The following is a 121044-nucleotide window of genomic DNA, read 5'->3' on the forward strand; positions in this document are numbered from 1 at the left end:
AATCTGCTTCAGAAGAAAAAGAAACAAGAGGATGAATCTGCTTCACTCCTGACGTCTCCATCTCAAACCAGGGCTTACAGCCATGGTCTTATCAGGCTTTTGAGAAATTACTCAGTGTATTCTCCCCACCCGTGTTGACGGTATGCCAGTAAACTCATTGACTGTCATCATCAGTCCTTAACTGACCGGCTGGTTTATTCAGAAAATTCTAATATGTATTCTCTGATATGTATTCTAAGGACTGATGTCATGCTTTTTAAATTTCCAGCTAAGGACCAAAACTTGCATGTGTGCCTGATCAGAGCTACAAGATGACACCCATCTCTTGGTAACAGTGCTGAAATAGACCAATTGTAATTTTGTGGAATTTCCACAGCAAACATGCCAAAACATCTGCATACCATAAACACAAGACGTCCTCATTTTTATGTGAATTTCAACGTTTGGCTCATGAAACGTTTGCCACCGTTCAGCAGCTGGATTCTGTACTGTTTTTGGCAAGATGTGCATTTCAGGAAAGGGTTCAGTCCAGTTTAACAGGATCTGGGCCAAATATCATTATATGCCAGGGCTGTAGCAACTAGAAGCCATTCAATTACCTGCTATTACAATGTCCTCACAGTAAAGCCTACCCATACAAATAGCACTGGAGCAATGCTATAGAAGAACTACTGTTGGATTGTTTGAAAAAGAGGTATGGGGTGTGAATAAAATTTTAATGGGTGTGAAGAACCTCATTAAAAGTTTAAAGAAGCTTCACAGAATGTCAAAGATCCCTTAAATTGACTAGAACCTTTACAACATGTCCAGTCCTGGTCCTAGAGAGACACTGCCCAGCTTAGTTTAGCACCAACCCTGATCTAACAGATGAAGGCTTTCAGGAGCATCTGAATGTCAAAACCAAGTGTGATGGCTCTTACTTCTGCAAGGTGGTAGATCTCCAGGACCAGGATTTCTGTACAATATGTGGAGCTTCTGTAAGCTTTAAAAAAAGGTTATTCACTCTAACACATCTCATTTACAAAAGATTTAAAGGTTTGAAGAACCATCCATTGACAGCTCTTCCATGGCATTGCTCACAGAACCTTTATGGCACCTCTTTTACATTAATTTTACTCAATGTGAATTGAACCGATCTTCACCACAACTTTTTTCATCTGGCCCATGAATTAAAAAGAACTAATAAAGTGGGGGGTGTCCATTGTGGAAAAAGCACCCATTGTGGCTTCATAATGGAATGGAACCTTAAGTAATGAACAATGCAGTGCTGCCTTGAAACATGAGGTAATTTCAGAGCAACAGTGAGCCTCCTGGCATGCCCCTTCTCTTTACAGTCAATGGCTCCTAAAATAGTGCGTGGGCTTTGGTTGATTGCATCTCTGCTGGCACACATTGATGACGTTAGTGGCCGCACCATAGGTGAAGTTCCTCTCCATCTACCAAAGCAGAATCTGCCAGCGAACCAGACACCTGTGGACCAGTCAACAACACCACCGCCTCATCTTTGGATGAAGCCAGCTAACTTTGCATCTACTCAAGTTCAATCACCACCTGTGAACATTACAAAAATAGGTATGGTGCTAAACATGTTGCACCAATATGAGAACAAATTGTTTTCAAAACTTTGTGTAACTTATGGTATACTATGCAATCAAATCAGAAAATCTTAATATTACATACCCAAATTTGTCATAGATGCTTAACACGGATGTAATACATGACTGAATCAAGCTGCTACCACAGTGACAGCTCATGTGGGCCTGAAAATCACATGTTCTTTTTTAGGATGACTGCTCTGCGCTAATATGCATCTTCTCCCTCCTCCAGGTTCTGTAAAGAGAGAGAGGAGAGGATTGAAGGAGTTTGTGAGCGAGATGGTGCAACACTTCCACCTCCATGCTCCTCGCGCCATCATCTATGCTTTCCCCATCACCTTCATTGCCATGACTGTGCTTTGCTCTCTAACGTGAGATATTCTATTGTAACTCTCTGAACAAAACGGCAAAGCTGAACCTTTGGCCAGAATGAGCCAGAACAAGAGGATTGGAAAAAAAATTGGCTGTAATGTTATGTGTCCAACACTACATGTAACTGGTTGAGCTCTTTAGGTAGATGATGGTATGTGTCAAAAAACCTAAACACTTAAGCTTAAAACAATGTTGGTTTCATGTTGGGCAAAACCATTGAATCAGTATAGACCTCTGATGGTGAATAAATTGATTCTTTGAAAGCACAGTGCATTTGATTCAGTGGCTGTGAAATATAACACTTCTTAATCACAGTTTTTGGCATTTAGCAGACACAATTTAGCAGATATGGTAATCCAAAGCAGTTTACAGTGGTAAGTGAGCTCTACATGATACAAGGGGCTAAAATGGAGTCTTTTAGTGTGGGTTGACCAGGTAAGACCCTGAGATTATATTGGGGTGGCATGTTGTTTTTTTTTCTCTGTGTGTAATTACATTTGTCCATCATTTCCAAATATTTAAAAAAATTATTATTGCCAAAAGTAAACTGAAAGACAAAACTGTGCTGATGTAATGTATGAAACATTAATGCATTTTAGTCATTCATGAGGAAGTGATGTGTCTGAATCAAGTAAATTAAATCACTTTTTTCATTGCACAGTGTTAACTTAAAAAAATAATGTAGACATGCCACAGATGCTATTACTTCAGGCTGCTCTTGTTACAGGTTAGACACGAGTCTAATGATTAGCTAGACAGCACTGTATAAGATAACCTACATCTCACACATGTATTCAACTGTAAAAAGAAATTAATTAGCATGATAAATAATTATAGCTGACTAATGTTTGATGGTTAACTTTTCGTACTATTGAAAAGCTTACTTCATAATGTAGCTCTGCTTAAAATCAGCAAATTATTAAATACAGCATTATCAGAGATTTATAACCGGTTAGTAACTGATTTTTACCATAAGCATAATTAAGGCTTTATTGATGATGGCTCACTTTTCATAATTGTGGTGGCCATACTTCATTCTAGGACAGCACTGGACGGGGATCAAACCTTCAAACTTTTGAAAGCAGTGCAATTGAATTACCTACTTCACCATCCTTTACACCTGTATCTTGTGGCTATTAGACCTTGTGATGACAAAAGCTGGGACAATTTGTACTTGACAACATCAGGCATTAAGGCCATGTGAAAGAGGTGTAAAGGATGGGAAACCCAATTCCCTGGTTTTGCCCAACATCAAATTAACACTGTTTCTATAAAAATTTGATATCTAGCGTGTTACATTTTGATATGCATGTGTCTATATTGCAGCAACCCAAACTGACTATGAACCACTTTTTGTTGTAAACAGTCTCTGTTATCATGCCATTATAATATCTTTTACAGATGTGCTATTGACAGACCTGTGGAGTCACACAGACGTTTCTAGCCCCTGAAGAATCTTCACAAAGAGCAAATGTGAAAAAGATCATTTACTTAATGAGTTCAGTAGCAGCTCTCCCTTAAAAGAAAAATTAAAAGAATGCAAAAATTGTGTAATTTGTAAAAATATAAAAAAAGAATGTAAAAGGTGCTGCATTTATCTGTAAACTGATAAGTAGTGGTAGTAGAAACTGTAAGTAACTGATAAGAAACTGATAAGTAGTGGAAACTGATAAACAGTGTCTTCTGCATCAAACACCACAGAAATCTGTATGCTGTCCTGTCCAAAAGCTGTCCAAAGGTATATATATATACAAAAAAACTTATAAAGATATATAACTTTTAAACGTCTAAAGAGCAGTGGTGCCCAGTTTTATTTTAGGGGTGCCCGGGATCTACCGGTTCAAACTGGTATTAGTGTTACGTCTGAGTCTTAGCCACGCCCATTTGGGGGTGTGACAGGACTAAGTCCACCACAAGAGGTCGCGTTCACTTCATTTAGCTATTTGTACCACAAGGGAACACACCTTTTTTTTAACACAATGGAAAATTTTGTACATTTTAAAATAAATAAATAAACAAATGCTTGACTACACAGAATCTCCCCTCATGTTGCAGGGTGTTTCTGTACAATGGAGTCTGGAAATACTAGGCAGAAAAAAAAATTACATTTGCTCTATTTTTGCCGATTATTTTCAGAGCCTCCGTCGTGTGGAGTGGCGCTGTGAACGAAGGAGTGGGCATGTTATAATTTTACATCAAAAAATAAAATCGCTTTCATTTCCGCAAAAAAGTGCATCAAAAGTGTGACGGAAAGAAAAGAGTTAACCCACCAAGGAACGCTTGTACAGAAAGTGGGCGGAGTCTATGGAGCCCGACCAATCCAGGAAGCCGCTGTATGTAGCGATATGTAAATGAGCGCTGCGTTTATGGAAGCGGAGAGGGGGCGAGAGAGAGAGAGCTAGAGAGAGAGAGAGAGAGCGAGAGAGAGAGCGCTAGAGAGAGAGAGAGAGCGAGAGAGAGAGCGAGAGAGAGAGCGAGAGAGAGAGAGAGAGAGAGAGAGAGAGAGCGAGAGCAGGGGCCTGAGGAGGAGAGCTGGACAACGGGAGAGAAGCCACACGGAGCACATGGGCTCGTGTTTTCTCACGGAATTTCCCCCAGCTCCTGACGATAGCTGCCAGTTTCAGCAGGGACGCGGCGCATCTCTGTAGCTAGCAGGTCACACTCGGCCGTAAATTTGTTGTTTATGTTTTGGCCTTTGTGGTTTTTGGGGGGTGGGGGTGGGTGTGGGGTGTGTTTTCCCACGTAACGTTATCTATGCGTTACTCCAGTCAGGTTAGTGTTTGAGATAAACAGCGAGGGGTCATTAATGTCTCTGAGGATGGCGGCTAGCTAACCTGTGTCTAGCAGACCGGGTTGGGTTGAAGCGCTGAATTTCCATTAAGGTGCCGAACCTGTAAAACTGCCGTTAACGCTAGGCTGCTAGCTAGCCTTAGTGATTTAGAGCGCCACAGAGTTGTGAGCTCCTACTTTTGATTACCTAACCATTGCCTAGTGAATACAGCCACTAAAATGAGAGGGGTAGAGCACATATAGCTGTTGTTATTAAAGATGACGACGGTTTGGACTGTTGTAAAGAAGGCGGTGCTCGCGTCAATGAAGTAACTGCTCCAGTTCAGTGGCTAATTCAGTGAGCCTCATTCAGCGGCTCGACACCATCGCCTGGGCTTTGTGTGAAACGTTACTTAGCTAGCTAGTTAGCTGTAGTCTGGCTGTGGTATAGGCTATCCGTGCTCTGAGGACCGTGTTAGAGCGAAACGCTGCAGTTCATGTTTCGACAAGAAGTCAGTGTGCTGTCCTTCATTCCGTCTTGTTCGTACCTTTTCCAATACGAGAAGAGGAACATGTCTCGATATAACATATACAGCCTGCTGGACTGGGTGTACGGCGGAGTGGACCCCAAGTTCGAGGGCAACGGAGGCCCCGAGTGCGCCGCCTTCATCACTCCGCAGCAGCGGTTGTGCGAAAGCCTCATCATCGTGGTCCTGTCCGTCGTGGAGGTGGTCGCGGCGCTCAGGAAAATCAACATCGCCAAGCAGCACAGAGAAGCGGTGAAGGACGGGCGGAACAATAAAGAGGACAGTTTGGGGAAGAACCTGTTGCTCGTGGCTTTGTGCATGACTTTTGGTGTGGAGGTCGGATTCAAGTTTGCTACCAAGACGGTTATATATCTTCTGAACCCTTGCCATGTCGTCACCATGGTGCAGGTGGGTGGCCTATCTTTACCACAGTGTGTGCCAGGGGTGGGCAGTGTGATGATTTGCTGTAGTTATCGTGTAAATTACGCCACAGCATGTTTACATTTTTGTATATAATGCAGATCATAAGCGTGCAGCTGCATGTTTCATCACAACAGAGCACAGGTAGACTTGATGTTAAGTACACTCATTAAAAGCATGGTTCTTCAATGCTTATCGTTCTTTAGGAAAGGCCGTTCTTCATATTGATGGAGAACGTGATGTATATGGTTCTGTATAGCACCAGAAAGGGTTCTTCTATTCTTACAGCGTCAAGCTTATAACAGTAGAAGAGCCTTTTTGGTGCTATACAGTACCATTCTGTATAGACCTATATACATGGAGAAATTAAATCAGGTAAAAATATGTCCTGAATGACCTCAGACTGGCATAGCTGCTCATCTTAATGAAGTGATTCAGTTAGAAAAATCAAATTTTAAGATATACTTTTTAAACAAGAAATATGAGGTTTGTTATTGATGCCAGCCTATGCTTGAGGTTTCCATAGAATGTAGATTGGTTGAATATGACATTACTGGTGTATTTTGTCTGTCAAACCAAAGGAAAACAATATATAATGATTCATTTTGTGAAAGTGTCTTCATAAATATAACTATTGTTTTTTCCATGTCACCCACCCCTCATGTGTATTAGTTCATTACTGTTATAAATCATAATGTTTTTATTTGTGAGCTGTAAAAAAACAGCCCTCCCAGAAATTCACAGTTGTTAAAGCTGTTGAGTGTTCGTGCTCTTAAGGAAAAGCTGAAGCTTGGCTCATAATGAAACTTCTAGAGTTCTTTTCCTGAAAATGGATTAAGCTTGGTCTTGGACTAAATTGCAGAGTTGAATCACCATTGAAAAATCTTCTTAGTTTAGGCTCAGGTTTGATCTGGGTGTGGAAAAACCTTGCTTAAAACTGAGAGAATAGGTTATTGTTGCACTGAGGCTGCTCTTGTAAATGATGCCCTCTGGCAGTTTTTTGGTCTGGTACAGGTAATCAAAACGAATTTTGATGTAAAAGAAACATCCTTTACCACTGTCCCACTGTAAATCTAAAGGGATGAATCTCTTATTCATTCAGTACATATTTTCTTCGGTCAAAGCACTGATGTGTGAATTGACAATGCGTTTGTACTTTGTCAAACGTACAGAAATGACATAAACCAGCTTCAGAAAAGGTGTGTGGTGTCCTCCCAGAAGAACATGTCAAAGCTAGAAACATTCCTAAGCTCGCCTGTAGGAAACAGACTATGGTCTGATCTTACCAAACCTGATGTTTATACTGTTGATATAATTTAGAGGTGATGCCTTTTTCTGTATGGCAAAAAGTGTGCACAGTTAGGCACAGTACAGCCTGCACTTTCAAAAATAAGAATGCTTCTTCTCATAATTTGAGACAAAATATGGGAAGTTACATCAGTTAGATGGGGATTGTGTGCCGTGGAGCAAAAATTGTACTATATTGCATCATAACAGCTTAGAGAAATGGTATTAATTGTAACTGGTGCAATTGAACGTGTAGTCTCTCGTAGGGTACGTGTTAAAGAAGATCTATTTGTTAATGTTGTTCCACTTCCCTTTTTTTCCTTCTCATATGAAAGTTTTTCTTTGTTACAAACAGGATTGCATTTCTTCTCAAGTCATACCATTTCCTGAACTTTGGGACCCAAAACCTGAAATGGTTATGATTCAGTAATGAATCCTGTCTGGTAGAGAACAGTTACAGATGAATTTTGCATCCAAAAACATTTTTCTGTCAGTGATTTGCTGTTTTGCCAAAGTAAACAAGGGCCGTGCTGAAAATACGGCAGTAATAAGATGCTGAAGCAAAGTTTTAATTTCATATAATCATTAATACTATTTAATTATTTCAGGAGGCTTTTGAGTACCCTGGCTTATCTTTAGCTGGTGAGGAGTGCTCTCTCTATTATACCTTTCTGCTCATATGACAGACAATTCTTAATGTTACACACTTCCAGCTTTTCAGCTTAGTTTTCAGCTTTTAGGGCACATTTAATAACAGTGGGATCTAACTGCTCACCATGTGACCATGAGGGACAGGGATGCAGCCTCACTAAATGTTTTAAAATGTGGCTTACGCCGGTTTCGCACCAGATGCGATGCTGTATGCATGTTAATCCGGAACCATTCCACAACGCTTGATAATTCACGCCGGATTCACACTGTGTTTTACCGTGGACTGCAGTTTGAACTAATTTGGTACAGTGGTCCATATAAATTATATGAATTTTATATTTCTCTGTAGTGTACTTGTATGATATGTACATGGAAAAATACCAGATGGTTTCATCAGCCCACATTTCCAGCATTGGTGCATCCTTAAAAAAAGAGGATGACCAGAAAAAGCAAGTGAAACCTTCTCCTTTCCTGCTAACTTTGTGACCTTAACTACCCTGACTTTGGTAGATAATGATTTCCAGCTGTATGAAAAAAAGCATTTTTTTTCCTGTTAGTTAGAAAGAATACCTAGTTATCATTACGCACTGTTCATGTATACAATCATTATTTATTGGATTTGTTTACTTTTTTAAAGAACCTTTCAAGTAGTTTGCTGAGTTAATGTCTTAATACAGAAATAATAAATGGTAATCCCAACACTTATGTCAATATTACTTTGATTTGGGAAATTTGAATTGCAGCCAGCGGTGAGAGGAAATACATGTGAATATTGTAAATTTCAGGAGTCAGTGAGGCAGCTGACAGTCAAAAGAGATTCTTTTATGCATTTATACATTTGTTTAGTGATCTGGAAGAACTGACATACACAAAAACATGTGCTGTAGTTTATCATAGTGACAGTAACATGAAATACGATGTTTGTTAAAGCTCTTGGGATGTCACTGATGATATGAGAAGGGATAAATTGCTATTAAAATAGTATAACATTATTATTAACGTAATAATACATTTTTTACTCTGTAAACTGAAATCTAACCTCTCCTTAAAGCAAGTAGAAAAGAAATGACAAAAACACTATTCATTTTTTACACTGTAAGGCTGAAGAAGTGATATGAAGCACTGCTCCTATCAAGCATCAAAAGCTATTTTACTGCTAATGATGCCGCTTGTGGAAAATTTGTAGATAACATTGCATTTTTTTGTGGAAATTCATGTCACTGTAATGTGATATAAAAGTATAAAAATAGGATTTATTGTGCAGTCATTCCTTTATAAGCATGACTGCAGCTTTGCCTAAGGTCAATTCCTAAGGTCTGTTGTTCTTCTGGTATTTTCTATAAAGATGCCAAGCCTAGGCTTCGCGTATTGCACCTCTTGCTGAACAACTCTCACCCTCACAGAGCTACAACTCCTGAATTATACACAGATGAAATGTTTAATAATCCCAACTGGGTTACATCTAAGATAGCGAAAAGAATTGCATCTACACAGTTCTGCAGACAGTGTGGTGTGCTACAAAGACTTGGTTGTAGTCTGGTTGGCATGATGGTATGGAGTGGGCTGAGTGCGTGTGCTGGACGCTGGCCAACATCATAAACAGCCCCTAGATGGTATAAAACATAGAAAGATGTGAAGACGCAGTAGTGTGAAGCAGTTCAGCTCTTTATAGGTCTTTATGACCTCTGCCTTTGAGTTTGCACTGGTAGAATCATGACAGAATTACTTATAGAGAGTCCAGCTTGAAGGACGTTTATAATTCTTTGCTGTATAATGCTAATATTTACCAGGGGAACGATAAGGAAGAGATAGGCTGAAGTTGTTCACACATAGCCTGCAGACAAGAGTTTATTTACTTAGTTCTCAGTAGTGACTCTAGCCAGCCATTGATTTATTGCCTTCATATAGAGGTGCAAGCAAGAGATGAGTCAGTAGGCTAACTTTGTATCACACTACTGCGACCAGTCTCCGTAGATGGATTGATTTAGTTATATTTTCACACTACATTTTACATTTACGTAGCGTTGCACTGACACAATATTTGTGTGGCTATGGGAGCCTGTGCTTGCACTTAAATGCTGTATTGGTGTCAGCTATGGGATACCTGTGACCAATGGCAGCTAGAAGTAGTCGGCAGTGTGGGTTGAAAAAGAGCAGTAAAAATTCTCATGGCAAAATTTCTAACAGCAGTATTTTGTGGAAAGGCAATGGCAGTGGGTGATATACTGGTTGGAATTCTTCCTAAGGTGTTAGTCTCACATATAGATTGCAAATACACCAGATAAAGCAACATACAAAGAACTTAAAACACGCTAACTGGAGCCTCTATACCTGAATGGCATCTTTCAGTAATCCTTCTCCACTGTTTGTGTGTGTGTGTGTGTGTATGTGTGTGTATAATTATTACCTAATATATCAAGTAAATGCCATGAATTCAGGCTTGGTATGTTTTATTAGTGGCACAGAACAAAAAACACCAGATATCTAAAGCATAGAACTGTATAATTATTAGAGTTTGAGCCAGTTAGGTTAGATGGAGTTAGTACTGGTGTCAGTACTCATTATAGGCAGATAATCCAGGATCAGGTATCTGTATCAGAAGGGGAAAAGTGGAATTGGTGCATCTGCACATTTAGGCATACATGGAAAACGAATGTAAAAATTGTAATGATAGTTTAATAATACTTTATGTATATTAGTTTCCTCATCATGTAATCAACAAACAATTGTACTTACACCAAGCTCTATATTACAGCACAAAACTGTTAATAAATGAAATAGCCTAAAGCTGCCTACCTTGCAACACCATAAGGACCACCTAACAGCCATTAAGCAGTGCCCTAACGACAAGCTGGAATGCAGAACATAGCAACACCATAACGATTACCTGAACTTGCTCTAGAAACCCACTTGTGTAATCACAAAAAAATAACAGTTGTCATGACCGCTTTAACTTTTGAAGCTTTTATTAGCAGCTTTGTCAAGACAAGTCTCATCACAGACTTTCTCTTACTAGTTTATAGAGCACTTTTATCCAGCTCAACACTACTTTACAAGTTCACGAACAAAGCATGTAGCAGCTCTACGCACGCATAACCAAAATGTGAACAGTTAAGCCCTACAAACTAAGAGCTCACTACAACACAAATGACGTCTGTAAAAGTGAAACTAATTTAAGTACATGGCTGATGATCATGCATGCCTTAACGCAAAGGTGTCCAGTCTTATCTGCAACGAGCTGATGTGGTTGCAAGTTTTCATTCCAGTCTCCATGAAAGGAGCTACTAAAGTGAGTGGCAGTGTCACGTATTGAAATAGCTACACTTACCCTAAGGACTATTTGTACTTGAGAGGGATATTACTGTTTTTTTCTGATTTGAACACACACAGAGTTAAGGATACATGTAAAGAAAGCAAACAATTCTTTGCAACATTTTATTTAGCTTTTGTTTCTTTTTTTCAGCCGAGTCTGTATCTGTCACCAGCTGCTTAGGCTATAGTTTAAAGCTGGTCACACTCTACAGGGTTTTCATATTTGATTTTCAGCGTTCCTGTAGTGTGAGATGGTATCGATGTAACTTGACGGGTGTTCAGGCACCATCCAATGGGGGATCGAGCAGAGAGGAAAACAGGCATGTATGCATGCCACGTGTGCAGCGGATTGCGGAGATGGAGGAACTGCTCGCTTAAAACGGCCAAATAAGATCCTTTAATGTTTCTAATGTATGAAACTAGACATCAAGGCACTCTCTTCAGCCAGCTGCCTGGTTTTAGTAAAATGTTTCTCCAGCTCTCATTTTGATATCTGCAGTGTCTGTACCACAAATATAGCCATTTTATTTGGTATCCAAAATGTCAACTGAACCTATGTGTTTATATGTAATGTAGATGTGTAGATAGTGTCAATGTACATTTAAAAAAAATTAATTAATTAATTCGGGCCTACATCTTGTCTAAGAACTATTGCAAAACATTATCTCAGCCACCAGGCAGTGTTTTTCTAATAAGTTCATGTAATAACTTGTGAGGGAGCTTATAAGAGGCATTAAACCGTTTAAACATCTAGTTCATCACTGTGAACAATTCTGACTCAGTACGTTTCTCTAGAATGGAGGATTTCACAACAAACCATTTTAATTATGCACATGTTTTAAAAAAATGGTGCAATTCCTCTTTAAGACTTGTGAATGGAGCAGACAAGAATGTCTTGTGCTGAGCACCAGATGAGGTACAGTCAGGCAGCAAACAGTAACAATTAAGCAGTGCTAAAACAGAGCTGTCACAGCTAACACACACACACCAGCACTGTGTGTTTCTCACAAAGAAAGCCAACGTGTTGGTATAGTAATTAACAAATAATAAGCCGTTGGTAATTATATGTACTATATTATGTACCTGCAAGTTGTTGAACACCTGTGATTTGTCAGAATACTCATGCAGTGGTATTTGGTGTGCACAGAAGTACACTCAGCAAAATGATGAAGGATTTATTGGAGCGCTCACTGAAGCTGATGTTAAATTGAGAGTGAATGTTTTTGTTTCACTGCATCTCATGCATAAATTGAGTTTAAGGTCTTTTGCCAGTCTCAGAAAAAGCCCATTTCCTCATAGTGTGCTGAGGGCCCACCCTGATGACTGACTTACTGACAAATGAAAGTGGGAAAATGGTGGGAATCCTGTGTTTCTGTGGTTAGTACTTTGCGTTGTTGTGTAATCAAGATATATCAGGAGTGACTGTTTACAAATGGTTTTTTTTCTTTTTTTTATCATGACAGTAGTTATATTTAGGGGATTTACGGCAATATGACAGTATTTCATGTTGTAAAGTTCCATTACAAAGACTTATTATAAAGCATTATTAGCCCCGTTTACTTGGATTTATCACATTGCAGCATGTAAAATGTTTGAAATGTGACATTACTGTTTGCCTGTTCCAACATTTTGCATGTCTTGGGGGTCTGCTCTGTGATAGACTGGCGGAGCATCATTTTAGGTCATTCTTATCATGTAAGGAATAGATAGATACCTTTGTTGTGCTTGGTAGATGTTTGATTTTATTCAGTTTAAATTCTGATTGCATTATTTCTCTGCAAAAAATAATGTATTTAGAACCATTAGAACCATTCAGCTCTACACAGTATTCAGTACACCACTGGAACATCTGTGTGTCACAGCTGACTGTCTAGGGGCAGTCATGGGCTGGAGGTTAGGGAACCAGCCCTGTGACCGGACGGACACAGATTCGATCCCTCAGTACGTGACTGAGGTGCCCTTGTGCAAGGCACCTGACCTCCAACTACTTCGGGCAAATGTGCTCAATGCACCCTAGTGTGTGTGTGTGTGTGTGTGTGTGTATGTGTGTGGGGTTGGGGGGGGGTTCTCTAGTGTGTAAGTGGTGTTTCACTTCACGGATGTGTTAAATGGGGAGGTGAAATTTCCCTGTTGTGGTACCAATAAGGGTCTCTTAATCTTAATGCAAGTAAAGCAGGAGTGGGGTTTGAAGCTCACTGGTACAGAGTGAACGACCTATATTGACCCTCATGTAAAATTTCACTAAATCCTAACTAGATTCCTAGATTTTCATGCATTATTTGTAATATAGAATAATCAGTATCATTTACTACTGTAAATTGTGTGATGGCTATTATGAAACTAATTACCTGACCTAATTTCAGTCAAAAAGGCGGCACGGTGGCGTGGTGGGTAGCGCTGTCGCCTCACAGCAAGGAGGGCCTGGGTTCGATTCCCCGCCCGGGCGACCAGGGGTTGTGTGTGTCTCTGTGTGGAGTTTGCATGTTCTCCCCGTGTCTGCGTGGGTTTCCTCCGGGTTCTCCGGTTTCCTCCCACAGTCCAAAGACATGCAGTCAGGCCAATTGGACATGCTAAATTGCCCCTAGGTGTGAGTGTGTGAGTGACTGACTGACTGTCTGTGTCTGCCCTGCGATGGACTGGCGACCTGTCCAGGGTGTATCCTGCCTTCCGCCCGAAGACTGCTGGGATAGGCTCCAGCACCCCCAACCCCGCGCGACCCTGACGGAGAAGCGGCTTAGAAAGTGGATGGATGGAATTTCAGTCAAAAATTCTGTATTTCTGTAATTTCTTAACCACCAGTAAACATAATACACATTAGTAAACACATGAGCAAAAAGGTTTAATGAGCACGATGTGGTAGATGATATTAAAATTGACATTGGCCTCATGGCTAAATTTAATTTCTGACCAAAAAATGTGTGTAGGCTAAACAGATGGTTACCATATTACCTGTCATATTAAAAGGGGTTATTGGAGTAAAGTGCCATCATTAACTATTGAAGCTGCTTTTACGCTGAACACACTGAGCATCTACTTAAGCTGCTCAGGAGCTCCAGACTCTGAAGGTTAAGGCCAGTTTATAGGCCAGGTGACGAGTGTCGCTCAACAAAAAATGACATAAAAAGAAAAACTGATAGATAGAAACTCAAAGTTCTTTGTTCTCTGGTGTTGTTGGTTCTCACTGTGCAGCTGTGTTTTCTTTCTTTCTGTTCTGCTGCTGTATGAGCAGACGGGCAGCCAAGCATGCACTTACAAACTAATGGAAATTTTAGGAAAACTGTGCATCTGGCAGCCTTGCCTGAGGCTTAAATAACTCGTGAATGAAACGCGTATGTGTGGACGTGACACGTCGGTACTGTTGCTATCACAACTGTAAATACAGTGTTAAGAATGTTTTCTGTCTGATGTAACAACCAGGTCATGATGTGTTCACAATGAGGAAGTCAGTGACTTAAGAAAATTTGTAAGTAGTTCCCCTTTAACTTTGTTGTTATTTATTCCATGACAAGCAAGACTATTTAGCAAGGCTTTGTTTCAGAGAGAGAGAGAGAGAGAGATATTGGGGGGGGGGGGTGGAGAGAGAGAAAATGGGTGATGGTGAGCAAAGTTTCTGTGAGAATATTTCTTCTAAAAGAAACAAATTTGCTGCATAAAGTCACTAGAAAAGCCTGTATGAAGGCTTCAGAAAGCCTGACGTGCATTCCAAGTAATTTTGATATTAGAGTATTCATAACTATGGAGATGGCTTGAAAGCCAACGCTGAAAATGGATTTTGACTGACATTAACACAGCTGTGGGCCTTTTTAGGTTTTCAATACCGTGCAGAGTGCATTTCAAAATATTTTATTATTTAAAAATAGCAGAGGGTGAGCGTGATTCAGCAATCAGTTATTCCAGAAGTTAACTGACTGCTTAAGTACACATCCCTAAATTGAGCCTGATGCTGTATGTGGTAATTGGGCTGTGTAGCAGACCTCTAGCTCAATGAAAACAAAGATATCTCCTTGGGTAAACACCTTTTATTTGCCTGATAAGCGATACTCCTTCCACAATACTACTAGGGGTCGGGATCTAGATTTATCTGCTGTACAGGGGGCTGTATCGCACATTATTTCACAACTCCGCTTGTTTGTTTTTTAGATTAAAGTTTCTCTCTGCGTGTCACGTATTCTTACTCTGTATTGTCTCTCTGAAGCCTGATTTCTGTAAGGTAGTATTGTCTTAAATTGAACACTGATGTTTTGCAGTAAATTGTAAAATGATGAATTGTGATGTCACCTCATGTCATTGAATCATGCCTAGGTTAGCGGTTAGCTGAGTAACGTTTGCTTATAACATGCCCAGGTACTTTTTTTTTTTTACACTATGATGTCCTTCACTGCATAATACAAAAAGTCTAATGAACATAATTTCAAGTCATTGAAAACATGTAGATCTAGTTTTTAATCTCAGTGCGATCTGAAAACTGGGAGATGAGCACTACGTTTGGCTGTAGCTCAGAGGCGCTCTGCCAGGGACGGGTGCGCAGACGTCATGCCAGTGAGGAACTCTTGGCCTGCTTCCTGTTTACAGGGGGAGCACCGTTGTGCTTTGCCTGAAGGAAGGCAACATTCTTTCCTGCAAGCGTATTGCACTTTGTCTCTGAAAGGGATAATCCACCAAAAAAGCTAGTGTTGTTAACAAGGAACGAAAGCGAATGGCAACTTGTTATAATTATCCAAATACTTTGCTTATTGGCGTCTAATACAGAACCTTCCATTCATTGTTAACAAGTTTAGCATGTTTGGTCAATCAGTTCCTGTAAAATTACACCAGCATTTCAAAGATGTGGTCCTTACCAACAGCTTAATGAGAAAACCTGTATTATTTACACTTCCTAGTAGTAGCTGCACAGGTGCTTTAACCTCATGTTTTGAGACTCGGTGCTGTTATGTGTTGAGAGAAGTATTCCAGACAGGTTTTGGAGCTGTTCATGTGGAAGAGTAAAAGAGCACCTGCAGTGCTTGCTTATCTGCATTAGATCTGAAGAAGGTGTTATTATCTGCCTGATCTCTCCAAATAACGTTTGAAATGAGCCTTCACTGATATGTTTCATGGTTCATAGCTTATGATACAGACAGTTTGCTACCTGATCTTAATAGTCCTCAGTTGGCTTTTACCTAATCCAAACATTTAAGTGGACAAGTATCTAGTACTGCATTCCACCATCTCAGATGAAAGTGAACATGACATACCAATGTGAAAGCCCGTACAAGTGGGTAGCGCATCATTAACCTGACACCTAATGTGAAAGTGCATTTTTAAAAATGGTTTAAAGCTGTTCACAGCAATGATTCATGTTCCTTATAACAGTTGAATTGTCTTCTCTTGGAAGGCATTTAAATTACGTTAGTGTACACCGTTAATCTTTTTAAAGTAGTGCTAAACAAGGAGTAAAGAGCTGTGGCTTCACGTCTCTCGTGCACTATGAGTTAACTGTACTTGTGTAACCTGCAGTCAGAAACACATGCATACCTGCCCTACCTAGAATCACCTGATTACTTTGGCTTGTGTTGTTTGCATCAGCCTAGGTAGGAGGCCTTTGACATGCAGTTTTTTGCAAATGCTGGATCATTTCCCTCAAATTATGTTTTGTAGTGTAAAAAATAAGTTAATATAATCTGTTAATAATCTGAAAACATATAAACAGTAATTGGGCATGTGTTCAGAAGTCTTCTCTGTAGAGGATGTGTTAACTTATTTGAATCACTTTTCACTAACAAGAGTTTTAACTAGCTTACCCTGACTGTGGCCTGTTGTCATGCAGCCCTTGTCTAAACTTTTAATTTCATAACATACCCCACCCTACCGTGATCACACAAGCTAGGCAGAAAGTTTCTACTTCAAAGTTCACTGCTCATTTCAGTCTGAGTGCTGTGGCTTTTAGAGGTCTAGTATTCTTTAAGCACTGATGTTCTGTTTGTCCCAGACTTGACATTTTAATCTTGTTTTCCTTGTGGCAAATGGTGTTTGCTGTAGCCTAAGTGATATTTTGTCTCTACATAGCTGCATTTTCAAATATAATTGAACCCTTCAGGCTCCACAATTCTGTGTTTCTTTAGTTTGTCAGTCATGCTTGCATTAAAATCTGAAAAGTGCAGCAAAGAGCAAATAGAAGAGTTTACTGATGTGTAAAGAATGTATGGTTACTATATGAATGAGCACTCTAGTCTAGTTTCTTATGTATATTTGACCTTGTCACCATCATAAATTGTGCTTGTCACCTGTCGCATGGCAAAAAGAAACGTAGCTTTTGGCCATTTTGTCATTTCGTATGCATCCTACAGTTTAATTTGTTCTATGGCCTAGCTGATATATTGGTCGGCAGATGAAATCTGTTAATATTAATGGTCTGCGTATTTATTTGTATCATCAAAAATTCCAATGTCAACGTAACCTTTTATTAATATTGATGGCCAGGGCTCACCAGCAGGCCGAAGGTGTGATTACACACTTGTATAACCTGAGAATAGTTCAGCCGTTTTGATGTCCCTATAGTTACACCTCAGAATGTAACGAAACTTGGATTTAAGGGGCAAAGCTGTTTTACAATGAAGACATGTCTGTAAAATCAAGAAAACTGCTTATTTCTCACAGTTCCTATAGCCAGCTGCTCACTTTTATTACAGAAATACAAGCTAAATGGATACATTGTACCAAAAAACATATGGGTAATATAACAAAAATATAAAAGGTATCAAAAGCTAAACATCCCAAAAATTGAAAGTCGCTCTAGTGCTACACTGTTCATGTTATTTAATGTTTTATCTGTTATTATATACATACATACATACACAAATGAGCATCAGATTTGAAAATTCACAGCAGCTAAGAATCATAGAAGTCAGTAAAGCGGGTTCAGTTCAACTGTAAGTAATTTTTGATCATATAAAATGATGTGATTGGATAAATTGAAATTGGTTTTGGTATTGGTGACAGAATTCTCATATTAGCCAGGTTCTGTTTACACATAGCACATATTTGTTTGCCATTTTTCTTGGAATGGGGCACCAGATGTGAACTCATAACGAGATGCCTGGGGATAACTTGACCAAGACTTAAACTTTTGGTGCTGGATTGCTGTGAAATCCCCCACTAGCAGTGATACCATCCTGTCTAAAACCTAGTAATTCCTCTTTTTAAATCTGGAGTACAATTGATAACACATGCAAAACAAGCTAGCTAGTAAAACCTTATTGTTAGCTAACGTTTATAGCAGTCTCCTCTGATGTTCTCTGCACATTCATCACACATCTGCATGAATAAGTGAGTGATGAGTTTTCCAGCCATTCATACTCATTTTGTGTTCTTGAGCTAATGACAGGCTTGTTGTCCATCGAGCAAAATGGATGAGCTCAGCCCACATTAAGTTCTGCCTTCATAAAGTGTCATTGGTTTCAAAATTTCACACTCAGTTTGATCCCATCCTAGCAAGTCTATCCTCCCACAGCATTTAGCTTAACATTTCCAGTGTTTGTCCCAAAACGATTTCATTAGATCACCTCTGGTCTTGCATGACAACCTGGCTTTACAGTAAGGGGTGCTATACCAACAGCCAGGCCTGGCCATCCTGTCCTGTATGACCAGCCTGCTTTCGTCTGGTCAGCTGTCAGGGCAAATAGAACTTGTTTGTGTACGTACACACATTCATTTATTTCAGTGCAACAATGTTGATCCTATTTTGACAAGATAGCAAGTTTTTTTTTGCAAGATTTATTCATAATGTTTCTGTTGGAAGGCCGGCTGTAGTTTCTTCCTTCCTGGCACTTTCAGGCCTTTGGGACCTGGAAGCGTGGCCTTGTTCCTGGTCTTCTGTTGATTGCTTTCTTTTTTCATAATGAAGGAAGGAGTGTGCCTCTGTTTTACAGTAAGGGTAGCTGCACCAGCATTAACTGCAGGTTACCTTTCTTTGCTTGTTTACCTAAGGAACAGTGTGTCTGTGGTTATAAGCCAGTTTATTTACCTGTTACCTGTAGCAGCAAGAAAATACAGACTACAGTATATATTTGCAAGTGGAATATATTAAATATATTCACTTGTAATAAGACACGCCTCTGGCTTTGATAGCTCTTTAGAGGGCAGTTGTATTTCACTTAGTGTCCTCTTGAAAAATGCTAATGTGTAATGAGATCATGTTTTGCTCTCTAGTCCCACCCAAATGAAAGCATATTATTCTGTTCATTATTGTTTATACCAGTCATTATGTGTCGCGCCCCTCTCCCCTAATCACTCCTTCATGTATTTCATGTAGTACAGTCTAGGTAAACAAAACTGGCGTTATACCTTACCAAAACAGTTTTTCGTTTTGTTTTTACATTGTTTGAGCCACCATCTACCAGGGAAAAGGCTTCAAGAGACTATGGAAGTACTTAGGAATTGGAGGCAGAAGAGTAAGGTACTGTAGTGGACCTCACAACTGCAAACAGACATTAGTTATGTCATATCGAGTTCTTATTCAAAAATAGAAACCCGTAACAACTACCTGTGTATTGTGACAACTCTGATTATGCAATAAATTGCTTTTCCATGTCACGTACTGTGTTGTTCCCTTTCTGTGAGGTATGATTGCAAATAATATCAAATTACGGCATGCTTTTCATGCTTGGCTGCAATTTCTGTGGGTCAGTTGATGGATGTATGATTGTGCAAGCCTGTCTCTTAGTTGTGATAGTTTAAAATGTGTTATTTAATACTCACTCTGTCATATCGGTCCATCTTGTGTCTGTCGTTTTGCTCATTTGCCCACAATTTGAATGCTTTTGGAAGACCCATATCAAACTGTATCAATATATAATCTTACCAGAATATTTTAACATTTTAAAGGTTGATATGGCCATTTCATTGCAAATTTTGCATTTAAATTGCAGTTCATCTTTTCTTTGTTCAGTACTAAATAGTTCTCAGTGAAAAAGTATAAGACAGCCTTGATAATGGTGCAGTTCACTCTTTTAAAGTGGACATCTTTGGCCTCAGATTATTTTTGAGTTTTAATATGGGATCCAGTACAGTTGGGAAATGCAATGTTTATGCACTTCTATGTAATTTTCCTGAAAAATTGTTCTGTCTGCAATAAGGCTGTGAATTTTGACAAATTCTCTTGGACCGGTAACCAATCGCTAGTAGTCAGTGATTAGCTGACAAACCTAAAACCATGGACAGGAACCATGGAAACATCAGACACAGCACTTTATTTATACAAACAAGGCTTCAGGCTTTATTGAATGAAAAAACATCTCACATAACAGATGGCCTGACCTAGCTTGAAGTTCAGACGCATAGTTTAAACAACAATCAGCATAGGGGGTTACAACTTTTAAGCATTTTGTCATTGGCCTTACTACATAGAATAACCATTGTCTAACAAATAGTTGTAGGCTAAAGCTTAAAGCTACACTCAGCAGAGGCAACATGACATTTAAAAAGTGACTGTTGCCTACTTTAGCACTGTATGATGTGGCTAAATATCCTGGTTGTGATGGTGCTGTAAACTACATTTAGGATGGTTTAATCTCTGCTCTATCCTTTTATGAATGGCTCTGGCACAATCGATTTAAGATAACCTGGAGAAAGCTGTATATTTGTAAAGCTGCATTTTGTAAATTTTGACTTAAAAAGACTTAATTAAAACAAGTCAGTAAATTAGTGTCCACCAGGTTTCTTCCTGTAAAAGAGGCCAGTAGGAGAATTCTGTATTAGCACCATGCAACTTACAAAAGAATCATTACAGATTTATTTTTAATTAAGTAATTGAGTTTAAGATTCAGTTACTGTTGATCAGTTAACTGATTAATAATGAATCAATTCATAGTAATTTATTAAGTTGTCTGTGAAGCACTTTCTGGACCTCTTTAATTTAGTATTTTGCAGCAATCATGTTTTTTTAGCCATTAGACTCGTTACTCTGGCACCATTATCACCAGCGGCTGCCATTTGCAAGTCCGAACGTCTCAAGCTCCTTCTCACTGTGGATTATTCTCCTCCAACTCTCTTGGGCCTGTGAATGACTGACTGACTGACTGACTGACTGACTGACTGACTGTCATCCTGTTACATAACTGACCAGATCCCTCTCTCATTTGCATCACCTGGGTTTATGGTAGCTGCTGACACGCCCCCCCCGCCCCCCACGACCCCCCACCCCCAAAGCCCCCCCGGCAAGGAGGTGAGTGCTGTCCACTCGGCTCACAGGCCGTAATTAGCCATGTCGGTCTGTGGCCTGATTAATCCTACAGTAGTACTGGCTCAGAGCCAGGCCTTCTTCTGCAACCACTGGCACTCACAGAGACTGTGATAAGCCCACACTCTGCTTTCTCTTTATCAGAAGCGAAAGGAAGACATATATACAAATATTTCATTTGATTTGTATCTGAAAAGCAGGAACAAAGACACTGATGAACACTTATGTTGTTCTTTGTGTTTGTAGTGATCACTGACTCTGAAAAAAATACACTTTTTTTCATCCTCCTCAGAAATGGACCATATAGAATTGATGTTTGAGATTAAATTTTTAATGCAATAAAATGCAAATATTTCAATACCCCTGGTCAAATTACATGTTTTGATGATTTTCTAAGTGAAAAAACGTACCTTTCCGGCAAATCAACAAAACATGTTTTTATCAGGGAGCGCTCAAACTTGCATACAACTGCATATAAAATAATAGGTGTTAATAACATGACAGTACTTTTCTGAGTATATTATTGCTTTCACCTGTGTGTGTGTGTGTGTGTGTGTGTGTATATATATATATATATATATATATATATATATATATATATATATATATATATATATATATACACTATTGTAATACTAAACAATCTCATGTATAGCAAAACAACAGACTAAATCTGTTAAACACAGCCTGTAAACAGTGTAAACAATGAGTGTATTTATCTGCATAAACCACATAATAAGTACCTGATTGAATGTCACCTTTGTGTCTTTGTTTTATTAATCTACTGTTATTAATGGTTTAATTTTTTTTCTCTCGCTGTTTCTAGATTGTATTGTTACAAATGTTAAAAGGGTTATATTATTTTTTGAATACTCTCACACTAATCTAGTCATGTTTCACCTTAAAATTGTTAATCTTTTTTTTTTTTTTTTTTGGGCCGTTTCTAGTCAGTGAATGGGTGAGTGATGAGTGATTTAAGCTGCTGAAACCTACTTCATAACAGGGCATGTACAAAAGACAGCCATGTCCACGTGAATGCCCTGGCAAACTGAATGTTTCCTACAGCTCTGGACAGCTAGCTAGCATATTTTCATTTATTATCGGTAATAAGTACACACGATAACATGCGTGGAGCCAGAGCTGGAGATTGCCTACTGCCAGTGACAAAGCTAGGTTCTAGCTTGATAAACAAACATTTCCCCATGACAGTGCATGAAAAAGGAGTAAATGTGTCACTTATTCAAATTGCTTTTCTGTTTTCAGTCATATTCATCAAATTCATTGAATGTTGTTGGATATTTGTTGGAGTTAACAATCATAGTGTTAAATTAAAAAGCAATAAAAAGCATCGGCCCTATCATCAGAAGATTGCAACTACTTGCTCTCCCTGGGTGTGTAGGATGACTCTGCCTTTCCCTCATCACTCAGCGTGATGCCAGCCTGCACAGGTGGTTAGCGTTTTCATCCAAGTGCGTTCAGCTGTCCAATGATGTTGCATTAGCGGCACTTTGAAAAGATGCACGGGCACTTTACAGGACTTAGAGGAAGCTTGCTTTTGCCTTCGCCCTCCTACAGCTGGTGGTATTGTGTGACTCGGGGAGTCCTAACTAGTGGCTGGACTAATATGACTTTATTGGGGAGAGAGAAAAAAGTGACATGATAGATGCAGATTATGTCTGGTTGAAAACTGCATAGTCAGAAAAACGTAGCCTACAGGAAAAGGCTTTGGTTCTTTGTTACCAATATGTAAGAGTGGTCAGTCCAGTTCTGCCAGTTGCACATTCAGCATTTCTTTTGTAGATAAATGTAGCTCAGTCAGCTTTATGTGGCAGGTATTCATTATATTTCTGTTTTCACTGAGCCTTGGCTCCTTATTCCTCTTATTTGACTAACATCCAAAACGTGTGCAGATCTAAATTGTACTGATAAGATGCATGCAACTCCCAGGTTCTACCATGGTTTGCTGTTAACCAGTGCCATTTGAAGGTCAGTACAGTTCTCTGACCAACAGTTGGTGGCTGACTGGCCAGGGTGTTGAGACAGCGGCCACTGAATTCACTAGTACACCGTTTGCTGGGGGCCTTGGAGACCTGTCAACAGTATCTCAACTGTGTATAAGAAATATCATTGAATCAGACCTGCAGTGAATAATCTTCACATATAAGGATGGGTTTTACTCTCTTACATGGTCCAACTTTTCACCATCCATTTGAATTACTTGTGAACATGTGCTTGAATGACCTGGCTAATTGTGAGATCAGTGCCATGATAATGACCACTTGCCCATGCAGGTTCACAGATGGCTGGCATATGCTACTACAATCCACTCAGTGTGTCCGTGCCATACGTACAGCGCTAGCCATATTTATCAAACCATTTCACTGGACACAGAGTAAAGTAAATCAGCAACTCGTTTTGTTCTGAGGTCTAATTTTTAGTATGTATTGTCTTTTAAATTTAAAAATATATATAATTTTGTTACCTTCTATTAATGCCCAATACTGAAGTTACAGTAAACACAGTAGACTCAGCATTTAACTATAAATCTGTTCACTAAACACTGTCCATCATCTCTTTTGTTCACCTCCTCAGATCTTTCTGCTGGCCTGTCCGCCTGGTAAAACAGCCATGGTCATCTTTAGGTAAGTATTAATTATTGTAACCTTTCTGTTTACCTAATTTAAATGGATAAATTTGCAAGAATGAAGAACAACTATGTAGAGGTGATATCTGGGTCCACACTCAAGGTATAGAAATGAAATTAATTCAGCCAGTCCTGCTGCTACATATTGTACAAAACTCTAGCAATAAACTATATATCTTCACTCTTCTAACAAAACCATAACTATTGAATTAGGAGTTAATTAGCGTAATAATACTGATGATGCTTCAAAAGTGATTACCACCATGTTAGGGAAGAGAACTGATGGAGAACTAGAGGACTATTTTAGTTTTAAACTATTTGCTAAATAATATTAAATGTGAAAAGTTGTAAAATGGAATTATATTTCATGGTTTCCAAAATGCTATAGTGACAGCCTCTTATTTATTTATTTATTTTTTAAACATCATGTTTAGCAAGTTGATGTGGCTTTGGACTCCCATCTAGCGAAGTTTCTTCCGCAGAGGGTGCTTGTAGCACACAAGTTCGTTTAATGTTTATCACACAGAGAAGAAATAGCCACTATCGAAACAAAAAGCAGAGCAATCCCACCAGAGTTCATTTTGATCGAACCAAATCAGCCAAATCTGAACACACCCTAAATGTACTCCTACTCAATCTCTATTACACTTCCTGAAGAAAAATGTAAACAGAATGAAGCTTAATATATTTATGTTTATGTAGTATTCAGTGTATTTTTAGAAATAATTGTGAGGTTGTACTGCTCCAGCCTCACATCTGGAAGCTTTATGAAGGTATAAAAACCTAGTCAAAAAATAATCAGGGCATCATGGTGTTAAGCAACAATTTAAACCTTACAAGAAGGTGGTTAAAATTAGAGGAAAGAGTATTATGAAATATGAACATCACCATAGCACTTAATTAATACTTTGACATTACCTTTAATATTAGATTTGGACAATTTGTTTATCCTCTGTTTTATTTATTTTTGGTGCGGAGAGGTCCCTTACCACATTCAACTTTTTTCTATAAGTAGTACCCCACTTATGTAAATTCTGTGATATTTTTAGATCACTGCATTGTTCACAGCAGTGGATCCAATTGGGTTAACTCTGGGGAGTTGCAGATGGTTGCTGAAAAAAAAAAAAAATATATACCTAACTTGATGTTTTTGAGAATGACTTTTCCACAAAATCTCATAGCCCAGTGATATTCTGTGATGGGCATAGTACATAAAATAAATTTGCAGTGAACCAAACATCATTATTAATTAGTGGGTGAAGCCTGGATTCATGGTAAAGGTGAAAAGTGAAGTTACAGCACCCCAAGGTAGAGAACTGGTGGGTGGGGCCAGAAGTCAGACCTCCAATAAGACTGGCTGGATAGTGCCCTGTGGCACCACATTAACAGATTAGGGGTTAAATTTCCTTAAACTGAAGCCCACTCACATGTAGGTCAAGAAAGGAGCGAGTGGTAATGCTATTTAAACAAATGCACTTTCAGTGTTCTTGTCAGGTCTAGTTTATAAGCAGTAATGCAGTGGAGCTGGCTTACCATGAGCCTGGAGCAGGGATGAGCCTGGTTTGATGGTAATGGAGAGTTGGGAGTATGACGGAACTGGCACAAGTATGAATATAAACTCGCAGGAGGTGAAGAAAGCATAACACACACAACACTCTTCCCTTAGGAACATCACTGGTGTCATCTGAGTACAAATAGGAGAATGATGGTCGTTTATGATGACACCCTCTCCCCCTCTCTCTCGTTTGTTCGGAGCTGGATATTATAAAAGAGAAAGAATGAAATATCAGATGCGTCCTCAGGATAAATGTTTTTGAGTTTTGAGAGCATTTTAATGTAGAGCAGCTCAAGCAAGGGAGTAATGTCACAAGTGCAAGAAGGTCAGTGTCATGTTCAAAAAATACCATAATCTATAGCCATGTATCAAAAACTAGGATGCGGCCGAGGAGGGTTGCATTTCTCAGCTGTTACTTCACTTAAGGCTGACCATTTGGTTGGATTCGTTGAATGCGGCTGAGAAAAGTATCCTTTATTTCTGTGAAATCTCAGAAATCAAGACTTAACTGGTGTATCCGTTGAAAACCTTGTCAAACGTGTATGAAAACGCAGAGAACAGCGTGGAGTGGCGATATGCTGTGGCACCAGAGTTTGTAATTAAATGTAAATTTGAATTTCATGTTTTTAAACATAATATGGGTTGTCCAGCCATTCTTGTTAGAGGTCTGACTTCTCTACCTCAGGGTGCTCTGACCAGACTTTTCACTTTTATCATTAATCCAGCTTTCACTGACTGGATAACAGTGATGATTGGTTTGCTGCCATTTAATTTCAGATACTTAGTAAAGCAGTTAAAGTTGAACCTGTGTCAGTGGGAGAGCCTTCTTCATCTTTACATATTTGCAAACGTGTTGCATTGCTTACATCAGTGAGCTATGACTTGGTGGAGCAGCCTGCTCAGATCAGCCTGAATGTGCGCAAGTGAACACTTAACAGGAGCCTCCATACCAGAGTTAGCAAAGTCTCCCCTGCTTCGACTGCAGCCTTTGCTGTGAGACACGACTTACAGTTGCAGTGATTTGTTCAAAGTTTCAGTCCATCTAAACCTAATTATTTGACATTTGAAGCTAACACCAAGCTATATAATTATAATAAGCTGTCCAATAGGACTTAACCTTTTAAAATCCTCATTTTGAGTGGGTCATTAAGAATGTGCGTGTTCTCTCTCTGATCGAGAGAGAGAAATAATGAATTATAAAAAAAAAAGAATAAACCAAGAGCATAATTATACTCAGGAAATTGTTTTTTGCTGCTGTAAAATCTAGAATTGTATTTGGAATGGATGGTGTAGAAGTGTCAGTTAAAATGGTGCTACAGAAATATTTCTTACACTTTGGTCTTTGTGTGGACATTGCTGAGGATAAAAACACAAAAAAGGGGAAATGTCATGCGGCTCAATCAGAGTTTATGATAGTTGTTCTTGGGTGTGGACCATGTGGCGCAATTTATTGTGCTTGAGATTATTTATGTCACAATATGTTCAGGGTTTTTTTGTTTGGTTTTTTTGAGTATGTCATTGTAGTTTTTATGTATGGAATACTGACCAGCTTCATGGTTCACTACAAAGAGACATATTTAAGCCTGTTTAACTTGATTTAATGTAGTGCAGTATGTGAAACAAAAATATCATTGCATGTTTTAATTAGTTGTTTTTTCAAATGTGGCAGTGGTTCTTTATTTATTTATTTTTGTTCCAACTTATCTTTGGAAAAAACTACATATTGTATCAACTAAAACTAAAGAAGAGTAAATGTCTTAAAGACCTTTTTTTTCCTAAAGTAATTTTAGTTGTTGCTTTGGTTGAACAAAAACCTTTGATAAAAATGAAAAATATCTCTGTCCTATCACTTTTTTTCTCTTCTCTGTCACTCTGCTGAATACTGGGTGGCTTCATATAATTACTTTTATCACTGCTCCAAGTGTAATCACACCCAACCCAATCTTATTAAGGTGCACAATAAATAATGACAGCTGTGACATGCATGCAGAATGTCAGACATTATAAAGTCATGATGTTGTGCACAGCCTCTGGCATTTTCTAATAAACATTGTGTCGTCTATGTGACATGTATAGCTAAGGTCCCAATGGAGAAATCAGGGTTGGTAGCTCCTTGTTAATTTTCCTTTGCTGCGTTTGGCCTCCCTGAGGCAAGGAGCACAGCAGCGAGAAATTCCTCGTGGGAGGTCAATCTGTATTGAGAAAGAGGACATGCTGCGCAGAATCATGCTCTCTGGAGCTTCTGCAACTCCCATGGCGACGTCGGTCCAAAAACTGAGAGCAAGACTGGGATCAGCTGTGTAGCGCGGCTTCATGGTTATTAAAAACACAACCCAACAAGACGCCGATCTGAGGTCAGGACCAAAGCAAAGTCTCCCTGGAAACAGCGCTGTCACTAGAGGACATAAATTAGACATGAAAGGCCAAATGACAGCAGTTTTGAAATGCTAAAATAGGTTGTAATAATACTCATTTCAGAGAATATGCGCTCATTTTATTTACATTTACATTCATGGCATTTGGCTGATGCCCTTATCCAGAGCGACTTACAGTTTGATCATTTTACACAGCTCAGACCTGCTGACAGCTAACAGTCACTGCAGTAACACCTCCCTGTGATGGTAAAAGTTAATTTACTGTCAGTTTCATGTAAGACAGCAAGAAGTATTCAGTATTATTTAATAATTGTCAATTGAAATTTTGTAAAGCGGTAAAGCTAGAAACATTTACTACTTTTATGAACCCCTTGTTTGTTTATTTAGTCAAATAATAGCTTGCCTTAAGTTACCAAGCTCTGCATACCACACTCATCAGAGATTGTGATTGTGCAGAGCTTGTAAGACTTTCGCAGTTCGAGGTGACAGGATTGTTATAAACTCCAGGTACAGTAAAAAAAATCCTACTGCTCCAGACTTCATTGTATATATGACCGAGAGTAAATGAGAGCATACTACACACCATAGCAAGACACAACTATTCCAACATATAAACATACAAAACTACAAGTCTTGGTAAGAACACTGTATCGTCTCAGCTGTCATACAATTTGATATCGGGCACACAGCCTCAAATAAACAGCCTTAGATACTAAAACTTGTGTTAATTCGTAATTGTTCTTTCTTTGTTAGTTACAGTTTCACAGCCAAATTAAAGTTGTCAGTATACAGTATTGACTTGCACTGAGCTGTTCTACAAGGTTACCTGAATAAGGCTTCTTTTACCTGCGCTCAGCTTTATGCTCTCATATTTTGTCCTCAATTTTCTGATTTACATACACATTGAACATTTTTTAAAGAAACCGTTGTGAAGTCAAAGATTTACTCCCTGGTGGTAAAATGGCAGAGCTGTTCAGAAGAGATCTTGTTACAGTTCTGTGTGTTCTGCTGCTTGTTCGTGTGGAAAAAAACACTGCAGCAGAGTAATCTGAGCTGTTCCCTTCTCTGGTGACTAGTCTGACAGAACTGAGAGCATTTTAACCGTATCTCCAAATTTGCTCTGCATTTCACATGAAAGCACATTTAAATTTAAGGGTCCAAACACTAATTGAAAGTACTTGTAAGCCCTTGTTTTTGTTAAATTTTTTTCCCTCTTGTTTCTGGTTGTTTGACATTTGTGAAATGTGATCTGGCTCTGAGGATCGACCTGACAGCAATGGAATGTTCTTTGCCAGTCAAATTGGAATGAAAAATTAACTTTTGTGTTCAGCCGTTGTGTAATGTTTGAACTTCTGTCAGATTACCAAAAAGCTTGTTCCTCTGCATGTGAATCAGCGGCTTATTTTTTAGTGGGTGCCCCCAGCAGACAGCACTTTCAGTTAGGCTCAGTGAGGAGGCCGTGAGCACCATAATGGCGCAGTTGCCAAAGGATACAGAGGTACTCGCCCCTCTGCCTGTTTTTAACTTCCATTCAGCGAGGTGGGACTGGACCCGGACCAGAGCATCGCTAGAATGCCTGAACTGAATGCCAATTATGTTCCCCTGTGCCCCTGCTGTAGGCTCTCAGAAAGCTGCTGAATCTAAATCTACAAGGACAAACTGGTGATTCCACTTCGAGTCAATCCAGTCCCATAAAGGAATGCTTTGTGTTATGAGCCATGCGATTTCTAAACCTTGGCCCATATGAACAGGCCCAGCCATGACGAAATGAAATGTTTCAGGTTTAAGCAAAACATTACAGATTATTTCTGTAACAAAAAAGCTACCATAAGCCTGATTTACAGTGCAGTGCATTATGGAACTGTACAGTTTTATGTAATTGGTGAAAAGATTATGTAATTTAAAGCAGTATTGAAAGTTCTAAGAATATAAATCAGTATCAGACAGAGAAAACAAATCAACCCTGCTCATGTAATAGTTTCTGAAAAGTTTTCTAAAGTGGCTCTTCTTTGACATTTAACAGAATATTTCATAGGGTTGTCAGTCAAAATTTGTTATGTATTGTTTGAAAAATATTTAAGAAATGCCGGGCCTGGGTGTTTTGTTTGTGTACCTTATCTATTGTTTGGAAGACCTCTCCCAAAACACTGAATGATGCTACCACACACACAATGATGATGCACAGTGTCAAAGAAAACATTGTGGCATGAAATTTTAAGGCAGTCAGTCTGAATTTGGACAATGCTGATAATCTGTTACCTTAGTTATCATCCAAGTCACATTAATCTTATTTCACCTGGTACCTTTTATCTCAAAAACATAGTTTGTGAAGAGTTAATTGGTACCAAAAGTGAGAAATTCACTAAATTTAAGCTGTTACATTAAATCTGTGGGGGTATAGTTCAAAAGGAGGTTCAGGTAAATATTTATCAATACAGAAATACTGTGTCTTGTAAAATAAAGTATTCAGCTCAAAAAGCAACAGCAAAATCTGACATCAAGAATGAGTACAAATCTCTCCTAAACAGTGTGCACAGCTAGTATTTAAAACTGTTGAAAAAGGTGGTTCAGAAGAGATTGAATACTTAGCAGCATAAGTGTAGTTGACACTCTTTTTTTCATACGACGAAAAGAAATTCTTATTCATCTCTAATGCATAGCTTGGTTATATGAGTATTTACATGATGTTGGTACATGAATCAAAGAAGTTTTCAGAACATTTACTATCAAGATGTAAAGCATGTGTTACAACAATAGTGGAAAACATTTTAAACAAGATGTTGCTGCCTTGTCACACTGCTCCTTCATATTTGCAGTAAAATTAGGATGGATTCTGCTGATGTTGTGTACCCTTGTTACCCGTATAGACTGCTGTCAAAGAATGAATGTGTGAAATATTAACTCTGGCTAATTATGGACCACAGCAGCAAAGAGCTGTAATTAAGGCTGTCTACTGTCAGTCATAATTATGTACCCTTTGTTCTTTCTTGCAGGCTTCAGGTCCATATGCTGAATGGTGCACTATTAGCCCTTCTTTTCCCAGTTGTCAACACAAGACTAGTAAGTGCTGTATATTTACTATCATGTGTTTGTGTGTGTGAAACAGAAACCCAGCCTCCAGTTTTTAAAGGAACAGTTTGAAGAAAAATGTAATTTACACATTTTACACTTTCCTTGATGTAGTCATACAGCCAAGACATGTTCGGAGTCCAAATTTTGCTTTGGTATGTGTGTACGTGTTGGCATATAGGAAAAAAAAAAAAAAAGACATTCTTCTGTGCCTCAGACAGACAGCGGCATGTAGCCCGCTACTATCACCTGATGATTATCAGAGAAGAGATTTGATTAATGCACTTTGTTTAAAGTGTGAAAAGGCACAGTTGAATTTTTTTTGTTTCGAGATACTGAGTCTTCCAGAACTTCAGCAGTGAGATATTCTGCATCCTTGGCTCCCAAAAAATCTAAGTTATATTCCACTGCCATGGTCGATTACAAAAGCAGGGAAAATTGAGCTGTTTTGGAATGTTCTGGGCTTAGCCACTGGTGGTGGCTGACTTCTCCATCGCAGCCAATGTAGGACCAATGTAGTCTTGTAGCATCTGGTCATATATACATACACATACACACACACACACACACACACACACACACACACACACACACACACACACACACAGCTGTTGTTGGATCAAAACCTCGTATCTCCACAATTGTAACTTTAAAGGAGAGGAGAGGGAAAAAACATACTTTGCTTTTAATGGACGTCAGTGGAAGCACATTTTTTTGCAAGCCATTTTGGGTTGGTCATCATGAAATTTGCACACAATATAAAGGACCATGTGTACTTTCAGATTAATTTAAAAACTGAAAAACGCATTTTAATATACATATAAGGCATTTAGTTGTACATGAACATTTTGTATATAAATTGACTATAAATGAACTCCTGCAAGCAATCACACCTACATGTCTTGAAAACAGAGATGTAGATGATGTATAATGTAGTTCACATACATAGTGTATGTTGACCACTGGTGCCTGTAGGACAAATGTTATACATTTTAAATGTATTGTGCAAAATTAATAATGTCTTGGAGACGTAAGCAATGTAAGTAATGTCAGTAACTGATTTCAAGATTACAAGAATTTATACTGTAATTTGTTACAATCTTTTGTGATTGAAGAACTTTAACATGTTACTCTCAACACTCATGATTTTATGTGTGTTAGCTTAACTATATCGGAGCTCTCCTTGAGGAAACCCAGTACTTACAGATACTGTCCAGTATATGATTTAAATAATTAGATGTTCATCAGATTGAATTGTTGAAAAGTGAATTAAAATGTTGTTGATAGAATTTAACAAATCCATGCGCTGTCTTCAATTAGGAGTCAGGAACCAAAAGTATGTTCTAACTGTTCTTCTAACCAACAAATTCCCTTTTTAAAAACAATAATTTCTTGTCATGTGTTTTTATTCTGGCAAAAACAGACACAGAGCTTTGTCAAGCCTTGTAGTAACACACCTTTTTTGTGTGGATCGTGTCTGGATATATATCAGCCAGATTCCATTGACACTTTTCACTAAAACTCATCCCCAGTTTGTCCAGATAAATTCTGATCCTTTACTCATATAAAAAGTTTACAAGCTTGATTTTCACGTTTTAATTGCTTCATAGTGTAAGAAGGCGAACTTTAACCTCACGTATCTTCGTTCTTTTATTTCCTTTTTTATCTTTTCACCTGTTAAGGAGCGCTCAGCAAATGCATTTCTGCTCATGGAATTGCATACAGCCCTCCGTTCACACTTGTGTTAAATGTGGTCAAGATCCGTCTCTGAATAAAACTTTTGAAAGCTTTTTTAAAAGAATTTAAAGCTGTTGTCCATGCCCTTCAGTTCAGCATGTTGCTGTTTACCTAAGAATAAACTGTACACTCTGAACAGTTCATTGCATATTACTGGTAGCCATTGCTCAACCAGGCCTTTCATTAAGGATTCCAGGAGGGGGTCATTAAGATTTCTATGACTGCTTGGGGTTTAGAGCTCACTAATGGCTCCCACACAGACCTGTGTGCACTACAAACGGTACATATCGGCTCATTCAGGAAGCCTCTGCCCATTTATTGACTGAGACTAAGCACAAATATTTACTAGAAAACACTTGTGACCTGAAGCTTGCTCCTCTCCCTCTCTCTGCTGCCATAAGCCGTTTTGTGTTTGTGTTAACAGGTGAAATGAAATTTGTCATCCTTTGTATCCCTTAAAACCTCACTCATAGCATGTGCATGTTGTATGTTTTAATGACTGCTATGCAGTGTTTCATGGTTGTATAACAGCTTCTGTCATCAAAAATAGACTGCCAGTCGCAGTGCTTCCTTATCGAGGATTTAATGTGAATCTTGGAGGGAATATGTATCAAAGGAACACTTTGCCTGTTGCCATGGTCACTTCCACCAAGGCCCTGGTTGAGGCAGGCTGTTGTCAGGCCTTTGCTATTGAAATTTATTGAACGTAGCATTCGAAACCAAGGTTTCTTAAAAATTGTCCTTGGTGAACTAACTGATTGAATTGTTCTGACGCTCCAGACACTCCCACCCTTTCTCTCAGGGCGTTCTCTAATTGCCTGGTTTTCTTTCCAGAGCTCCCGAGCTCTTGTTCTTCTGCAAGGGTTTCTTCCATTAGCCAGTAGTACCGGTGCCTATGTACAGTTACCTGAGATGTTACAAAAGGTAAAGGCCTCTTCCAGCTGGTTCCAGCTGGATTAGTTTTACCCTGGGAGGGACTGCAAGTGATTTTAATCCAGTATGAAACTGCAGTGTCCATAGTTTGCACAAGCCTGATAAATAGGGCTGCACCATATATTGTTTGTTATTTACTATGAAGATGTGAAAGATGTTTGTTAATTATTATTAAGGTCCAGTGAAAGAATTATCCAATTATGATTCAGTGCCATATACTGTTTACTGAAGTAGTAGTTATATCAGTATCTTATCTTATGTAGTCAGCAACTGAATATGGAATCACAAAGTACAATTAAGTAATATTTAAACAATATTTGTCAGTTTTCTCTTTTTAGAGCACACCATGTAAACAAAAATCTGGCTTACTTTCTTCTCCTACTGCTGTATCTCACCTCATCCCTCCCCGGTGCGTGTGCCCCGCTCACTCAAGTCTCAGTGCTCATCGTAATGCACAGATCTGATTGGCTGAGTAGTGTCACGTGTGATTTTTACAACGCATGCGATTGGTCTGTGAGTTTCCCAGGCCACTAAAGCCGTATCGTAAAAACTAGAAAAGTTACGCTGATTAAAATAGGACCACGCAGCCGAAATTTAAATAATTGTCCTTATTTAAATGTTATAGATACAAGTCCGCATAAGACAGCGTCTGGGTCCTATTAGTGACCTCTGGACTAGTGTTTTATCTGTGCAGACCTACTGAATTATTAGTAAGTGAATTAGATTCTGTAATTGGATAAACCCAAAGCTCTTTTAGTAATAGTAGTACTACTTGAATTGACTCACAAAACCTAGTATTAGACACGGGTTGTTATTGAGCACCTCTTGTGTGATGCTGAAAATCCTGGCTATGACACGCAAGTCCTCACTTTGGGCTGCGTGTGGTTTGGGGGAAATTTTGGGGAAATTACACAGATACTTTATCCTGAACAAATCACTTAGTGAAATTACATTGCAAAGTACATTGCAGAATGTACTCTGTTAATCCAACTCAAATAGTGCAAAAGACAAAGATCTGGCAGGGGTCACTGTTTTTGGGTTCACCTCTTAGGCCCAGTGAGAAAGTGTCACATACTTATGCTTAAGGTCTCCCAGACTAACAGTGTAGAAGTGTAGATGGGAAACTTTGTGACATTGTTTGTACATTTTTATTGATCATTATGGTCATTGTTGATTGCTCTAAGTAAATGAGGAAAGACTTCATTTACAAAGAACTAGAGCATGGAGAATGGAGCACAGAGCTCCAGATAAACAATGGTCTCCACCCATTCATACTGAACAAAAAAAGCATTTTGTCTGAGGCACAATATTGTTTCTCAGACATTTCCTCTCATTTAGCTTCATATTAGTATCCGTTACAAGTATCATTGACATGTGATCCATCATGCTGCGATCAGATAGCAGCCACACCCTCTCTTTCCTCTGTTCGCTGGGTTGAGCATTGTATTAGCCAGTAATGGGCTTAGAGGAACACACTGATTGCAACACACTGCAAAACTATTAGGAGGAAACGTTCTGTCCTCAGTTGTTCAGCTGTTCAAAGGTATAAATAGGGTTTCTTTACAATATAGAAACATGAAAACACTGGTAACGGGTAAGAAATGTAATGCTGATGTCATGCACCATTGGCTTGTAACAAGTGGCAGTTGGGACAGTAACATGACCTAGAAGTGGATTTTTATCTTTATTGAATGTCAACTTTTTTTGAGTGAACATGGCACGAATATGGCATTGGCCTTGAACTTTTGTCAGCATTTACATGCCTAACATTGTCATTCTTTTCGTTCACTGAAGTCAAAACAAGAAAATTACACACAATTTTTATAAATGAGTAGCTGCGTGTGAGGTAGAAGTGTGACGTATGACAAAAATGAGAAGTAATAAATGTAACAGTAACAATACAGTCAGTATGAAGTATTGTCTCTGCTTCTCTGTTGGTACTCAGTAAGAATACAGTCTTTATTCTCTGACTGTTCAGTGTATGAATATATCATCACTAGTTGGGTGGAAATGGAGAGTAATAGTGATCTCATTATGGCTATAGATAGTACTCAGCTCTTCCTCTGTTATTATCTTGCCCACTTCCTTTTGCACTTTTCAGCAGACTCTGAGCCATTTGAGTGTTCACACTGAGACAGAATGGTAGCTTTACAGATTTTTGACATTGTCTGTTCTTCAGTCTGCTTAGAAGATGACACAGTATTAAAGATGTGAAGCCTCATAGTCCTGATTTTCTGCCACACCCAGCTAGTTTAGAAAATGACTGCATTGTCTATCCATTAGCTAACATTTCATTTGTACTCTAGAATCGATTAGCCTGACTCACTTAAGGGCCATTCAAAAATAATGATTTGTTTGTGAATCACTTACCACTAATGTAGCTTTAGGGCCCTCACACACCAAGCTGACTGTTGGACGCTGACAGGCTGTTGTCGAGCGTTTGTGGATGACCATCGCCTGCCTCTCTGTTGGCTTTAGTCTACCATTAAAATAATATAAAATAAAAACTATTAATATGAATAAAAAGAATAAAAACTATTAATATGAATATGTACCTGTAACAACATATATGTACTTGTAAAAGACTTAAGTGGGAAGTTATTAGTGTTTAGGTTTTTTACCGTATCATCTCCTTCTCCCCCTTTCTTCAACTTGAGTCATTGGTTTATTGAAGAAATTAAGCTTTTTCTTGTGTATGGTTTTCAGTTGCGCCACTTTGTTTACATTTTCTTTCCCCCATCAGATTCTCACAAGCCAAATTTGGGAAATTTAAATACAGATTTAAATTGCAGATAATAACTGTGCTTTTGAAACATTTACAGTACGAACATTCATGTACATGAGAGTGAAATGTCTGGGTGGCTTGAAATATGGCTATCAGAGAAGAGAAAAACAGAAATAAACACACTTTGCATCATGTTTCATATGACAACGTGTTGGGTGGTTCAGAAATTCCACATAGTTGTCAGATGTCAAATGTTGCACAAGATGTTTGCACATTTACTCGGTGTCACTTATTGCATTCTCTGTCCTTCCTGTGTCAGTAAAATTTAAGGATGGGTGTTCCTGTTTGTATGTCTGTAGAATTTGTCGAAGAAAAGGTTTCACGTTCAGTCCATCGTTACTTTAAGAAAGTCATAGTTCTCCTTTAGCTAAATGACTCGATTGAGAGGATGGCGTCACTTTAAGGTTTAATTAGGGTCATTCACAAGAAGAAGGGTTGTTAAATTCTGTGGATCCTCAGGGTGATCAAACTACATGCAGACAGGGAAATATTTAGTGTTAATATAAAGTGTCAGCTGTAGCATTTGTTCCATTCAGAAGATTTATAATTTGCACAGAGACTAAAAACACTGTTAAAAATGTGACCTCAGTTTGGTCCAGTGTGATATGGGTGAACACACTGCCTGTACTCTGGTTCGCAGAGCTGTAATCCAAAATATTTGTGGGTTTGGCTTTGCTTCCAAGTGAGTCAGTACACTGCTGGTGATGGTCTGCACCAAATGAGATAATTTAACATCAGAGCATGCTTTTCTCAGTGCATGTCAAAGCTGTGCTGTCCGTGTAGTGCACCTGTTTTAACATTTGACTCTACAGACACACAGCAGATGAATAGAAGCGAAGCATTGGCTTGATTAAACTGACCTGTTATTAACCAGCTCTTAATAAAGATGTAGAAATGAATATGGGTTAATTTTATTAATCTATTATACAACTGCACATTTGTCTGTACATATTTTGTCATGTGTTGAATTAAACATTTTATTAAGAGTATGTGTGAGGGATAGATTTAGATTTTATACTGTGATACAAGTGAAAGACAAACTTTAAAAATGGTGCAAATTGAAGCAAAGAGAAGGTAACAGTGCTTTTATCCCTGCCATATTTCTGACCAGTCAAAGAACTCCCAAATGTGTGATTTATTTAAATGTGAAACTAACCACATTAAACATAGTGGTACAAAAAAGAAACTTTAGCAAACAGACTTGGTGTGAAAACAGCCAGTGTGTTAGTGTTAAATAATCATTCAGTTATTCCTGTAAGTACTATTGTAAAATGGCCACTTTCAGGAAACGCAAATATGGAGATTACCATACAGACAACTGTGAAACCGACTTTGTTTGTTACCAAGTCTGCATGCCTGTACACTTTATTCTACAAACTAAATGATAATCATAGTAATTGACGAGAAATAGATTCAGCTGATGCACTTACAACTTGAGTTAATTCCAGGTTTTGACTCTCATGTTTAGAAGCATCGTAAAGCAGGATCAGTTTGAGGGGATGACGGTGTCCATTCTTGATCAGAAGACACCTCATGCACCTTTATTGCTGTTCATCTTCATTCTTTACATTAGCTTATTTGGAATCTTATGGCTGGCTTTCAATCTTTGTTCAGTGTCAGGATTTGTGGCTTTATGAGAAAAGCTTTGCCTCATGTAGATTCCTGTCCCTGCCTCCATAACCCCATTCCATCATTTTGCTCACCCAGCAGGAAGCCCAGATTATTTCCCCTCCAATCCTGGTTGTCATCATCCTCCAGACTTCCTCATACTGTCCACAACCATCCACAGCCATGACCTGGACGTCCTGCTCAGGCTTTAAACCAGTAGCCTCTTGACCACAGAAAGAGGGTTTTTACCAGTGAGCCACAGAATCTCACAACTAATGTATGACTTTTTTTTTTTGACATTTCTCAGTAAAAACATGCAAGAAAGGAACACACAACCTTTATCTTGATCAGATTTTAACAGTGTTTAGATCATATAGGTACATTTTTCAATACAGAAAACCATAGGACCTCACTCCCAAAGCATGGTTTCCTTTGGATATTTGTCTTAAACTAAAGCTGCGATAGGATTGTTTACAGATATCTACTGAAAGCTTCAATGCAGTGAGGATGAGTTTTATGGTTGATTTTTCCTTCCAATGTTTTTGATTTCTTTAATCAGAATAATGATAAAACATGCCATTTTTGTTGGCCTTAAAAGGTTATACCCCTAGACTCCTGCTACCCCAGATGTCTTATAAATCTTAGAAACATCCCTAGTTGATAGTCTGTCCTATTGCAGAAATCACTATTAGCATCAGCCCTAGATGTTAGTTTCCTATTAACAACAGGTTATTGCATGAGTTTAAAGTATTCGTAGAAGAGAATTAGAACGCGCCAACTTTTGTATTCATGTATTGATGACCTTGAGAAGAGAGCTTCCATCCTTTTAGGGCAGGTAGAGAGGAACAGGCCTAGCCTAGCGTTCAAGATGAACTGTCAGCAGCTGTGTCTGTGGCCTGAATACACCAGCCTTCAGAGACAAAGCCTGCTTGTGTTTGTGTACAGCCTCTGCCCTTCGGTCCTAGTACCCGTGACCTGCTGTAGCCAGGCAGCTCAGCATAAGTCATCACCTTGTAACAAAGTCAGCCATGGGTTTAGTTTGGGCTTGAAGGTTCTATTTGTTCTTGGCTTGGGGAGCCTATGCTTGTTGCCCCATGTGTACGGTTCCCAGAATAAGAATGCTGATCCTGGATCAGTTTATGCCTCTTGCATTGCACTCAATATGGCTCAGTGAGGCCTAATCTTAAACCAGTGTCCTTCCTCTTAGATGCTAAATAAATATGGGCCATTGTTATCTTGAAGAACAGATCATTTTTTGAAAGAGCAAGACAAATAGTACGGAACAAACCCTTGTTACCACCGCCTTGGCCTTTTTTGGTTTTCTTTTCAGTGCTTGACTATAGCATTTGCTACATGGTATATGTGGAATTTATTTCTTACAGGGAAAAGTGCTGTTATACGTTACAGTGCTGTAATCAGTTACTTTATACCATCGGTCTGGAGGTATGGTATATACGTCAAATGGCATATGGAGAATTGATTCCAGTGTTTTTATAGGCTGTGTTTGGGAATGAACAGATGAACAGTGTACTCCCTGTTCCACTTTTGGTTTGTTAGCCTCGTTGAATAGTATGCATTTGTTTGTGTGTCTCGGGATGCTTTTCTTGGTTTCAACCATCCTCCCTCACTTCAGCTTACTCACAGTTTGAAGACACACATACCCACCCACACACTGACCTATCTCTTTAGATGAGAATGGTTGAGGTGCTGTTTACTCAACAGCAGAGGCACAGAGCAAAGAGCTAAACATTAACAGTATAAAAACCTGATAAATCATACAATGAATAGAAGTTTGAATAAATTTCTGTGCTCAAATGAGATACATGTGATAAATCACAATGGAAAAGGCAGAATTTGCTGAATAAATAATTGAATGTGAATAGAATATGGACAATTAGGTGTTTTAATTTTTTATCCAGAATGACGGTCCACTTGTTAAGAAATGAAAGCATGCCTTTTATGTAATCAAAGAAAAAAAACTTTGATGTTAGACATTAAACAGACAAAAGATGCCTGCAGCTGATTAATGGACACTGAGCCATCATGTTTGCCAGTGTGTATGTGTATATCTGTGTTCTTACTCTGTACATTATAGCCATGAAATGAAACCGCAGCAAGAAGCTATGTATCATTTAAGATTGCTCTGTAGACTTGCTCCATATTTCTCAGAAGTGCTTTTACCAATGAAGCAGGGCGTTGTATTCTCTTGTACAGAGCTTGGCCCACATTGCATAATTTTGTTGCAACATTTCAGTCATCTGCTTGAATTTAATTGACAGCAGGATGGAAAGGTGGTCTCCCACCTCCAGTTCTGGAGGTTCAGCTGCACGTTTTGGATTTACTGCTACACGTGACACACATTAGTTAGATGATTTTTATAATTGCTGTTTGTTTGGAGAGCAGTTTAGGTGTGATTCAGTGACCATGTGATAATTTGCCATTTCTGGTTACTGTAAATATTAGTGTTCAGTTTGAATGATGAGGATGGTTAGGGTTGCTTGATTAAGCTCAAGTATTTGTTTTTAAAAATTATATAATAATTCTATAATAATTCAAATTTACCTTGAATCAACAGTGATGCATTAACAATTCACAAGATTATTCATACTCTTCCACTGCTCTTACAGCAAGAGACATGCATATTTTTTATCTTTTGTATTTTTAAGGAAGTACTCTTAAGGATTTCAGCCCATTTAAACTCAATGTGAACTGGCATTTTCTTTCCGCACAGTGATGTATTTCTGAGTGAACCACGCCATTAGGGAGGGTCTCTGAAATAACGGGATTGTTTTCACTTAGTGATGGGTAGGAAGTGGTAAAGCATGATATTACTGGTTAATATTATTTTTTCCTGTCAGCTGATGCACAGTGATGATAAAAAAAATATGTTTCAAGGTGAGCAGTAGTCATACTACTTCAAAAAGACTACGGGAAAAACTAGAATTTTATCTTTTAAATTGTATGGTAAAAAAACAGAGGTGTGCAGTTGGACCGTTGTTGGTCCTTTGAGGGTACATTTACATTGTATCTTGACGACCAAACGTACCTTTACAGACCCTTTTTTCCAACAGTGTTGGCACTAGATGTTGATGTGCATTGTGTATATATAGGGTATAAGAATATAGTGTAGATTGTGGCACCTGAATTAAGACACAGCCAACATGGATTTGGTCATTGATTAATGATGGGAATTTATCAACACTGCAATGTTGTTGCTTTTTTTTCCAGGTCCAATCCGTTTTAATTTTCTTGAGCTGAAACAGACAAATCTTTCTTGTCCAAGTAAAGCATATTGAAAATGTAGCTTTTGTCATTCGCAGCTTCCCTTCGAGAAGGAAATCTACTACATCCAGCACTCCATGCTTTACCTGGTGCCAATCTACCTCTTCAGAAAAGGAGGTGAGCTATCAAAGATTTTTTTCACATTATCACCAGCGGCATGAAGACTGCTGGACCACAAACGCCTATCAGGAACGATCACATGCATGCACACATACCACAACGTCCTGTTTATGCACTTTATGCTTCTCTTTGCACGCTAGCCATGTAAAACCTTTTCAAATGAGCCTGGCAGCCTGGCACCTGTGTGATATGGTGATGCCATTGTCATGTGTTAATTTGCTTTCACTTGTGATGCGGAGGGGGGAAAATGGTTTAAGCATGAGGAAGTGCTCTGGGGCACTGTTTTGAATGAAACGTAGACTAGAGTTAGTCTGCCATCTAGTGTTCAGGCTTGGCCGTTGCACCACTTCATTGGCTTTGATGTGGCATGGCGTGATCAGGGCAATTGTTAACACATGTCTGCATGTCTTTGTGTTGGTAATTACGAAGACGGCCTGACCCTCAGATGGCGAACAGAGTACAGATCGGATGGAAGCGGCTCGCAGGGTGTGTGCTAGATACGAGCAGTCGTAGAGGGAGGCTGCTGACTGCAGTGGGTACATCGGCCTGGCTGGCATGTGAGCCTGCTGTTAGTTACATAAGCTTGCAAAAGGACACACCTTTCCAGCTGGGATTTTTGGGCTTATGGTCAAGATTCTAGTCCTTTTTCATACACAAAAATTTGTATTATAGTAGCATAGTATCAGTATCATTAATAGGTTTATACTGTGATCTTATGTTTGAGATGTGACAGGAACAGGTTTGATCAAACACTTTGACATACATAAAACTGTTTGTTTTAATGTTTTTATTTGCTGAGGAATATACTTATATTAAAAGAAAAAAACACATATAGCTTAATTCTAAATTTCTAAGTTTCAGTTTTGTATATAATGCATACAGATATGGTGTGTGTGTGTGTGTGTGTGTGTGTGTGTGTGTGTGTATATACACACCTATAGGATACATGTATGGCAGTCAGAACAGTAAGTGTGGTGTGAGAGCGAGTGAGAGTGGTGGATTGAACATTGAAGTTCATGAGTCACTTCCCCAAAGTCCTTGAGCAGGAATGCTTTGGTCATACTACAGGAGGAAGGGAGGGGGGAAAGAAAAGGGGGGGGGGTGATCACTGATGTGAAGAGAAGAATATAAAAAAAAAAAAAAGAACAGACTGAAGTTTGAGAGCTGATGATGAGTCTGATAAAGAGCTTTTGTTTATTAATGCACTGTAAATTCTCTTCTGGTTTGTGTGTGTTTGCATGTAGAGAACAATACACTGATTCATGAGTCTCACACACACATACACACACGCGCTCCATGAGCTGCAGCGTCTCAGCCATGCAGCCATTTGATTCAGCCCGTCTCCACAGCGCTCTCATCTGCCCAAACTGGGTACATGAGGGAGAATGAAATAGTCTAGTGTTAGCAGAAAGCAGAACACATTGCGGAGTCTGAGATTACTGTATTAGAGCAGATTGTTGCCCAAGACAGCTTAATTTTCACTACACAGGCTGGTACAGGTACACAATGTATGTATGGTGTGGGGGAGGAGTCCATTTCATTGTTGGGGAAGAGATTTATTACACTCATTTTAACTTGTTTACATACGCGTCTACACATTCAACACTATTTTCTTGCAAAACAAAGGAAAACGCTACTGAACCTTTACCTTACACATTGGCTGTTCTGTACACTCACACATCTCATTCATAAAAATGCTTCTTTTAAACCTTTTAGATTAAACCTGTAGATTTAAAAATGTGGCCATTTAATCTGATATTCCCTATTAATGATTTCCTCAGCGCTTCTTCAAGAATTAGATATGTAGGAGGTAATCATAGGCAAAAATCTGTGGATTTTTATTTCTGAGCACAAAACTAAGCTACATTTTCGAACAAGAACATGAATAGGATCACAAGTCACAGATCCGTTGAGATTCATCTTTGCTTTTTTAAAACAAATCAGTAACATCAAAACTGCACTGTGAATGTGTTTGTGGTCTTGCTTAGAAAACCTCACAGTACATCCAACATTAAAGGAATCTTTTGTACAGTGATAGAAAATACAACAGCACACAGAAAGCTTTGATTCTACATGCTGTAATGTTTCACCATGGATATGCAAGCAGTATAACTCCAATGTGAACAGATTTAACCCTTGTATTATGTTGAGAAAAAAATACATATATTATGTTGTGGGTCATTTTGACCCATATTATGTAAAACCACTCAAAACAGTCAAAAATGAAGTTAAACCAATAGGAACTTTATTTTAGATCATACAAACATTTAGAATAGATGAGAAGAAGAGATATACAATTCCATTTGTCAGAAAGGACAGCGTCCTCTGAATGGAACAAGGCGCTCATCGACAGTAACATGGGGGCCAGGATTATACAATAAAGGCAGGATTTTGACCCATTTATCCCAAACATCTCTGATCGCTGCAAGTTTGTCTCTCTCGCGTCGACCAGCTCTGGTGTCACGGTTGTCAAATCGGATCACACGAGAGATCATGTGAAATGTCTTCAAAGACATTGTTGCTCGGAAGATTGGCCTTCCATTCTCTTCATTCCATAGACTAGCAGTTGCTTCACCCTTTGACCTGTATACTCCAGCTAATACGAGAATTCCAATGTAAGCATGCAAGTCAGTTGGATCCAGTGACTTCCATTTTTCTTGAAAGACATGCCTCCCCTCCAAGTTGGTCATGTCAAGGATTATCTTCTCTATGGCTGGGGATATGAAGAGCTGAAATGCTGATTCAATATCATCAACTCTTGTGACAGCAAATCTTGTTGGACCAGGAGTCATTTTGATGACATTAGAAGATAACAATCTGCCTCGGCTTTGGTGTGGTGATGTTGACCATTTTATTTTACCATCTTTAGATGTCCATATCCCCTCTGTGGATGAAGATTGTTGCGTTTCTTGGTTTTCATCTGTTGAAGGGACACTAGTAGACTCGTCCTCTGAATCCTCATCATCATGGGAAAATTGACAATCTGGATCATCAATAGCATTGTCCTCTGGCTCTGAGGAGTCCTCCATCTCTGAAATCTCTTCCTCTACATCAGCTGTAAATTCAGCTGTAAATCTTCTGGAGCTCATTTTTGGTGTATTTCTCAAAGAAAGGGCATGGAAACAGTGACAAGCGCAGGGGAGAGAAAGTCCCTTTTCCATACACACCTGGTTCTGAATGGCTATTCAGAGGCAATCAAAATAAAGTACATAAAAAGACATGTACTTCTAAGATGTTTATTTTGGATTTGTACAGCTAATTTGTGTCTGGGTCAAAATGACCTGCAACATCATCTTTGTATACAAACTCTGTGCAGACACACCACGACACATCAAAGTGTCCAGATTTTACACAGTAGTTCATGACCCTAGATGAGGAAAAGTCATACAATTTCATGGACAAAAAGTAAGGATAACCTGCACTTTGGTCAACACAAAAATTGAAATGGGTCAAATTGACCCGAAACATAATACAAGGGTTAAACAAGTTAAAGGGGGGGGGGGTCACCAGATTCTCAGAAAGCATCAGAGGCAGTGCTCAGTTTGTTGGGGTTAAAGATCTGTCCATTGAAATGTTGGATGTGTGGATTGAGGTGAAATGCAGTGGTATTCTATAGCATTCTATAGAAACCTCTAAAAATTCACAGTGGTGGTGATGTACTTTTTTTTTTATGTACTACTTTTATCACCGTCAACATTACATATAAAGATTCAGAAGACATTTATATTCTAGTGGTTTTGAATAGTAAATAAAATTGCTATATATGTAGACGTGGAAATCCCTGGTCTCTACCACTGTAAAGAAAGAGACAGCAAGTTTCTCTAAAGTGCACCAATTCACATTAAAGCAATCTGAATATTTTCTCAAGCACTCAATTGTACAAACATTCTGAAAAATTGATTCTCCTTTATGGTAAAAATAACAGGCGGTTTCTGCTCTTATTTTGTAACAGCACACTTTAACTTCACTCGACTGTCACACTATGGAAAACACGTCTGGGGACCTCTTGCTAAAGTTTTTGATGTTTTCTTTGTGGTTATTTTTCCTGCAAGTTATGTGTTCTCCACACACGACAAACACATACACTTAAGAGTTTCGGGGAGGCTTAACATTACATCTATAGGCTAATGACAAGCTCCGTCTGATACTTTGGGCTCCTCCCTCACAATCCTTTAGTGAAGTCTACAGTCCCTCTCACATTTAGCCCAAAATTCATCAGCTGTCCCCAGACGAGGAGCACTGATGTCACTACTCACAAACATAATAAACATGTCAAGGTACTTAAACTGTAAGACCTTCTTTTTTTGAATGCCAACTATAATTTGGCACATCGAAAGCCTGATTGATTATATATTTGTAATTTTGATCATTTGTAAAAGTACTGGTTTTGTGAACTATACAGATATGTGGGATGTGTGTTTCTGAACTTGTACATATTTGTTTACTTATTTTCAAACTTACTCTCAGGTGTGTACAAACCAGAGCCACTGAGTGACATGTGGTGGGCGGTGTTATCCACAGGCATCCTCTTCCTCTACCATTTTGTGTTCCTGCAGGGGCTGGGAATGGTGAGAGACACACACACACACACACACACTTTCACTCCAGTCAGCCCTATTCATTTATCCAGTTACAGCAGTAGTTGTTTTCAGCTCTGGCCTCAGTCCGATGTGGTACAAACTCCAGCTGGAAAATGTCACCCCTTTTACACAGTCTATATGCTGCTGAGTGCTGTGATAATAACCAGCTTCCTCATTTTTTTCCAACAGCCATGAAACTGCATTTCAGCTCCTCTCTGGGCTACCATTAGCTGGTGTTCTGACCCTGCTGGTGTACTTACACATAATGTCAGCTCGCACAAAATGCATATAATTGATGCCGTGAGCAGTGTAAGTGAGGGTCCCTGGGGATAAAATTTCTCCATCTTGTTCCATAATCTACACACTGGACTCCTGCTGAGCCAAGGCTGACTAATGCACATACAAAAATACTACACTGTTAATTTAGCTGTTTCCCATCTCACTCTTAACTGCTTTGGAAACCAGTGTCTTATTAGCAAGGTATTGCATATTTACACATTTCAGTGAAGCACATGGCACATCCTACACCCATACTATCATTTCTTTTATTTTTAACTTTTATTTCACTGCCTTTTTATTTCATTTTTTCTCTTTAACTGTTCACACCGACATTATAAAGAATGGCAACCAGAGCTCACGTACATATATCAGACTTTAAGGTGCAGCAACAAAAACAGCCTATTTAGTTTTAAAGCATAAGAACAGGTTAAAAATTGTCATGTAAAATGAATTTGACTGCTTTTGGTATGTAAAAACACATCATACTGTACTTGCATCATATTTTAGCAATACATATGTACCTGAATATTTGTCCTTTTGATGATGCATTAAAAAAAAATAAAAAATAAAAAGTCAAACGCTGCTATGATCTTTGTTCAGTGTTTCACATACTGCACTTAAAGTTCAGTTTAATTCTTAAGGCACCCGACAGTGTCATCCATATGCTCAGCAAAGCATATTGTGACGTAGTTTAGCATGATAATGATAAATATTGTCGTACTGCCCCGGCCCTACTAGACTACTGGTTGAATATGAATTATCTATTGCGCTACTTAGGAAAGATCTAAAAAAAATTTATGAAAACCAATCGTCATCCAAGGGGATTTTCACACTCATTTGCTTTCATCCAGGTGACTGAGGTGAACCTGAACAACATGCTGTGTCCGGCTGTCTCAGATCCCTTCTATGGCCCCTGGTACCGAGTGTGGGCAACCGGTCACCAGACCCTGTTGACGCTGGTGCACGGCAAAGCGCTGACCATCCTCTCTCACCACACAGCGCCTGCCCTGCGCCACCTACTGGACGCAGCACGCCTTCGCACCAAGAAGGTGGACTGAAGCTCAACGTGGGTCCACGCCACCACTGGCGTTCACACAAGCACGAAACTTCACACACTCCCGCACTCGGCGACCATCGTGCCGTCATTCTGAACTCCAAACTCATCTGTTATCGTATTGACAAGTGGTCAGTAATTGTGTGGCTCCTGTGTCTTGAGCGGGAGTAAACAGGTCAGTGTTTTTATTGGAATATTGAAAAGAATCAGTCTTTATACTGAGATCAGTAACCATGCAAAACTTGCCTTGTTTCTGGGGGAGGTTGTTTTTTTTTTTTTTTTTTTTTTTTTAAATGGAGGTTCTGGTATCTTTACAAACCGACACGTTCTTTTCTCAGTTGCCTTATTTGGTTTATGTTCTTTTAACAGGGGCCAACCCAGTGTTTTTGATGTTTTCGTGGTTAGTCAGATCACTCAAATCGTCTCTCCCCCCTAAACCGAATGGTCGTTCCTACAGTTTCATCTACGCTGTATTTTGTCAAAGCCTGTTCATCATGTCTCAATCAGAAACGTTGCCATGTTGAAAACGTTCTATTTGAAGACAGTTAATGCATATTAACTTGGTTAACATGTTGTAGAAAGCATCTATGTGACGATATTGTGTTTGTATCGGAGATGTGTGGTGCTTTCAAGCCTTCTACTGTCCACTTCTGTGACTTTTTTTCTTTTGCATGTAAATAATCAGCTTTCGGAATGACTGAGCCGATCACCTCACTGTTACACCCCATTGATAAGACACAAATTTACTGTAAAGGTAATTCTGTTGTTGATGGCTTAAATGTTGTCTATCAGTGGTGATATAAGGGAAGAGATGGGATTCACTGTAGTGGACATTGCTGTGAACCACTTTTAAGGGAAAGTAGTCCCCCCTCCCATCCCCCACTTATAGGGAATTATTTTACTTAAATAATGGCTTGTGTTCTTGCCTCCTTGGGGTATTTTTCAGCCACAACTTAATACTAAAATTATGTTGTCATAATGAACGTAGCCGATCATTTTCTTTTCTCATCTTAAAACACCCTACTGTAACTGCATAGTACACAAGTATCGAAGGAAACGTAACTGGGGTCACATGACCACACCCTGAACTTTTTTTTTAAACTGTGAAATGTATCTAACTTTGAAAGCCAAGAACTGATCTACTTCATCAGTTATCATTTTTCAAGGGGTCAAGTCTTTAAGTTAACAAGCAAGGGAAAGAAGACACAAACACTAAGAATAGTTTTGTCTGAATAGAACTATGTAGGTTATCATGAATTTACCCCATCACTCCAGTTTCAATGCTTACTAACTTTTCAGTTTGGCACACTCCTGTCAAGCATTCACACAAAACTCTGATAAAACAGTCCCAGTTGGTTACGGATGTTTGAGTGCTGTATCTCAAAGGGTACTGATGGAATCCAGATGGTTTTTGCCTCCAAGGGACATACCTTTGTGGATATTTAGACGCTTCTGACTGAAAGGGAATTTTGTGAAGTTGTCTTTGTACATATTTTTCGTGAAGTATGCATTGTACCGTGTCAAAAAAATAAAAGTTCTTCCCCAGCTTGCCCATTTCCTCATTTTCTTTCATACTTTCAGGAAAGCTGGAGGAGTCAGAGTATTCCTGGTACCAAAACATTCCAGTTTTCCCATTTTCAGACAAACATACAGTAGATACATATTAACCATGTACAAAAATGACATTTCGTTGGACTGTTTGCCAGGAGGGGCTTAACATGCATCAAAAGCAGTTTTTTGAATCCATAGTCAAAATTAAGAAATGCAGCTTCCAGTTACAAGTAAAAAAACAAAAACCTGACAACGTTAGATGTTGCTCTTTAAGAATTTTTATTGGATAAATGATTTAAAAGGTAATAACAATGTTTAAAACTACATTATCATCGCCACAGCCATAGCTCACATACCCACTGATAATCCACCTATATATAAGATCCCCCCCACACACATTTTTTTGTTGATTTTGTGATTTTTCTACTTTTTTTTATTTGTATTTTTGGAGCCATACTATCATAGTCTTAATAAATGCCCATTTCAAGTCTCATCACACTAACAGCAAATTCAATAGGGAAGGAGAGAAGGGGTCTAGAGTTCTACAGGGGAGGGTCTTTGTTTTTCCCAGGTCGTTATTTCATCAACAATTTCAAGTTACTAAAGCAGAGAAAGAATCCAAACTCAAAATATAAAGAATTAAAAGAAACTGGTGGGTATGAGGGGCTACGCCAGGCAACCCCGGAGCCCGCTGTGCCAATGCTGCACAAATCGTCAATCAGTGAGTTGCACGTCCAAAACTCAGCTCAAAGTTCCAGAACATAGAAAACCACTAAAATAATTTAGAAACTAGATCCAAAATATTCTTTTGAAAAGAATCAACTTTTGATGTACAAAAACAGTCATTTTGTTTACTTTTTTGTTTTTTTTTTTAAATGTATTTTCTTACAAAACGTTCTCAAACACAAGTTTATTGTAGTTCTTATTCATGTCATTTATTATTATTATTATTTATACTTTTTTCTTTATCTATCAGTGCGATTGTATACCAGTGCTGCTACTGGGTCCAGAGTAAAGAAAAGAGGCTTTTTTTTTTTCTTTTTTTTTAAATGGCATTTAAAAATAAGGATCAACGCATCTTTTATATAAAGTATAACTGCTGGTCTTAGGAAAAAACACATTAAGAAACCCATGAATCTAAGAGGCACGCTATGGGGTTTTCTTTTTTAAAAAATATACATAATAATAACAATAACAACAATGAAAAAACAAACAAAATAACAAAAATGTGCAACCTAGTATTACACAGTCGCCGACACCTAGTAAGGTGTCAAAGACGGCTACAATGAAAATTCATTGAACTCAGGTTGCTAAAAACCCTAAAAGAAAGCTAGAAATCGTACAAAAAAAAATCTTTAAAAAAAAAAAAAAAGACAAAGTGAAAGAACACAGATAAAGACATTTCTCTTGCAGGGGTGTTTTTTTGGAAGGACAGGAAGGCAGGTCTTAAGAGCAGCATTTGGACATGGCTGGAGGCATCTTTGGTTCGGTCGAACACGCAAAGGTAATGTGAGCCTACACATTCCAGGATTCCAAGAACGGGATGGATGGGAAGCAGGACCTAAACCATTGTTACTGTGTGTTAAAATGAGACTCGTTCTGCTCAGAGTGAGCAAACTGTTGTAAAAACATTACTGTGTTAAGGACCAAGTGGAGAACGGATGAGGTTCATTCCTCAGGGGCAGAATGTGTGATGTACAGTGAGAACGGCCACCAACGAGCATACTTTCAACTCATCTATCTTTGCCTAAATGGTGCGACAGTAAGACAGTCATCAGTTTCGTTCAGCTTCAGTGTTCGAATGCTTTGGGCCCAGCAACCACTAGTGCCAGGGACCGTATAATTAACCTGTGTCCCCAAAGTGCATTTTCAGCGTGGACTATTTCACTGACACTCGAACAAGCCTTCAAGTATTTAGACACAACTTGAGCAGGAATTCATGAGAGAAAGAACCCTAGTCAGCTTTCAACTTTCCAAAGTGTGGCAAAGGTTTGGCTGGGTCTGACAGTACTGAGATAAGCAGCATAATGTAGTTAACTTTATGGCATTGTCCATAGTGGAGTCTCCTTCAGCTGAGCTGCTGTGAAAAATCCACTCCAATATGGTTGCGACTTAGCGGCGTAATGGCATCTGTCAAAACACCGAATATCCACCAAGTCGTTCATTAGAGAGTGTTCAATGTGCTGAGTGTTAAGGTATGACTGAGAAAAAGTTATTTTGGCCACAGTTACACATCATCAGACACACCTGGTTGAGCCAAGCAGTTCAGAATGCCAGGAACCACAATATTGAACATCTGCATTACAAAGAGGATATAAAGGGGAAAACTGGGACCTTAAGATGGCCCCAGTCCGAGTGACCTATCCATGCTGCGCCCACAAAGTCATTTTTCTTCACTACCGTTGCTGGATGAAACAGCCATTACAGGACGTTGACAAAGCGTATAAATCAATTTGACTATTAAAAGGATATTTTGTGGGTTGTCATTTTTAGCCTGGCTAGTTGTGATTAACTACAGTAACGCAGTCCAACCTGTTAACTTTGCACTTAATGTCCATATCTGAATAAGTCTGAACTTGATCAGACCATTAGGCTAACAAACGTAGACTTCTGGGCACATGACTGATTTTCCACAAATCAGAAAGTCCAAATCTGTGATTAAAAGGATAAAAATGACAATCAAACCAAGAGGAATCAAACAAATCAAATAGGTACTATTAGATGTTCAACCAATGTAGGACTGCACAACAATTACTCCAGAACAGCGGTCACCAACCCTGCTCCTGGAGGGCTAACCTTCCTGCAGAGTCCAGTTCCAAACATAATGTCAAAGCTGCTTCCAGTGAACTAATCTGTACGTTTTAGACCTCCGGGAGGAGGACTGGTGACCACCAGTATGAACAAGTTTGGTAGTTTTTCATGAGGCTGAACAGAATTTTGTCAACGCTCTATAAAGCTTGTCGCAATAACCGCGACGAAACAATGCATTTGTGAGGAGACCATGGAGCGGTCAATTCTCAAGCGCTCGTGTGCACTTCTGTCCTCGCTATCTACTGCACAACAGATGGGATGAGAAGTGTATGCCCGTTTCCCCCAGGCCATGAGGGAAGTATGGGGTTAGACTTGTGACTCCTTGTCCTTTCAAACCTGCAGGAAATTTTTTCAACTTGTTACACTGGTAGGAACAAAAAACAAACAAAAAAACACCTGTAAAACAGATCTGCATATATCAAGGATAAGAATAAGTCTGATATGATCGATGAGTCCGCATGACCAGTCACATTTAACTGCGACCACCCCCCAACGATGAGGTCCAGTAGCACCATTTTATATTGTCTTTTTTTCCTCTTGTCTATAGAGTCTCTAGCAGTGAACAAACATGCCATGATTCAACAGGAGGCCTTCCATACACACATGCAACGAATGTATTGCAGATGTGTATACATTAGTTTTACATGTATGCAAAAGACTTGGTGTACTTGGTTTTGCAGCAGAAAAAAAAGGATTCAGTTTGTGCTGTATTTGACTATGGACCAGAAAATGGTGACCTGACAGGTAACAGCAGCTTCTGAACGAATACGTTTGTACGAGACACTTGCAGGCTCATCTGGAGCCAGACACAACACCTCAAATGTGTTTTCAGTGGCCTTCATAACATCGTTAACATCACACAGGGGGAAAAAACAGTCACAGCTGGGCAACGGGAGCAAACGTCGTGCTCAAAAGTAAACGCCTTCGAGACAGCTCGACAAGCCCAGCCAACAGAGGAAAAAAAAAAAGCTTCAGTCTTTCTGCTGACACAAGTTTGAGGTTGCTGGCCCTCACAGTTTTTTGCAGAGCAACGGAGGGAGTCGAAATAGGCCTGTTCAGTCACGACTCCAAAAACAACGGCGCAGTTCTGAACCTTCAGGGCAACATTTTACTGGTCCAAGTTTATTCAAACCACTGTTAAGGCAACACAACTGAAATGAAGGTCTTTGTTGTTTTTTTTTTTTGTCGTTTTGTTTTAACTTTCAAGGAGCTATGGGTGACTGTGGATGGAACACCAAAAAAAGCCCTTAACATTTTGCATATGAAAACAAAGAGGAGTCCTCCTACAGCAAAAGCATCTCAGCCTTTTCCCCCTCAAAAGGAGACAGTGATTGAGTCTCAAGAGCTTTGTCCTGCACTGCATCTACTGAGAACAGGAGGCTTTGTTTAGAGAACGGTGAAACTATACAAGCCCAAAAAACTGAATTTAGCTAGATTTTATCACACATGTAACTTGTCTAAAAAGGTTCCAATACGTTTATGGAAGAAAATCCCCCAACTTGCTTAGTTGAGACTGTCGCTAAGCGAGAATACAGATTAAACGCTGAATACCTGGAGGGAAAAAAAAAAAGTTTTCAAAAATGTGTCTTAATTCCAGCATTTCATGGCAGAGCTGAGAGATGCAATTATTCTGATCAGTCACAACACCACGTGGTTTATGAGTGTGGCCACCAGAACAGCTGCATGTGCTTGACGTGAGGATTCATGAAACGATCGTATTGATTATGGCAACCGTCGTCAAGCTTGTGGCGTTTGGACTGAGGATGTAAACATTGCTCGTGCCAAGCATCATGAGGTGTTGTGGTGGTTTGGCATGAACGTCTCGAATGTGAGGTAACATCTTAAAAAGTGAATGCTGCGGACATTCCAGCTCGATCGTGAGGGCGCTGACCGATCGGCAGTACCACAGTACAACCTAATTAACCAAATGCCCAAACATGGAGTTAAGAGCCGATTTTTCCACAGGATCTGATCAGGAGTAAAAAAACAAAAACAAAAAACACAGAAATCTATTTCCTGGTTAAAAAAAGGGAAAAAATAAACTGAAAACAACCACAGCCTTGAGGGGTGAACATTCCAGCTCTAAGTAAACAAATTCCCAATTTTGGGAAGGAACAAAGAAAAAAAATTGACAGAGCAACCACCCTGACAAAGCATGCACTAAAAAGAGTATGGCTTTTTTTTTTTTTTTTAAACTTGTCCCTGTTGTTTTGAACTAAGTCTCTTGCACAGATTTTCCTCTCTGTGTGACAAAAGGTTTTAGAAAACAGTGGCTGAGGAAACATCAATGGTGTAATGTGTTAGACAACCCACTAGCCACAAACTATACATGCTAACTCCTTTGCTCAATTTTGCTGGTTTCGCTAGCAAATGTTGAGAGCCAATCCTCAAGTCCTCGACACAGACCTGCTCACCCAAATTAACAATGTCAAGGTCTGCAATTTGACCACCTTCTAGTATCATCTGAAACTTTAATGAACAAAGCGGAGAATTTCCTAACGGGAATAATCACCACTGAACACAATGGCTTCATCTGCTTTTCTTTTTTCCTCTCACAAATAGAAGCACTACAAACAAAAAAGTCGACTGTTTATCTTGAGCCACATGAATTCAATTCAGTGATCTCACGAAATATCACCAATGCAAAGAGTGGAACTCCCTGGCATTGTGGAGAAAATATTCTGGCTTTTCCAATAGCTAACTTAATCTAGCGGTTTCTTCTGACAAGTTTGTCCACATATCAACGCACATCTAACACCACACAGAGGAAAAGAAAGCAAACTGTCTCAAGCTAGTCTGTCTTTGGCTAACTTCACAGTTACGTATGCATCACGACCCAAAAATTCCAAGACAACAATGACTCACAATTTCAAACACCTCCCCTCACAACAATCAATTTTCAGAGGAAATCGCACAGAAAGGAAAGAATCACTTGAGCTCTGGTGGCTGTCTACATGATCCATACAAATAAAATCAATCTAACAACAAATGATAAAAGCAAACCAAAAGCAACAAAACTGCCCTGGAAAACTAAGAGCCGAGTGGACACTACACGACTTCAGCCCCAGTTACATCCTACAGACTGGCTGGGGAACATGTGAGAAAGTTGCAGTTAACCCTTAGTTAACATCTGCAAAATGAAGGCTTGATTAAAAGCCTTTACAGAATGTTAGCCGTTTCATTCATGGCTAGAATCTATACGGAACTGTCTGGCAAGCGTGCCCAATTATGTGAAAGTTGCAAACTAATTCTGCATTTCAACTCCTGTTCAGCCAATCAGCTGCCACTCAGACTCATGGCCTGAGTAAAATCCAACAATGATGACCATTTCAACAGGACTCACCCTAGCTGCGTTTCATTTTTGCACTGCTGTCCTTTAGCATTGCCCTTTGGTTGTTTTCCTTCTCCAAAGCAAAGCTATTTTATGGCAGACAGTGTCATCATCAATGCATGATGATATGCTATCAAGGAGACGGTCGCTAAGGTGTGAAAACCCCACTGGTTGTCAGTTCAGTGTGGTAGACTTCACTGCTGTGGCTGTAACCTGGGCAGAAACAGTGCAGTGTTCACTCGACATAAAGCTTAGCATACAGAAGCAAATTCCTATCAGCAAGACAAGCCCCTCATTAATATGCTCATTTCCATCCACAGACTCAAAAACCTGATTAGGATTGTTGGAAAAAAAATCTTTTAGGGGGAGAGAGAAAAAAAAAAAAAAAAAAAAGGTATTACTTGTTTATTTGCTTTTTTAAAAATAAGAAAAAAGGGGTTATAAGTCGATATATATGCTGCAAAAACTAAATTAATAGAAAGGATAAAAAAGGAGAAAATAAATGACTTTTTCGCGTCAGAATCGTGATGCTTCTTTGCCACCCGCTGCCATGCCGCCAACTTGGAGACTGTTGGCATGGCAACGGAAACTATCATCATAAAATGGTACAGTAGTAGAGATAGCTAGACCATGAGGGGGCAGGCTCTCCCGGGAAGAGGTCCGCGGAGAGGTCCAGTGACTGGTCATGCGGCTCGCTGTCAGGAATAATGGTTGTAGGGGGGGAGAGGGTGCCCGATGCCGTTCTGGTAGTGGTGGTGCTGGCGATGGGCGATGTACTCTGCGTAGCTCATAGTCATCTTTTCGCTACGGTACCTGGAACAACAACAACAGCAACAACAAAAAAAAGGTTTTAAAAAGAGGGATGAACCATAACAGTTCATGAAACGTGAACTATATTTTAGCTCAGTGGTTCAGAGGAGTAATTCCCTAACGCAGAGTTCCAGTCTACTGCTTCCTAACTGGAAAAACAGGGTCTTTCACAACAAAAGACCCTGAAGCTGGACCATCTACAAGTGAAGCAGCCACTGTATCTCTTACTGAGAGAACCGAGAAAAGCAAGCATAAATCGAAAACAAGAAAATACAGCAGTGAGTGCACCAGGCTTCACATGCACAGGAACAGAAAACGAGCCGCTACCACTCTGCGTTGTGTGTTCGGAGGTCGTTGAAGCCAACCAAGTTACGTTGGCATTTGGAGACTAAACACAGCGAGTATGCATCTAAACCTGTGGAATTTTTTGAGAACAAACTTAAAGAATACCAAAGCAGGAAAAAGACCCTTGAATTGGCTTGCTCTGGAACCGATAATGCTAAAGCTGTTGAGGCTTCCTACCATATTGCGCAGCTAATAGCAAAGGCTGGAAAGCCACATACGATTTGGGGAGAGTTTGATTTTACCTGCTGTGAAAGAGATGGTTAGCGTGATGTTGGGAGAAAAACCCTGCAAGCAACTGAATCTCATCACTTTCTGATAACACAGTTGAACGAATAAATTAAATGGCACATGATGTAACCCAGCAGCTTATAAAGAGAGTGCGAGAGAGTCGCTTTTATGCAATACAACTGGATGAATCTACTGACATTGCAAATCTTTCCAACCTTTCCAACTCGCATTTGTGAGGTATGAGCATAACCGTGAAATATTTGAAGACATACTATTTTGTAAGCCTCTACCCACCAAGACAACTGCTGAAGCTATTTTTGATGTTTTGAATGCGTTTATTGTGTCGAACGGAATCAAGTGGTCCAAATGTGTGGGAGTTAGCACTGATGGAGCAAGGGCAATGATGGGACAACGCAACGGAGTCATCGCGCGCGTGAAAGCTGTAGCACCGCTGGCGACTTCTGTCCACTGCAGTTTACACAGAGAAGCATTAGCTGCCAAGAGAATGTCAAGAGACCTTAAAATTGTGCTGGAGGCAGTGAAGATAGTTAACTTCATTAAGGCTCGGCCACTCCAATCCCGTTTATTTCGTGTTCTTTGCGAGGAAATGGGCAGCAGTCATGTTCAGCTTCTTTTACATACTGAGGTAAGGTGGCTTTCTTGCGGCAAGGTGCTGGCTCGACTTTTTGAACTGAGGGATGAAGTAAGAATTTTCTTATTGGACTCAAACTTTGAACTTTCAGACCGCTTCACTGATTTTGAGTGGCTTGCTAAATTGAGTTACCTCTCAGACATTTTTACCCACTTGAACGGACTCAACCTTAGCCTTCAAGGCAAATCAGTGACAGCGTTTCACGTCCAAAACCAAATCGAAGTTACAATAAAGAAGCTGGACATGTGGACCAAGCGTGTGGAACAGTCAAACTACGAGTCATTTGACGATCTGTCAGATTTCCTGACAAAAGAAAATGCTTCTCTGCCAAATGCAGTTTCAAGACCGACTGTTGAGCACCTGCAAAGTTTGAAAATGCAGCTACGCGATTTCTTTCCAGCTCTAGATTTCAGCTGGATAGAAAATCCCTTGGTCGACATATGCCAAGGAGCCATCGCAAGTCTGAGTGTGTCTGAGCAGGACAGCCTTATTGATCTCTCTTGTGACAGTGCTTTAAAATTTATTTTTTCACAAAAGTCCTTGGTAAATTTTTGGCTTCATGTTAGGTCAGAGTACCCTAATCTTTCAGACAAGGCAGTGAGATTCCTGATGCTGTTTCCCACAACGTATCTCTGCGAAACTCAAGACCAAATACAGGAATAGGCTTAAATGTTGAGCCAGACCTCCGTTTGCAACTTTCTGCACTTCAACCTGACATTCACCACTTGGTAGCTGGCAAACAACATCGGCCATCTCATTAGGTGAGTGACAAATGCTGTAAATGTTTAGTTTCTTTTGTTGTGTGATTATGCAGTCAGTTTCACCTGGATGGTTGCACTGTATTTGGTTTTAAACGGCAATAAAAAATATTCTGGGGGGCCGTGGAAAGTTTTGGGGTGGGTTAAGTGGGCCTTGGGTTGCAAAAAGTTGGGAACCCCTGGTCTATATTATCTGACTCCAATCAGTAACTATTATATTTTGGGTTTCCAATGCATTCTGATGCAAGATTTAGAATTATTATTAAGACTGAACAGAAGTACAAATAAAAAAGTGCAATCTCTGCTTTTTTGTACAACACATTTTAAGAACACCAGTTTCATCAGTTTACCTAATTTAAGAAAACCAAACCTCTCGTTCAGAAACATGAAAACTCCAAGTACTTACTGACCCTCCATAATTTAAATAGCAACCTGGCTAATGCTGCTAGCTGCCCCCAGCTTATCTTCTCCCCCTCTGTCTAGCCAACCTAGTGTACTGGAGTGGTAACTGATCAAAGATTAAGACTTTGTAAACAATACTGTAACACAACAGCATAATCATCCTATACCTCATTAGCTCTGATTACAAATGTCCATAACGCTTCCTTGATTCCACAGCAAAACCTTTTCTCATTAACTTCTTATTAACTACATACAAAGTGAGTGTGGCCTTAATCATAACTGATTATGGACTACAGACCGATCAAGACGCACTGATCCTAATAGCATGGATTGCAATTTAGACAAAGCCTTATTTATTTATTTCTTTCAATTGAACAAACAAATGGAATCTGCAGTCTAAGCACAGAAATACTCTGTGGTATTTTGGTTGGCATTTCTACATGTTAAAACCTCAAATGCATTATTAATTCAAAACAATCTGATTTTAATAATTATTATCCCCTAGGCCTAATCTGACACAGTGTCATTAGAAAGGAAGGATGGCAGGCAACTTGTTCATCTACAGCAAGCAAACGTGATGTCGGATCATAATGTATTGTCTCTTGAATTTCAAATAAACAACATTTTCAGATCATTCTCAGTTGGGGTATTCCCTAAGAGTAAAAGGTGGGTCCATGATCATGTCAGAATGCTCACTGTTTAATCCCCCTCACATTCCAGTAACAGACAATAAAAAGAAGAGAGACAATAAAAAGGCTGAGAGGACAAATGGGGAGGAACAAATATGGACAGCCATGAGGCCAACCAACACTCAACCAATCTGGACAAGAAGGCATAATGTTGCACGTCCACAGCACACACGGGAAAGTCGTAGCCAAGTCTTGTAGCTTGTGAGCTAGAAACATGAATTCTAAGAGCCACACAGAGCTTGTTAGTTCAAAGTAATAATGGCGACACAAACATTTCCATTCCCGTTACCACCAACACCAACACCAACACCAACAGGTTATATGGACAAAATAAGAAAATAAAATTGGAAGAACGGAAAGTGGAAAGGATGACAGATCCAGAGCAAACAGAGTAGCTTTCCAAAGTTGAACAGAACTAAGGAAGCACAAAAAGTGACACTGATCTTGCTCTTGATAGCTGCTAGATAACTTGCATAGCATCTGAAGCTAACAAAGTGGGCTCTGGGTGCTGAAAGACCAACAGGGGCAACGTTCTTGTGTTAGTTAAAGCTGTGTTGACATCCGCTTGAGGTATCATTTGAGACAAAGGATTTGAATTGAGCTAGCACCAGCACTCAGGCGTTCAGGCCTAGGTTGCATGTGAGCATGTATTTTGAAAATGAGGCAAAGAAGGAAGCACTGAAAGGCAGGCCTGTTTCCCAAACTTCATACTACTGTATACATTTAAATACCTCACATGTAGCTCACAAAGCTTTTATTTATTTATTTTCAACTGAGCAAACGAGTGGAATCTCCTTCACAGCCTCACAACAAAGACTGTTTTTGTCCTCTGGTCAACTGTTCAAGCATCAATATTTAACCTCCAACTCGTGAATCATTCAACATCTGAAAAAGCATCCCAGGTGTACATGCATACGCATGGCAGGAGACACCAATGCATGCATGAGAAAGGTACAGTCACTCCGGTGCTGCATACATGCCTGAATGAATAGAGAGCCTGTTAGTAAGTTGGAAGGACCCAAGAGTGTCGGAATGATGTCTTCCTGAAGGTACTGTGGAGAAGAAAATGGACTGATGGAGATGAAGCCAGAGCAAGCGAACGGTCCTTGGGTTTGACAGAACCAGATGGAGCTGAAAAGCATCAGCAGAGATTCAGTCGCTAGTATCTAGATCTCATTGTTTGGCTTCAGGCCCTTTCACACGAGCTTCTGGTGGGTCTGCTCCAAATGAAGGCTTTAGCTGTTTCCGTCTTGGCGAGAACATGAAAAGGGAAAGCAGAGTGCTCTGGAATTGACTCAACTGCAGAGGTGGAAAAAAAAAAAAAGGAGAGCAACTCGTTCCCTATGCGATCAGCAAGGGTCCAGTTCATGTTCCATATGTGATCAGTGACAATCTGCTTTGAAAATATTAATAGGCTTAAAAAAGGTACCATTACCAGGGTCGTCCCTGGTGTAAACACAGAAGTCTTGTCGAAATGTTCTGTGACATACATCTTCAGGTATAAAAAGGCTATTCAGAGGTTACACTGCACATCTAAGCAATTTGAAACACTATAAAATGCATCTCAAGAAGAAAAACCAAAGATTAAGTGACTTTACTGCAGCATTTTAAAAGGACCTGGTCACTACAAACATCGGATTGGTCTTTGAAGTCCATATCAATAAAATATTAAAGTCTATAAAAAGGTCTTAGCAAAAAAGTCAAGCCCATCCCCAAAACGGGTGGTTCTATAAGCTATAACATACCTCTCCAAAATACAACTGAATGTTATTTTTAATGCACCTGAAGTGTGTACTGTGTTTAATTATATGGAAAATACAAATATTGGATCATACTCAAAAGCTTGGAATAACTGCTGTTATTTTATTCAGTAGTAAATTACAGTGTAGACTGAAGTACTACAAGAACGACACTATATTTAAATGTTTTATTTATAATAATTATTAGTAATTTCTTTCTTATGGGCTATTCTACTATTGCTGTAACAGTGTATGAATGACGCTCATGAGGCTCATTCAGTTCATTCACGTCTCCGCACAGTGGTCTTATTACAAATGATTACACATTTCAAGTTTTCAGCTTATCCATAAATCAGTATGAGAAGCGGAAAACATTCATTGTCACTGTGGCATCTGTGCTTGTTTAATTTCCAAGAGGCTTCTAGTCGGACAAGAAGTGCAAGGAGCCAAAAAAGCTGCCATGTAACACAGATTTAGGTTGCTGTTTAGGACATGGAAGCAAGGTCATCCTGACAGTTCGCCCTGAAGCACGCTGAGTAATCGCTACGACTCAGATGCCAGCATGGGTCTCTGATGCCATCGCATTCAAGTCCTGCTTGGTTGAGTGGAAGAAGCACACAGGTGCAAGTGATGGATCAGTGATAAGTGCTCTACGTGGTTCATCAGGACTCTCTCCAAGAGATTTAAAAGAGGCACTGACGTCCTTAGCTGGTCATGTGGTCCCATAAACACAAGAAGCCACAAGTCATGAGGAACAAAACAGAAGAAGATTGTATTGATGTTTATTGTCCACATTCCCATTACAAATTCCTTCTTAACCATTCATACAGTTCAAGAAGAGTACAGGAACCTCACAAATCACTTCAATAGTTTTGGTGTAACAGTAAGGCGCCTTCATATTACAGTTCTCGCCTTCACTTGGAACTTCAGATGATGTCAAAATTACAGTGGTGTTTAAGAATATTAAAAAGATAATATTCTAATGATAAGCACTGCTCTGGTAGGAACATAGTCATATTAAAGGTTTGGGTGCCACTAGTCAAATCACACATTTTCACACAAATAAGTTCACACTTCCTCTACAGAGAACATACTTCTGCACATTTAGTGTTCATTTGCTGGATTTAACAGACTGGGGAAAAAAAGCAGTGCAAAAATAAAGTGTGGGCTGTGCAAAAGTTATGCTACATTTTACATTGTATGTACCCCCCCCCCCCTTTTCTTTACAGTGCTGCTAGGAACCAGGGGTCACAACGCATATAGCCAATTTTCTTTACTATCCAAACGACCAGTGAATCTATACGTGCCTTCTGAGTTTTTGTAATGTTAATGATAGTAAAATAATGAAACAGTTTTTCTTGGGGACTCTGAAGCCTTACAACTGAACCCCACGCATTGAATCTGCTTCATCATTTGTGCACAAAATTTCACTTGTTTTCACGTCATACAAAACCTTCTTAAATAAATGCAGAGAGCTTCATACATCATTACGGCCATTAAGTCTTTGGGACATTGTAATCCGATCACTCCAATCGCAACGAGTGATGGACACATATGACCACATACCATTTGTTGTGTGAATGGTAAAGCGTTCAAAGCATCTCGGCATCAACAGAGAACACCTAATCAACTGCATCACCACAGCAAGGACAAACAGTAGCACAGCTACCTTCTCATGTTTGTTAATAAGCTGTGTTGCAAATGCATGCAATCCTAATGTTTGCAACAGCCTGCCCACGTACTCAATTACCCATGATACATTGTTTTTAGACAACAAACGCAGCAAGAGAGTGATATAAATGCACAGTACTCTTCCTCAAGTCTCAAAATCCAATCTCAAGTGGTCACTAGAGACGCATGGAAACAGCAGGTCTAAGTTTCACTGTCCACGTATGATCAGATCCCTCGAGGAGTACACCAAGTGTGAACAGAGCTTCTATGTAGGTTCTGTGATCTTTCAAATGAATCTATTTGTGTTTGTTACGTCTCGCTTAGTTCCTCATATTACTGCTTTTGGGCATTTATTTTGGTACTGTCTGCGATAGTATTGACAATTGACTCAAGCCTATTACAAATTGCAAACATCTTCCATCTATCATGACTGTCAATCAAGTTGGACAACTTAAATATCAGTAAAAAACACCGTCAGCAGCTTTAATAGGGGACACAAATGCAATCATTTTATCTCAATCAATTTTTTTACCAAGTTTTTAGTAGCATTAGTCCGCATACTGAGTCAGCCCTGATATATACCTTCAAGACATTCTGTAGAAGTGCGAAGCAGATCTAGGGGGCAGTTATGGGCTGAAGGTTAGGGAACCAGCTTTGTGACCAGAGGGTCCACGCTTTGATCCCCTGAGCTGACAGGACATGACTGAAGTGCCCCAAAGGCACCAAACCCCTAACTGCTCCCTGTGTGCTGTGAATAAGGCTACCCACCACCCTGGCCAAGTGTGCTCACTGCCCCTAGTGTGTGTGCTTTCACTACTGTGTATATGGGTTACATATGGAGGTGAATTTTTCTGTTGTGGCAATAATAAAGGATAACTTTAACAAAGTAATTCAAAAAAAGTGTTAATAAGAAATCTTACCTGGTCAATTTGATGGTCTTCCTGAAGTCATTTGTGATGGGGGCTTTGTAACCTCCCTTTCGAAGTAAGGAATCTATGGTCTGAATGTGGTCCCATCCTGCATTGCACAGACAACAAACCAAACTCTTATTCTACATCCTTAAAAGAAAACCATTCCTCATAGGTTCTTTAGTAAAAGCAATAGCTATATAGAGAACTATGACCACTCCAAGAACCATTCTTTGCCTGGTTAAAGGTTTTTTTTCCTCTTTGGCTAAGAACATGTTGCACATGCTTCTTTTAAAAAGGATTCTATATAAAACCAACAGGTGCTCCATTGCTATAAGGCAGAGAAACTTTTCTTGGACTATCTGAACCATGGCCAGGTAACTTACAGAACAGCAAAGACATTCAAACGAGTAGATGGGAGTTTTAGTTGAAAGGGGGGAAGCTTCTGTGAAATGAAAGGAAATATGAAGTTGCTATCTGCTTTTTGGAACATGGTCTAACATCTTAGTATTCCACACTGTTCCTTAGATTTAGGATTTAAAGACTAAGCTACATGTTCTGCCTGAAGAGTGAGCTGTCTGCTGCTAAAATGGGTGAGTGCAGACCTCTCTCTCTTTCATACTTTTTACTTTTTAAAAGAAAACACTGCTAAAAAGGAGTATACTATGTAAACACTCAATGCTTGGGAAAGTAAGCAATGTGGGGACACACTGCCATGAATAAGTCAACTGGTTCCGTTCTCACTCTCTCCATGTGTTCGGCTGGCAGAGATTTTAATATTTTTACCTTGCTCCTTCGCAACCTCTGGCAGGTAGGTGGCGGTGCGCTTTGATCCTTTTTCATTGAAAAATTCTATCCTAATGCCGTGAACACCCACCTAGAAGTGAACACAGAAAGAAAAAAGGGGAAGAAAAGAAAGCAATGAATATCAGAGCAGTCCATCTTGACACTAGCAATATGAGTAAAAGCTTAATTACATAAACTTTACATTTCAATCGTCATCCTCTACACAAACTTAGCAAAATGATGCTTGGCAGGTTTCATACGCATCAGAGGAGGAAAGTAATTGCTTTCGTCTTCCTACATCTGTGGTATGGTCTTGTGACAAATAATTAGCTTATGATGTGAAAGAGAGATACTACTTTGGCACATGACTAACTAAAATGAAGAAATATGGCAGAAAAATAAACACTTATGTTTAAATGCCGCAGAAAGTACCAGGCAGAAAAGTCACACGCACAAAAAAAAGGCATCGGACACACAGAACCATGGGACCACTAATCACAGGATATTTATGTCTTTCAAGTCAACTAATGTAAAATTATAGATTTAAGGGGTCTGTTTTCTGATCTCTAGGGAAGCAAAGCAAGTATGTGATGAGCATTTTTAATGAAAAGGGCACTGTAAAGCAAGTGAAAGAGAGCCCACGGCATTAGCCATACAACTCACAGCATTTGGCACAAATCAGTGCATGAGAGCCTTTTTGCATTTCTGTGAATGAACGCCTTCATCAGCTAGCAGGGCATACATACATACACACAAATCATAACATAAACAGAAACTAAAACCACAAAGTAGTAAGAGTAGCTCCAACCTACAGCAACATTAACTAAAGCTTTAATTTTATATATGAAAAACTTGACATTTTCTGTAAATTTCAGTGCACAAGTTCTATTTATTTACTGTTTGTCATCTGCATCACATTTGTCATCATTGTTTAAATGCCTGTATCTCAATCACAATTTTTGCCATCCTTCATACAACTGAAATAAACAGTTATGGAGCTTTATGTGGAAAAACTAAGTACATCCCCTAAATATAACTACTTCAAAGGTGTGAAATTGAAATCAGGTGCACCCAAGTATGTGCATCTTGGAGGAAGCTGTCTTTCTTAAATCTCAGTTATGTGAACTAGTTTGCTCTTGGTTATTGGAGTGTGTAGTGTCATCATGCAGAGATCAAAAAAAGCTCTCCAAGACTTTCAGAGAGAAAAAATTGCAGATGTCCGAGTCTGGGAAGGGGTTTAAGAAAATCTTAAACATTGGAGATCAATCATTCCTCTGTCCAGAAGATAGTCTACAAGGGGAAAAGATTTAAAACCACTGCCAATATGTCCAGACGAGGATACCCCAGCAAATTGCAGACCTTAAGATGCTGAAAGAACCCCAAGATTTCATCACAGGATCTGCATGTAGCTGTTGCCACTGTTGATGTAAAAGCGCATCTAGCATTGGAAAAACACTGCACAAATTTGACCTAAAAGGGACGTACACCAGGAGCAAGCCTTTGCTATCTAAAAAGAACAATGTAAGACTAATGTTTCATAATGAATATCTAGGCAAGGACCTATGCTATGGACAGAGGAGTCAGAGAAAGTTGTTTGGAACCAGAACCCAAGTTTGGCAGAAACCATAGACAGCATTTGATCAGAAGAACCTCAAACCACCTGTAAAGCATGATATTGGAAATATGATTTGGAGCCGCTTTGCTGGTCAACTTGCAATCACTGAATTGACAAGGAAAACTTTTCCTTGAGGAGATTGTGCTTAATGAGAATGTGAGATCAAACTGGGTCAAAGTGAGTCCACCCCCCTCAAGAAAGAGCAGGATAAAGTTCTGGGGCTAAATGCAGCACAAACTGACATCAGTCATTCACACAAAGAATGTTGTCTTTGTCAACAGGCAAGGGGATTAAAAGCTGCAGAGTTGGCAAACAGATTACGGACAAGGGAAACGCACAAAGAAAAGGTACATCTTGTGACGCTCTTGTGTCTGCTTTTGAAGCAGTGTGAGGCAGAGATTGGAAAGAGGCAGGATTAGAGTGAGCGCTGAATGGGGGAGGGCACAGGGGAGAAGGGGTGATGAATGGAGGGACAGGACACGAGCCCAGCAGTGGGCCCGAGGTAACAATGAGGTGGACGAGGTCAGGAATTGTTCTCTCTGTAGTCAGCTACTGGGCCGTACACGTCATCGCTCCACCCCCGGGGCGCTTTTCTGTCTCTGCCACAGTGGGTCACTGAGGACAGCCGGTGACGGCACTACTGTCCACACAGTGTGTACATGTGTGCGTGTGAGCATGTGTGATTGTGAATCATCAGTGCTTGAGGTGTAATACCAGGCTTAGCCTATGGGGCCACACATTTCATTAGGATGCGAGGATGAGGTGAGCGGCTAATGTGGCAAAGCCTCTTTTCTCCCTCCGTGGCCTGACCGCCTCTTCTTCAGGCTGGGGGATTTGCGGCCCACTCCAGAGGGAAACGGAGAGAAAGGAAAGTAAGGCAGCTGCAGCCAAGGCAACGTCAGTTAAAACAAAAGAACTCAGCTTAGGCTAATAAAGAGCTGGGAGGTAAACTACTTCCAACAGAGCAAGGCAAGCCATCCCCGATACCATCTCACATCTATGTAGAGCAATCTGTGTCTGCTGGGTATTATTTACACAGCATAGAGATTAAGACTTGGGTTGGCCATTTTGAGACGCTGAAAGTCAATCTGAAATTTAAATTGATCTTTTTTTATCTTGTTAGTTCATTTCCCTGGTTATATTTTGCCTGGCTGATCATATAATACCATTTATAAAGCCAAAATTCTCAGCAAACTTTATAAATGGTTTTAGGCTTTTGGCTTTGTCATTTACAAGCTGTATTTGAACAAGAGGGCTGCAATCACAGACTATCAGGGCAACATACCATGTGTGAGCAACTGAATTTCAAGCTGCATTACTATAGACTGTTATAAGGGTCTAGGAAAACTAGGAAAATACTTTAAAGGCATAAAGAAATTTAGTAGTGTTAACGCTACTTAATTAGCAATTTACATGTCAACTTTCAGAATCCGTGCATTGGACAAGTAAGGCAGATGATACTCATAACCACAAAATTTGGAAAATTAATAAACTTATTCTAAATAGTTGTGAAGCTAACATTTACATGAACAATGAGTGAACTGTATAGTGATGTCGGAGCCCCAGACAGTCAGATGATCACAGCTGTGGATAGTGCTCTTAATTCAGATTCAGATTCCTTTATTGATCCCAGGAAGAAATTGCAGTGAACACAGAAGAAAGGTGAACACAGAATAACAATGTCAACTAAAGACAAAGTCATTTTCAACTGTGTAGTCAGAAACCAGCTATGCTGGACTGCAGCTGGGAGTGGGACAAAACTGTAACCACAGATTGGTTTTGTTTAACCTTTTTGACTCGCATGGCACTAAGACTATATTTATGGTTTCAATATGACAGAATGTCCTTTTCTGAGCATATTCTAAATATCAGTACTTAAACACTGACCAAACACGTTCTCTTTCAACCACACAAAGAGCATAATTAGTCCATCCATCCATACATCCATCATCTTCCGCGTCTCCGGGGTTCGGGTCGCGGGGGCAGCATCTTAAGCAATGAGGCCCAGACCTCCCTTTCCCAAGCCACTTCCACTAGCTCTCCGGGGGGGATTCCGAGGCGCTCCCTGGCCAGCTGGGCAATACAGTCACGCCAGCATGTCCTGGGTCTTCCCCGGGGTCTCCTCCCTGGTGGACTTGCCTGTGACACCTCACGAGGGAGGCGTCCAGGAGGCATCCTAACCAGATGCCCGAACCACCTCAACTGGCTCCTCTCGACGTAAAGAAGCAGCGGCCTTCCGAACTTCTCACCCTATCTCTAAGGGAGAATCCAGACACCCTGCGGAGGAAACTCATTTCGGCCACTTGTATTCGTGATCTTATTCTTTCGGTCATTACCCAAAGCTCATGACCATACATGAGGGTGGGAACGTAGATCGACCAGTAAATCGAGAGCTTTGCCTTGTGGCTCAGCTCTTTCTTTACCACAACAGACAAGAGCCCGCGTCACTACTGACCCAGCACCAATCCGCCTGTCAATCTCCCGCTCCCTTGTACCATCACTCGTGAACAAGACCCCGAGATACTCCTCCACTTGAGGCAAGAGCTTATCCCCGACCCACAGAGGGCTCTCCGCCCTTTTCCGCCTGAGAACCATGGTTTCGGAATTAGAGGTACTGATTCTCATCCCAGCCGCTTCACACTCTGCCGCAAAACGATCCAGCGAAAGCTGAAGTTCACGGCCGGATGTCCCCAATAGGACCATATCATCTGCAAACCGCAGCGATGTGACCCTGAGGTCACCAAACCGGACACCCTCCGTCCCCTGACTGCGCCAAGAAATTCTGATCCATAATGAATAGAATGAGTGACAAGGGGCAGCCCTGACGGAGTCCAACTCTCACTGGGAACGAGTCTGACTTACTGCCGGCCATGCGAACCAAGCTCATGCTTTGTTTGTACAGGGCCTGAATGGCTCGTAGCAAAGAGCCATGTACCCCGTACTCCCGAAGCACCTCCCACAGAATACCCCGGGGAACACAGTTGAATGCCTTCTCCAGATCCACAAAGCACATGTGGACTGGTTGGGCAAACTCCCATGAACCCTCCAGAATCCTGGAGAGGGTAAAGAGTTGGTCCAGTGTTCCACGACCAGGGCGGAACCCGCACTGCTCCTCCTGAATCCAAGATTCGACTATAAGCCGGACTCTCTTCTCCAGTACCCCTGCATTAGACCTTACCAGGGAGGCTGAGGAGTGCGATTCCCCTGTAGTGGGAACACACCCTCCGGTACCCTTTTTAAAAAAGAGGCACCACCACCCCAGTCTGCCAATCCAGTGGCACCGCCCCCGATGTCCACGCAATGTTTAAAAGGCGTGTCAGCCAAGACAGCCCCACAACATCCAGAGCCTTTTGGGATTCGGGACGGATCTCATCCACCCCTGGAGCCCTGCCACCAAGTTTTTAACTACCTTAATGACTTTGGCCTCAGTAATGGACGAGCCTATTCCCGGGTCTCCAGACTCTGCCTCCTCACTGGAGAATGTGTCGGTGGGATTGAGAAGGTCCTAAAAGTATTCCTTCCACCGCCTAATGATGTCTTCAGTCAAAGTCAGCACACCATCTCCACTATATACAGTGCTAGCGGCACACTGCTTTCCCCTTCTGAGTCGCCTGACGGTTTGCCAGAATCTTTTTGGAGCCGACTTAAAGTCACTTTCCAAGGCCTCACCAAACTCCTCCCACACCCGGGTTTTTGCCTTGGAGACGACTGAAGTCGCAGATCGCTTGGCCTGTCGATACCTGTCAGCTGCCTCTGGTGACCCACAGGCCAACCATGCCCGGTAGGACTCCTTCTTCAGCTTGACGGCGTCTCTCACCTGGGGTGTCCACCAATGGGTTTGAGGATTACCGCCCCGACAGGCACCAACTAACTTACGGCCACAGCTACAGTCAGCCGCTTCAACAATGGAGGAACGGAACATAGCCCATTCTGAGTCAATGTCCCCCACCTCCCCCGATATCTGGTCAAAGTTCTGACGGAGGTGTGAGTTGAAGATCAATCTGACAGGTTCTTCTGCCAGACGTTCCCAGTAAATCCTCACTATACGTTTTGGTTTGCCCGGTCTGACCGACATCTTCCCCCACCACCTGATCCAACTCACCACCAGGTGGTGATCAGAGTGTCCAAAACACATGGCCGCAAGTCCGATGACACAACTACAAAGTCAATCATTGAACTGTGGCCTAGGGTGTCCTGGTGCCATGTGCACTTATGGGCATCCTTGCGTTCAAACATGGTGTTCGTGATGGACAAACTGTGGTTTGCACAAAAGTCCAAAAACTGAACACCACTCGGGTTCAGATCAGAGAGGCCATTCCTCCCAATCACACCCCTCCAGGTCACACTGTCATTGCCCACGTGAGCGTTGAAGTCCCCCAGTAGGACAATAGAGTCTCCAGGAGGAGCATAATTAGTCCTGTTGTCTAAGATTACATATTTGTGACAATATGCATTGTGAAAATGCATCCTGATATATTTTCTCTATATCACTTATGTCTACCTATATGTTGTTAAAAAGATTTTCATTTTGCACATCAGTCAAATAGCCTTTTTCTATAAAAGCACACACTTTCTGTAACCTAAACACCCTGGCTTATGAGACTGTATATTAGCTTGCCATTGGTTTCATCTCATGTAGTATTTCTACATACTACTTATACAATAGAATAATAGCAAGTACTTTAGTCTTCGTATTTAGCCAAAAATGGACATTGACTAGTCTATACAACCCCCAAAGGTAGCTTTGATTACTCAACCATTAGTCCACATTAGATAATGCATCCTGATATATTTTCTCTATATCACTTATGTCTACCTATATGTTGTTAAAAAGATTTTCATTTTGCACATCAGTCAAATAGCCTTTTTCTATAAAATTCTTATTGGAGATCAGCAAAATTCAAAGTAATTCTATATGGGTGCCAACTGTTTTTTCATGGGCACTAGGCCCTATCTAATGTAGAAGAATTATAGAGGACATGGATGCTTTCCTAATTATATTCATTCAAACAGAGACGTGAGTGAAACAGGTTACAGTCATATTAAAGGAAACCAGACGGACGAGAGGTATATATATGAGAGGCAACAGGAGCACTATAGCTCAATACTGGAGTACTAGTTTCCAGTTCAGTGTTGATCTACAGAGTTTTAAATTAGCACTTCAGCAGGCTGTTTCAGTTAAAATGTACTCTATAGGGAATACCTCCTCAAAAGGATCACCCAAGGGTGGACACAACACCTGTCTCTATCTGCCACCTTCAGACATCCAGCAACAGAATTGAGACAGGCCTGCAGGGAATGTGACTAATTAGAGTGCTCACAGACAGCGTTTTGGTCTGTAAACGGCTCATTCTTTGATTCATGCGATACTGTTCTTGGCTAACAGCATCTCAAATAGTATACCTTCATATCTAGTGACAAAGCAGAAGACATGGAGTCTGCTATACTGACATAATGGCATTAGGCAGGCATTTGAAATTCCTGTTGATCTCAATACCATCTTACTTGAAATGAGCAGCAACTAAAAAGCACGGTAAATTTTCACACTAATTGGATCATTATTTAATAAAATGATTTAATGCATCTTGAAGAGAAAAAAAAGAGACATTTCAATTCAATTTAATATTTGTACAATTCTTAGCTTTTTTTTTTTTACATAATTTTTGCCCAATTCCCTCCTCTACCAATAAAACAAGCACACAAAACACACACACTCATTCCTTTAGGCATGGTGCCTGTATTCATAACTACTGATCTTTCTTGTGCAGTTAATACGAGTCAATGACTTCAATATGAAGAACACTGTTTATGCAAGCTGGAATGCTGGTGTTTGGCTCTTACCTCCCAGTCTAGGTAATCACCAACATCCTCAAAGTTGGTGAGCAGAGACACTGAGCAGAAGAGGCGCGGCAGCTCGTCCCTCGTCATAGGGGGAAAGCGGCTGTCTTTAAGGGCACTGCAGATGGAAGAGAAGGTTGTTTGAGACACAGCCACATAAGCTCTGCAACAGTGAAAGTAACACTTGCGGCATAATTGTAGACAATTATGAACAAAAGCCAGTAGAGTCATGAAACCAAAGCAAACGAGTGCAAGTTTACTGGTCTAGCTGGCCGACTTAATGAAACATTTTACTGTTGCTTCATCTGTTGAAAACATGTGAGAATAGCCCCTAGAGCAACACTGTCTGGTTTTAATACTAGAAAAAAAAAATCCCCCTTCTGATGAGGTATCTTGAATTAGGCTTTGGAAAAACGACAACAATGTGTGAACTCTGTCTGATTTATGAAGCTTTCGTACGACATGGAAAAAAGATTTGAATGCAAATGATGAATCAGCTTCAGTGTGTGAAATTAAGTGCCAGCCTGCCTCATTCACATATTCACATGAAGCACGCTCCAATTCATGCAGATGTTTCTGCAGCGAAGCAAGAAAATGACAGCATTCAATTTCTCATTGTTTTAAACTAATACAGTGTGCATTCATCAATCCATACAGTCCATATATGGAAACACAACTGCAAAAACAGCACATTTGGATTTCATTTGATTTATATTTTTTAAAAAAAGCATTCAGTCTGAAGTTTTTTTTTTAAGCTTGGTTGTATTTATTAGCCTGTAGTGCAGTGGTTAGACTAGCAGTCAGGACTGGCTGATACTACAGGGGTTACCAATGATTATGTGAGGTTTTTTCACAATGCTGGGTATTGCAGTGAGAGAACACTGCTGAACAAAAACACAATATAATTTATGATGCTGATGCAATGCTGTGCTGCAGAATACTGCATAAAATGACAAGTAACATTTAACTCTAGTTTTAGGTTGGGTTTAATTACTGTCAAGTTATTTTCAATAATGTGTGTGCAATCCAAAACATGACGCGTTATTTTATTTTTTTTACCAGCACTAATGGCAAAAATTCTAGCATTGTGAAAACCCTACTTCCCCACACACACACACACACACACGTTCTCCGTCTTCCGCTGACTGTACGTCTCCACATGCCTCTCCCCATGGCAAGGCAAAGACTGTAAGCCATGCATAAGGGGCTGAGCCTTCTGTCCTCACTCCAGACTTTAATAAGCCAGCGTCAGTCACTGAGGCCTCCGTGCACAGGTCCGCAGCCTGGCCCTCCGGCATGAGCTCACAGAGCTCAAACTAATCACAGACAGCCTCGGTTCACACTGCCCATTAGCACCACACACACAGGCCAGTACCAGCCCACAGACAGAGCAGCACTCCCACAAAGTAGAGTACAAACAGACATTAGCCACAGTGAGTCAGAAACGAGTACAATTAGAGTTTATCTGAAGCAGTGGCATAATGTATGCAGTACTGAAGTTCTGCATACAGCACAAGAGTGCCTTTAGACTGAGAGCTGTCATTACCTGCTTAACTTTAATTACATTTAACATATTCTTCTTTCATTTAATTTTTTTTTTTGCTTAGTTATTCAATATTGTGGTGTTCAGGTAGGCATCATGTTCTTAGCTGGTCGAGGACTCTTGTTTTGAAAGGTGTAGTTTTTACTTTGAAAGCTGGCCAGCAGGAAAACAGCAGAGCCTGAGCTAGCCTGTGTACGGAGCGTTTACCACTTTGCTGCAGCTGTTTTTAATTGAATTTCCATTAAAGCTTCCATTAAATCAAGGGCCAATATTTTAAGGTAACCAAGTGTGTATTTAATAAGTACTTGTCTCCTGCGGCAGACCAGGCTTGTAACAGGTGTGCCGGTAATGAAATGGCGTCTCTCTAGCAGGCAATTTGATCTGTTTGGTCATACAGTGATAATGAAATAAATACAATTTAACCTGCAGCTCTACAGTACAGTGTGTCAAATACTGAATAATTAGATTCATAGTTTTGATAGTATTTCTAAAATGTGGCAATATGTATTAACATGTCTATTCAGATGTCAGAAAACAATTATCATGGCATGGTGCAAAATGTTCCTTAAATATCGTGATACCTCATTGTGCCATATCTACTGCTCACACATCTGAGGCGAGCGGAGTGACCTAATCTAGAGAAAGCTGCAACTTCTCACTTTATAGAAGACAAAGCTACTCATGATCGGGAGGTGACAGCATCAAAGCCTGACTGTAAAACCACATTTCAGTTTGCTAAGGACTAAAATCAAGATGTCTCAAGCAAACTCATGCAAACCCCTCTCAGCTCCAGATCACTCAAAACAGGAAGCCACAAGCTTGCTGCCTGACCAGACTATTGTGCTACAGCGGGAGGAGGATGAATATGAAGTGATGGGAGTCATGCAGCAGGACAGTGAAGCTGTGTCCATGGCTTATATCACCCTGCGAAGGAGGCCTCAATTGAATTAACTTTATCTGAGAGCAACATGATGGCCTGATATGCAAAGAGGAGCTGACACAGGCAGCAGGTAGAGTCCATGAGGAGAGGAAACGAGAGACGGAGTGAGTGGTTTGTGTGAAAGAGTCATCTGAAATAAGCTACCTCGATCTTATAGTGAAGTCTGAGGGGGAGCATGCGTACAGTCCAGAAATGGAACTATGCTTCAAAGGAATCATATGGAAAAGGGGGGAAATCGTATTTCTAATGATGCAAGTACAGCATTGCTACCTCCAACTCAACACTCCACAGCGCAGCAGTCCATCAATCAGTCTCCAAAACTTCAGATAAGTTATTGCATCCAGGCTCATTACCAGGAAAAAGTGGGCCATTTTGGAGCAGAGGTCTATTTCACGCATAGCTGCTTCATGGATCCGTCAGAACGAAAAGCACAACAAGCAACGGTCAGGGGGAATTAGGGGATGTGTACTGTTGGAGCCAGTTAGAAAGCAGAACCATTTCTAAACAACCAACTCCATTCCTTCAGCTTCAACCGCTTATCTTTTGCTGCACTAACAAAGGATTCTTTCATAAGGGCTGTGTGTCGTCACTGTCCAAAGAAAACCTCATAGCATCATTTGAAAAACGACGGATTGTGTGCACATCACAAAAAAAGGCCGATGTAAATTTTGGAAAGCAAATCAAGTGGAGGAATTCCACAGATCTTTCAAAATTTCAGTAATAGTCAACTGTTGGGTTGTATACAAAGTCAGTTAGAGTGGTTTAATATGAAATGGAGGTCAGATTTCTTTACAGTGGTGGGCTCAATGTCTACAACATACATACAGTCATGTTCTTTACTATCCAAAACCAGCAGTGAACCTACATGTCTGAGTTTTTAATATGTGATGGTAAAACAGTTTTATTTGTGGACTATTTACATGATGAACAGATTAAAAAAAATTATTTTAGGCTAAATTCTTAGTACAAAACCATCCTAATCACAAGCTCTTAGGCATCAGGCAGACAATTCATAACCATTTCATGTAAAAGCTTACTGTGCTGTGACTTCTAGACACATTAAACCCTTTGGACTCATGTTTCTCCACATTTCACATCAGACCACTCAGAATGACTCGGGTCATGTGGAAATCGATTTGAATATTTAGTTAATATAAGTTAAATAAAATATTTTCAGTTAGACTGAGGGACGTCTAACACGAGCAGAATTTGCGTTTTGTGGCTACTGTGAAAAGGTGTTAAGAACCTTTTTCCTCCTATAAAAAGTCACTATTTTAAAGATTTGAGGATGTCTTACAACAGCAATGACATGCTAAACAAGCAGAGTGTCAGCATCGCACTAAACAGAATAGCCAACCCTTTCAAGGTCACAAACTAAGAAGGTGAACCCTGTCTGCTCGCCATTATGACGTTCCAATTATTCTTTATCAAGAACCTCCGCAAAAGATCACATCAGCCATGGCTTGACGACAGGTAACGAAGCTTGCTTAATGATTTGTGTCTGAGCTGCAAAAGGGAGTGAAGCTCAGCATTTTGCAAGGCCTGATCTGACATTTGAACGAGTGATAAAAGAGCCAAAATGAGGTCCGAGGCCAAGAAAGCCCATATTCAGGAAAAGGCTACGAACTCCTTCACACAGAGTTTTGCAGCAGGGCTGCAACTAATGCTTGTTGTTATTAGGGGTATGTGTTCTAAAGTTTCCAACTCCGATGCAAATACAAACAAATCAACTTCAGCAAGGAGTCCTGAACAAAACCTTTTTTCTTTTTTAAATTATAAACAGAAAGCGGGTGTGGCTTACCCCAGAAATGAGTGACTGTAGTGGGTAAAGTATGGAGGGACTGCAGAGCACCCTGAAGAATTAAAAACTTACTGATAACTTGGCATATATAATTTAAACTGTCATTAGACTGTCATTAGCATTCAAGGTTTTTGGACCTAGCATGCTGCATGGCTCATGGATAATGATGAGACTAACTGCTTAAGTACTTAAATTCTGTACCGAATGAAACCACTTTTTTTGATAACCTGTAGAATAAGTTAATGTAAATTTCACCAAATTCCTTTGACCAATAACCCAGTCATTAGTTGATTATTGTTAAGTGACAAGCCTCATATTAAGGATGCAAATGAACTTATCAGCTGAAACTTCCAAATTTAGAAGCAATATATGAAACCATTGTAAAATGTTTGATGCACACAAACATTTGAGCGCACACCTCAACTCAATTCTATATCAATGCGTTAAGATATTAAAATGTGCCTTGTGCGTGGACCACTGGACGCAGTACTGAGAGGTGGGGCCAGGCTTAAGGGTGTATATGAAGTAAACTGCCTGACAACATTCAACATAGCCTACATAAGAGCCTCATTTTGTTTAAACAGAAAGGCTGAAAACTATATTTCCATGATTACAAGTTAATGCTAAAAAGGTTAATGAAATGGCTTGAGGAGACAAACCTGAGCTCTAAAATTCTATTTATTACTCGTTACTAGTCACAGTTAAAATGAACAAAGAATAAAATGAATGAATACTATGGTCTGGGCTAACTTGGGCACAATGAACAAAAGTTGCTATCAAAAATCCCTGCCGTCCAATGCATCTCTCTCTTATTTTATACATCCATGTATACACCCAGGTGTGCCCCTGCGCGCTACACTTTTCCTCCAAGAACCTGGACAAAATAATTGCCTGTCTTTTGGCTTGTGGACGCTTGTTTTCGAGGACTTATGCTACCATTCTCTAAAAGTGGCCCCAGATGTGACTACTTTTCTCTGCACACATCATGTTTTAGTAGGCCTGTCCTGTGGAACCAATTACCTATAGCAACTTTTATCAAATCAATCCTCAGGGACCCCCAGAAGGTCCACACTCTTGTGTCAACTCCACCCGAAATGCATAGGGATAGAGCAAAATTGTGAACTATCCAGTGGCCCCTGAGGACTAGTTTGAAAACCACTGGCTTATAGCAATATAATTACATAACATCAATATATTCAAAAATGTTAAACTCACCTATTCAAACAGGAAATGTTACTGCAAATTATCTAAAAAAATCTATTAAATTAACTTTTAACAACCAACAAGGAAATCAGCAACAATGGCAGTCAGGGGAAGGTAGTAGAACAAAAAACATTGTGCCTAGGACCAATTAGTCATGAGGAGGTCTCAGAACAAATGACATGGTGATTAGGAACAAACACAATAAGGGAGAAGTCTCAGAACAAGATGTGATTAGTCAGGGGGAGCTTATTTAAGTTACACAATTGGACATTAAAACCACTGTTGTACAAACATTTACATTGTACCTTGATGAATGAAAAATTTACCTGGACAGAAACATTTAATTCTAACACTGTACAAATTGTTCTAGTCAAAAAGACACCACTTTGCATGTTTTCCTGTGAAGTCTACAGGGTGATTCAAAATGATTCATCAGATTTCAAACCGCCATATTTTTACAACCATGAGGTGCCTAAGAACCAATCACATACCAAATGAAAGAGGGGGATCACAGAGTTTCTGACCGTCACCAGAAGATGGCTCCCTTCAGTCTATGAGGAGATGCAAGCCCTGAGCAGAAAGCGTTTCGCATTCTCCACTTCAATAAAAGCGAATCTCTTTTCGTCGCCAGAGAACATCCAACAGCTCAGAGGGTTCATCATTGGTTCCACAACATTGGATGATCTCTTAAAATGCATTAAAAGAGCCGTGAGTACAGTGACACCTGACATCCTCAATCGAGTATCGGATGAATTTGACTATGGCGTTGATGTCTGTACAGCTGGAGGAGGCCATATTGAGCAAAATTACATAAACTTTATGCTCAATTAAACCATTTACAATTTATTGAATTGTTCTAGAATGATTTACAAGTGAAAAATCATTTTGAAATCGGATTAATCTTTTTGAATCACACTGTATTGTCAGCTTTATACAGCACTGTTTGTTTAGTTAATGGTGCATCAGTTTTCAGTAATAAACACAGTCATCAACACATGAACTGTCAACTTTCTACTTTCTGCACCTTCACAAACCGTAGTCAGAATACGGACATCTGTTAATGACTGCATCTACTGTTCATCCCTCGATGACATCAGTCTGCGTCACTCTAAAATAGCACCATATTGGCGGAAAAGCACACAAACAGCTGGACAGTTTCTCCACTGAAAACAACAGAATAATGAACTTCAAATATAATACTTATTGCATCATGTCAATTTGGAAAGTTTGGGTTTCATGACTCATCGGGACACACGCCAGCAATACTAAAGCTTCATCATGGCTCTTAATATACACCCCTGATGTACGTCCTTGCAGTGGACAATAGACAGTGAGCCTGATTGAGGCCATCCTTAAATGTAATAAGCAATTATCTCTGCCCCTGAATCCCACAAGCAGCACTACGTCTGTGCTTCATCACTAAATTTGCCTACCATTTGGCATTAACAGGTGCTCTCTGGTTTTTAAGCAAGAGGTGCTTCTGTTTCTCAAAGCCAAGATACTCAAAACATCGTCACTGAAGAGGAACGGCGGGGGGGGAAATAGTGGCTCAGTGTTAGCAACATTTTCCAATTTAAGTGGCAATTCTCATTACCGCAGCACAGCAAGATTTGAAAATAAATGTGTACATGAAGGTCTTTTTGGCATCTTTTCACAATCTGTGTACTGTCAAGTGTTTTAAACGCAAGTCTTAAAACATTAAAATAAAAAAAAAAATTTTAATAGCATGGTGCAATTTTCTATCATTACTGCAATTCATTGACAGTACTTTTTTTTTTTAATAACAAAATGTGTTTTGGTTTACATCCTCAATGTTTTCAAGGAAAGCATTAGAGACACCACAGTTAAAAGAAACACTCATTTAAAAAAATTAATGAAAATACAGTGTTCAGTTAAACAGCGCACGACTACTGCAAATACAAACTTCACTCTAAAAAAAGCACGTGGCTCTACACTACACTCAAATTATTCTGAAGTTCACAATGATTATTTAGTTACTTATTTTTAATTATTATTTTTAGCAGCTGAAGCCCTGAAATCAAAGCAGCTTGGGAAACTAGATAAATAAACATGAAAGTATAAAAATAAATACGTACATAAACATTCTACAAGAGAAAAAATATCTACAAGTTAAAGTACTAGCTGAAGTGTCTGCCAAGTTGGCAGCAATGACAAAATAAGACAAGCCAACTATGTTATATTTGTCTCAAAATCATAAGAATGCCAGCCAAGTTAACTGCTACTGATGTATCTTCCCTGGAAAGCTACAGCCGAGTTGTGTAATACACTGATGGAGGGGACAGAATTTCTGTGGATGACAAATGAGTGGCATTTCTCCATTAAAAACTATGCAGTTTTCTTCAAGAATTTGCCACCATTAAGATAAATGCCTTACCGGATTCCAAGGTTTCATTGTTTTTAAAGCATCTGACACTCTAATCATCTAGTTTATAAAAATTACAGCAAGTATGGGAGAGGGTTGTTGGAGTAAGCCTTTCATCAGCGTCAGCTTTTTCAGAGAATTACATAACCAAAAATTCACTATTGTCGTAATCGAGAAAAATGACCGTTCCGCAAGAGACCAGACAAAACCATGGATGATTAAATCAGGAACCAAGTTGGAAAGTGTCATTTAAATGTTTTTATAAAATTAATTTATATGGGCCCTCTCAATGGATCACCACCTTATCGTGGTGGAGGGGTTTGCATGCTTGAATGATCCTAGGAGCTATGTTGTCTGGAGCAAAAGCTCCTGGTAGGGTCTCCCATGGCAAACTGGTAGGTGACAGGCCAGACAAAGTGTGATCCATAATAACCCCTATGAAAAGACAAGAACAGGATTTGTGTACCTTGCCCGGAAGAAGGTTACTGGGGCCCCACCGTGGAGCCAGGCCTGGGGGAGGGGCTCGCCAGCGAGCGTCTGGTGGCCAGGCATTTACTCATGGTGCCCGGCCGGGCCCAGCCCAAAGGAGTTACATGAGACCCCCCTCCCATCGACCCACCACCAATGGGAGGGGCAGTAGTAGGGGTTCGGTGCTTTGTGGATCGGGCAGTGTCCGAAGGCGTGGGCCTTGGCGTTCTGATCCTCGGTTGCTAAAACTGGCTTTTGGAACTTGGAACGTTACCTCACTGGCGGGGAAGGAGCCTGAGTTGGTGCGCGAGGTTGAGAGATACCGGCTAGATATAGTCGGGCTCACCTCAACACACAGCTTGGGCTCTGGGTCCAATCTCCTTGAGAGGGGCTGGACTTTATTCTTTTCTGGAGTTGCCCATGGTGAGAGGCGGCGGGCAGGTGTGGGCTCTCTCATAGCCCCTCGACTCGGTGCCTGTATGTTGGGGTTTTCTCCGGTGGACGAGAGGGTAGCTTCCCTATGCCTTCGGGTTGCGGAATGGGTCCTGACTGCTATCTGTGCTTATGCACCGAACAGCAGTTCGGAGTACCCAGCCTTCTTAGAGCCCTTGGAAAGGGTGCTTGAAAGTACTCCTCCTGGAGACTCTATTGTCCTACTGGGGGATTTCAAACGCTCACGTGGGCAATGACAGTGAGACCTGGAGGGGTGTGAGGAATGGCTTCTCTGATCTGAACCCGAGTGGTGTTCAGTTTTTGGACTTCTGTGCAAACCACAGTTTGTTCATCACGAACACCATGTTTGAACACAAGGATGTCCATAAGTGCACATGGCACCAGGACACCCTAGGCCACAGTTCAATGATTGACTTTGTAGTCGTGTCATCGGACTTGCGGCCATGTGTTTTGGACACTCGGGTAAAGAGAGGAGCTGAGCTGTCAACTGATCACCACCTGGTGGTTCAGGTGGTGGGGGAAGATGCCGGTCAGACCAGGCAAGCCCAAACGTATAGTGAGGGTTTGCTGGGAACGTCTGGCAGAAGAACCTGTCAGATTGATCTTCAACTCACACCTCCATCAGAACTTTGACCAGATATCAGGGGAGGTGGGGGACATTGACTCAGAATGGGCCATGTTCCATTCCTCCATTGTTACAGTTTACAGTTATGGCATTTGGCTGACGCTCTTATCCAGAGTGACTTACAATTTGATCATTTTACACAGGTAGGCGAAGCTGGTGTTAGGAGTCTTGCCCAAGGACTCTTATTGGTATAGTGTAGGGTGCTTACCCAGGTGGGGGATTGAACCCCAGTCTACAGCGTAGAAGGCAGAAGTGTTAACCACTACACTAACCAACCACCATTGTTGAAGCGGCTGACTGTAGCTGTGGCCGTAAGGTAGTTGGTGCCTGTCGGGGCGGTAATCCTCGAACCCATTGGTGGACACCCCAGGTGAGAGATGCCGTCAAGCTGAAGGAGGAGTCCTATCGGGCATGGTTGGCCTGTGGGACACCAGAGGCAGCTGGCAGATATCGACATGCCAAGCGATCTGTGGCTTCAGTCGTCGCCAAGGCAAAAACCCGTGTATGGGAGGAGTTTGGTGAGGCCTTGGAAAGTGACTAAGTCGGCTCCAAAAAGATTCTGGCAAACCGTCAGGCGACTCAGAAGGGGAAAGCAGTGTGCCGCTAGCACTGTATATAGTGGAGATGGTGTGCTGCTGACATCGACTGAAGACGTCATTGGGCGGTGGAAGGAATACTTTGAGGACCTTCTCAATCCCACCGACACGTTCTCCAGTGATGAGCCAGAGTCTAGGGACATGGGAATAGGCTTGTCCATTACTGAGGCCGAAGTCGCTAAGGTAGTTAAGAAGCTCCTTGGTGGCAAGGCTCCAGGGGTGGATGAGATCGTCCCGAATCCCAAAAGGCTCTGGATGTTGTGGGGCTGTCTTGGCTGACACGCCTTTTCAACATTGCGTGGACATCGGGGGCAGTGCCACTGGATTGGCAGACTGGGGTGGTGATGCCTCTTTTTAAAAAAGGGGACCGGAGGGTGTGTTCCAACTACAGGGGAATCACACTCCTCAGCCTCCCTGGTAAGGTCTATGCAGGGGTACTGGAGAAGAGAGTCCGGCTTATAGTTGAACTTCGGATTCAGGAGGAGCAGTGCGGGTTCCGTTCTGGTCGTGGAACACTGGACCAACTCTTTACCCTCTCCAGGATTCTGGAGGGTTCATGGGAGTTTGCCCAACCAGTCCACATGTGCTTTGTGGATCTGGAGAAGGCATTCGACTGTGTTCCCCGGGGTATTCTGTGGGAGGTGCTTTGGGAGGTGCTTATTCTTAAAGAATAAGATCGCGAATACAAGCAGCTGAAATGAGTTTCCTCCGCAGGGTGTCTGGACTCTCCCATAGAGATAGGGTGAGAAGTTCGGTCATCCGGGAGGGACTCTGAGTAGAGCCACTGCTTCTTCACATTGAGAGGAGTCAGCTGAGGTGGTTCGGTCATCTGGTTAGGATGCCTCCTGGACGCCTCCCTCGGGAGGTGTCACAGGCAAGTCCACCTGGGAGGAGACCCCGGGGAAGACCCAGGACACGCTGGCGTGACTATCGCCCAGCTGGCCTGGGAGCGCCTCGGAATCCCTCTTGGAGAGCTAGTGGAAGTGGCTGGGGAAAGGGAGGTCTGGGCCTCATTGCTTAGGATGCTGCCCCCGTGACCCGAACCCCGGAGAAGCGGAAGATAATGGATGGATGGATGGATGGATGGATGGATGGATGGATGGATGGATGGATGGATGGATAGTTTATATGGGTATGTGGATACAACAGTCTGCACTCTTTTGGGAAGGTCTTTTGTTTGTCTTCACTTTACAACACTTTCAGGAGTCAAAACTAGCTAAAAGTAAGAAGGAGCAATAAGTACCACCAGGCTTCGTAAGGTTAGCGACAAGTAAATTCAAACAATCTCTGTGTAAAAAAAGGGAATACCCAGCAAAATTGTAAAAAACGTGATATAATTCACTGTTGTAGTAAGCGATGCTGCCATCAGCCTCATGTTTTCTAAGCTTCAGGTTTCTATGATGTTCCATCAATTAGTCCTAGCCAAGCATCCCTGTTAAGGCTATGCGAGAGAGGCAGCAGGCTGACTTCAAAACTGAGAAACACTTCATTTGAGGGGTGAAGAACTTTTTGGCATAGCAATAATATATAAAAATGTTTAGAATTTTATTTTTATTTAACTATTTAATTTATTATTCAGCATATATTTATTGTTTTTTAATTTATACCTTTAAGGGTACTTTACATCATTGGTTATTGATAACTGCATTAGTCATAAGTTATTAACTCTGTTACAATTATTGGCCCAGAAATGATATCGGTTCCTTCTACTTTAAATCATCTTTAAATAAGAGGTGAGAACTATAAGAGTATCCTCTATCACAAGTAGACACTTTGAGAAATGCAAAGGAAGAATATAGTACAACCTCTGAGGACACCCCTACATGCTTTTCACAGAGACTAAGCCTTGACAAGCTGAATAATGCAAGAGGCTCAATATGGCAAATCATACACACACCTGCCCACACAAAACCTGGCAGTCACACGACTGCAGGTGATACTGAAAGTGGCGAAGGGTGTAAGGAACACAACGGGCAAACAAACCCCGACAGAAAGATACAGCAGCAAGGCTCCTTTTGATAAATGCTTTTCCAGGGTAAAACTGATGTCAAGAAGTCAGAGATCACTGAGCAGGGCCGAGGTCATCACCTTGGAAACGGAGGTAACAGCAGAAGGAAGGACTGTGCCATCTGATAAGCAGGCGAGATGCCATTACTAGAAGTGGAAATCATTAGCAGTCCCAAGATACAACATCAGAATATTTGAGCAATGATACGATTTTATTTTGATCTTTATAGATTTGTGATGTGCTAAGTACTGCGATATGACAGACTGTGATATACTGCTATTTATTACTTGTAGCAGGAAATTATTCCTCCAAATTAAAAGTTTTATGCAAATGAATTTTACTTTACTTAAATTGATTGAGGTTCATCTCACTTCAGTCTTTTAACTAAATATTTAGCACATCATTGTATTTGTAAAGCAAAATTTAAAACCCTTTTCACAGCATCCGTGAAAGGCAAGTTCAACCTATTGTGAAGCACCCTCAATTTTCTCAGTTTATTTACATATACACACACACACACACACCTATCTATCTATCTATCTATCTATCTATCTATATACACACACACACACACACACACACACACACACACACACATACACACACACACACACATACACACATATATATATATATATACATACACACATTTTATATATATATATATATATATATATATATATATATATATATATATATACACATTTTATATATATATATATATATATATATATATATATATATATATATATATATATATATATATATATATATATGCCTTTTTAATGTGTAGTTGAGAGAAACAGTAAAATGAAAAATACTGCAGAGCTCTTGGCAAGTCAGCCGATGCTAAGGGCCAGCATGAACCAGTGAGAATGAAAGTAGCAATGGTGTATCTGTCACTGACATGACCTCTGTCTAAAAATCTCCACAGGAGCACATTTACAAACACACACACACACACACACACACACACACACACACACACACACACACACACACATTCCAAAGGGAGCTGATGTCTTGCGGGTTCTCCTCCATCGAGGAATCTGACAACTTTTTAATAAAAGAAATCTATGATTATTTTTGACAAGCATTCACTTTTACAGAGAACAGCAAGTGGGAGGACACTATAAACTAGGGGTGAATTTTGCTGTTATTGTGATAATCACATGACAAACCACTTTTCTGAGCGTCTCGTCACGTTCCTGGACGTCAGTTAAAGCACAAATACCAACTGCATGTTTCAATACAAAGAGAGCATAATTAGTCCCATTTAATTTAGTGCAGTGCAGAGTGTGAATGTCTCAGTTTCAAAATACTGCAGAGTGTGAATGTCTCAGTTTCAAAATACTGCGACTTCTTCAGGTACTGTAACATACTTCTGTTAAATCTCTAATCCCTAGATTAGAATGACTTTATTCAATCTCTAGACCTATAGATTATCAAAAAAGGAAACCTACACATATCAGGCCAACTGACCCCACTACTAACCGAATAAAACTAGAAACTCGAAACTGAGGACGTGACCCTAGATCCCCTACTGCATCAATTACAATTTGAATTAGTACGTCAATAAAACCTGGAAAAAATTGATGCCTCCTTTAATTGGACTTGATACCCTTTTTTCCCCTTTGACTTTTTCCCCCTACCACCAAGTTTTTCCCCTCAGAAGCAATTAAGCTGATTACAGCTTGACTGCTTTCCCCACTGGTGTGCACAGGGACCAATGTGCAGCACTAGATGAACACTAGATGATGTGGAAATCCGTACAACGGCAAGGCTTGGGGATGGGTGCTGCTGACCAAATGGGCATTCACATACTGATCAGTGGCCTCTGGCCATTAACTTTGATGAGCTGACTGTTGCCATTGCTGAGATGTTTTCTGCCAACACTGTGCTATGTGCAGCAAGGAAATCGCCTGGATCGCCTCACCCCCCCAACTCGACAACATGCGTAGATTCAGGAGGTGTAAAGCAGTTAGAACTGATGATGTAAACCAATTAAACAGTCTGCAGAGAAGGCTTCTACAGTTTAGTATCTGCTTTCCCACTGAATGGCTTTACAAGGGCAGCATTCATTTAAATAACTGTCATATATATTTTGTAAAGGCAGTCAGGAAAGCATCAGTTATGAGGAGCTAGAGAGTTTTGTAACCCACTTTGGGTACATGAACCTCCTGACCTATTACAGAAAACAGAATTCCTTACTTATTTTAAACCATTTTAAAGATTGATGTAGTATATACAGTGACAAAGTTTCAAAACATACCAAATCAGTCTAAAACTGATAGATCACTGCCATATTTTTTTTTATCTGTTTTGTTTTCACTTGGTTGTTGACCAACAACTGCTTGTGTCCCAAATTTCAGTTTGGATGTAACTGCCGTCTAAAACGCAATTAAAACTGAAGTGTTTTTTTTTAAGCTGTTAAAGATACACTACATATGTGTATTTGGAAATTGGGAGACCTCAGTGGTGGAAATGTGTAATTACACACAATGTGAGGAACAACATTAGGAAAGGTCCATTTTACTTCAATTCCCTTCCCCAAGTGGATGGATCTGACTATGGTGAACTCACTAAAAGCGTATTTAAAGAGAACTCTGGGGAAGTAAGTAAATTATCTACCATTTTCTCCATATCTTCATCAGCATAATGTTGCTTTTGTCTTTGAGACCAACATTGAGATGGACCTTCTTTGAGCATGCATGTGAATGCACAATAAGACGAGTGACATGGCCTGATAAAATCCCACAAAACTCGGCCCAACACCGCTGACTTTTAAAACGCCATTTCAGGCTTGACACTGTACAGTTTTAACATTTTCTAGGTTGGCTCTTTATCCACAAAAGTGCAGGCTGATGCTCAGCAAGGAATGATTTGGTGATTATACCCATAGATAGAGCTACAGATAAATTAAACAAGCAACCACAAAAGTAAAGCTATAGCAGAGTGGAAACACCCTGTTCCCCTAGATTCCTCCTCGAGCCTCCACTTTGACAAGCACCCAAAAAATGTACGACAATATGACCTGGCAATTCGCCACCGGGATCAATAAAGTTCTATCCACCTATCTATATGATATAGTCAGTCACTGTTTGGAACTTGCAGCCACCGTTTCCTCTCACTGGACATCACTGGTAAAAACTGGAAACTGTTCCTCCAGTAAAATCACATGATTTTCTGGTTTAGGTCCACATGACAAAAACTGGTACTGAATTAGTTCATTTAAAAAAAAAAATTTTAAAAAAAAGGTAAAATTCACTTAGAGACTTTTAAAAATGCTAAATCAACAAGAAAAATGAACAAGGTTCAACAAAATGCAGTGCTTTTTAATGTGATGGGAAAAAAATCCATTCACGTTGAAGTTATAAGAAGTATTTCAACTTTGTTTCAACTGCTTTTTGAGTGAGGCACAATACAGGGCAGCCAATCAGTACAGAGGTCATTTACATACATCAGTCTTAAAGATAAAGTAAAACAAACAGCTAAATAAAGACAGGTTAGAAATGTAGAAATAAATTACTATTTTCCACGCAAAAAAAAAATAAAATAAAAAATAATGAAAAAACAAGAATCACACTTCAGCACAGATTTAGTGGCTGTAATAACAACATATTCAAGCTGGCTGTATTTGAGGGACATAGGATATTGATTTTTGCTGTCAATGTGTGATTATTGGGGTAACTGAGGATACAGCATGTAGTATCAAGCTGGCATTGTCAGAGCAGGAAAACTCAACTACAAATCCTGTAGTGCTGTCTCTGAAAACACAAGTGGAGCTACATGCATACAAACTAACTGCACACACAAGATACGAACTGACAGACACACAAAGAGACGCTCGTTAATTAAATAAACTGGGACGCAGTGTTATTAAACTTAGAGCCAAAGGGCAGGAAGACCCTTCGCAGATTAGCATCAAATATTTGAACTAGCCCAGTCTCCCTCCTCCTTAATCATAAAGTGGATAATAAGAAGACAATGTCTGTTGTTACAATGGCTGCATCCAGCTATGTGGCTCCTAATCCTTTCCTACATCAAAGCTGAAAAATATGTGGTCAGTGGAAAATTTGGGCATATATCCAACAGAAAAGGCCCATAGGCTAATATCCACAGAGTTTTCTGAAAAGAAAAAAAAAAAAACAACAACAACAACTGCTCAAAAAACAAGATTCAATGCAGCTGAATCTCTGTCAAGGCTTTTAATAGCTAGCTAGAAGTCTTGGCCTCAAAATGCATCCTGTTAAGATTGTGGCATTCCTGGACATTACCCATGACCCAACGTGGCAGATGGAATGCAATGGACTGTGGAAACAAAACAAAGTACTCCAGACAGCGTGCATCTGAAATTCTCTCGGCTGGTGAAAAGCCTGAGAGCGCAGGTTTAAAATGAGACCCCCCCCATTCAGAGTTTTAAAAATTGTTTAATTAATGAGTTTATGGTGCCAGACTACAAACTACACCAAAATACACAACATAGACAAAGGTTTGTGGACAACTGACCATCAATAGACGAGCCTGTTGGACATATTATTCCTAACCCATGTGGCTAAAACGCATAAAAATACATGATGAGGGGTGTCCACATACATTGACCAGAGTGCATGTTGGAAGAACAAGGATTGTCCAAATCAGTACAGAACCCCAGTGAAGAAAGAAAAAAAAAAAAGTAAACTATTTAAGGCCCATGTCCCCTTGAGGATTAATTTATATAAAAAAAATGAAAGAAAACCAAGTCAACACTGTCAGATGTGCTCAAAGTTTTAATTTAACCAGCACGTTAAAACATTTCTGTAATCAAACTATGACCTCTATGAACTACATGTCCCTGACAGCGCAAAAAGCTTGATGTTTTTAGACTGTTTTGGTCCATGACCTACCCTATAGCGCCTAGAGTGGAATCATCCTAGCAACAGCATCAGCCAATAGGATTCCTGCAAGAGCTTAAACTTGCAGCCAATGGAAAACGCTTTTCCAGATGTCCATGTGCAAGAGCAGCAAGTCTGTTTCTCAAGCCCTCCCCCCATTAACAGTACTCTTTTTCCCTACCACCTGGCTTGCCGCCTGCCCCAGAAGAGATGGCAGTTTTCTCACATGACCAGTGGCTCCCTGAAAAGTATCAACAGTACAATCAGCAGAGGGCAAAGCAAAAACAGATGATGCTGGTAATAAGCGAACCCTCTGCAACACGTTAGCAGATCTAACTTCAAGGCCCCGAGCCTGGCAGGAGTCTATTCTCTCTCTCCTGTGAGTCGCGTCATCCCCCTTTCATTTTGCCTTTGCGCACCAGACGATATGACAGGCCAGGCTCTGAGGGAGCTTGAGCAGACAGTGCGAAGAACAGAAAAGGGCCTCCTGCTACCACTGAGCTTTTCTCTTGCTCGCTCTCTCGCTCCCTTTCTCTCTTACCCTCTGTTAGCTGCGAGGGCCTGGGACATGCTAAGCGTGGCTGACCGATTTCATATCGGAGAGAAAGTCAGTGCGAAGGAGATTGTCATTTCTCATTAAAAACCAAAAAGATAACAAAAATCTTTCTACTTCATAAGGGGTGCAGTTAAATAATCTAACGAGAAATTCAGCCTTTGATTCTTTTTATTTCACGAATACACTTATATCTGTGCTGCTGCCTAAGAGAATAAGTTCAAACTAAAGACGTCCCGGCTTTTTCCCCACTCCGATCACATCAGGAATTGCAAAGATTTTTCTAAAACTCTGCATAGTAAAATCATTAAGAAAGTAAAAAGTCATTCAGAGTGCTTTGATGCGAAATGTGCTGTTCTGGAAAAACTTAAGAGTCAGAATTTTTCACAGCGGTAGCGACAGGAACCAGATGTCTGAAGCGTATAATGCCTCTAAAAGTGACCTCTCAGAAAGTTCTTATACAAAACAGTCATGAATTTCATGATATGCTTTTGGTTGAAAATGTTCTTTAGTACATCCAAAGCTACATGCAGAGCATTGTAAGGCAACAGTCACTACAGAAAACTTGTTTTCAAATTGAACCATTACGAACATTACTTATAAAAACTCAGAAGATGTGCAGGTTCATTGGTTATTTTGGACATTATATAAAATGGCTTTGTGTTGTGGACATTGTGACCCCTGGTTTATAAGTTTCTCTAGAATTTCACATAAAAATACTCTGAATTATTTTATTTACATCAACCATTATACAAAATAATACAGACAATAAAAAAAATCTGTGGAATTTCCCTCTAAATCAAAGAGTATCAGCAAAAACATGATTTTCCTATTTTCACAAATAATAGTCATCTCATGTTAGTGTGATTGTAAAGATAATGCAGAATGCTTTCGGGACATTTGTTTTTACCTCAGTCTATTCGAGAGTGAAAACTGAGTAAGTGACTTACACTGAGTAAGTGCTTCAAGCTGGGGATGAAAGATTAATTGTGTTTATAATGAAATCTGAAATCCTGAAAGAGTGCAATTTTCAAACTGCAAGAGCAGCAAATTTATTACAGTGCATGTTAGCAACCAAGCTACCTTTAGGTTAAGTTGGGGACATTTAACCTAATAACAGAGGCAAGCAAACACCCATGAGCGGTCTCATCACAACCACAACTAACTAGCATGTTCAGCATTAAAGCCTCAAGCCTGAAAAAAATGGATGTGTTGGCCTTAACGGCCCAATAAAAAAAAAATTAATTGGAGCTCAACTCCACAATTAATCAGAATTTAAACTACATTTACAACATTAGTCAATAAAATTCCATAAACATTTCCCAAACTGTTGAGCTTTACTTCAAGTGACTGCTACTGATACTGTAGCTCCACAGAGCAGATTTTTTTACATTTCAGATGCAAGTTGTGGATAAGCTCATTCGTGGCACATCTATATACAGAAATATATCTAAAAAGGCGGATCAGACTTGAAGGAACTCCACAGATTTTTCAAAATTTCTGCTTTATTAAATAGTTAAGATGCAAACAAAGCCATTCAGAGTGGTCTAATTTTTTTTTTTTTTAAATCTGAACGGTTAACAGAGGAACACAATGAAAATCTCTGGAATTCTCCTTTAATATAGCAAATGCCAATCAGTTAAAATATGCCTGGTTCAACTTGGGCCTCCCTGGTACAAACTTTACACACTCCAGTGAGTCTCTTTCAAGTACTAAGCCGTAGGCTATAAGCTATTAGCCTCATCAGTCTGTAGATAACCAATATGTGGTCTTAGTGACTACAGGCAAAGTCCAAGGAATGCCAATACATTCTTTCGGTGGAAGGGGGGAAACAAATGATGTGACCGAGAACACCAAAAGCAACAGTACAGTAAGTCTATAAAAAGAAACTCAAATTCTCAAAGTAACATCAATGGCAACAGCATCAATAACATCAACTGCAATCTATTTCAGTGAGTTGGTTCCTTCAGCTGTGCTTTTGACTACGTTTCCCAAATGGGGCAGTCTATTGATTATGCCATCATTTTGAAAAATTACTGCTGAGCTTCCATCAGGCCATTTATTTAGAGGTGAATTATACATAAACAGATCAATTTAAACTATTTTATTATTTATTTGTTAGATAAAAAATATCATACCAATAACAGATAAACCTCTGTTACCAACTCCTACAAGAAATATAAGAAGCCATACCTAGAACAAGAATCAGATCGTTCATTAAGCATCTTTAAAACACTGCTTTGCTGGAAAAGCAGCCTGTCGTCCACATTCTGTCACTCGATCAAAACAAAACAGCAGCGCTAAAATATTGCCTGATTATCAATTTCAATTCATAAGCCAAACTGAATGACTCAAAAGGGTAACAACATCGTTATAGATGATATGAATTGCTTCCAAGTTAATGGAAAGGTTGGGAAGCAGAGAGTTGGCAGGGAGCGCTAGCGGAGTTGAGCTCAAGCCCAGGTGTCTGCTGTGGAGCATGCTGAAGAGAGGATGCAGCTTGGGCTCCACAGATGGGAGCTTAGTATGAGCATAGCAGGGCTACAACTATGACAGGTCTGCTCAAGGATAGAGGTGAAAGGAAATATCTTCAACCACCAAGAGCTCTTTGGCTACATTTGGAGATCAAACTGCAATGTTCGAGTCAGATTTGCTTTGTCTGCCTTTATTTGAAAACCAGAGGAAAAAAGGACGGACATGCTTAGAATCGTATAAGATCCAGATAAACAGAAAACAAACTGCCTGTCTAAACACAGCTTCGTTCAGCCGAGCTCTCAAACGCAAAGCAACAAAACGTGAACAAAATGTCTTATAAAAAAATGAGAAGACATGAGCAAACACAGAAAACATCCCAGCAGCTGCCAACAGGCCTAGGATCCTTCTTAAGCCTATTGATCTGAATGTGTGTGCATCACTGGTCCTGAAGAAGCATGCAGAGGCCTTCAGGGACAAAATCATGCAGTCAGGCATCTACATGGTCATGCCACAAGTGGAGTACTATCCTCAGAGTGCACTCAGCCTTTCAAACATGCTGCATGGCCAGCGGTTCTTAAAGATGCAATGTCAGGCTTTACAATAATCTGGGGAGGCAAGAGCTAGTCTTCACCAAAAGCTGCTTAAGGCCCTGACAATGCACGTAATAACAATCAGACTGTATTGCAGAGTTGATCATTTTTCTGACTATATCGCAGCACATATTTGTATCAGAGTGTACTGCAGAATATTGTGTAGTATTACATTGTATCAGGTTGTATCGCAGCGCATTGTACTCACTATCGAACCGTATTGTGGTAAAATACATCATATAAATTGTATCAGACTTTATCATAGTGTATAATATCGTATCATATCAAATTGTGTCGTAGCGTAACTTATCGTATCAGACTGTATCACACTGCACCGTATATCGTACTGCATCAAATTGTACAGCAGCATATTATATTAAATTCTATTCTATTTTAGAAAAACTACTAATTATTCCATTAATTAACAATTGGTTATTTCTTTATTCCTAGTTAGCAGTTTTAGAATCTAAACTACACTATGGATAATGCTAGTTTTAAAGCTGGAAAGCAAGGATTTCATGATTTCAACATGATGAGCCAAGAATATTAAACCACAAACATACAAACAGCACCGAGCATTTCCTCTAGTCTTTTTAGAAATGTAAATAAATGATTAAAGAATAAATAAAGGCACCAATTACTTAAAAAAGAACACGACTTTAACCTTGAATTAGACAAGCATGTGAATCTACACAGCGATTTTGAAAAAGCTTGAACCTGTCAAGGTTTTGGTTATTATGTCTAAAACAAAGTGCTACATTAACAGTTAAGTGTTATGCAATGGGTTCACTTCCCCACAATGCTTTGTATTCTACCCTCACAATGAAACCCAAGACTTTGAGCTCTTTTTACACATGGGGAGCATTTAAATATTTAGTAGAACATTCAAAAATTAAAGCAATAGGTAGTTTCCGTTAACAGTGGGTGAGGCCACAATGGCAGTTGAATTAGTAAAGAGAGAAGCTTACCTGGTAAGGGTGTACTCCCTGAGTCCTGAGTGCAGGTTCATGGCAGAAAATGTACCTATACAACCCCTCAACCGCTTGTCCCGGCCTATTTTCCAAGTGACAAACAGTGGGCTGTTGAAAAAGGGAGAAAAAAAAATATCACGGTATGGAAAGAAAAAAAAATGTAAAAAAAAAAAAAAGCTCACTTCACTATTTACACATCTGTCAAGCCTGAACTTGTCATTCATGTCATGTTCGATGTCATTTCTGGAATAATCATAATCTCTTTATGCCCAAAGGACTGCTCCAACAGATCAAGCCATTAGACACATTAGTGGTTTGTCATTACTGATGATTCACCATGAAGAATAACACAGGCCCCCAAAAAAGAAAGAAAATACAGCACCACCAGTCACACAGCATCTGCTTATGATGGTGTGGACACAGATGACTACACACATTTTGAGCTTGAATGACCAAATGGAGCTCAAATCGATTCCGGCAGTGACCGCAGCAGTGGTGACAGTACAGTATGTACTCAAGGAGGGCGGCAAACACATCTCTCAAAGTACTCAAGTAGGGTGGAAGGTTTTTTTTTTTGTCTCCCCAACGTCAAAGAACAGCTCAGTGCATGCTAACGCAGCAAGACTACAGCATAATGAAGTGACTAGAGCTAAAGGTGGACATTATGAGAGTGAATGTAATATGCTTAAAGCCCATCACCGAGAAAAGCCAGCCCAATTAATCATCTAAAAGCCATGTGGTCCAACCATCCCCCATCCAACATGAATAAAACCATGGCTTTGCACCTTTCCAAATGATGACATGCAGGACCAGGACAAAATCTAGCCCAGAACAGATGACGCATGCTGAGCAGGTCAAGATGCTCTGGAGAGAAAGCAGCCATACAGCGTGATTGGTTCGACTATAGCTCAGTGTTTGGTTCAATCTGTTTTCAATTTAGGTGATTCAGGAGACAGATTAGATTAATTTGAAGAATTCACGTCATTAGCTGCAAACTCAGAAAAGAAACTCGGCAGGTGAAAAGGAAACCGGGATTGCATTTTGGCTCCTTGGCTGAAACTGAACCCAGACAAACATGCCAAACTGAAATGGAACCGTCTCCGAACACACAACAAACACAAAAGGAAGCCTTGGCCAAAATAAAAGCCTGTTGGAAGACTACACAACAAACTCTGACAATTCGTTCTTGGAAAAAACCTGCCTATTTAAACAGCTCATGACTTAAAGCAATGACTGAAAAAGAAAAACGGCTCACATATTAACCATTCAGGACCCAAAAAGAAGGTCCTAGGTGGTAGACAGGTTTTTATTATTTATTTCTTCAACATTGGGCTAACAAGACAACACATGCTGTTAAATAGTTACCAGTTGGGAATACAATAGGTTTCATGCTATAAAACCTGTGATCCTGGGAATGGTTTTCGTAGTTCCAGCATAGTATTTTTCCTCCTTACTCAAAACATTATATTAGCAGGAAGCATGTTATTGCCTTCATACTTCTGCTTCAGCGCAACATTTATTAGGGACGACTGAAATGGAGCAGCAGTTACATGTTACTATGTTAAAGTGAAACTGATAATTGGAATAAGAAGCTGCAGAATACAAAGCCAAGTTCAGCCTCGCGGTGAAAAAACAGCAGCTGCTTGGCTTGTCACTCTTATTACATAATTGTCTAATTGCAATTATGCAATTATTTGGGACGGGAGCAATTATTTAAGCTGCCTGCAATCACTTTCCAGTCATGGCAAAAAATTATTTTACAATCCTATTACAACAAAAAAACAAAGTGAGGCAAGTAAATGTAAATACAAGAAAGCAATAAACATCTATGGATCTTACAGAAACACAAAAGGTTCTAACTTCTAACTATGTGTTCTAACAAGTTTAGAGGGCAGAGTGAGGAATATTTGTTTATCTGTTGACCAGTTCTAACAGTTTAAGCTTGTATGCTAAAGTGTTTTTGCTTATAAACACAACAAAAAAAGCGCAGTTTTGCTTTGCTCCACACGATTCTGTGAAGCTAGACATTTATTTGAAAGTCTAGCACGCACAAAACGCTGTACAGTATCTTTTCTAGTCAAGTAAACATAGTGGAGAAGGAATTTAAGCATTTAATATGCTGTGTCGATCCCAGACAGCAAACAAGTCACTCAGTCCATATAGGACATTCATAGCCTCCAATTCGCACTACTAACTCTGTTGTAGAGAGAAAGTCCTGGACTTGATTTATTTTTTTACTCATTGCTCAGTGTTATTGTGCTTTAAAAGACTGATATATGCCACTAGCCTCTGGTTTGATTGGTTGTCCTGTATTGTGGCTTTTTTACAAAGCAGACAGAAAAACTTCTAATAACTTCAGTGTTAATAGGTGGGGCTAAACTTTATAGGCTGGATATTCAGATTAATGTTAAGATTAAAGCTAACTGCTATGGATCCACAACTTGAATCAGTTCCACGTTGCTTAAAAATTTGAAGTAAGCATTTCTGGTAGAGCCGAGATACATTTCTGCATCACTGGCTGCGCGGTCTTGATCACTAGCATGACACTAAGACTCTGTTTGGCTCTGTTGCTGCCATATCATTTTCTCTTGGCAGACAATGCAAACTCCGCCTATACTGATCTTTTTACCTCTGTCCTGCCTCGTCCAACAACCAATCCATCTCCAGTTGTTTCTCACAGCTTAGTTGCTATGTGAGACATGACTAAAAGATTTGATTATGATCAATCAGCAATTACGCATTTGTAACAACAAATGTGTCACACTTATTTTGAGCTGGTGAAGCTTTACTTCACCTGCCTATCTAGTAAAGTCACAAAAATAAATATAGCCTCTGGTGTACAAAGAGAAGTGAGCTGGGCTACATTTATGCATTTTGAAAATGCTCTTACACACAGCAACTTACAATTAATGCTACAGATATGGGTCAATGCAGCACTAGGAGTCTTGCCCAAGGACTCTTCCTGGTATAAGCATGGTGTGCTTGTCCAAGTGGGAAGTGAACTCTTATAATGCATAATATAATGAATAAATTCTATGACAGCGGTGTTTAAAACAAATGTAGTCTACATGAAGACAGACATATTTACCATATGTACTAGGGAGCTTGAGATACTTGCTTAAAGTTGCACTACGTAAGATTTGGGGACTTTGAGTACTCTCTTGGAAATGAGTAACTGCATGTAACAGGCAGAAAAACATTGTTATGCTGGTTGTGCTTCGGACCCCGATCAGATGAATGATTGTGAGCGCGTTGAAAGAGAATCCACTGAGAACTAAGCCAAAACTTGCTGAAGAACAGGTACTGTTTGGATGTAAGCGACTTATCTACTATTGTCATCACATCTTCATCACTATGATGTTCAGTCTGCATTTGAGACCTAAACACAAAGCCAGACCTTCTATGCACATGATGAAAATGCGCAAAGAGGAATGATGTGGTCCAAAAACTCCCACAACATCCAACCTGTTACCGGACTTCAAAAGGAGTTACTCAGCGCACGCTCACCAACTGTAGTGTGTTTTTTCCCCTCCTGATTCCCCAATGCTGCTTTCAATTTTACAAAAAAAAAAAGAGCTTTAAAAATGCAACTTAACATCGAGAAGGCAGCTCCATGACACATTTTAAATCAGCATTTGATCATGTACATATTCCTACTAAACAAAAGCAGAATAATGCAGAGTTATATCTGCATTTTACTCACTTGAATGCATTTTTAATTCACTACAAATAAAAGAAATAATTACATTCTCTGTGCTGCTAATCCAGGTAGATCTAGTTCCAGTTTCTTCAATTTTATAAATGTGCATGCATCAACAGTGGAAGACATGGACATAACATCAATACTATCTGCCTATGTAGGCTCATGTATAGGCCTTAGTAGAAGACTAGAATACCTCCACCCACCAAGCCCATTCCCATAATTTTTCTCCTCACTGGATCTACGTACATCTCAGAAACGACAGTTCTCATTCTTCCATGATGAAGCCTGAAGCGGTGATGGAAAACTAACCTGAGAGCAACAGATTCAACAGATTCTTCATCCTCTGCACTGAACATCCATTAGTCTGTCGCATCATCTTTCTCACAAACACACTAGAAGAACTCATGCAGTGACACTAAGGAGATATCTATGACCAGCATGATGATTAACAAACAGCCATTCATTTCTAAAGCGAGGTCTCGGGCTGTAGCCAAAAAATGGATTAATAATTTACTAGTATACAGTCTGTTCTGTTAAGAATAAATCATGAATGCGAAAGCGAACATCTTCGAGCCTTCAGTTCTGAGACAGACGTTTTGGAGGATTCAGAGAAAGCAAATGCGTCTATTATTAGCAGCTACGCCTCTGTCTTGCCCTTGTCCTGTGGTTCATACATATTTAACAAAGCACGATGGAGGGGTTGACGTGTAGAGAGAGAAGAACAGACAGACAGAGAGAAAGAACAGACATTACATTGTATAGAGTCAATCTTTTTCATCATCCACGTCTTGGGGGCCCGTGTCACATCCACTTAGGACTAAAAACAATCAGTCTACACATTTAATCTGCCATCCTGCTTTACGGCGCACTTTGCTAGTTTATTCACGAGCTTCTACTGACCTCCACTCAGTCAAACAGCAACCAGGGTGGAAAGGGCAGGAGAGACTGAAGAGGTACTGAAGGACTGAGTGGGATAAGAGAAAGGCAGGAGACGGAGATGAAATGCACTGGGATTGGGAGGAGAGCTCGGTGAAGTGGCAGATGCCTCCATGTGTAAAATGGGTGACAGGACTTTTCGCAAGCTGCTCCATCAGCATAACTCACGCAGTTCTCATTCGAACTCTGGTGTTAAAAAGGGGCGAGGGGCCCAGTGCCCTCTGTAAGATTAATAGTTTCTAATCTCACACAGCAAGCCCTTGGCAAATGGAAAGAACAACAGCTTCAGAGACCATTAGAAGCAGCAAAGCTATAGATCCACTTGGAAACAAGGGCAAAAGCAAAGGATGTTCAACGTACACCTTGAGAATAAACTGAATAATAAAAATAATTTAAAAAAAAAAAAAATTTTTTTAAAACAGTGCCATTAATGCACTTTCCTAATTGGGCCATCCACAGTAGTTCACCCTGACCTCATTCACTGTTTTAACGTTCACCCTGTCTTTCACGTAACTTTCATGTTCAGGTTCACGCAAACCCTCTGAGTATATCTATATATAGGGCAGCCAGTCAGAACGGAGTTCTTTTACATCTCATACATATTTATTGCACGACGTAGTCTGAAAAACGGTGATGTAAAAATTAATTACGGCCACAGACGTTTTAAGCAGCTGGAGAAGGGAAAAAAATGAAGTAGCTTATATGCCTTAAAAAGGCCAAACGAGAGCTTCAAAAGACTATATTAAAAATATGAAAACATACGGTGGTCCAAAGAAAACAACAAAACATTAACTATTTTGAGGAAGTAATATAAGTAATCATTACAGCCCTAAAATAAGTCAAGAATAAAATAAAGATAAAAAAATAAAACAGGGGTGTTGGGGTGTACAGGGGATCCCCGTTAATAACCCCAGTATCTGCGATTCGGTGCTTGCGCCATGTGGCATGACATTGAGGAAGCTTCCTCAGCCTTAGTGTGATGTTAATTACTCCCAGAGGAGTAAGCACTCTCCGCTCTGCAGGACGCCATAAAGATTAGCTCAGCGCAAAGGCAGGGCACACTGCACCCACAGGGAAGGGTGTTTGCCAATCACAGTGGAGGACTCTGTCTAACCCAAGGCAGGGATTGCCTTCCATCCCTCTATCTGCCGCTCCCTCCCTCCATCTCTGTTGGCAGAAGCCCCGTACGGGTGTGTGTGCCCATTCTTAACTCTAATCCCACGGGGAGCTTGCCAGATTTCGCGACATCCCAGGTCACGTGCACTGCCCTGCATTCTTACTTTCCCTTCCCTGCATTCCATGGTCCGACTTCCCTCCAACCCCCAAGAAACTGGCGCGGCCAAGCCTGAGGTTTCCACATCCCATACATGCATCAGAAATGTCCTCACTGGTAATAACTAAGACCATCTATCACTGCTCTACTGGGGTTACACCCAGGGATGAGGGCAAAAATAAAAACCCTCACCCATTTAAAACTGAGCCAGACAAAAATCAACACTGCAGTAGTCAGGACAACCAGTTATACGAAAAAAGGTGGTTTCCCAACAGCTGAAGATGACGGAAAGTTGCATTTGCAATGCTGCAGGACTTGCCTTCTGCTGACAGCTCTGTCAAGTATATTCAATTTTAATCCACTTAGAGACTCCAAAAAATATCAAATGGCAAGTAAAGTTAAAAAAGGAAATGTTTCCGCATCCTTTAACAGATACTTACTAATGCTTTTCAAACCACACACCTAAATTCTAAATCTCTGGCTCGGAAACTCCAAAATAAAAAAACAACTATTCTTAGAGCCCTGCATATTCAGGGTTTAAATATCTGATTCAATTACAATTCTTCAGAAGACGATTCAAATTTCACCAAATTCAATTATCAGTGTGATTGAGAACTGTTTTTAAAACACAAATGTAATTGTATGAACTATTTACACAGAAGTGGAATTCAGTTTTTTCAGTGACAGGAAAGACTGCTAACTTTACTACTCATGGCAAACATGTGGAAATAGTGGACAGCTTTTGCCTACTTGCGGCAATTATTAACAACAGAGGATCCAGCACTCAAGAAATACAACACAGACTTGCAGTCGGAAGAAGAAGGATGAACGAGCTTGGAAAGATCTTCAAATGCAATAACTGGGGGCAGTCATGGGCTGGAGGTTGGGGAACCAGCCTTATGACCGGAGGGGCCATGACTGAAGTACCTTTCAAGCAAGACACCTAACCCCAACTGCTACCTGGTTGCTGTGGATAGGGGCTGCCCACTGCTCTTGGCAAGTGTGCTCACTGCCCCCTACTGTGTGGCTATCCTTAATGTGTATGTGGGTGTTTCACTGCGCAGATGGGATAAATGCGGAGGAGAAATTTCCCCATTGCAGGACTAATAAGGGTCACATAACTAAACTTCAGTATCACTACCAGTGGGGTCGCCAAAATTCAGAAACGACTTACCAGCTCTTAATAATAACAACAACATAAGACATGGGGGTTTGGAGGCCTCTCTGCCAGGAATGTGTAATAGTGTGCAACGTGTGAAAGAATGTTTCGTAACGTTGGTTGTGCTTCAGACCCCTTCCCTGGGTGGGTGAATCTGGTGATCGTGCTGAAAGAGTCCAAACTTGGTGAAGGACGCAACCAAGGATGTAAACAAATTATCTACCTACATTTGTCATTATGCTGATTTTGCATTTGAGACCTAAAAATAGAGACCGACCTTCTTTTTGAGGCTGCGTGTGTGGAGTTAATATTTTAAGACAAGTGATGTGGTCTGAAAACATGCCACAAAATTCAACTAGACACTACTGAATTTAAAGCACCATTTCAGACAATACTGTTTAGCTTTAATGCATTTTTCTAATTTGACTCTTCAAGCCATGCACAGCTTTCAAATGGCCTGTAAAGCAAAACATTCAGCACCAACATAAATTAACAAGCAGCAAACAAACAAAAGCAAGTAAACAAAATGTCAAGCAAGAAAAAACTTAAGTAAAAATGTACTGCAAATTGCTTACTTGGTTATGAATACACTGCCTTTCGTCACAACATTTTACCTGAGTTTTAAGAAGGCCCAATTTACTATCATCAACATTACATATAAATATTAAGAGGTCGCGTGTAGGTTCCTTAGTCATTTTGGGTAGAAAATAAAAGAGCTACTTTTGCTTTGTAGACATGGTGACTCCTAGCTCCGATCACCACCACTGTACAGTAAACTATACTCAACAAATTATGCTGAGATTTTGGGGAAAAAAAATAAAAAAAATAAATTGAAGAAATTCCCTATTAAGGCACAAACACAAGCAAACTGTCACATTTTTCAATACCATTAAATTGGCCTTCTACTGAATAGTCAGCCTCTAAATTTTCTTATGATGAAATGTCAGAAATCCCCAAATAGTGATTTCAATAGTCAAATGTTAGCACCACGAAAGATTAGTTACTGGTATGTGCATAAATCCCTACTAGAAAAACATGGAAACATTCACATTAATATGAATAATACAGTCGTATATAAATGTTTGGGGTTCAGATGACATGTTTTGTTTATTTTCTAATCGAAAAAAAGTGAACACATCCTCTACAGCGAACACACTTCTGCACATTTTAATGCACAGTTACTGTTCAGATGTTTCGCTGAATTTAACATATTGGGGATAAACATTAAATGTGGTCTGTGCAAAAGTTACTTTACACAATAAAATATTTCAATATATCGCAAAATATATAACAGTAATTTCAATTCTGTAAACACTTGTCTAAAATTAGAACACAAAAGCCACACTGCAGCTTGTTCCCGCTAAAGGAACTTATTTGTGGACTTTGTCGCGCGCATACAACTGTACACAGAATACATTCCCAGCATAAAACCAGATGATGATAAAACGGGTCACAAGTGGTGGAGGTTAAAACACTGAAGATGACCACGTTTGTGCCTTGAAGCAGTTCAAACAAGACAATTAACTCCCTCAAACACCTTCAAGTTTAAACTACCCTGGAGTGAACAAGGCTAGTCTTCAGCCTCAGCAGCCACTAAGCAAAATTATCCAGTGACCTCTACATAATTCACTGACAGAGGAATAACTAAACCATTAAGGTTATTCATGCCTTGTTTGGAGATGCATGACGGGAGGTACGATAATATCATTACCATGATGACATTAGCAGATAACTGATTAAAACAGCAATATTGGTACTGCCTTCAAATTAACATCTGACAGATGTTAAGAGATTTGATAGTGCATTAATTAGTCGGCGCTTCTTATCAGCACTCGCGCTCATGGCTGCACACAGACTGCCTTTCGTCTTATACTAATGTTCTTCAGTATGGATCAATTTGAGTCATGTTTTTAAAGTTTTAAAGAGAACCTGTTATTTCGGCCTTAAATGCTCAGCTGCATCACACATTAGTAGACAGTACTGTTTTAGACACTTCATTTGCTCAGGAAAAAAGCACTGATATTAGAATAAAAACCAATAACATGAATACAATAAGTTGTGATTTTATGTATGTCAATGTGTTCGTTGAACTATTTCCAAACCTCTCACTGAGGTAGCCCAGTATTAATTGTACTTATCATCCGATGCTTTTGGCCTCCAAATACTTTGTTACATTAAATCAGGTGCACGTGTTATGAAATTTAGCAAATTCATGTGATGCTGGGGACATCAAGGAGGAGCAAGATCTCATATCATGACGTCTGTAATATAGTCTGTAAAAACATGAAGCAAGGATGCCCTGAACATCATATCACCTGTGATTTATCACTGGCAATACTTTCTACCACAACAAGCAGCGTCGCTCTGCAGAGTCAGTGATTTGCGTTTCTGAAACAGTGTTCAGTGAAATTTAATGACTGACATTTCTGAAGGTTGATCAGTACAAGAATAACCTGAACGTTCTGTTCCAACCAGTCTGTAAAGCATCACACAGCCCATCATGTCTGTCGAATAGTATTCTATTAGTAGCTAATAGTAGCTTCTTTAGCTGTTGCGTTGGGGCAAAGACAGGTTTGGGATTTAATCTAGCTCTACTTAACTGGATTTAGTGCAACACCGTATGTGAAATACTGATTTTTTATTTCTTTTTTATTTTTTTTACATAGCATTACTGGCTCTATCTGTTCCAACTGATCAGATGTCTGAACAAGTATCATGACGCATCATGTATCGTGAAAAAAAACATATCACAATGCTTAAAGGAATTGCCATATCGCCAACCTCTGATTCTAATGACATATGGTGAATTTACAAGAACAAAACCACACTTGCAGCCAAGATAACAGTGTGCATCAATGCCTAAGACTTTTGCAAAGTCATGTATACACATGGAAACATTAATTACAGGCAGATTTCAATCCAGACCTCTAAACTCAATGCATCCACAGGTCATGTGTCTGGCAAACAAATGAATCACAGCTGACAACCTCAAGACGCTTGCACTCGTTGACCTTGCGTAAACATAAAAGCATTACACGCTCTACACTCCTCACTAAAAGGCTTCATTACTCAAAGGTGCTGGTAGAAAGAGCTTGGGAGTATTTGGACGCAGTCCAGCACTTTGGAACTGGTTATCTGTCCGGTGTTCGATGGATCAGGGTTTTAAAATAAGCTTGAGCAATTACGTTGGTCAAACATGTTGCTAACAATTTAACTTGGGCCTTGTATTTCAAATGGCCTGCACGCATGTAAATCAATACTCTTTTTCCTCCAAAAAAACTCTTGTTAAATGACTTTAATGGAATGCTTTTAAGTGGAAGACGGATGCAAAAGGTTCAGATGGGAGTGACCAGTAAATCCACCTTTTGGGAGGACCATTAGAATCCGCATGCCACTTCAGACTTTAGTTTCAGCATGAAGAGTGAATGAGGCTTTGTAGTACAAACAGCTACAATGTGAGGGAGGGCACTGCAACTGGATTTCAAAAAGGGAGCAAGAAACCACTGCTATTTGGCACAGTACCACAGACTAGTGAACAGGCTAGCTAACAAAATGAGTCTCAGCAGTAATTAAGAGCTGCATCAAAAGGTGGTTTTTGGGCTGACTGGGTCAAGACAGCACCACGCACACTCTTACATCTATAGCACTGCTTATACGAGATTTCTTTGTTTCATGAGGTGGGATGATGTAATTTAACAACAGGATATCTAATGTTTATGATAGATTTGTATGAGATAAGACAGAGAAGGGAGTGGCTACTTCACTGCCACATTGCCTGTATACCCCAAAAAAAAAGGCTGTTCATAACAGGCAGCTCTCAAACATTTATTTGAACTTTCACTATCTACAAAGCTGTCTTAAAGGAAAGCAATGCACCTTTGTAAGCATTGCTGTAAATTCTCAAGCAAATACAAAGAGTCATTATTTTTATTAATGTCACATTTTACCATTCAGAACCTTGAACTTAACACCTATGGGATTGATTTGGGCTATAGAGAATACAAGCAAATGCTTTGTGGGTACCTCCATACTTCAGAGAAGGGGAAAAAAAAAAAAACACCTTTTCCAAAGAATACGGTGGAATATTTACCAACGCAACAATCCAAACTGGATTAATACGAATTAAAAGTTATTCTTACAGTTCATTTTATTTCAAGTAAAAGGTGCTGACAGAGGAGCTCACAGTCCGTAAAAGATTTCTGATATGGCAGATTTGGACAGGACTAAAGCCTAATTACACGAGTAATTATTACATTATGCATAAAATGATTATTGACCTTTGGTAAAGCAAATATACAGTGGGGGAAAAAGGTATTTGGTCAGTCACCAACTGTACAAGTTCTCCCACTTAAAAAGATGATTGAGGCCTGTAATTGACATCATAGGTAGACCTCAACTATGAGAGACAAAACGAGGGGAAAAAAAATTCAGAAAATCACATCGTCTGATTTTTAAAGAATTTATTTGCAAATAATGGTGGAAAATAAGTATTTGGTCAATAACAAAAGTTCATCTCAATACTTTGTTATATATCCTTTGTTGGCAAAGACAGAGGTCAAACATTTTCTGTAAGTCTTTACAAGGTTGGCACATTCCATGCAGATCTCTAGAGCAGTGATGTTTTGGGGCTGTCAGTGGGCAACACGGACTTTCAACTCCCTCCAAAGGTTTTCTATGGGGTTGAGATCTGGAGACTGGCTAGGCCACTCCAGGACCTTGAAATGCTTCTTACGAAGCCACTCCTTTGTTGCCCTGGCAGTGTGACTGGGATCATTGTCATGCTGAAAGACCCAGCCACGTTTCGTCTTCAATGCCCTTGCCGATGGAAGGAGGTTTGCACTCAAAATCACACAATGCATGGCCCCATTCATTCTTTCATGTACACAGACCAGTCGTCCTGGTCCCTTTGCAGAGAAACAGCCCCAAAGCCTGATGTTCGCACCCCCATCCTTCACAGTTGGTATGGTGTTCTTTGGATGCAACTTACCATTCACGCTCCTCCAAACACGACGAGTTGTGTTTGTACCAAACAGCTCTACTTTGGTTTCATCTGACCATATGACAGCTCCCAATACTCCCAAATGCTCTCTAGCAAACTTCAGATGTGCCCGGATATGTACTGGCTTAAGCAGGGGGACACGTCTGGCACTGCAAGATCCGAGTCCCTGGCGGCGTAGTGTGTTACTGACAGTAGCCTTTGTAACGTTGGTCCCAGCTCTCTGCAGGTCATTCACTAGGTCCCCCGTGTGGTTCTGGGATTTCTGCTCACTGTTCTTGTGATCATTTTGACCCTACGGGCTGAGATCTTGCGTGGAGCCCCTGATCGAGGGAGATTAGCAGTGGTCTTGTAGGTCTTCCATTTTCTGATTATTGCTCCCACAGTAGATTTCTTCACACCAAGCTGCTTGCCTATGGCAGATTCAGTCTTTCCAGCCTGGTGCAGGTCTACAATCTTGTTTCTGGTGTCCTTCGACAGCTCTTTGGTCTTCACCATAGTGGAGTTTAGAGTGTGACTGTTTGAGGTTGTGGGCAGGTGTCTTTTATACAGATAACGAGGTCAAACAGGTGCCATTAATTCAGGTAATGAGTGGAGGACAGAGGAGCCTCTTAAAGAAGAAGTTACAGCCAGAAATCTTGCTTGTTTGTAGGTGACCAAATACTTATTTTCCACCATTATTCGCAAATAAATTCTTTAAAAATCAGACTGTGATTTTTTTGTATTCACAAACACTTTTCTAAGAAAACGCTGATGAAGACAAACACTAACAAGTTCACAGAATGGGCTTCAGTCTAATACAGCTCTACTCTAATACACATCCAAGACAAAAGTACACAATAACACCAGCAGGAATGGAAATCTAGCACACAGTAGGCAAGTCACACAACAGCAGATCACATCCTGGCAAATCATCAAATTCTTTAGTAGGAACACCGATGCCACCAGCTGGAACTCTTAGCATACTGATCCACCTCACTGAAACCCCCTTCTGTCTAAGGAGAAGGGATGAAGTGAGTGGGAGTAGATTTGGAGAGAATCTGGGATATTAGTCACAACAGTGTTAAGTCCCAGGGAAAGCCCTCGGGTTGGGCCTGTAAACAAGCCATTTTGGGTTCCACCTGCAAACACAATGCTGTGAATAAGTATCTACGGTTTCTACAGACTAAATTAGGTTAGTAAGGCCAGCAGGAAACCTCTGCACGAATCACACCGCTTACAGGATGCTAAGCCAAGCATGGCATTTTAATTGGCTGTTACACGTTTCTGCTATTTCTGCATATTCTCGGTATCAATACTGATGCCCAGCATCTGTGAATTTCACTCTGAAAGGAAGGCAGATTGAGAAGATGGCCTGTTATATGGTCAGCAGGAACAGACAATAGATATGTGATGTCCTTATCTGAGTGGCCACTACAAAAATTTTAAAAGGCCAAATTAATAATGAAATGTCTGTTTAATACTGAATTAATTTCAACTTATGCTATTTGGACAAGAGAGCATGTTTAACATCCGCTGCAGAGAGTGAAAATTCTATGCACTTTAATGCACAAGGTCGATATCAGAAATTCAGAGGGTGCTTTCAGATATAAAGCAGATGACCGCATTTACAAATAAAACAGCTATAGGCTGAAAGTACAGAATGTATTCAATTTTAAACATAACTCTGTCTCTAGACTGATATCTGTCTACCTTTTAGAGTGAACCTGAAAAACCCAACACAAATTACACATCAGAAGTGATTAAATTCAAGTCTGAATACGCATTTAACCATAATACAACTTAGCCTCTCAACTTTTTCCCCTCAATAGCCTTTGTAGGTCTTGTTATATAGAAACAAGCATTTACAAGAGACAATTCAACAATTTTTCAATTCACTTCTGAAGATGTAAACCAAGTCATTCAGAGGGGTTTAATGTGAAATACACCATTCTAGACCAACTTACTGAGTCAGATGTGGTGGTTGTGACAGGAAGGACTTGCTTCATGTCCTCAAAAGTTCCCTCAGACATAGTTAATATATTAAATGGTTATGAATACACTGCCTGCTGTCTGAAAGATTGTTTTACAATAGTTTACAGGTCAGGTTTTGCCCTAAAACATATTTTTCAAATCCATTAGTGAGAAGACATACATACATAGATACATGCAGGGCTATCTGAGGCAAAACTGTCCTGAAAGAAAACTTTTTTTGTACAGAAATCACCATTTCTTCATTATCAACATTACATATAAAAACTCAGAAGACGTGTAGGTTCACTGATTTGGATAGGAAGCGAAAGGCCATTGTACGCTTTGTGACCCGTGGTTGCACCAGTACTGTAAAGAAACTTTAAGAAGCTTCTTTTCAACACCATTTCACACAAACGTCATTGTTTTCAATGACCACTTTTTTTTTTTATTTCTTTTAAAAGGTCATTCCTGTTCGTTAAAGGACAAACATTTTGCAAACTACTGTATGCCTGGCAAGAACCAGAGCAATCCAAGCCACTCTTTTCATTTCACATCTTTCACATGCTTGAAGATTACTAGAATCTAAACACCACAAAACCCCTTTAAATAATGGGTTCAATTCACTCTCTCACACACAAAAGGCACATTCATCAAGCAAAACAGCACTTACAGCAATTTGGCTTATTTTTTTTAATTGTCAGCGAGGGACAATTTTTAACAAGTGCCTGAAGTACAAATACATGCCTTTATTGTTTTCAGTGGTATCGAGTGAAGGGTGATACAGTATGAATGCAAATCTACCCACCCTTTCCCACCCACCAGTGTACACAGATTTTCAGTCACATTTACCAGCATCAGGCATTCACTCCTGACCCTTAAATCCAGGGACAGTGGCCACATCAAATGGATCAAAAGATTAGGCTGCATCACAGAGGCTTTGGGCAGCACTTCTTCCTGGATTCCACAAGCATAAGCTCCGATTCAGTAGGTAGCACTGAAGAGATGAAAACGACCAGAGCGACTGGCCTCCCTGTGTTGATGCGGCACAGGCAGCTCTTGGGACAGTCATATTTAACCTCCTAACACAACAAACTCTTCGACATCCCTCTGATATATTTAATGCATATAATGTCGATACACAGAGCAAATAAATGTTACTGTTTGTCACATCACAAATTCCACTTCAGTTCACAATAAACTTCAGCAAAATCAGGCAGACAATGAACATTTAACAAAGCTCTGCTTGATCAAAATGGTTGGTGTACTATAGTGGGTAACACCTCTGCCTTCTTCGCCATAGACTGGGGTTCAATCCCTGACTGGGTAAACACCCTACACTATACCAATAAGAGTCCTCGGGCAAGACTCCTAACACTACCTTCAACTACCTGTGTAAAACGATCCAACTGTAAGTCGCTCTTGGGTAAAAGCATCTGCCAAATGCCATAAATGTAAATCAAAATCCTAACATTTTTCAGCTTACCACCAAACAAAAGACATTTCCTTTACAAAACATGCTCTGAAAACAAAAACAGCACTGCCTAAAAAACAGAATCTTGACACATTTTACAAAATGGATCAATGTGTTTAGCAACTTTCAGAAGCCATGCATCATCCACAATTTTTGTTTTGCTACATCTCTAGTAAGACCTAGATCTAGTAAATATACAGTCTAATTCTCAGACCCATTATGTGGTCCACTTTTTAGTCATTGTGTTTACAAAGCTGATGTCAAACATGTCCCTGAAGTTTAAAAAAATAACACTGCAGTCAATTTTGCTGGAGCTGAACGTTTTCCTTTGCTCCACCAATTAAGAGTGCCATAGGAGTTAGCCAGTGCCGAAATAACTTTTGCTGCAACTTAAATCTCCTTCACACTTTCCTCTGATTAAACCAAGAGAGTAAACTTAGCCATTTAAGAGCTACAATACCCTAATCTGGCTAAGTGGTGTGCGGTAAAAGGCAATCATCATAGGTCTGAAAAGATATTAAATGCAAGCAATAACAGATGATTCCTTCCAGAAAGCAAAGCTTAATCTTGCTTTATGATATAAGGCAGCTCCACTCGAGTCATACTGCAACGTGAGAAGTCATCATCTAAAAGTGACCTTTATCACACTGCAAGCTTGTGACATCACAATAGCAGAATGAGATCACAATGCCTTTGTGCCTCCCTGCCGACCAATCATCATTCAGACTTCAGACACTCTCAACTGTTTTTTTCCTGCACCGTTTCATGATATTTCCCTTGAACTGGCACTCGAAGGCTAAGGTCTTCTCTACAGCTATGCATGTGTGGGAGCACCTGCGGTGTACATGACCAGCATCCAAGCGGACAGTATGCCCACGCCTGTGAAGAAGGCTTTTCCAAAAAAGCTCTTCTGCTGATATTCTCTCACTCATATCTTTTAATTAACACAAGCTGAGGGGGTTTCACATTTTCTTCTTTTTGTGCCCAGTCAGAGGCTGGCGCCTGGAAAAAAAAAAAACAAAAAACAAAAAACACACACTCCATGAACAAATGCTTCATCTCAGCCCATCCGCCTCCAAAAGCCTGAGAAAATAAGCAAATATGGGGAGGCCGGGGAGCTCAGGCAGAGCACATCTTCCATTACTCTTTGCAACCATTAAAGCATTCAGGAACAAAGGGCTGGAAGCTGAAGAAGCTGTACCCCCGCTGCCAGGTTTGGGTTTGCATTACAAACCTACTGAAAACTGAGCAGTGGGAATTGAGAGAAAACTACCTTTGGTAGACCTACAGCTCCCAGCTTCTATTTAGTAGACTATAAATAGAGGGCTAATTCAAGAAATCCCTGTGCATGTAAACTGAGACATGAGGCTCACATGACCTGCTCCAAGCCAATGGTCTGCCACTTCCTCTCTCCTCACAAAAAGAGGAGGTTTTTGTATGACCTGTGTGTTTAAGTGTAAAATAGAGTAAGAAGAAAAAGATCAAATCCAGTGCTGTTCTGCCTTTAGTAAAATTAAATGGGCATTCCTGCCTAAACCTAGCAAGATAGTTATCTGTCACCTTATGTAATATTCTGTAGAACAGCATTGTATCCTTCAGCCTCGCTTGCTTGACAGGTCTCACGATTTATCATCCTTTCTCCGTTTTCATCGCTCAGCGTTCCTTCACTACAATACCAAACATATACCACACAAATGTCAGTACAACCACTGAGCATCTACCAAAGGCAATAAAGAATTCCTGACTGCTAACTGATGTACAGGCTAATAAACACAGACGTGATATTTGGCATGCTAGTAGTAATGTTAGCCATCTGGCTTCCTTCTAAGTTGAAGGGCACGTTTCAAACAGCCTTCCCTCATGTATGCACCCCAAAACCCTTGTAGTTTTTCCAAAAATACCTCCCACCTTCAAGACATATCAGTAATCTTTAAACCAGAAAATCATGCTATAGAGGCTACTGTAGCACTATTATGAGGCAAGTAAGCATGTTTAAAAGAAATGAAGTAATGGGCACATTTTTTACTTGAGCAGGGTTCCCTTTAAGTAAAAGGCTAACACAAAGACGAACACACACGTTGCCCAAAATGCATACAAAACAGTTTGTGGTCCTCCCCTTTTCACTGAGATGAGTATGAAAGCAGTTTTCTGACTAAGGTCACTGGAGTCCTGGAGACAGACTAGCAGCAGGGTCCACAGCTACACTCTGGCCAGGAAGAAAGGCAAAATCAACTTCATTACTCCACCTAATTATTTCCATAACCTAATGGTGGATTAGTTTAGAGGCCCAAGATTAATTTCAGCAGCACAGGAATAAGATCATGTGAATATGGCCACATGACTAGCCGAATGTACTGCCTGCATAGGAGACAAATACAAACGTCAACAAGGAAAAGAATTAGATAATTTTTGAGCTTGGGTTGTTTGGTCGAAGCATGTCTTCACTTTTAAGGGTTACAAAACATGTAGATGTTCCATGACTCAAAAGGACGTCAAGGAATAAATCAATGACCAAAAACGCTTAACAAAACACTCAAGTCCTTCTGGCCGCAGCCCACTGGGATCCTTCAAGAGCGGTTTGTGTAGCATTCATCTCCGCAAGTCCAGCAGTTTAGTCTGAGCCTTGTCATTCTAAAGTCCTTCAGAAGATCCTCTGTGGGCAGCTGCAAACTTAAGACCATCTAAAGGGAGTTCAGCACCTCAGTGTCTTTAAGTGTAAAGCGGAGGTTGGGAACTGAAGGTCACAGTCCAGCACAGTTTGACATTTTCCTGATCTAACACTCCAACCAAACCTGGCACTTAACTGCTGAGTTGAATCAGGTGAGTTTGATCAGGAAAATCACCAAACGGTGCTGGAATCTGACCCTTCAACCCTCTGCCCCAGAGTTCCTCATCCCTGCAGAAGAGGAATGCAAGACATCCAAGTAAAGTACAAACTGGTTAAATACATTCTTGATGTTTTTGTTTGACATTTGGCTAAAAGAGACTGAAATAAATTATGAGGTGTTTATAGTCAATACTAACAATCTTGCAAAAGCAACATGAGATTTGTGACTGACACACAGAGGTGCAGTCACAGCAACAGTGCTCCCGACAACACAGGCTCAGATGACCAGCAGTCAATCATTAAGCTACTGACTTTTAACCTCATCACGGTCACTAACAGCCCAGAGTGCTCCTTTATACCAAAACGGACCAGAAGTGAGCTGTCTGTAACCCAGTTCACCTGGGAACTAGTGCATAATTCTTTGGGCTCTGCTGTGAGAGACTGTCAAGAAATCACAAGCACTAACACTGCTTGCTTGAGAAAGATGATAAAGGGGGAAAAAAACAATGTTTGTGGTTCCTGTCTGTTTTGTGGCGATGCCTTAGCAAAGGTATTCTGAGTTTTCCTGATGGGCTGATAATGTAAGGAATCCGACCGGTTTCCCAGGTGACATGTGACTGAATCTAGGGGCATCTGGAGGGTTTCTAAAGTGATCACAAGGTGCTCTAGGAAAACTATCTAACGGTAACAACTAAGTCCATTTCCATCAGGAAGCAAAACTTTCAGGTTTGAAACCTAGAAATTCTAATGTGTTTCTGAAGCAGGGAAAGGTTACGAGATGCATGAACTGTGTGAATATGACTAAAGCACCGTACAGCAGCCAGGTTTACAACCGAAACAAGCAGCGTCTCCTAGATTAGCAAATAGATGACGAACGGTTCGCGATTCATACTACATGCCCAAGAACATGATTCAGTTCTACATCAGATCAAGGGTCCTCGACACCCGTCCTGGCGTTCAGCTTTTGGTGATTTCCCTGCTCAAACACACCAAATCCAGCTCATCAGTTAATGGTCAGGTTTGCCACAAGCGTCTGAGCAGGAAAATCATTCAACTGTGCTGGACCGGAGTTGAGCCTCAACAGTAACGACTGCAACTCTAAACCATCTTAATTAAGAATGTTTGGAACCATAAAAAGCCGCGTAACCGATCAAATCCGACTGACACAGAGCCTCTTCGTTTGATATCTAACTAACGAACAAAGCAGCAAAAACCAAACGGTCAGTCATTCGAGCTGAAGCTGTTAGCTAAACCGCTCGCTCGACATAACAGTAGCGTCCGATTCGATGAACAGCTAACGGTAACTTAATTAGGTTTGTGTCCGCTCCATGTAACACTGACTAACAAAACAAATGTTAGGCAAACACGTCCATGAAATTTCATTTAGACACATTTTTCTTTCAGCTTCACTGCCCTCCTGGTAAAACCGCCGTAAACAACTTCGGCTTTGTTAGCTAGCTAGCTATCTAGCCCATGGCTGTTAGCTACACAACTAGCAGGACCGTTTAACGGACTCGTTTCAAGACGCCAGTTTGTTACATGTAAACTGAGAAACCTGTTAGAAAAGGCGGTGGAGAACGTGCTGTTCCATGAGTGTCTAAGGGAAGTCAAGAAAAGGCTGAATAAACTAATGTTTAAGAAAAACAATTAGCTACCCGGCTAACGTTTGTAGTCGCTTTCCGTGCGGCTTAAGCAGAGCGCTTAGCTCCGCAGGCTCGGCTATCCGAGTAGGAGAGCCATCACATATATAGCGTTAGCTGCGGGTCGCTAGCTAGCAGCATTCAATTCACGGCAAAAACATTAGCTAGCATAGTTAGCCGGTGCTACAGCACAAAAATGCGCATAGCCTGATAGATAATAACCCGTCGAAGCGCACCTGACATCTCTTTAACGGGTTTTCCCTTGACTTATGACAAAATACTGCCTTTGGAAGACCACACCGAACCACTGCATTAAAGAAACTGGGACGATAAACAACAACAACAGCTTAAAGCTCGCTAAAGTGGCCAGCTAGACAGCCAGTATTGATCTGTGAACAAACTAAGAAACATGAGCTACAAATCGAGTTCGGTAAAATGACAGTGTATTTCGTAAATTAGGAAAACTTGTACAGCTTTTCTCCTTCTCAGTAGTGTGGAGTTTGTCGACTTTTTTCCCCGAAAAAAGTAACTTAACAAGCCATATGTTTTTTTTTTGTAGTAGCCACTTACATCCAAACATAAAAGTTCCATGTTTCCACTAAAGAAATGCATTAAAACATGGCAAAAATAAACCCAACCTGTCGGGGCTACTAATTCCATCGTTTACCAAAAAGCATACAAGGCTTGAAAGTTCCTGTCAGCGCGGTTAAAGTACTCATGAAGTGAGAAATCGCTTTGCTTTCTGCCGACTGATAGAGTGAAAACCATCACGAGCTGCTAGTTTAGTTAGCTAGCTAGCCATATTGCTACTTACTAGGGGTCGTTTGTAAACCTGGGTGTTCGGGGAGGCTGGTATCCGTATAGATGGCAATAAAGCACGTCGAAACAGAAGCAACACATCTCCGCCGAAACGACCATCTTCCTGGCCCCGCTTCCCGAGCCAGGACCAGGGCTGAGGTTCGGGGAGAGGCCAGTGGAGTTGTAGCCTCCCGGAGTCGGGGACAGAGCAGTGCTGTTGCCGCTGCTACCACCACCACCACCGCCGCCGCCGCTGCTGCTGCTACCCCCAGGACCCCCCAGGCCGTTTACCCGATTCACATTGCCGGCCACCACGGTCGAGGAGGACCCGATCCCCAAGTCCGATCCGCAGTGTCCGGCCCCAGCCACCCCGCTCCCCGCCCCGCCGGGTCCCCCCGAGCCGGGGGATCCCGACAACTTCTGCTTCTTCACCCCGCAGCACCCGGCCGCCATCTTCGAACAATCTGCACCGACACACCGCTTCCGACCCATCACCGTCACCGCGGGAAGGGCGGGGGGAAACGCCGACCACACGTAAAAGTCCCACTGCGTCAGGGCGTACGACTGGCGATGCTCCACCTTTCCCTCCTCCCTTCTGCCTCTCTCTGTCGATGAGCGGAGCGGCTTACGGGAGGGAGGTGGAGGGGGAGGGGTGAGAGTGTGAGTGTGGGGAAGGGAGAGACTCTGCAATGTCACCCGAGCCTCTCCGCCCTCGAAAAGCCGTATCGTACGCTGCGATCGTACGCAATGTTCGTAAGCACGCGGCCAGCTGCGAACCTCTGCAGAGCCAACGCTCGGACGGAGCCGCGGTGTTGTTGATGAGAGCAGCAGGCCCCTCGCCGCATCAACCCGCAGCCGAAACGCGCAGACATCCACAGCACGCTGCTGGAGGGGCGCGGAGCTTCAGGCAGGGACGCGGAGCGAGGCGAGGCGAGGCGAGCCGAGCCGGCCGTCACCCTGCAGCCCCCTCCCCCGGTCCACCCTTCCTCACCAGCGCAGATTCAGCTCTTCCCGTGAGGGAGTCGGGGGCTTTTCTGAGTGCGCAGGACCCATACGGCTCATGAGCGAGGCGCTACGCCCCGGCTAGTGCTTTCTGTCAGTTGTTTACTTGCATCCGACCTTGGCTAAAAAGAGGCGGCCGGCTTCCCCCCCCCGTACACACACACACACACACACACACCCCACACGCACAGGTCGAGCTCCGAATACCAAGTTCTCCGCAGCTAGGATGGCTTTTTTCAGGCAACGCAGCAGTTTGGCTTTTCTGACAGCGCCAGAGAGACGCGAGTCATTTCAGCAAAGCCCAGCGAAACACCGGCCGACCCCTCAGTGCGCAGTATTACACCCACCCTGCCCACCTTCACCCCTACAGCCCTTTTTACAGGAACCCCGAACTGGAAAGTTTTCTCTCCGCGGCTTTTAACGTTGCCATCCGTTTATTAGGGCACATTTTTTGAACGGCATGAGACACCCCGTCCATCAGAAGTCGGCGGACGCTTTCCCCCAGCCGTGCTCGCTAGTCCAGTCCCAGCGACTGACATTAAAGCCCGGTTGCAGTTAATGGGGGGGGATAAGGGTCCTACGCGATCATCCCGAAGCCGCCAGAGCCGTATTCACTTCTTCCACGCCGAAAACAGAATCCAGGACGTATTTTACGATCACTTCTTACGTATCCTGCGTACTCCTTACGGCTCGCCGAATCTGTATTCACAATCTCGACTACGTCAGAAAAAAATGAGGCTGAATCCGTTCACGGAGCCACTTCTTCATTCAGCGACATCTGTCCCGTCTTCATTAATGAACCGTACAAATCCGTCTGCGGTATGTCCTCGTCCGCCTTCATTCTAGTGGAGAAAGAGAAGAGACATGACGCGTCAGGAGGAGCGGGCTTTCAGCTGCGACTAGCGCTAGCGTTAGCCTGCCTAGCAGCGCTGCTGCACAGCCAAATGTGTGCTCAGCACCAGTGACTGAACAGGGAGGATGTCCTAGCGTATTCTCTATTCATTCAAATAGCCCAATGTAGCATAATGTCTGGCCACTCTGATCCTTCATTATTATTCACCAAAGCTCACCAGGAAGCTCTTAAAAGATTGTTCTTCACGGATTCTTTAGGAAAAGGAATGGTCCTATTTAGAACCATGATTTCATGCTTAAATGGTTCTTTGGATCTTCTTTGCATGGTGAACCCATTCGTCTGGTTGACGGAGAATGTGTTGTATATGGTTCTAAATACACTTTATTTAAAAAAGATGGTTCTTCAAGGGTTCTTTAGTCGAGAAAATGCTTCTGTCTAGAAGCGTGAACACTCAATCCTTTGGATGATTAAAGGATTTTTTAATCATGAAAGCGTTCCCCAGATTGACGAAGGAATGTGCAGTAGATGGTTTTATATAGAACCTTTTTGAAATGGTTCTACAAAGCATCAGAAATGGGTCTGCTAATGTTACAATGTCAGGCTTTTTACAGTTGAAGAACCCTTTTCAAGAAAGTTTTACATAGACCCATCTACAGCACGTTCTCCATCAATCTGAAGAACCCTTTCATGATGTCAAGACCCCTTTCATCATGCGAATGGTTAATGGACTGTTTTTTTATTAACCCTTGAAGAAACATCTTTTTAAAGAGTGTTATATAGAACCATATACAACACATTCTTCATCTATCTGAAAATTTCAGCATGCAAAGAAGCATTTAAGCAGGAAATGGTTCTATATAGAGCTATTTCCTTTACTAAAGAACCCTTGAAGAGCTCTTTTTTAAGTGTTATATAGAAGCATATAAAACAAATTCTCCACCAATATGATTAATGATTTCACCATGCAAAGAGCAGTTTAAGCATAAAATGGTCTCTCACTTTGCTAAAGAACGCTCAAAGATCTTTTTTAAGCTACATCCTTTCTTCACCAGACAAACTGAGAAAATCGCCTGCGATAAATGTCTTTCTTGCTTTTAAGTTAGGATGTTCTGACAAGAAAAAGGTGTCCTTTAAGGGGTGGAGTAAACCTTTTTCCCCAGGGAGGGGGTGATCTCCCATTTTGAGGCTGACGCTACCCTGGCCCACAACTTTTTCAATCTGACAGACGAAATCTAAGAAATAAACTTGTTAATAGAACGATGTATTCATTTTCTTTTCTCTTTCCTGCTTGCATTTTGCTTGCACTGTACAGTCAAACATTCATCTGTGAAACAGGGTGCTGTTAATACAGTTATCTATATGGAAGCAGACATGCACTGAATAATGATATTGCCTTAAGACCTCCCTGGAAGTGCTGACAGCAGGGTCACAGAAACATGCTCACACCCTAAAAAAGGCAGTTTGGTTTATACCATTTTCAAGACATGCTGCCTATGCCTGAGTCAGTGCTTTAAACAGATGACAGCGGTGTTTCACTGCGCTGAGCTCAGCTGAGCAGATTGGGGGCGACAGGTAGAAATGAGAAACACAGAGGCAGCCTTCAGGCCTGTTGAGAAACTACAGAGCGCCTTCAGCTTTTTCATAAAAGTGATGTTTCACTGTGTAACCCAAGCCTGTCTATGCTGCTGGTGTGAATGCATCAGGCCAAAAAAGGAATAGGCAGCTCAGTCAATGTATATATTAAGTGGACATGGGTCCAAGCTAGGAGCAACACTGAAAGCATGACATATGAATGAACATAATGCTTTGTTCCTCACATGGTTTTGCATACAAAGTAATATAACAGCAAATGGCATACTTGATACGTAGACAGTAAGCCAGAATTTACAGCAAGGTGGACACAGTAGCTACACAGAAAGACATGTGTCATTGATCAGTTGATCCCAAACCAAAATCTGTGGTTTCATAGTACTTCAGTGGTTCAGTGATTTTAATAGAAAAGACAGAGAATCTGTGAAGTTAGAAAATACCTCTATAGAAAATACCACATATTCCAAATGACAGTGCTTTGCAGAACTTTTGGCAGGTATTTGGTGTATATATATATATATATATATATATATATATATATATATATATATATATATATATATATATATGAGTGAAAAATGCCAAAAACACTCAAAACAAGAGAGGTTTAACAATCCAGTGAGGTAAAAATATTCAGTGAAAAACCCTTATAAGAAAAACTAGCACACTCAAGATAACAGCACCGTCTTATTTTATAATGTTGGATTAGGTAGTGTCCAAGATCATTTGTTACAAAATTTATGCATCCTTTAGATTACATGATCCTCACCTGTGGACTCTCCTCTTCAGCTGACCCCTCAGGTTTCCAGTGGGGTTTAGTCCAGGGGTCTGGGATGGTCGAACCATTTTTTAATGAATATTGAGCCATTCTTTGAATAACTGACCTGCTGGAAGAGCTGGCTCTATCTTAGTGTCCTGGCAGATCTATTCAGATTTCAATAAAACGTTGTGGTATTTAATGCAATGTATCATAAGATTCCCACAGACCCTCATTCTCACAGATCGCCCACTACACTTTTTTTTGCATGACCTTTACTGCCACCTCAGCTCCAATTTGTCTCATCTGATCATAATCCTGGTTCAAGTCAACCGTCTAGTGACGCTTAACCGTTTCATTTGAGATCTGATGACAGCAGAGGTGCTTTTTTTTTTAAGTCTTTCAAATAGGTGGCATCTAACTGTAATTTTGGAGACTTGGCAACCTCAGAATGCAACCATCTTCTGTAACTGTCCTGGGAGAAGGTTCTGCTTCTCAAATCATCTTCCTCTCTGTACACAGGGATAAAATACACTTGTATCCTCTTCCAGGCAGGTTCATCATATCTCCAGTTGTTTGAAACCTCTTAATTACTCACCCAATAGGAATTTATGAAGGTCTGCAACCTTTTGTCTCATTTCATTCTCTGATCTACCCCATGTTGATAGATGACTCAGGGTGTTCAGCCTGTGCGTCATCTCATATTTATACCCCAGTGATACAGGAAGTCATGGATGACCACTTAAAAGTACCTAAAGAACCAAAGTGTGCTTTAAAATATCATATAAAATGAAATGTATGTCCCAATAATTGAAGTATTACTAATATTTTTTGTTTTTTACTGTTAATAAAAGGTAATGCTTTAATTGAGATTCCCTTATTTAACACTACATTAATTTAAGTGTTTATTGCGTTAGTAAAAATGTACAATGCACAGACATTCCGCCTCAACAAAGCAATTAACACTTCTATACAAATTTCCAAACGTATTTGTTGTTTGTTTAAAAGTTGAGGAAATAACAAACTGCATTAGACAATATTAACAAATCCTCAAATGGCTCGTTTCCAGTATTTGCATCCAGTAACCTGAGCTTAACAGATTACAGATTGCGTTATAATGTTATCACACCTTAGTAAATCAATAACTAACTAAATAAATAAATTGGAATTCAGTATTAATAATGTTGCCTGCTGTAAAGTGGATTCTCTTTAGGTGTGGTAAATGCTTAATCACTGTCATTTTGTCACGATTGGCCCCTACTAGTCCTGTCCATGTGTTCGTGTTGTGTTTTGGTTTAATCCACATGTTCTTTGTTTTGGTTTTGTAGTCCAGCCCCCTTGTTTAATGAATCCGCCCCTGATTGTTCCTACCTGTGTTTCCACCTGTGTCTTGTGATCCCTTGTTGGGCCTGTTGTATTTAAGCCCTGTGTTTGCCCTTTGTCTTTGCTGGTCTTTGTTGTTTGTAAATTTTGGATGTTTGGTCGTGCTTGTTTGATTCTGGTTTGTCTATCATGTCCGTCCCTCCTGCTCTCTGTGTTGGATGTTTGAACCTGGACTGTCTAGACTATGACCCTGGATTTGCCCCTAATAAACGTCACTTATCTCAGCACATGCATCCGCCTCCTCGCTCCCAACCGCCACATCTTTGCACATGTAATAAAGAATAATAGAATTTAGCATTTCTGTCTGTATATATATACACACACACACACACACACGCACACGCACACACACACACATATTGACTATTACCTTTCGTGAGCAGCAACACCTTCTTAACTCACAAATGCTTAGGTTACTAACAAATATTAGCTATTACTTCATAATGTTTACTGTGGATGTATATTTAGTCACTGATGAAATAAACTTAATGTGGGTGGTCTTAGTTAACATTTAAACAAACATCATTTTACTCATGGGTTAACTATCTCATTATCTCAGTGATGATACATTAAAGATAAACTTGATGATTTGTTAATGTTAACAAAAGCAAGTGCTCAGTATTTAAACATGCATCAAATGGTCATTGTTTAACATTACTGATGATAATTAATGACTGGAGTTGATTATTTTTTAAGTTTAACTGGTGCAGTAAATTAGGACACATAAGAACGCTAACCTAAAGCGTTTGAAAATTTGACCTCTCTAGAAGATTTATCTCATTTTCAGCATAAAATCAGGCTGATAAAAACATTCCTTAATTGTCTTTTCATTTTATTTGACCAATTTTGGGTCCTGGACTTCCTGACTAACAGGCCACAGTCTGTGAGGATCCAGAACATCTCCTCCTCCACCATCATTCTCAGCACCATCTCCCCTCAGGGCTGTATGCTGAGCCCCCTCCTGTTTACACTGCTCACACATGACTGCTCAGATATCGATCCAGGTCGTCATATTGTAAAGTTTGCGGATGACACGGCAGTGGTTGGATGCATCACAAATAGTGATGAGTCTGGCCACAGGCAGGAGGTGGAACACCTGGAGAGTTGGTGCAGTGAGAACAATCTCTGCATCAATGTGAAGAAAACAAAGGAGATGATTGTGGATTTCAGAAGGGGCAACACCATCCCTCCCCTCCCCCTACACATCGGAGGATCTGCAGTGGAAGTGGTTTCCAGCTATAGGTACTTAGGCGTACACCTAAGTAACAATCTTACCTGGAGTAAAAACACTTCAAGCCTGATCAGGAAGGCACATCAGCACCTCTACTTCCTCAGAAGGTTGAGGCATGCTGGACTCGGGAGCTCAGTCCTCACCTCATTTTACAGATGTGTGGTGGAGAGCGTTCTGTGCTCCAGCATCACCGTGTGGCATGGAAGCTGCTCTGCAGCAGTAAGGAAAGCTCTGCAGAGGGAGGTGAAGGCTGCACAGAGGACTGCTGGGGTCAGCCTTCCCACCACCATGTACATTCACACCTCCAGATGCAGGAAAAGGGCCACTGGAATCATGAAGGACCCCACTCATCCAGCACTCACACTTTTTGTTCTGCTCCCCTCAGGTAGGAAGTTGCGGAGCATTAAGAGTAAAATACCCGGACTGAGAAACAGCTTCTTCCCTGAAGCAGTAAGACTCTTAAATTTCAGTTAGACATCACTGCAATGGCGCTTCATGTCCACTTATTTATCTCTGCTGCTGTAGTGAATCAGTGCCTCCACTATATCACCCCTACACGTCACTTTACACGTTATCAGTATTAAGATGTACTCTTTCTACCTTGTACTCATGCTGCTGTGTTTCATGCTGCTGTTACTTGCACCTTGCTATTTATTGTTTATTGTTCTTGGGAGTTAACTGGGAC

The 121044-nt window shown here is 40.4% G+C and overlaps 2 protein-coding genes across 2 annotated transcripts; one reads left to right on the forward strand and one right to left on the reverse strand.

The window, feature by feature from the left end:
- The first annotated feature begins 4447 nt into the window (after positions 1 to 4447).
- LOC108429438 (transmembrane protein 164) lies at positions 4448 to 48720 on the forward strand. Its single transcript, XM_017701162.2, has 6 exons — positions 4448 to 5671; positions 23742 to 23791; positions 30717 to 30783; positions 41176 to 41254; positions 45725 to 45825; positions 46968 to 48720. The coding sequence occupies exons 1-6, from the start codon at positions 5234 to 5236 to the stop codon at positions 47172 to 47174; spliced, it is 942 nt and encodes a 313-aa protein (XP_017556651.1). The 5' UTR covers positions 4448 to 5233; the 3' UTR covers positions 47175 to 48720.
- Positions 48721 to 48983: 263 nt separating this feature from the next.
- ammecr1 (AMMECR nuclear protein 1) lies at positions 48984 to 115333 on the reverse strand. The gene is made up of 6 exons (XM_017701161.2): positions 113560 to 115333; positions 92785 to 92895; positions 71308 to 71422; positions 63852 to 63942; positions 63078 to 63174; positions 48984 to 55676 (listed from the first exon to the last, which is right to left on the reverse strand). Exons 1-6 carry the CDS (start codon positions 114033 to 114035, stop codon positions 55562 to 55564), a joined length of 1005 nt encoding a protein of 334 aa, XP_017556650.1. The 5' UTR covers positions 114036 to 115333; the 3' UTR covers positions 48984 to 55561.
- Positions 115334 to 121044: the final 5711 nt, after the last annotated feature.

Source organism: Pygocentrus nattereri, chromosome 16, assembly GCF_015220715.1.
Source record: "Pygocentrus nattereri isolate fPygNat1 chromosome 16, fPygNat1.pri, whole genome shotgun sequence".
In the NCBI taxonomy this organism is placed as follows: Eukaryota; Metazoa; Chordata; class Actinopteri; order Characiformes; family Serrasalmidae; genus Pygocentrus; species Pygocentrus nattereri.

Coding starts and splice junctions, on each gene's coding strand:
- LOC108429438 (XM_017701162.2), top strand. CDS start 5,234: ATGTTTCGACAAGAAGTCAGTGTGCTGTCCTTCATTCCGTCTTGTTCG. Junction 5,672..23,741: donor ATGTCGTCACCATGGTGCAG/GTGGGTGGCCTA, acceptor TCACCTCCTCAG/ATCTTTCTGCTGGCCTGTCC. Junction 41,255..45,724: donor CTACCTCTTCAGAAAAGGAG/GTGAGCTATCAA, acceptor ACTTACTCTCAG/GTGTGTACAAACCAGAGCCA.
- ammecr1 (XM_017701161.2), bottom strand. CDS start 114,035: ATGGGTCGGAAGCGGTGTGTCGGTGCAGATTGTTCGAAGATGGCGGCC. Junction 71,423..92,784: donor AGGGAGTACACCCTTACCAG/GTAAGCTTCTCT, acceptor TTCCATCTGCAG/TGCCCTTAAAGACAGCCGCT. Junction 63,943..71,307: donor GTGATTACCTAGACTGGGAG/GTAAGAGCCAAA, acceptor GTTCACTTCTAG/GTGGGTGTTCACGGCATTAG.